The following is a 121,896-nucleotide window of genomic DNA, read 5'->3' as shown; positions in this document are numbered from 1 at the left end:
ATGTTGTATAAACCTAACAACACAACTTCAAAATATATATAGTAAAATGACAACACTAAAATGAGAAATAAAAAATTGGCAACTATAGTGAAAGACTTTAACCTGCCTCCTTTAATGTTTTTGAGAACAAGCCGACCAAAAAAAAAAAAAAAACACACACACACACACACAAACCTCATTAAGGAGAAGATCTGAATAATTTGATTAACAAATGACATATTTGACATATATAGAATACGATACCGAATAATGACAAACTACACACAATTTTCCAGTGCATATGGAACATTACAAAAATTGGTCATATGGTTGAGCCATAAGTTTTAACACATTTTAAAGGTTTAAAATTATTCAAATTATGTCCTAGGAGTAGAAGGGAACTTTCTTATTATGTTAAAGAGTATCTACAAATAACTTTCTTAATCATGAGATATTGAAAACTTTCCCCTTGAGGTTTGCAATGAGACAAGGTTATTCAGATTCACCACTACCACTCATTGTATTGGCGAGTGTAGCCAGTGTAAAAGGCAAGTAGCGAAAGATCTAAAGATCTAAAGGAAGAAATAAAATAGTCATTACTTACAGATGAAATTATTGCGTACACAAAACACCCAAAAGAATGTCAGGCAACTTGTAAAAAATTAATATGTGAAATTAGCAAGTTTCCTGGCTATAATGTCACTATTTTAAAAATTGTATTTGTATATAACAGTAACAGTTAAAAATATTTTGAGAATTAGTATTTACAATAGCATTTTTAAAACATTAAAAAACTAGTAATAATCTAACAAAAGGCACGTGAAACCTGTATGTAGGAAATTATGAACTTTATTGAGATAAAGTAAACCTAAATAAATGGGAGGCTATAAGTAAATTTGAAGATCTAATTGGCTTTATTACACGATTCATGAATTGGGCAGCCTCTCACCCAGCGAGCAGGGATACTCCCAGGCGTTGCACAGGATGGAAGGCTTTACAGAAAGGAGGGTGGGACCAGCAAGTCACCAGCAAGAGGAACATGAAACTTCATTGGAGGAAAGTAAGAGTTCAGGTGATGATGGCATCTAATTGGCTGAGCTGTGGAGTTTCCATTGGCTGGGGTTGTTGTTGGGCAAGAGGAAAGCCTTCCTACCTCCCGCTGGAAGTCGTAGCACTTCCTCTTTGGGAGTGTCTTGTGGTCTCCTGTTGGGGTAGAAGGAAACTTTCTTATTATGTTAAAGAGTATCTACAAATAACCTTCTTAATCATGAGGTATTGAAAACTTACCCCTTGAGGTTAACTGAGTGGAGTGGTAGGTGTGAGAGCTCCCTCTACAGGCCTTCTCCACTCCAGCTTTAGTTGAGATCCCTTTATGTTCAGACGTCTATCATGTTTGTGGATTGGAAGACTCACTAAGGAAATGACTTCAGTTCTCTGCACCCTGAGCTATACAAGTATTTAATGCACATCATTCCCCCAAAATAGTGGCAGGGGTGTGTGTGTCTGTGAAGTTGACAAGCTGATTCTAAAATATATTTGAAATTGCAAACAACCAGGAGCAGACGAATTGGAGGAGGGAAGGAGCCACAGCCACGGAGCTGGAGGACGTGTGCTACAGTCAGTGTGCAGGTGGGTTTGCTCAAGGACAGAAACAACCGAGTCCAGGAACAGGCCCCCACGTCTGGGACAGAGCTAATGCTTGCTTGTAAACTGGGGTTAAGAATAGTCGTTTCCAAAATTATCGCTGAGTAAATTGAACACCTGAATGGAAAAAAGTCTTGATGCCAACTGTACAAATACACACGCGCGCGCACACACACACACCCCTAATTCATAAGGATTGTAGAGCTAATTCTGAGGGATAAACAATAAAGCTATAGAAAATACATAAGATATCTTCAGCAGCTTGGGGGAAGGCAGTAATTTCTTAAATATAATAGAAAAAGCACAACGCCATTGAAGAAAAAACTTGATAATTTGATCACATTGAAATTAAGAATTTATATTTATAAAAAGACATTAATAACGTGAAATAAGGTGAAAAGGCAAAAGCTGCTTTCAGTGCATATATGTGAGAGAGGCTCTGATCCAGAATATATAAAGAACTTTTACAAATCAATAAGGTAGAGACAACCAACCAGAAGCAAAATGGGGAGAGTCGTGAGCTGCACTTCCCGAGAAGGGCCGTCCAAACTGCCCACAAGCACACGAGAAGGTACTCATCGCCTCTAGGGTTCAGGGGACGGAGGTTAAGGCCAGAGCAACCCCCACACCCACCTGAATAGCCCCAAATCTTAGCACTCCAGATCTGCCCAGCTAGACTGCAACCAGCACTTCTGTATCTGTAGGTGGGAATGTCACTTGGTACAGCCACCGTGGGAACCTGCATTGGCCATTAGAGGTGAGCACACACCAATGACCCTGGAATTCCACTCATAGGTGTTTGCAATCAGTAGTGCCCACACGTGTCCACCGAGGTGACCGAGGGCGCTCACGGCACGATGGGCACACAATGGCACAGCCCCCCCAACCAGAGCTGGCACAGCTGTGGAGACGCCGCTGTCCTGCATGCAGGTATCAGACCTAACACTGAGAGGGACCAGACACAAAGGAGGAAATGTTTCACAGGCCCAGTTCTTTCAACGTCATAAGTAGGCCCCGCTGCTCTGGGTTGGCGGAGGTGACAGTGGCCGCCATGGTGGGGTAGCCCGCACTGGTGCTGGGTGAGGGGACGCCCACTGCATCTGCATGCATGTGACCTCTGCCCTTTCCTGTGTGTGACACCTCGAGGAGTGGTGATTGGGACCTGTCCTCTGGCCTGTGCTCCCTGCTGCTGCCCTCTCTCCCTCCGCGGGTCCCAATGAAGCTGCTGCTTTCTAAATGTTTTCTTTTGAAGGAGTCTGACATTTACAGAAAAGTTACAAAACAGTCCACAGGGCTCCTATATACTCTTGAACCGAACTCCCCGGTTGTTAACATTGGACCACATCTGCCTTACAGGTTTTTCTGTCTCCATCCTGATTTTCTCTGGCTCACTGGATAATCAGCGGGAGGTATAGTACCCCGTTATCCCTTCGTGTCCTTGTGCAAAACCGGGTTCCTCTCCCAGGTAAACACAGCGCAACTGTCAAAACCAGGAACTGAATCTTGCTGCAGTGTCACCATGGAAAGCACAGACCCCAGGCGAGGTTTGTGGGCTGCTTTCAGGACACCCTGCAGGCTCGGTGTCCCGTCCACCCCGATGCACTTGGCGCGTGTGCTCAGGGGCTCTGGCCGAGTGAACGCGGCTCCCAGTCACCCTGCGTTTCCCCCCGTGACGTTTTCGCAGAGTTCTGGTCAGCGGCTTTGTGAGGGTCTCCTCTGTTTTACCTCCGTTTCCTCATGGGTGACGCAGAGGTGACCCTGTAATGCTGATTTGTTCCTCCCCTGGTGAGGTTCCTTCTGCCACGTGGCTCAGATGGCACCTGCCTGGTCTGCACCGTGCTCTCCGTCTGTCCTGCAGACCTGGGCTTCCCTCTGTGTGACCCCCTGACCGAAGGACGCCCACGCCTGCATTGTGGGTCTTCTGTCACTTCTCAGGTTCATTTGTGGGAATGTCTTCCTTTCAACCTTGTTTCTTAAGGGCATTTTTACTGCGTAAGAATTTGGGGGATTGACAGCTTTTTTCCTTCCAAACTTTGCTTATGTCATGTTTTACTGTTTCAGGTGTGCACACGTTATAATCCTTAAGTTGCTTTCTTGAATGTAATGTGTCTTTTTATATTTATCCTGACTGGTGTTTGGTGAGATTATTGGATATGTAAATGGGTGTTTTCCATCAAGTTTGGGGAGTTTTTGGCCATTGTGTCTTCAAATACTTATTCTGCCTCAATTTCATGCCCTTTCTTCTGAGACTCTGATTATACGTGTGCAGACACTCTAAAGCTGGTCCCAGGTCTTTAAGGCTCTCTCATTTCCCTTCCCCGTTTTTACTCATATTCTTCAGATTACAGCGTGTCGATTGATCTGCCTTTATACATATATATATAATCTTTCATTTTGGGGCTGAGATTTTGATCCATTCACTGATTAAAACCACAGCTTTCTTTAATTCTTTGAGCATATTTATAATACTGCCTTACAGTCTGCCAAGTCCGACACCTGGGTCATTTGGGGTTCACTATCTCAGTGTCTGCTTTTGCCTTGCCTGGGGGGGGGTCACATGTTTCTGTTTCTTTGTATACCTAGTGGGTTTTCTTAACTGTGCGCTGGACATTGTGGCTAAGACATGAAGCAACTCCGGGTCCCGTTACTTTCCTCTGAAGGACTCTTGTTTCTGTGGCAGATCAGTCCCTACCTGATGACTGGAAGTTGTCTGGGTTTGTTTTGTGTGTTGTTGTTGCACCTCCTGGAAAATCGAGGCACCCCTCTACTGCAGCTCGACCCCGTCCTGCCCTGTGTATGTGCAGCCTGGTGTCAGCAGGGACCCACAAGTCCCCACGCATGGGTCTCAGCACGCTGCACACAGCTCCCTCTTCTCTGCTGGCCCTTGTCAGGCACATGTGACCTCTGTGCACAGCCAGGAGTTGTCCCCTGGCGAGAGCAGAGAGACTATAAGTTTCCCTGTCGGGGCCCCCAGTCCAGCACCATCTGACAACAGTCGTCTCATACACGGTGTCCAGGTTTATGGTTCCTTACGCGGGAGGGCTGGTCTGGTGCCAGCTGGTCTGTAATGTCTACAAGTGGAAGCCTCAGCGGACAAGGCGATGCTCATCGCCACTCCAGGCCCCATGCCCTGCTGGCCCCTGGGCCCAGGGACCCTACTCTGCTGGATGCCCCCACCTGGGGCTTCCAGATGCCCGCGTCCTGCTGTGTCACCTTGTGCTTGCCCCTTAGCTCCGTGGTCACCCTGCCCCAGACCACCTGCTCGAGGTTTGCTCCCCCAGACAGGCCACTTCTCTCCTGGTGATCTTCATGCGGCTGTGGTCTCTGCTCCTTCTCGGTGGCTCGGTCGGTGCTGTCAGGGCTCATCTCTGCTCTGGCTGCAGGTCCGTCTCCCGTGAGCTGCAGCTGTTGGCGCCTGGGACCCCTGCACAGCCCTGAGCAGAACGAACGTCTTCCCCAAACCTGCACCCCTCATGTCTCCTCTGCCCTGATGCCCTAAGCAGGGGTGCCCACCACGTCCTTATTCCAAACCACTCTCCCAAGTGCCGCCCTCTGGGCCCTGCCAATACAGCGGCATCAATAACCCAAAAGATGTGCAGTTTGTGGGTGTGGGGGTGGAAAGGCCGGGGTGGGGTGGGGCTGGGAAGGGGAGGAGGCCCAGGGAAGCCCAGGTCCTGCAGTGGCAAGCGACCCAGCAGAATGCCCTGGGCGCCTGAGGGCTGTGAGGAGGGAGCGGCCATTGTCCCCAGGCTCGGGACCTGCCGTGGTGTGAGGGGCAGCCTGCTTTATGGCCTGCGTGAGCCACTGCCCTGCACACACTGACTGCTGCGAGGGTTGGGCTGAGGACAAGGCCCATCCAGTCACCTCTGTGAGGGAGCCACTCCTGTGACTGTCCTGTGTCTGAGCCCCAAAGCAGGGATTGTGGCCCAGGTGGGGACAGGAGGCTGTGCCTGCTGTGCGAGGCTTCTGTCCCTACGGGGAAGACCAGCCCTGCTGAGGCTTGCAGGAGCCAAGGCGCCTTGGCTGGGGCCTGGGTGGGACAGCCTGGCAGGGACCAGCCACTCTGCAGGGCTCAGGGGCCACCCACTGCCCTCAGGGCCCTGGGTGGAGGAGAGACCAGAAACTGGGAGACTCTGAACATGGGGGCACCTCAGAGGAGGCCGAGGGGTTGCGGGAGGCAGGATGGGTGCATGGCGTTCCCAGGGGAGTCCGAAGGGTCAGGTCCCATCTCCTGAGACCCACTACTTCCGTTGCCAGTGGGGGAGCTCAGAGGCAGCCAGCGGGTGAGTCTGGGGCAGCGGCTCATGACCTTGACGTTCTGTTTCCCGCGTGTGGACCCCTATGCGGGTGTCCTGCACAGCCCACTGGCTGGCCTGTCGGGAGTTGGGGGGCCAGGCACAGGGCTAGCCTCCCACCCCCTCATGGAGCCCAATGTCTCCCTTTGCAGGGCGTGAAGTGACACCGTACCTCGTGCAGGAGGGCCAGCGAGGCTGCTGTGTCCCATAATTACACGCTGTGTGCACACTGCATTGTATTTGGCCCCCCCACACACGAGGCTCTTGTCTGCATGCAGCCCTCCCCCCTGTCACATTCCCAGCGTCACATGCCGGCATCTCCGTCCCCTCCTCTGTGTATCTGCCAGGCCAGTCCCTGGCGGGGGCGATTTGGGTTGTTTCCAGTTTTCTCGGTTATAAATAGCACCCCTGTGCATGTCTTTATTACAAATCCTCCTTTCCTCCAAAACCCTGAATAGCTGAGTCCCGGGGGGCACCCAGGGCCCAGCAAGCGCATCCTACAAACCCTTCTTGCTTCCTGGCGCCTCCTACCTCTGGTGACTGGTGCTGGTCACACTGCAGGATGGCAGCTCCTTCCAGGTTCCCAGGCACAAACTGAGCCAGCACCAATAGCAAAGCTCCGTGTTTCCTGAGGTTGTGCCCCCCAGACTCAGGAAGGGCCCCAGAGGTGGACTGAGGCTTCGGCCGGTCCCCTTGTCAGGCTGGGTGGTTTGTTTCCCCTTCTTTTCCCATCATTCTCCTTGACTTTTCTTAATAGTACAAATATAAGAAGGGAAAACATTCTTACTGTGCGAAGTTCACCGCAGGTTTTCCACGTCTTCTATGGTGTTTCACTTGTTTTGAGTCATTATGAGTAATTTATATTTTCCCAGAAAAGTATCCATTTCACATACGTTCCTCTATTTACTGGTAAAATCGTGCACATTGCACTGTTTGATAATTTCCTCCTTTGTGTACCTACGTCTTGGGCTTATTCTTGTTATTGACCAGCCTTGTCAAAGATTTGTCTGTTTTACTGTCTAAACTTTTTTTCAAAGATCCAGCTTTTGGTGTTACTGAATAGCGGGGCTGTCGAGCGTTTCCATTCCATTAATTTCTGGCCTCATCAGGGCGTCCCTTTACTTTCTTGGGCTATCTTGTCTCTCTCCTCCAGCTTCTCCAGCTGCAAGCGAGTGGACTCCCATCTGGCTGTTTTCTCAGAGGCCTGTGGGGTCCTGGCTTCACCCGTGTGTTTATAGGTTTCATTTTCATAGTTTCCATAATTTGTAATTTTAATTTCCTGTTGAGTGGATGTATTTGGCTTCCTGTACTTATTTATTTTTAATTTCATTGCACTGTTGTCACTGATTCCTGCTTTTGTAGAATTTTCGAGATTTCCTATGTGTCCTAAGGCTTGCCCAGTCGCTGCCACTGAGAGGAATGTGCATTCTCCATGTGATGCCAGCGTCAGCGTACATTTCAGTGATTTTTAAAGCTGAGGTGTAATTTACACACATAATTACACATAACTGACATGGAAATTGCATTTGCATAAACATGCCCTGTTTTTAAGTTTGCTCAGTTGTTGACAAATTAATACACTTGTGTAACCACAAGAAAATGTAGAGATTCTACCATCCCCGAACCCCTGGGGCTGCTCCATGTCAGCACCCGCCCCCACGGACCTCTGCAGGGACAGCTTCCTTTCTGCTGCGCCCCATGGATTGGTCCTAGGGGTGTGTAGAAGTGGGGTGTGTTCTCTGTGTCTGCCTTCTTTCATTCAGCTCGGTCCGAGAGGCTCACGTGCGTCGTAGGGCAGCAGCGGATCCTACACCGAGCTGTGTTCCTGTCCATGGGCGTCCACGGGGCTTCCAGTCTCGGTTACTATGAATAGAGCTACTGTAGACATTCTTTACAAATGTCTTTTTTTTGAACATATGTTTTTATTTTTTGGGTAAATACCTAGAAAAGGTATTAGTAAGTCATAGTGAAGGCACTTGTTTAGCTTATAAGAAACTGTCAACAGTTCTCCCCATTTGTGCACCTTTGCTTTACAGTGTTTTCATCTGTTAACAATAGTAAACCCTAACTTAGCTCTTGTCACAACACAGAGACTCCTAATAGGGTGAGAATTAGAGCCAGGCTGGCGTGGTGCTTTCTGTTCCACTGGCCTCAGCAGACACTGGCTCCTTGGGGTCAATACCAGAGAGCGGTGGGGCACATGGCATAGGTGGGGCAGGGAGGCCGTGACCCCAACACGCAGTCTCCCCCTTATTCAGTGATAGAGCTCACATGTGGGGTCAAAACCTTTTTCCTAGCATCTTGGAGCTAAGTGAAGTCTTTTTTTTCTTTTTTAAAGATTTTGTTGGGGAAGGGAACAGGACTTTATTGGGGAACAGTGTGTACTTCCAGGATGTTTTTCCAAGTCAAGTTGCTGTCCTTTCAATCTTAGTTGTGGAGGGTGCAGCTCAGCTCCAGGTCCAGTTGCCATTGCTAGTTGCAGGGGGCAGAGCCCACCATCCCTTGCAGGACTCGAGGAATTGAACTGGCAACCTTGTGGTTGAGAGCCCACTGGCCCATGTGGGAATCGAACCGGCAGCCTTTGGAGTTAGGAACACGGAGCTCTAACCGCCTGAGCCACCGGGCCGGCCCCCTAAGTGAAGTCTTGATTAGATTCTGGCCAGTGGGTATTAGGGGAGGGTCATGTGGCCAGAAGCTGACGAGTGCCCACAGTCTGTCCTCCTTTTCGCTCTCCGGCTCCTAGGGACCTGGACGCAATGGCTGGGTCTCTATGTTGGAACACCAGGAAGAGAGCCAGCCCTGGCAGCAGAGCTGCCCCCTCTCGGTGCTTGGGGGCAGGGAAGTCCATGGCTGATACACACAGGTCCTCTGTGTCTGCGATGGGAACCCCAGGCCTGTAGCCACTTCAGCATGCCCTGTGTGCTTGCGGGTAGGAGGTGAGCAGGTGGGCACAGGAGGGGCCTGAGTGCAGGTCTCCTGACTCACACCAAGACGCAGTTTCCACAACAAAACCCTGGCGTCCATGGTGAGGGAGGTACAATCTGGGAGTGATTCCCCAGCCCCTCCTAGCTATTTGGGACACTGGTGTCATGCTGCCTGAACAGCCCTGGTCGACGGAGACAATTGTGTGAGCCCAATACGAGGTCGGCAGAGAGCTGGGCTGGGACAAAGCCTGGACTTCTGGGGCCCAGGGTCACAGGCATCTCCAGAAGAATGGTGGTGACACCAACCGGGAGAGATGCGATGGAGTTGGACAAGAACAGGCTACGGGCCTGGGGCTTGGGGGGGGAGCCCCAGTCAGCCAGAGGCCTGGGAGGGGTTCAGGAGAGGTGGCAGGAGCAGAGCTGAGCCCCTGCCTGCGAGTGGGCTCAGCAGGGGGTCCCTGTACCCTGCATATGGTCTTTCACATACAGTGCTGCCCCCCTTGGGCTTGGATTCCTAGTGAAAAAGAGGAGGTCTGCAGGTCTGTCCCCTCATGTCCTCCGTGCCGGACACTCCCTGTGTCCAAGGCTAACTGGTTAGCTTTGTCACTTTGTTTGTTAGTATTTAGGTGGCTCAGACTCCCTTGGGGGACTCAGGTACCAAGCAGAACGCGCGTATGAACAAATGACAGAACGTGGCGGTGTCTTGCAGGCCCTCTCTTCCCGCCTTCTTCTTTCCCAACACACCAGCCAGCTCCAGCCACAGGGCCCTTGCATCGCAGCTGCTTCTGCCTGCAGTGCCTTTCCCCTATCCTAGTGTCTCTGTCATTCAGATCTCGGCTTAAATGTCACCTCCTCAGGGGCCTCCCCTGGGCACGTACTCTGAAGTTATCACCCTGTCACTCTCCAGCAAATCACAAATCAGTGTTTTCACGTTTGTTTTTTTTTGGTCTTGGGCATGAGCCCACCTCATTCCCAAGTGTGACTCGGTGCCTGGGCAGAGCCAGGCACAAATGGCACACAGTAACCACATGAACAAGGCCAGTAGTCACCCTTGAGCTGACACAGTGGCTAAAGGCACCAGATATAAAGTCAGGCAGATCTAGGTGCCAGTACTGGTTTTGCCACAGACTAGCTTTGTGACCTGAGCCCAGTTACAGAGTCTTTCTGTGCCTCAATTTCCTTATTTGTAAAAGGAGGCTAACGATAGCCCCTATCTTGCAAGGTTGCTATAACATTTACATGAGGTAGTGGGTGTTAGACCTTTAGAAGATTTTCCAGTATGTAGTGAGTACATTGTAAATTATAGCTTGGCCACCATCACCTTCACTGTCACCTCCATCACCACCATCACAATTACCACCATCACCACCCATCACCACCATCACCACCACCATCATCACCACCACCACCATCACCACCACCATCACCATCACCACCACCACCACCACCACCATCACCACCACCACCACCACCATCACCACCACCATCACCACCACCACCACCACCACCACCACCATCACCATCACCACCACCACCACCACCACCACCATCACCACCACCACCACCACCATCACCACCACCATCACCACCACCACCACCACCATCACCATCACCACCACCACCACCACCACCACCACCACCATCACCACCATCACCACCACCACCACCACCACCACCACCATCACCATCACCACCATCACCACCACCACCACCACCACCATCACCATCACCACCATCACCACCACCACCACCACCACCACCATCACCACCATCACCACCACCACCACCACCACCACCACCATCACCATCACCACCATCACCACCACCACCACCACCACCATCACCACCACCACCACCACCACCACCACCACCATCACCACCACCACCACCACCATCACCACCACCATCACCACCACCACCACCACCACCACCACCATCACCATCACCACCACCATCACCACCACCATCACCATCACCACCACCACCACCACCACCATCACCACCACCACCATCACCATCACCACCACCACCACCATCATCATCACCATCACTACCAAATAGTCCTCCCATGTTTGCCACAGCATCCTGCATGGGCTGCCACATCAAGGGCCAGGTGATTGGAGATGGATGACTGGGATCTTTGTGCTCTGGGGAACTGCAGCATGCTCGTCCAGGCAGATGACTGTGCCTGAGAGGTGGTGGCAATGACATCCCTCCCATGACAGCAGCCCCTGGGGGTGAGGAGACAGAGGATGCCATGGCTTTCCTTGGGGGACTGAGCCCCAGTGCAGCACTTTTGGCTCTGCAGATGTGATGCTTGTTGCCATGGGGACCATCCTAACAACAACCTCCCAGAACTGAGAGCTGATATTCCCCACACCCACCCCAGCTGCCACGCGGGAGGGAGAGCCCTCCTCACTGATGAAAGCAGCTAGAAAGGATAAGGGGGGAGGCGGAGATGACATGGGGTGCGGGTGGAAGAGGTCCCTTTCAAAAGGAGGGATGGGAGGCAAAACCCAGATGAGAGGCCTTCTGGGGGGCCCCAGAAAGAGTTATGGCTGGCAGCCTCTCACCCTTCTAGCGTTTCCACTCTGCTGGGGAGGAGCCCTCTGGGCCTGGAGGTGGGGAGTGAGTTGCTCTGTGAGTGGGGGTGAGGGGTTAGGCTGTGTAGGACTGTCAGGGTCTCTGGAGGCTCAGCTGTTCCCCACAATGGTGCTCTGCCCTCAAGGTTGCTCTGCGTCGCACCTTTAATGTTTCAGCCCAGGGGAGGGACTGCCCAGGGAACTTCAGGTGCTAACAGGAGTAGAAGAGAGGCCTCAAACTACACCCCTTCAGTGACCCTGACTTCTTGTATAACCTTGGACCTGGGCAGCCTCCTCACCCAGGGAAAGGGACCTCAAAACAAAGCACCCAGAGTGCTGCCGTGGAAGCCATGCATGTGTGTCACTGTGTGTGTGTGAGTGTGCGAGTGTGTGAAATAGGACGAGGCTTTGTACAGCAGGGGGGTTTCAGTCCCAAGCACGTTCTAGCTGTGTCACCTCTGTCTCTCTATCCCTTCTAATAAAATGGGTATAGCAAAAGTATAACCCTCCTAGGATTGTTTGAGGATTAAATAAGATAATTCATGTAGAATCAGGTAAGCAAATCAACGCTGTCATACCTTTAATGTCACTTCCTCATGGTATGGACTCGTGCTGGTACGAGTGTGTGACCTTGGCAGCGCCAAGAGTCTACTTGTAGCCTGGAGAGAGCCTGACTTGCCCAGGGGTGCAATTTTGTTTTGTTTGCTCTTTGCATTCTATTGTGAGCTCAGAACCACGCAGATGGCCCAGCATGATGGGTGAGAGGCTCCTGCGGGGTTGAACACAACCCCAGAGCAAGCCTCTGCTGGTCTGTGAGGGGCCTCACAGGAAAGGTGGTGTCGCCTGTCAGGACAGCTGGGGGCTCTGGTCCCAGCACTGTGGTGTGGTGGTGGTCTCCCATCCTGCCAATCCTGCTGCAATCAAGCCCATGCCCCCAAAGGCCCCTCACTGCCCCCAGTCAGGACTCACCATAACCCCAGTTATCCTTGGCCTCTGTCTTCTGGGTGTAAATCAGGGCTGCAAAAGCAGCAGAACCTGGACTGGTCCCACCTGGGCTGCTAATCTGCCGGATATCCATGTGCCAAAGGCAGCTTGGGGGAGGAGGCCCTGGCGGCCCCCACCCCAGAATCCCTTCGATGTGATCTTTTATCCAGGAAACATTTGTTGTGGCCTCTGGGGCCAGCCCTGGGCTGGCCACCAAGGTGAGTGATGAGCAGGACCAGGCCAGGCCAAGAGCCCACCACTGGGAGCCTACCTGCCGTGCTGTCAGTGGCTCACGTCAGGGCAGCCAGGCAACCCAAGTCCAGAGCTGGCTGCAAATTTCCTTCCTCAGGGCCAGCCCAGGATGGGCCCTGGCCCCGGCCACTCAGGGAGTGTGGGGGTACCAGATCCTGGTGGGTCCTCTTCTGGATCTGAAGTCCCCATTCTAGGTGGCAGCCTGGGCATAGCCCTGGGGGAGATTCTTCTGTGGAAAATTGGGGTCAGCCAGCTTCTCCTGCCAGCCCTCGTGCTCCCTCCTCCTCCTCCCCCAGGATGGACCCTCTTCTATCAGGCCAGAGGAGGTGGGGGGCAGGCAGGTGGATGACGCCTGGCACAGGGGAGAATGTGTGCTCCTACTCCAGCAGGGGCTGTAAGCTCTCAGGACGTGAGTTCCCCTGACTCAAGGACCCAGGGCCTGAACTCCAACCGCCCCCTTGCTGGGACCTCTAGTGCAGACACCCCAGTACCCAGGGCTAGGAGGAGTGAGGGAGGGAGCGTTTGGGACCATGGGCAGGGGGCAGCCTCCAGCCCTTCACCTCCCACCCCCAGGATCTCCAGTGCGCACTCTGGTTTGGGGGTGACAGGACCATGCGGTGTGCGGCCAGGTCAGCTCAGCGTCTCCTCCCAGGGGTGTGAGGGATGAATCCTGTGGAACGGAGCACACGTGCCCCTCCCCCCTGAGCGCCCAGTGCCCTCTCGCAGTCCCGGGCAAGGTGGGCCTTAAGGCGACAGGGGGTTGGGTTCACTGTGCTCCCGTGTGTGCGCGCGCGCAGAGGGTCGCCAGCGGACATAGCCGGCTGTGCTTCTGTGCGTGGCCCTGAGCTCCAAGGACTTGTGTTCAGGGCACATGTGTGTGTGCGCGCGCGCGCGTGCGTGTGCAGGGCGCGGGTGCGGATGAGGGCGCGGGTGTGGGGCTCGCGCAGGGGGCGGCAGGAGGGATAGGCACGGCAGGCACGGCGGTGACAGCAGCGCCCGCGCTCCCCGCGCGTAGGTGTGCAGCGCGCTCCTGGCAAGCACGGAGCGCGCAGATCTCGCGTGCGCTCGCAGCCCAGCTTGGCCCCCTCCTGGCGCTGCGAGCCGAGGTGTCGCCCGCGTCCGCGTCGCCGTGCCCGCGAGCGGGAGCCGGAGTCGCCGCCGCCCGAGCGCAGCAGAGCGCACGCCGAGCCCGTCCGTCGCCGCCATGGCCACCACGGTGACCTGCACCCGCTTCACTGACGAGTACCAGCTCTACGAGGATATTGGCAAGTAAGAGCCGCGGCGCGTGCGTGCGGGGCCGGGACCCCGGACACCCAGACCTCCGCGCCGCCGGCTCCGGGCGCACTGCGGCCCGGCGCGCCCCCGGCTCCAACCGGCTCCGGGCCCGGAACGCACAGCCCTCCGGGGCCCGGACCCCCGGGCCCCTGGCCAGGTCGCCGGACTTCCGCGCGCTTGGCTCTGCCTGGTCCTGCTCAGCGAGGTCGCCCAGCCAGAAGCCCCGGCTCGGGACGCGGGGCTCAGTGCGGCGGGGGCGGCAGCAGGTGTCCCCCGAGCGCCCCGCAGACGTGACGCATTTGGCGGTGGGAGGTCAGAGAGGAGGGGCGCGCCTCGGCGGCTGCCGGTCCTGGAGCGTGGGGGAGGGGGCAGCCCGGGCCGAGGGTCATCCCTGGTGTGGGCCGTGCTGTCCCCACCCCCACTGAGCGGCTGGGCGCGGGGGCGGCAGGACCTGCTCCGCGCCTGCTCCTCCTCGTGGCTCCATCCGCGCGCGGGTGTCGTGGGGCGGGGGTGCTCGCTGCGCTTTGGGCCGCGTGGGAACAACCTATGCCGCGGGTCCCCCAGGGAATCTGTTCTGGGGGATTTTCCCGAGATCCTTCCGGAAGGAGGAGTCTGGAGAGCTGGAAACCGAGGTCAGGGAACTGGGGTTAGGTCACTGGGCTGGAGATAAGGCGGTCAGGTGGGGAGCCTGCGGGCTCCTGATTTCAGAGTCCTAGAGGTAGGTGGGGGCGGGTGGGGAGGTGTTTGAAGGCTCTTTTCAGGTAAGGCCATACCTGGGAACAGGTGGCTCCCCGGCTCTACTCGCTAATGTGAAGACTGTAGGGCCCTCGCCCTGGCTTTGCTGGGGGGGTGCAGATCACGAAGCCGGTCAGGGGCTCCTCTGCGTCTGGGGCTGCGGCTCTGTGAGTCGGGGTCTTCACCCCAGCCTGGTGCCAACGAGCCCCATCCTCCTCCATCCCAGCCGCCGAGGTTTCCTCTTACACATCCAGCAGCGGATCCTTTTTTTCTCTTTCTAAACAAGCGTCTGTGTTGACACCTTGTTTGGGATGGATGCTGACCATTGATGATTGTGGGTGCGGTACTGGGAGGAGCCTGGGGTGCAAATACCCAGGCCCAGGGGCTGCGGGGTGACATGCAGGGGCCCATGGTGGGGCCAAGGCTGGGCGGCGTACCCACAAACTCCCTGCCCTTGAGTGGGGTTGGTTGGGTGTCTGGCCCCAAGGTGGCTGGACCTGGAAACAGAACAGAGGGAAGGGCAAGATCTGCTTTCCCCGGGTTGACCCCCAGGACACCAGCTGGGGGCGGCCGTGGGAGGAAGAGCATCCCTTCCAGGGGACGTCACGTTGTTCTTCACCCTCAGGGCTGCCTCTCTGTGAGCCCCCATTTGCTTGCTGGATGACCCTTGCTTCACATTCCTGTGACGCTCTGGTCCCAGCAGTGAGTGCTGAGCATGGCAGCTGCCACCCACAGCCACACTGGGAAGTGGGGTCCTTGGGCCTCTCCTGGGGAGCGAGAGCGGGTGGCAGCCCCCACAGTGCAGGTGCACCCCTACCACAGCCTGAGTGGGTGAGGAGGCCTAGTGTGTGTTTGGGGGGGAGGGGCAGGGCCTGAGAGGAGGGGAGGGGAACAGGGCTTCCTTCAGCTAGGCCTGCAGCCCTTTGTGGAGCGTCCCCAGGTGTGAGGCTCAGCCCTGCTGGGGCCTCCAGAGCAGGGAGGAGGCCAGGCAAGTGCAGGGGTGAGTGCAGGGAGCTGGGCACTCAGCCGCCCCGCCCAGGGCTGGGGTCCTCAGTGGCCATGTTGGCTGGTTGTTGACAGCGTCTGGCCTCCCGGAGGCACAGTTGGTGTTGCTTCCTGGCCCAGGTGGATGTGTCCAAGTTTATTTAAAGCTGCAGCCCCTGGCACCAGTCAGAGGACGCTGAGCGCCCTGCCTGGGAAGGCCAGGCCACTGGCCCACAGCTGCCCCTGTGACGTGGCCTCCAGCTTCTCCAGTCTCCCTCATCCCTTTCTCTACCCCCGCCAACTGCTAGGCATTGTCCACTGGGGCCTGGACTACAGGGTCTGAGGTCCAAAGGAGCTGTTTTCTTGGGCCCTGCCTTTGTCCGGCTAGGCCGGGCTGACGTGGCCCGTGTCCTGGGTTAAGAGCCACCTCGAGCTGGGGGTCCCCAGACAGGACAGAGCAGGGCAGGACACTTAGCCCAGCACAGAGCTGCCAGCAGTGTGATTTTAATGTGATTTCTCTTGATTTTAATCTGGGTAGATTTTTAAAATTGAGAAAACTTCCCAGAGTAATAAATACGTGTGTCTCTTCTGCCCAGAACTTAAAACTGTTCCTCCTCTATTGCCCTTTTGGCTTTAAGTTGTTTTTATAAGTTATAAGCCGTGAAGTACCACAAATCAGTGTGAAGCGCCATTTCCTCCAGCTGCTGTCATGCTCGTGGCGTTTGTCCTCCTTTTTTGGGTATTTACACACAGATAGAAGTGTCCATAAGTAGTACATAGGATTCTTGGTGTGTTTTCTTTTAACTTTCCATAAAAACCCTGAAGCTTGTGTTTTCACTCAGCTCAGTGTTGTCGGCGTCTGTGTGAGGTGACACGCTGTGGCCTTTGACTGCTGCTTGTGTGTAGTGGCCGTGACGCGGCCTGGTCGCACCGCCCGATGGCAGCTTAGTTGCTCCCCGCTGTGCACCTCCAGCCCCGGCCTGTGTGCTGGGCACCAGTGGGCCGTGTCCTCGCGCGCTCCTGGGTCCCTGCGTGCCCAGGCCCCCCAGCCCCTCCTTGGTCTCTGCAGAGGTGTTTGTGCTCAGGCTCCCGCGCCTTCCACTTTTGGGGTGATCTCCGTTAAACTATGGGTGCTCTACATAGAAGAGAGCTGTTCCCCGGAGGTTCTGGATGTAGTTCAGGGTCCCCTCCCCTTGGGGCATGTGGCCCCCCAATGACCTGGAAGGAACATGCCACTTTGAACTTGTGATTTTATTTGATTCCACTTGGCCAGGAAGTCCCCACCGCCAGCATGTAACAGACACAGACCCGCTGCCCAGGGAGGGTGGGCCACCTGTGTCAGCAGTACCCCAATGTCCAGTCCAGGGCACCCCCATCCCTCCCAGCTCCCCAATCTCAAGAGGCCAGAGCTGACCTTGGTGTGTCCTTGGCTCCATCTAATGTGTCCCAGTGGCGGAGAGCAGGCCCTCACTGGCCAGTAAGTGCGCTGTCACCTTGCCAGTGGCTGGCTAGGTGGCTGATAAACTTGGGACATTCCCAGCAGGTGAGGTGTTGAGACCCTGGGCTGTGGGTGCCTGGAGAAAGGGTTTGGGTGGAGGAGGAACCGTCCCGTTTGCTCCCTCCCACCCACTAGCACTTCCTGCCACGAGGCCTTTGCTCATTCCTCCAGCTGCTCAGCGAGGTCACGTTCAGGTCTCAGCACCCGATCCCCTCCCTGCCCACCCTGTCCCCCTCTGTCTTCCCCTGGCACTGGGCAGCCTCTGACACAGAGGTTTGGTTTGGGGACCCTGCCCTCAGCTCTGTCCCCTCCATCACCCACCCTGCACGTTTGAGTCGGGGGTGACAGGCCCCTGCGGCTGCGTCTGGATTATGATGCAGGTATTCAGACGCTCTCGCAGGCTGAGCTGCTGCAGCGTGCACACGACGGTGGTGCCGGCTTATTACTATCGAATGGTATTTTTATACCATAACCTACTTTGTTGAGAGCTAAGAATATATCTTGTGCTTGGCCTCGGTGTTCTTTCTCCTTGGGTGGCAGTCGCTAGCAGTTAAATGCTGCTCATTATATTAGCTTGGTCTGCAATCATCGCCCCTTGATGGAAGAGGTGGCTGAGGCCCTGACACGCCCTCCAGGACCGAGGCCACAGGGGCCAGGGTTTGCTGCAGGTAGTCGACTCTGGAACCCATCTCTGCTCCTCCCAGGAGCTCTTGACCTTACTTTTCTGAGGTTTAAAACTGCTGCTGTTCCACTGCTGACACGTGCCGCCTGTGGTCCACTCTGACCCTCAGCTCCTCAGGGTCTCACCTGTCCTTAGTGCTGTTCATCATTGTGCTTTTCCATCACAAAGCGCTGCCCTATGGCTCCCTCACCTCGTCTCTCCATGGCAGTGAGCACTCTGCCCCCATGTGGGATCAGCGAGACTTGACATTTTAGTTTATTAATTAAACAAACTACAAGGACAATGTTGTCTCATAAAAAAAGCAACACATGTATGTGTGGTAACCGTGACTTTTACACTTACATTTCCTCGCTCCCCAGAGGACCCTGGACTGTGATTTAATGTCAGTGTATGCTACCTATTTGTACACAAGTACGTGTGCACATCACACACACACGACTGAAAACGCAGACGGAATCACCGTATACAGACTCTGCGATTTGTTTGCCCCCAGCCTTCTTCATGACCATCCCTCCACGTCTGTCCTTTCTTACAGCCAGAGCCTGCCAGCAAGCTCAGAAGCAGGGAGATGTGTGTGTGTGTGGTGGCCATGTTTTAAAAACCAAATTGGGGACCCATCCTCTGACAGACGTGTCAGAGGCAGGAGAGGGCCCTGTATGTGCGATGGTGCCCCAGGGTCATCTGGGGGCAGGACTGGTGGATGAGCGACGGCCTCGTGTTCCTGGCGGGTCCGCAGGGACGGCACAGAGGTCTTGTTCAAAAAGCCCAAGACTGTGTTCCTCTCTGTTCTGGTTTGGGGGATCCCCCCAGAGTAAGAGAGAGAGATGCAATGTCGGATCTTCTTTCTTCCGCCGAAAATAAAGTTCTAACAGAGATGGTTCCCTTAGTGAGTCCACACAGCTGCCTGGAATCTAAGCGCTTTAGAGGGCAGACCAAGCCGAGGTGACAGGAGCAGCTCCGATCCTTTGACACATCTCGTCCTCCCTGAGGCCACCTGGTCCAAGAAAGGTGGCCTTTCTGGAGATTTCAGGTGTATTTTCAAAAATTTAGTTCCCTGTCTCTGATGAAAATGGGATCTGATTTGATGATTTGTAAAGCATCGTTCAGGGCGGCACGTCACTAGTAGTCAGTGCAGAAACATGCCCCCTTCACATGGTAGTATCACGTAGGGATGTGTATTTTATTCGTGTAAAGCTCTGGGTCTGTTTAAAACAAAATACCCGCTTATGTCAGAGAGCTGTTGCTGGCTGCCCCACCTCTGGGTGGCCTGGCCTCCCAGCTCAGAGGGTCACTGGCTTTTGCATTGGCACATGATCCTGGAATAACTCAAGTTAGGATTCTCTGTTAAGCCACATATGAGCTTTTGTTGAATTCTGGAGCACATTGGCGATAGCTGGGCAAAGACATAAGAACAGCCTATGAGGAAGCATAAACCGCTGCCGTGCGGGGCAGGGTGAGAGGCACCGGGAGCCCAGCTGCGGAGCCGACGGTGAGGCCCGGGCAGCCAGGCGCTGACCTCCATGAGCCCGTCCGTCTTCTGACGCAACGCCCCGGGGCGTCCAGCTGTCCACATTGGTTTCTAGTATCTTAAAAAAAGTAAAAAGAAACAGGTGAAAAGAACTTTAATAATGCCTGTATTTAACCCAGTATATCTAAAATATTATTTCAACATGTAATCAATACAAAAGTTATTGTTAAGCTATTTTCTTTTAAAAAATATTATGTCTTTGACATTTGTTGTGTATTTTACACTTACTGCACATGGTGGTTCTGTGGCTACATGTGGTCACTGCTGGACAGAGCTGGTCTAGACCTTCAAGGTCATTCCTAATATTATTGTGATTTTGCAGTTTTTCTGGTGCCTTTGGCTCTTCTGCAGACTCCTTCACTCACTCAGCTAGTCTGCCCTCACACTTACCACTTGCCCGGCTTTTCCTAGGCACTGGGGACCCAGGGTGAGCGAAGTGGAGGGTGCCTGCCCTCGTGGACCTCACGATGGGAGACGGTGTGAACACTGAGAAGCCCGTGCGTGATGGGGACGCACCAGCACCGCTGCTCCAGGAATAACTGAGGAAGCTCAGGAGGCCGCAGTGGTAAGAAGGGCAGTGAGGCTACGACAGGCGGGAAGCCTCAACTCGCTGAATTCAGGGTGGAAGAGAGGGACGTTGTCAGTGACCTTCCAGAAACAAAAGTGTGATAAGGTAGTTCTGTGAACAACTGTGCACCAAGAAGTTAGAAAACACGTGAAACAGTCATATTCTTAGAAAGACACAAGTGACTGAAATTGACTCAAAAAGAATAGAAAATCTGAATAGACCTACAGCAACTAAATTTTAAATGCCCCACAAAGAAAGTCCCAGGCTTAGATCACGTCACTGGTAAACGCTATCAAACATTTAAAGAATTGACATCAGCCCTTCACAAAGTCTTCCAAAACCCAGAAGAGGAGAGAGTTCTTCTCAACTCATTCTACGAAGCCAGTGTTACCCTGATACCAAAACCAGACAAAGACATCAGAAGAAAGAAAACTACAAACCAAGATCCCTGATGAATACAGATGCAACGTCCTCAACAAAATACCAGCAAAACGAATCCAGCAGCCTGTGACCATGGCTATACGTTATGACAAGTAGGATTCACCCAGGAGTGAAAGGGGGGTTCAGTATATCAGATTCACCCAATGGAACGCACCGTGTTAACAGAATAAACGAAGAACAAGCCGGAGGACTCCCACTTCCCGACTTCACAACTAAGTGGACAGAAGACAGAGGGGAGCGGCTGGCACAAGCGTGGGCAGTGTGGCCGAGCTGGATACCTGGGCCAGTGGACTCGGAGAGTCTGGAACAGAACCCTACATCAGTGGTCAGTGGTTTTTGACAGGGACGACAAGACACTTCAGTGGGGAAGGAATAAAGGTCCACTCAACCAATGCACAATGGGAGATCCACGAGCAAAGCAAATGAAGTTGGAACTCTCTCTAACACTGAATATAAAAGTGACCTCAAAATGGGTCATAGACCTAATTGTAGGAGCTAACTCTGTAAAATTCTTAGAAGAAACATGAGTAATTTGGATTTGGCTGTGGTTTCTTAGATACGACACTAAAAGCACAAGCAACAAAAGAGAAATAAATACATTGTACTTCATCACAATTAAAATTTTGTGCTTCAAGGGAAGCCATCAGGAAAGTGAACAGACAGCCCGCAGAGTAGGAGGAAATACTTGCAAATCACAATCTGATGAGAAACTTGTATGTAGAACGTTTTAAGCACTTACTACTAACAGTAAAAAGACATAAATGACCCAATTAAAAAATGGGCAAAGAACCTGAGCAGATGTTTCTACAAAGAAGTTACACAAGTGGACAAGGTGCTCAGCTTCCTTAGTCATCAGGGAAACACACATCAAAGTCACAGGGGAGGCCACTTCAGTCCCACTGGGATGGCGACAGTAAAACAGTGACAGTGCTCGTGAGGACACGGTGTGGAGACCCTCATGCTCTGCTGAGGAGGTGGGACAGTGCAGCGCTGTGGGGACGGTTTGGCAGTTCCTCAGTGTCCCTTCCTAGACCTGTCCCTAAGAGAGGGACAGAGATGTCCGCACAGCACTTCTCACAGCGGCGATATCCAAACAGCCAAAAGGTGGACACACCCATATGCCCACCAGCTGAGACATGGGTAAAGAAAACATGTCGTGTCTGTGCGATGGGACGTCTCAGGCATAAAAACACGTGAAGTCCCGCCAAGCAGGAGACGCAGCAGCGTGGAGCTCAGCGACAGGCCAGGCACAAACGCCGCGTGTTGCGTGACTCCATCCACACGGGGCATCTGGGAAGGCGTCTGTGTGGACCCCAGAGAGCCCGGGCTCAGCATGCAGAGAGGATGGGGAGTGACTGCTGCTGGACAGAGGTGTGTTCTTGGGGTGAAGAAATGTTGCAAACTTAGATTGTGGCAATGGACGTACGCCTGTGGACACAGTGAGAACCACTGAACGGCAGCCTTACTTCCGCAGGTGAGTTGTTTGGTGTGGGAATTACATCTCACCACAGATGCTGAAAATACATGAAACCCGTGTAGCAAAAGCCAAACCTCTGGGTCCTGGATCTCAGGTTCGAATGCCGAGAAGTGAGTTTCACAGAAGTGAGCTCTCTGCTGCAGCGTCCCCTCACCTTTGCTGAGGAGCAGTTGTGTCACCAGAACGTGGCCTCGTGGTGCCTGAGGACAGGCTCCAGAGCACGTCCCCTAGCTCACGTCACCGCAGCCACAGCCTTCGCTCTGTCCCACACCGGGGTGCCTGTCACCACGCAAGGAAGCAACTGAGAGCCTCCTGTAAGCTGGAGGGTGGAGGCTGGTGTGGAACAGACAGTGGGTGTGTGTGCATATGTGTGCGTGCGTGTGTGCGTGCGTGTGTGTGTGCGAGAGGCTGGAAGCTGAGACCCGCCCCCCACCCCCACCCCCAGGCCCCAGCCTGCCTCTTATCCCCCAAATCTCAGTATTTCAGACACCACGGCCCGGCCGGGGGATCTTGGGTCCAGCAGGGTCTCAGAGCAGGCGGAGGACATAACTCCAGAAGGAACCACACGGGGCAGCAGCCTCCTCTCCTGGCTCTGCCGGGCCAAGTGCTGGAGGGTGAGGCTCCCTGACACCCGTGGGTGTGGTGACAGATGCGGCTGGTGGGGGAGGACATGTTGTCAGCAGGATTGGCAGTGACGGGAAGGGCTGGAGTGGGGACCGAGGGGGCGCCCAAACCCCAGGCTCCATCATTCCAGCACCTCTGGCCCCCTCCTTCACGTCCTCAGCTGGGGTTCTCTCTCTTCTTGGTCCCTCTTCTCTCTCTGCCCCTTCTCCAGGTTCGGGTACCCCATTGTTCCAGTGTGGGTGGGCCTCAGGGTCCCCTCGCCTGTCCTTGTCCCATCCTTGGAGGATGTCAGGTCTGAGTGGAGCCCTGGCAGCAGCAGGGAGAGGTGTGGGGCGCAGACTGTGGTGGCCTGAGATGGGCTGTGTGTTTTCTTCACACTATAATTCTCTGGTCGACACGATCGAACACTGATCTGCAGAGCTGCACATGTGACGCCCAGCAGGCAGCCCATCTGGTGGGGTGTCACCCAGGCACTTCCCGGTGTGGTGATCAACGGGCGACCCCTCACTTTGTTGGGTGGACACCTTCGGGCAGAGGACTTGGGGGGCCGGGTATGTCCCCTCCAGTTCCCTCCTCTCCTATCTCCCTCACTTAAAGGGTCCTTAGGGGTCTGTCCAGATGCCATCTTGGGGACCAGTCCTTCCCCACCTGCTCATCCTCAGTGGCTCCTGAGAAGGGAGCACTGGGCTTCGAGGCTCCTTTAGTCACAGTCATCGCCACTGATTTGCAGCAGGTGACCCTCCCTCTGGGCTGAGCCATCCTGATTCTGGTCCCCTGTGCCCTCAGCCTCTGGGACTGTCAGTTCTTGGCATCCCCAGAGACCTGTGCTGTCCCATCTCGGGGCACATGGGGTCTTTGGCCTCTGTCCCCACTGGGGGCATCAGCCAAGGCCTCTGCCCGGGCACTGCCACGTGGATTCAAGGGGACAGTGTGGCCTGAGCCCAGGTGCTTTCTCTGTGTGGTGGGGGCGGTGAGGTGGGTCCTTCCCAGCAGTGGAGGGGGGTGGGCGAGGGTGTGACTATGGTGAGGGTAGGTTATACCGCAGGGGTCGTCTCTCAGAGCATCATCGTAGGGCCAGTCCCACAGTGTGTGGGGGGAGGGCACAGCCCTGTGCTGCCCCTCCTGTGTCCCCTCCCAGGGGCTGCGGCTTTCCTTGCACTGTTGCTGGGGCAGGGCCACGGGGGACCAGTAAGGAGGACACAGCTCAGAACCGACGGCGCCTCCATTTCTCCCAGCTCATCCATCGATGGACAGGCCGCCTTCCTGTGCTCAGACTGAGCAGAGAGCCCGGGGCTGTGGGCCCGGCAGCACCACCTGTGCCCAGCCCATCACAGCGGCTTGCTCCTCTTAGTTCATGGGTTCCTGTTTGGGACTGTGGATTTTTTTCTCTCTAAATTTCTCTTGTTAATAGAGGTTCAAGTTGGATTTGTCACATGGTACTAAAGGAGCTCTTGAAAAACACCATTTTAAAGGCAGTTTCTTTCATCCTTAATGACTTCCCAGAGACAGGGCTGCCAACGTGACCCCGACGGACATTTTTTGTGGCAAAATGTACGCTACCTCAGTTTACCGTCTGGACCATTTTAGCTTAGTGGTCTCACGTACACCCTCATCATTGTGCGGCCACCCCCATCATCCATCCCCGGAACTTTCTCATTGTCCCAAACTGACACTCTGTCCCCATCAGACTCCAACTCTGCACACCCCAGCCCTGTCTCTGCACTGAGTCGTGGGGACCGTGCACATGTGGACGCACAGTGTCCCGGTCCACCCTCACTCAGCAGGTGTCAGCCTCCCTTCCTGCTGTGGGCTGAGCCATAGGACATTGCATGGATAGACATGTTGTGTCTCCCCACTCGTGCCAATGAACCCTGGCTTGCTGTCACCTTTTGGCTCCTGGAACAGTGCTTCTGTGAACATGGCTGTGCAAAGAACATTTTTAAAGGACACAGTTGTGGTTTGCTCCCACAGGCCACGACTTCTCATCACCAGCCTTGTGGCTCTGTGGTTGTAGTTCCCCCCGGAAAGCAGGAGGGCTGGGTCGGTAGCTTTTTGGGGCCCCCGGTCTCTGTGCGTTGTTTCTGTGGAAGCCACACTTCCCTCACCTGAGACCTCACAGCGCTGAGGTGTCTGTGAGCTGACCACAGTGACGTCCACATTCCTGGGGATAAAACTGCAGAAGAACAAGTGCTCATGGACCTGAAACAGAAACAGAAACTAACCCCTGGAACTTGAACGGATGCACACCTGCCAGGAAGAAAAAAACGAGGCCACAGAGGCCATCAAGTTCGTCCTGGGACACTGCTGTCTGGCTGTCAGGTCTGTCTGTGTGCGGAAGGCGGGCCAGCCTCCTCCTCTGTGGGCTGCGGGGACTGACCAGTCCCCTCCCAGCTGGTGACTGCCTGGCACTGATGAGGGGACGCCCTCACTCACAGGCGGCAGGGAGTGACTGTGTGTGGGTCCAGCCGTCCTGTTCCTCCTGACTTGGCTTTGGGATGCCACACTAACGACGAGGGACACAGGCTGCTTTCCAGGGCGCATCGGCCCTTCCCACCTTGCAGGGACCATCCCAGGTGTGCAGACGTGGAGCTGGGTCAGTCACCACCCAGGGTGGCACTGAGCGTTCTGGGAGGGGGCGCTGGAGGGTGGGCCTGCCTCTGGGGGTCCCGGGCTCAGATTCTGGGGGCCATCTTGAGAGCACAGTGGCCTAGATGTGATATCAGTGTCCCCAGGCCAGGTGGCCTTGGTCTGAGGTGGGCGGGCAGGTGTGAGTGGCTCCTTGTGGGAACCTCCCACTTTGGGGAGAATTGAGCACCTGCAGTGAGGCCCTCCACTTGTGGGCCTGGCCTGGTGGTGCCTCTGTGGGACAGCCTGCAGCACCGAGGGGAGGCTGGGCAGTGCACTGGAGGCATGAGCCTGCGGGGAGAGCAGGGCGGGGCCAGGCCAGCCGCCTACACTGCCCCTGGCGCCTTTGCTGAATCCTCCTGGGCCCCTGGCCTGGCATCACTGAGGGCAGCTGGCCTTGGGGAGAAGCAGGGTGGGGCTCACGTGCACCACTCCCCAGAGACCCCTGTGCAGAGGCAGTGGGTGGGGGGCGTGGGGCAAGGCCCATGGGCAGCTTCCAGAGTCCCCAGACAGGGTCACACCTCCACAGACACACTTCTGTCATCTTCAGAATGAAGGTGATGTTGACTTCTTCCCATACTCACGTTTTTATCAATATGAAAGTGTTTACAGTTATTTGTCAGGAAGGTACTTGGCGCTCCCTGTCAGAGCATGAGTAAGATGGATGTCCTGAGTGCCCCAGCTGGTCGGAGCGAGGACAGGGCAGGCGTCCAGGACGGGCCAGGACCCTGTCTGAGCCAGCTCTTCCCAACAGAAAACAGATTAAAAAGTCAGCAATGGTTCTGGGAATCGCTGTCACTGGTCTCTGGTCATTCAGGTGAAGTGACCTCTGCTGGGATGGGCCAGGAAGGGTTGCTTCACACTGTGGTGCCTGGGGATCTTGTGGGAGTGGGACATGCAGGGATGTGTGCGGGGCTGGTGACCGCAGGGGCGTCTTCTCTGCCTCTCACACCACCCTGTGCACTGATCTTGGGCTAGCGGTCACCTGCGTCCCCTGGCACAGCCAGGCCTCACCCTTGGGACACAGGCAGGGTTTAGGGGCCCTGTCTCCCCCTTCTTGGCAGTGTCCCTCCCACCCTGCTCCTCCCACAGAATGTGACATCAGTGTCACACGGACATTTGAGGGAGAAGTACAGGTACCCTCTCAGGTCACAGGTGGGGTGAGGGGTGGAGGGGCACACACAAGGCTGCCACCTGCAGGCAGGTGTGGGGGACACTCTGGCTGTGTCCGGTGAGGGGCTGGGTCCTGGGGGCAGAGAGGAGCGTTCAGGTTCACCTTGTGGGCAGGGCCTCTGGGCTGCACGTGGCCAAGGGCTGACTCCTCACATACAAAGAGCTCTGACAAGCTGATAAGAAAATAGCCGCAGATCCAAGAGAGATATGGGGAAGCTCCTGAGCAGGCTGTTCACAGACAGAAGATGGAAATTCAGCTGTGGGAATGCAAAGATCACAGATGAACTAGAGCCACCACTACCCGGTCCCCAAGCTCACCTGGCTTCAGACACTTGGATGGCTCTTCCCGGTGGCCCAGATGCTGATGAGGCCACAAAACCAGTTTCCTGCCCCTCCTTCCTGCAGCTGGTGAACTGAGGCCCTGGGAGTGGGTGGCCCTGGACGGGCCTGAGACCTGTGCGTGGGCAGAGAGAATTCCAGACGTGCCTCCTCCTCCGGGCGGAGCTGTCCAGCTGCAGGAGGCCCACTGGTCGTCCTCCAAAGGGCCCGGGGGCCTTAGGGCTCCCATCCAGGGTCTGCAGAGGCCGCCGCAGCCCGCACTCTGGCCTGGCAGCAGGAGGAGGTGCCAGGCACCGAAGGGTCCAGGGTGGTGCTGGCACTCTCCACCCCTATCCCTCAGCTGTCCTCATCGAGGTCTTTGTGTAATGTCGACCCGCCATTCGGATCACCACCATGGCTTCTGGGGGATGAGGCCCAGTGTGGTTGTTGCCGAGGTTTCCTGCAGAATGTGGGTCATCCGAGAGAAAAGGGGAGAAGAAGAGAGACAGAAAACAACACAGAACTGGGGGGAGGGGGTGAAGCACATAGGCCTGCCAGCCTGACCCTCCAGGAGCCAGGGGTGGCGTGTGTCCACTGGTCAGGCCAGATGGAAGTGAGCCCTCAGCAGGGCTAGCCCTGCCCACGGCCCCTCCTGCCCTCCTGCCCTCCTGCCAAGGGTGTCCCCTCTCCTCTGTCGTGTCCTCAAGGGCAGCTGGACTGCCTGTCCCTAGAAGGCCTTTGTCCTGCTCAGGACCTCGTCCACACTATGCCCCATCACAGTGTGTGTGTGTGGCGGGGGAACTGGTGACATTTGGGGTGTGCAGAAGGAGGCCACACTGTTCCCTGGTGTATTCCCCGTCTAGTGGGAACCGGTAAGTGTTAACAACTGGGGGGGGGGGGGGGCTGACAGATGGTGCTTGCACTTCCCTGTGGTGTAAATACAATCCCCCCCCCATGACCAACCTGCCTGAAAATTTTGTTCTCTAGCTGGTATGAGCTGGCCTGTGGGCCAGACCAGGGGGACCGCGGCCTGGCCCCTTCTCTCTGCGCTGCAGTGGGACCCTCCTCCTCGGCTTGGCTGGAGAGCCGAGGGAGAAGACACTGCAAACGGGGGCAGCCATCCTCATGGTGGCCGGGTGCTGTGGGCCTCAGCGAAACTCTGACACCTGCAGTGATGCAGTGCTCGGTCATGGGGGAGTTTTGAGGCTTCAGTGTGAATCTAATACATCTGTTCTTATGGCGTTTGCTTTTCTGCCAGAGGTTAAGCCCTCATCATGAAGATACTTTGTTGTTGTTTTTTGCTACTTAAAAAAACACAATACACTTGATTTGTTAGGGCTATTTTATGTTTACAGAAAAATTGGACAGAAAGTAGCGCGTTGCCCTATTCCAGCTCCCAACCTGCCCCTGTGCCCTTCTCTGTTACATCTCGTGTCTGGGTGTGGTTACAGTGGCAGCCAATATTGCTACATAGTCACTGACGGAAGTCCACGGTTTCCATGGGGTTCTCTTTATGTTGTATAGTTCCAGGCTCACAAAGGCCACGCGTCAGCAGCGTTTCCGATCCCGCTGCTCCCTGTGCATCCCTCCTCCCGGAGTCACAGACAACCAACCCCTGACCTTCTCACTGTCTCCATGGTTTGCCTTTTCCAGAATGTCACACAGGTGGAACTGTACAGCAGGCAGCTATTCCAGACTGGCTTTTGTCACTTACTTATATGCATTTAAGGTTCCTCTCTGTCTTTTCATGGCTGAGAGCTCATTTCTTTTTGTCACTGAATAATGTTCCGTTGTCTGGATGGACAGTTTATCCACCCACCCACTGAAGGACGTCTCGGTTGCTCCAAGTTTTGGCAATGGTGAATAAAGCTGCTGTGTTTACAGGTGTGCACGTTTTCATGGGGACACGTTTTCAGCTCTTTGGGTAAATACCAAGGAGCATGATTGCTGGGTCAATAAACGATTACAGTGCGTTTAGTTTTGTAAGAAACCGCTACGCCGTCTTCCGAAATGGCCGCACCACCTGCACCCACCAGCCCTGAGTGGGAGCTGCTGGTGCCCACGTCCTCCCGGCAGCTGGTGTTGTCAGCGTCTGGATTTTGGCCACTCTAGTGGGTGAGCAGTGGTACCTCGTTGCTGCTTTAATTCATTTCCGTGGTGACATGTACTGTGGAGCATCTTTTCATTGCTTATGGTCTTTAGCCCATTTTAAATTGGGTTTTTTATTTTCTTATTGTGAATTTTAATGCTTCTTTGTGTATTCTGGATACAAGTCCACTATTAGATGTGTGTTTTGCAGACATTTTCTCCTATCTGTGGCTTGTCTTCTGGTTCCCTTACCCCAGCTTCACGGAGCGGAAGTTTTTGTTCTAATGAAGCCCAGCTTATCAATTATTCTGTGGATCCTGCCTTTGGTGTTGTATCGGAAAAAGTCAGTGCCAAAACTCAAGGTCACCTAGAGTTCCTCCTAGGTGTTTTGTAGGACTTTTTAGTTTTGTGTTTTACATTTAGAGCTGTGATCCGTTTTGAGTTAATTTTTGTGAAAGATGTAAGGTCTGTGTCTACATTTTTTTTGCATCTAGATGTCCAGTAGTTCCTGTACTGCCTTTGTTTGGGCAGGTATAACCAAAATGCCATAAACAGGGTGGTTTATAAACAACAGACATTTATCTCTCACAGTTCCAGAGGTTAGAAGGCCAAGGTCAAGGCTCTGGCAGATTCAGTGTCTGATGAGCCCACTTGCTGGATGGTGGTCTTTTCCCTGTGTCCTCGCCTGGTGAAAGGGGCGGAGAGATCTCTTGGGGGTCTCTTTAAAAAGGCATTAGTCCCATTAATGAGGGCTCTGTCCCCACAACCTCATCACATCCCAAAGGCCCCACCTCTTAATACCATCACCTTGGTGGTTAGGATTCCAACATAGGAACTTTGGGGGACACACACATTTAGTCCATAGCAAGCACTGTTGAAAAGACCATCTTGGCTCCATTGACTTGCCTCTCTCTCTGCTCCTTTGTCAAAGGTCAGTTGACTGTACTTGTGGGGTCTGTTCCTGGGTCTCTGTTCTGTCCCACTGTCTGTTTGTCTGTTTCGTCACCAGCACCACTGTCTTGGTTACCACAGCCTCATAGTCAGTCTTGACGTCGGGCATGTCAGTCCCCCGACTTCGTTCTTCGTCAGTGTCAGTCCCCCGACTTCGTGCTTCTCCTATATTGTTGGCTCTTCTGGGTCTTTTGCCTCCACATCAAGTTTAGAATCAGTTTGTCGATAGTCGCACAGTAACCTCCTGGAATTTTGATTGAGATGACATTGAATCTGTAGATAAGTTGGGAAAAACTGACGTCTTGACCATATTGAGTCTTCCTGTCCATGAACATGGAATATCTGTCCATTTATTTAGTTTTGATTTTGTTCATCAGAGTTTTCCTCATATAGGTCTTGTTCATATTTTGTTATTTATACCTAAGTATTTCATTGTTGCTGCTAATATAAATGGTGGTGTGTTTTTAAGTTCCAGTTGCACTGGTTCATTGCTGGTTTATAAGAAAGTGGTTGACTTTCGTGTATTAATCTTGTATTCTGCCACTTTGCTGTCATAGCTCATTAGTTCCAGAAGTTCTTGTTGATGGTTCTTTGGGACTTTCTACATAGATAATCACATCATTTGCAAAGAAAGATACTTGTATTTCTTTCTTCCTGATCTGTATACTTTTTCTTTTCTAATAGCATCAGCGAGGATTTCCAGTGTGATGTGGTGAGAGGGGAAATCCTTGCCTTGTTCTGACCTTCGAAGTAAAACATCTACTTTCTCACCAAAAGTGTGATGTTGCTTGAAGGTTTTTTTGGAGGACTGGTTTGCTGGGGGCTGAATTGCGTCCCACCAAAATGTATATGTTGAAGGCTTACCTGCCACAGGGATTGTATTTGGTGATGGGATCTTCAGGAGGTAATTAAGGTTAAATGAGCTCATGAGGGTGGGGCCTGATCTGATAGGAGTGGTGTCCTTGTAGCAAGAGATACCAGAGTTCACTGCTCTGTCCCCACGTACCCCCACTGAGGAAAGGCCAGGTCAGCACGTAGTGAGATGGTGGCCACCAAGTCAAGAGAAGAGAGCTCACGTGAGGGACCACCCTGCCGGACTGTGGTGTCGGACATCCTTCCTCCAGAACAGTGAGAAAATCCATTTCTGTTGTTTGAGCCCCAGGCCGTGATGTTTTGTTACAACAGCCAGAGCTGAGTAACACCTGGCTCTTTATCAACTTGGGAATGTTCCACTCCATTCCTACTTGACTGAGGGTTTTTGTCATGAATGCGTTTGGATTTTGTCAAAAGGTTTTTCTGCATCTTTTGATACGCTCGTATGATTTTCTTTTAAGTCAGTTGATGTGACGATCAACTGAATTGGTTTTCAAATGTCGAGCCGGGCGGCCTTGCTCACCTGTGCATAGTGACGTCCACATCCCATGAGGGTGCACAGTGGATTTTGTCAGAAGCTTCATTTGGGCAGAAATCACCCCACGCTGCTTGCCTGGTTCCATCTGCTCCATGTTGTCAGAAATGTAAATAAAACGTCTCTGAAATTACATTCTTGGCTTGTCTGGGAGGACAGTGGCAGGACCTCCCAGCACATGTGATTGGGGAGGCGTCCCTGATGGGAGGGCTGTCTGGGGGGCGGAGAGAAGAGGAAGCTCTGCCGGTGTTTCCTCTGTCTGAGATGCGCCCACAGGACCCCACGGCAGTGGCTGCTGTCGTGTGTGGGTGGGTGGGTGTCCTCAGGGGGCCTGTGGACATCCCGTGGGCTGACGCCCTCTCTGTCCCACCCTCTCCACGTGGTTCTTTGCTGAAGGATTCAGTCTCTCAGAGGACGTCTGTTGCTGTCTCCAGTGGGTCACATGGGGTTTCGGAGGGACATCCGTATTAAGGCCTTAGATGAGAAGGCCTTTGGCCCTAATGAGACTTTGGAATAGAGATTTTGTGGTCAGATAAGTAGGGAGAGGCTGTGCCTCGTGCTCCGTATTTGGAAATTTATGGCACAGATGACTGTACGAAAGGCCCTGAGAAATCCCGCAGTAAAGAAGGAAGGACAGAGGAAAGGAAGACAGTCTCACTTTCTGGTTCCCAAACTTACTTGCCCCCAGAACCCCTTGCACCTTCCATCTGTTACTATTCTGTGGAACTAATACTTCAGGAACACCGTTTGGGAAAAGGGTGCCACTCCTTAAGGCACAGCTGGGGGTCAGCATGTGTTGTGGGTCAAATCTCATGGGATGGAATCCCAACCCCAGGACCTCAGGATGGGAGCTGATCTGGAAAGAGGGCCGCTACAGACGTAATTAGTTAGGATGAGGTGGTGCTGGTTTAGGGCCTCATCTAGTACGGCTGTGTCCTTATCAAAAGGGCATTTGGGCAGAGACAGGGAGAACGCAATGTGAGAGTGAAGGCAGAGACAGGGTACTGCTTCTAGATGCCAGGGAACACCGAAGGGTGCCGGCAAAGCCCCAGAAGCTGGAGAGGCCTGGAGCAGATTCTCCCTTGTGACCTCAGAAGAAACCAGCTCTGCCAGCACCTTGATGTTGGTTCTCTGGCCTCCAGAGCTGGGAGACGATCATGTCTCTTATTTAAGCAACTCGGCCCGTGGGGCTTTGCTACAGTGGCCCCAGGACACTAGCACAGCACAGGCTCAGAGGTTGGGGTTGGGGGGCTGCCGCGGTTCCCAGGGAGGACCTGGGACTGGCCCAGGTGGGATGCTAGGCAGTGGTGAGAATAGGCACCCACCGCTGATGGCATCAGCTGTAAGTCACCCAGCAATTGTGCCTTTGGAATGAAAGTCTATGGAAAGAACTGAGCTCACAGCAGCCGTTTCCGAGAAGAGCAACTTGGAAACACCCCCGATGCCTGCCATCGAGGAAGCATTCAGCCAGCCATGGAAGGATGCTCTCTGCGTGAAGTGCTGTTAAACGCGAAAGGTGACACACACAGCAGGATTCGCACATGGATGGGGAGGGCCAGGCGCTGGCAGAGACGGCAGGAACCTGGGCACTCACCAATGGAATTAAAGTTTCTCTGGTGCTGTCTCTAGTTGGGCCACCTCAGACCCTGTTTCTGGAACCCAGGCTGTTTGGCGACATGGTCCCCTGAGCTCGCGTGCCACCATCCGTCCGTGGTGATGGGCAGCTGTCCCTCCCCGGGACCTGTGGCTCCCACCAGCATAGCCGCCCACCATCAGGGCAGCACACTGTCCTTCCTTGTGCATGGACGGCCCCCGATTGTTCAGCAGTCAAGTGTATCCACCACTGAGCTGCAGGGGCGGCTGGCAGCCCAGGTGGGGCCCCTGGAGACGTTGGAGGTGCGACCACAGAAGCAGGAGCTCCCTCGGTCACGCCTGTAAGGACCTTCCCAGTGCAGCGTGTCCCACGTGGAAACCGCAGCCCCAGTCCCAGGCGCATGGTCCTGAGAGCAGTGTCACACTTGCTGGCTGCTGCCCTGTGGGGACAGAGCCCCAGAGAGTAGTTTACAGGCTCTCGGCCTCACGTGAAGGGGTACTGGCTCGGGTGGTGAATGGCCGTCGGCTGTGGCTGATTGGCTGTCGGCTGTGGCCGGTTAGTCAATTGGCCGCTGGTATAACTGCTGCGACTACGGAGGATTGCCGAGGAGCCAAGCAGAGCCAAAGAGAGCGGAAGAGGAGAGCCGAGAGAGAGAAACAGAGGAGAGAGTGGAGAAGAGTCGTCGGTCGGTCGGTTGGCGGAAAAGCAGACGGCAGGTTGGCGTCCGGTGGGCCCAGCCTCCAGTGAGACCGTGGTGGTATGGCTCCCCTACCTATGGCTCCGTGGGTGTTCCTTGTTGGCCTCACCGTATCCTGCGTTCTTATGTGGGGAGCGGGAGCAGAGACCCCGCAGGCCGCCCCGCACAACAAATGGCGCAGCGAGCAGGGTCTCCCGCACGACATGCCCCCTGTAGGCGGTGCCTGGCTGTGCACATGGGAGTGGGGTGGGAGCCTCGCCACAGCAGCCTGTGGGTGGGCCAGTCACCGCTTCACTGGCTGCTCCACACTGAGGTGTCCTGTTGGTGCTGCCTGGCCCTGCGTCCCCACAGTGATGAGCTTCAGTCCCCAAACCCTGCCTGTGACCCAAGGGCGAGGCCTGCAGGTGACCGCTGTGACAGGAGGTGTGCAGGTGCCCAGAGGCAGACTGGGGGTGAGCTGGGGGTAGCTCTTTCTAGAACTTTCCCTTAGGCCAGGCAGCAGGACAAGCCTGCTCTAGGGGGGCTTCTGAGGGTGCTCACCCCTACCTGGCAAGGGCTAGGGTGAGGGCAGCCTGCGTCCAAGACCAGGGCCTTTCCACCCCGGGCTTCCCGTGAGCCCACTGCTGAGCGTCTGCCAGATGCCGGCACTGTGCCTCCCCCATCCTCATGCCCTCCAGCATCTGGCTTTGCCCTTGTCACCCACACTTACCCGGCTCCCCAGCCCCGGAGGAGAAGGCAAGGTCTGCCGTGGAGCAGTGGGCAGCCCAGGGTAGGCGTCCGCAGGGCCATCCGGCCAGGCTCTCAGTCGGCTATTTATGCGCACCCTGCCACATGCCAGCGCACTACCACTGACTCTTATACTCACCCGTCTGGGTCCCGCCCTGCTCTGCTCCGGGCACCAGCGCACTTTTGGGGCCTCTTGGAGCCGTGCACCACACCCACCATGCTGTAAGTTCCGCATAAATGGGCAGGCTGGACCTCCCAGCTGGGAATCAGACCAGCCATGAGGTCGATTCTGGCCCCAGAAGACCTGACCATCCAGCGACGCCTGTGGAGCCCGTGCTGGGATGTCCCAGCCATTTGGGGGCTGGAGCGTAACAGATGGTGCCCAGAACCATAAATGTGGTCCTCTCCCCTGTCCTGGGGGTGGGGGGTACAGACCAGACCAAAGTCTTTGAACCAGAGGGGCACGAAACGTGGCCTCCCCTCACTACACTCTCTCCAAAGCTCCAAGCTCACGTGTGAAAAGTACCATCTTTTCTTTATGTTTTTACTTCAATAAAATAGAATATTTTGAGAACGTAACCCATGCACCTAGTGAGAAAATCGCACAGGGCAGAGGAGGTGTGGAGAATAGAGTGCGCCCCCATGGGCAGCCCCAGGCGGCCGCTGCGCATTCCCCACTGACTCTGGAAAAGGGAAGACTCAGTTCTAAGAACAACCATTGATCTTAACGACCTGGGTCGTTAAGAAAATGTTTAATGAAATTTAATGCAATGTTTCTTTTTTCCAAGGAAGTGAATAGTACATTTTAATGAACTTCTGTCTCCAAAAAGTATTATAGCAAGAAAGTGTTTCCTATGTAAGACGCTGACTGCTTTTCTGTCACCCAGAGCCCCGGGTGTCTCAGGCTGTGTGGGCAGCTGGAGGCTGTGTCCTGATGGGACCTCTGGGGACAGAAGACAGAGCAGGGGCGTGTGCTCAGCTGAGTAGCCCCTGTGCCCTCGCCCGGCTTCCTGGCTAGACTGAGACCCTCCCGAGACATTTCCTGTTCCGGCCTCATCTTGCGTGTGCTGGGTCTCATGTTCTTGGACATGATCTAAAATCAAATCACACCCATGCCCTGCGCCTGCCCCTCCTCTTGGGGGTCAGTGCTTGTGGGCGAGGCCTCGGCAGTGGTACCCCACTCTCGTGTCTTTCCTTCTCTTGGCCCTGGAGTGGGGGCATAACCCTCCAGCTGCTCCCTCGGAAGCTCTGGCGATGGGACTTGCAGTGTCCACTCTGAGGGGCAGTGGAGGTGGGGGTGGGTGGGCCCACTGTTTTGGCTCTGCAGCCCCTCCGTCCCTGCCCCCGCCCACTGCCTTCATGATTCGCTGGGTCTCCTGGACCTGGCACCAGGGGGCGCATACTCAGAGGCTGCGCTCAGGCCCTCGGTCCAGCTGACCCACAGGGACACAGGGCCAGGGGTCTCACTGGAGCAAGCTCACCAAGGAGGTGGAGGGCAGGGCCTGGCAGGAGCGTGCTGTGCGGCCTCAGAGCTCTGCTTGTGCTGTGGGAGGGCCAGTCGGGTTGGTGCTGAGTGGGGCAGCCGCGCTGTTTGGGGAGGGGCCCTGTCCTCCCACAGGCCTCTGCCCAGGGCCTGCCTCAGGGCTGCTGTGCACAGCGACTTAATCAGCTCTCTCTCTGTCCCCATTTGACTCCCAGGGGGGCTTTCTCTGTGGTCCGACGCTGTGTCAAGCTTTGCACCGGCCATGAGTACGCAGCCAAGATCATCAACACCAAGAAGCTGTCAGCCAGAGGTAGGGGGGGGGGCTGTGCGCAGTGGGCGGGGCTGTGCGCGGTGGGCGGGGCGGCACCCAGGGCGCAGGGTTGTGGCTGCTGTGGGACCTGAATGTGGCAGGAGAGACGGGGACCCCCTCTCAGATCTGGGGTCGCAGCTTTGCACTAATTTGGGAGCCTCCCTGGGGTTGGGGGGGACAGAGGACTAGTGGCCAGATACTGCCGTCTGCCAGTGGCCTGTGGACCAGAGGGCTTTGGGTGACAGGTGACGCTGCAGGGTTTTCTCACTCAGCCCCACGAGGGAAACCTGCCTGTGCTGGGAGGCTCGTGGGCCTGCAGGGGTGAGCAGGTGCTGGCCTGAGGGAGGCCTGGGCACGTGTGGGGATGGAGCGGGACATGGGGCAGGGGACGTGAGTGACGGTGACACGTGGTGGAGGTGCTGTCCTGAGCAGGGGACAGCAGAGGGGCGTAGGGGCCGGGAGGGGGTGGGGCAGGGTCCCCAGGGTGGGTGCGGAGGGTGGGCCATCTCAGCAAGGAGCCAGTGCTGTGGGGGTCCCATGTGTCCTCTGAGCCCAGGATTCGGCAGGAGTGGCCAAGCTAAGCCCCTGGCTTGGTGAGGTCCCATGCCCCCTGTGCCCATGAGCTAATTGAGAGGCCTGGTGCAGGCATCCGGACCCCTCCCTCGTCGGTGCTGGGAACCGTGTCTGGCTGCGTGAGGTCTGAGGTCTGAGGTTACAGCACAGTGACCCCACCCAGCAACTCACTGAGCTGTGTGTGGGCACCTGCTGTGTAGCCAGCAGGCCTCAGGCAGAGTTTCCAGGGGCCACACTCCTGTGCTAGCCCAGGTCGAGGGCTGCTGGTGTGGTGGCAGGGTCAGTTCTTGTCCTCCTGCTGCTTTCTCCTGTGTTTATGACGTTTCGGATGACGTGGGGCCTGTGGGTGGGGTGGGGTCATGAGGAGGGAGGCTCAGGACAGCTGCAGCTGCACAAACTCACTGCCAGGGGCCTGTGGCTCTGCTCTCTCCCAGGCCAGTCCTGGTGGGCTGGGCTGGGCTGCCCGTGTAACCCCCAGGCCAGTCTCTGGGGCCTGGACTCCACCAGCCCTGGGGCGTGTGCTGACCCAAGATCTCCCACTGAAGCCTGCTGTGTGCAGCCGTGCCACCAGCAGCTGTTCCCTGACAGTGGGTGGCCCGCACTGGTGGGACAGGTGTTAGATGTTTTGGGGGGATGCGTGCACACATAGGGCGTCAGGAGGAACTTTCCGTCTCATTCCCTAGGCTTGTGCCAGGCCCCAGAAGGAGACAGCCCACCCTCTCAGGTGCCCAGGTACCCAGGTCAGTGAGGGAGCCCCTCACTCATCCAGCCCCTCCCACGTCAACGTGGTGGGGAGCAAGCACTCCAACCCCGAGTGCAGTGGGAGCCCAGGTGAGGGTTTTGAAGGATGAATAGGAGTTCGTGGAGGTCAAGCAGGACCCACCTGGGTACGTTTCTGCGGAATCACACCCACTTACACCCCTATGTGTTCTACCATTTGGGGCAGTCAGAGCAGTGGACGTCTGAAGTTGCAGGCGTGTGCCCTGTCACCACCTGCCCTTCCTTCTGCCCCTGAGCAACCACCTGCCCGCTGCCTCTGAGTCCTGAGGACACCACACGAAGGTGCGGTGCACACCTGGGGCTCCGCCCAGCCCTGTTCCAGCCTGTTTCCTTGCTGGGCACAGCCTGGGCCGCTCTGGAGTGGAAGCCAGCACCCTGAGGTCTCCACGCTGTCCAGCCTGTGAGGTCTTTGGCATTTTGTTTTCCTGCTTACTTCCTTGTTATAGAAAGTCTCACATGTCCCTAAACACAGAGAAAAATGACAGAATGAGCCCCCCACCCAGCTTCAACAGTTATCACCCCGCCCCCATCCCACCCCGTATCTTGCAGGGGATCCCAGACCACCTGTCACTTCGCCCAGGCTGTTCAGCATGTTTCTCTAACAGAAAAGGTTCCGAAAACAACCCGTCGCCCCCGCAACAGGGTCCTGGGGGCCTCCCAACCCTTCCCCCTTTCCTAGCCAAGGTGGCAGTGGGAGGGTGAGGGGAGGGTTTGAGAACCCCACCTGTCAGCCCTGTGCTGAGGGCAGCCTGCCTGGTGGCTTTGGTCTCGTCACCACACAGCCCTGACTCTGCCCTGCTGGGTGGCCTTGTTACTTAGCACCCAGTGCCTTGGTTTCCCCAGCAGTCACATAGGGATGAAGCTAGTACCTCCTTCTGAGGGGTACTGTGAGGTGCGAGATGCTACCCGAGACTGCCCCCTCCACCTGGCTCCCAGTCCCAGGTCAGTCCTCTGGCCTGCCCAGCCTGCAATGCCCAGGACCCCGCCTCCAGGAACTGGCTAGGGTCCCCCACCTAGCTTGGAAACCCCCCCGGCCTGAAGGCATTTCTCCACTGCTCCTTGCGACCAGACGCAGCCTGGCAGTTGGCTCTACAGCTCCCTAGCTCGAGCCCAGAGCCTGTGGCGGCCACCCCTCCTTAAAGATCTTCTGGAGCTGAGGAAGCAAAACCTGTTCTTAGCTGGCCCTGCCCCCCACTCCCCTACCCACCCCAGGACTTGTCTTCACACCCCAGGCCCCTGGACACGCCCCCAACTTTGTATCTGCTGAGCTCCTGCTGATGAGGGGCCTCAGAGGGGCCTCCCCGGCCTCCAGTGGGAATCTGCGACCCCAGCACCCTGTCTCTCCAGCAGACCCCCAGGCCGTGCGGGCGCGGACTTCATCTGTCTCGTTCACACTGGGTCTCCCACACCTGCCCAGGGCCAGGCAGGTGATGAGCTCTCCATAAATGCTTTCAGAAGATGTGTGGTGCGCAGGTGCAGTCTGTGCTGGAGGCAGGTTAGTGTCCCAGGTGTGAGGCCCAGTGGGCAGTGGGAGGAGGGGGTCTGGGAGGGGGTTTGCTGCCAGGAGGCCCCTGGTCGCTGGACACCTGGGCATCAGGGAGACCCACCTTCAGAGCATTTCTGTGGTTAAGGTGCGGGGGGTGCAGGAAGCAGGAGGGGAGGCCTGGAACTTCCCCTCCTCCCTGAGGCCTGGCGGTCACCTGCAGCCTTCACCTGTCCCACAGGGTCAGACATGGTTCCAGCAGAGAACGTGTCCTGAGCCAGGGCTCCCAGCCTGACTGCCTCTGGGGCATGTGCCAGACCAGCTGCTTCCCCAGGAAGCCATTTCAGAGGCCTGCCCCAGCCCAGCTATGCCCTGGGAGGTGGGGACCAGGGTCCTGGGTGCCCTCGATAGAGGGAGAGTGGGGAAGTGGCCTCCCCTGAGGCCAGAGGGGAAGCTGTCCCCGCCACACCTTCTTTTGCACCCATTACTTGAATCCAGTACAACTGGAGGAGACTCACCCCAGCAGGGAGCTGTGGTCTCCCCACCTCCAGGCCGAGGAGACAGCCTTGGTCCTTCCAGGCTTTGGATGGTCGGGCAGTGGCCAGAGGAGCACATACAAGTAGGCACCAGAGACAGAAAACTGCCTGCCCTGTCACTGGCAGCTCTCGGTCCGAGAGGACACTGCCCATCACCTCCAGCTTGTGCCAGAGGCTGTTCGAGTGAGATTTTTAAATTTTAATACTTAATTAAGTAGAGGATTGTGAGACATTCAGAATCTGCGAATGTACTGAATAATTAGAGATTATTAAACCACTGTTCACAAAAACAGAGGAAAATTAACTAGGATAAGATTGCTGGGCACCTGGGTCTGCCAAGCGTTTCTTGTTTTCGCTGCCCACCCCCAGCTCATTGTTGGCACTAAGCAGCTGTTTGGGGGCAATTTCCTTGCCTCTGTGAGCTGGGTCAGTGCTCACTGGCTGAGTGCCCAGAAAGCAGGTGTCACACAAGTGACCCACAGCCAGTGGCCGCACATGGGGGGCCTGCAGGGGACCTGGGACCCGACCCTCACAGCATCACGTCTTCACGTTGCTTCTCAGGGACCCCCACACCTTCAGACGTCCACACCCCTGGAAACCAAGTTCCACAGAAACAGATGCTTAGCCCACAGCCCCAGTGCAGAGCCTGGGCCTCAGGCTCCGAACTTTACTCAGCTGGGGAGGGCTGAGGGTTCATCAGGTGTGGGGCTGACCTGGGGGCTGGGGGGCAGACCCCAGAGATGGGGGTGACCTTACAGTGCAGGCTGACCTCACGGGTGTGGAGACTGAGGCGGCAGGTGAGAGGATCTGGGTGGGTCCCACACCCCCAGGCTGATGCCCAGCTCACCCCAAGCCCCCTTCCTGGGCCACGCCCTCCCCAGGGCCAGTGTGGTCCTTTCGGCCTGGGGGGGACGGGGGCACCCCTGCCTGAAGCTGTGATGGGATGGAGCTTCGTGCCACCTCTGGGGTCGGGCTGAGCCTGCCCCCTCCGAAACCTGCCGGGTTTGCGCAGCGGAATGGGCACCACGGCTTCCTGTCGGCCCACGACCCACAACCCACAGCCCAGAGGGTAGCCCCGCTCGGGAGGGAAGCGCGGGGAATCTGCCCAACTGGGTTACCAGAGGCCGCCGCGCTGTAGTGCAGTGGCTGAGCATGCGCGGTGGGCACCTTGCCCGCCCCTCCCCTGCTCAGAAGCCCTTCCCACCTTGCCCCCCCTCCTCTCCTCTCCCCTCCTCTGCTCAGAACCACCCCTCCTCTCCTCTCCCCAGCTGGGAGGGAACACCTCCCACTTCCCTCCTCCCCTCCCCTCCCCTTCTCTGACACCCCTTCCCCACCTGGGCTCACCATCTCCTCCACTCCTTGGCCCCTTCCAGGCAGCTCCTAGCACCCCATGGGCAAAGCCAGGCTTCAGTATAAACACGCACCAATGTCAGATAAGCAATAATTTTTTAGAAAATGTCCCAGACCCCCAACCAAGTTTTGATCGACCCTGCCCTCAAGTCAGGGCTCCAGGGGGGCCCTGCGCAGTGGAAGGGGTCTCCCTAGGGAGTTGGAGGTGGGTGGGAGTGTGGGTCCCTAATCCTAACCCAATGCCAGGGTCAGCCTTTCATGGATGCGACCCCTCTCAGATTCTGTTGCCAGGACTTCGGTTTATGAGGAGTTGGGGAGTGCTCTCTGTGCAAGTTGGGAGGCAGTAAGAAGGGGAGCTGGGGGCCTGGGGCGGGACCCCCATTCCCATCCCAGGGGGAGGAGAGGGCGCCTTGCCAGATGTAGCAGTTAAATTGGAAGTTCAGAGAGACAATGAAAAAGACTTGAATACAAATATGTCCCAAACTGCAAGGGACACACTCATACTAGGAAATTATTTGTCGTTCAGGTGAATTTGGGACATATTTATACCAAAAAAATTCTTGTTGCTTGTCTGAAATTCCAATTAACCGGACAATTTGTGTTTTATCATGTTTCTAAGCAATTCATCCACCAGGTGCATGAGGATGACGCTGGAGGCATGGGAGGTGGCTTTGCAGTGACCGAGGGTGGGTGCCTGTCCCCACAGGGGGATGTACTCAGCTTGCTCGAATAGTTCCTTGCTGGAGGGAACTGAGGCCACCACTTGGGGACAGGCGGGGAGTGTACCTGGCTTGCCTGGTGAGCAGGGACGTCATCCTGGAGCCCACAGCTAAGCCACTGGAGGCACATCTTACAGAACCTCTATTACAGGACTTACGTCACTAGATGCCACCAAGCTGAGCTGCGCCTGTGTTGGGCGATGCTCTGAGCCTGTAGAGGGGCTGGGAAGGACTGTGTTCCCTTAAAGGACCAGCTGAACGGCCACGGACCCCATGGAGAGAAGGCTCTGGGGACCCAACTGCCATGTGGCCTGTGGTGGTCCAGCTGGTCCCATGTGGCTGGCAAGTAGCCCAGAGGCCTCAGCATCAGGCGTGGCGAGGGGCAGGGTGCCGGTGACCCCACTGTGTGCCTGGCAGCTGGTCAGTGCCCCTCCGCCCCCCTGAGCCCTTTCTTTGTTCCAGTGAGGTGGAGGAAGGACAGACATCTTGTGGGTGGCGTAGGGCCAGGTGACACAGGAGCTGTGACTGCTCTTGTCTTTTGAAGCAAAACACACACAGGAGGCGCCCTTTTCATTGGCATCAATGCGGTGCCCACCCAGGGGCTGCAGTGTGACTGGACGTTCCGGGGACCCCAGAGCCGGACAGGGTGCCCCAGGGCCTGAGGTATGCTGTGGGTAGCAGGCTGGGGTCGGGCACTCTGCTCACCCGAGGCTCAATCAGACCCCTCCCATGGCCCAGCTCACCGCTCTGCCTCCCTACGCCCACCCGTCCCCTGTATGAAAGTTGGGGGTGACAATAACAGCAGCTCTTCCTCTGGGGAGCCTGTGGCTGCTCAGACCCAGGTCTGCAAACTGCAGCCACTGGTCCAGGTGGGCCCACAATCGCGTCTGTGCTCAGAGTAGAGGGACCACAGCATCGCACGGCACCCCAGACAGTGGCCCCGTGGCCAGGCTGCGTGCAGACCCTGCACTGCCCCTGGGGTCCAGCAGGCTTGTCCCACATTTTCCAGCCCTGTGAGCCTGCCAGGCCGGGAGTGAGGGCCATGGGAGCCCCAACTGGGTGACTCCTTCCTGAAAGCCAGATTCTTCGTGCAGCCGGTCACCCTGTGCCCAGATGGGGGACAGGGACAGAACGAGCCACCTCTGTCTGCCCTGCCGCTCCCTCCCCCATCCAGCCCACCCCCTTCCTGGGACCCAAAGGGCAGGACTGCACAGGGGGCCATGGACTCATCAGCCTGGTGTGAAGGTCCCATTTTCTACCAGGCTCTGACCAGTGGCCGCAAAGGGCTGCCAGACTGGGTTCCCATGCTCAGTCCCTAGGGCCTTGGTGACTTGGGGATGTAAGTTAAGGAGTTGGTGCTGACAGTGCTCAGCTTTTGCCAGAGTGGCAGAAGTCAGAGGAGGAAGCAGCAAAAACAGCACAGGTAGCAGGGCAGGTGGGGCGGACATGGGGGCTCCTCTCTGCGGTGGCCTCTCTGGCAACCCTCCACCCTCTCACAGGTGGGAAGCTGACTCATAGAGGAGGCTCCATTCAGCGTCCCACTTCCAGTGTCCCCATGGCCCTGAGGCCCACACACGAGCTGTCCCCCAGCTTGATGGTTGGGTTTTGCTGCCGATTTAACTTAGAGGAATCAGGAGCCTGGGCAGGCCCCGCCCTGCAGAGCGTACAACTGGACACCCCAGACTGGACGTGGGAACTGGCTCCCCTGAACACTGCCCCACCGAGGTGGTCAGCGTCAGCATCGGGCCTCCTTCTCCCCAGGGGAGCTGTCTCTGGCTGGTGCATGGCCCCTAGGCTCTGACCACAGTGACAAGTGAAGCAGCACGGACAGGCTGCTTCCAGCCCCCCACCCCCAAGACCACAGCCCAAGGGCTGGCCAGCACTGCCCACCCTTACTGGTGGGCACCCTTCAGTGTAGAAGTGGGCGGTGACCCCAGGACAGGGGCCTAACCCCAACATGACGGTCAGATCCCCACCAGCTCTGTGACCCGGAGCTGCTGGGTTTGGTGGGCGCTCTGGGCAGCAGCCACGGTGGCCCATGACCACAACCAGTCCCCTGCTGTCCCTGTGTCCTCCAGGCATGGTGGGGAGCGGAGGAAGTGGGGAGACCCTCCTGCTGGCGGGACCCCAGGGGCCTGTGGTGTCCAGCAGCTGCTCTGGGAGGCAAGAGCATTCCTGAAACATGGTGCTGCACAGGTTCCTTATTCGAGAGGTGGCCTCACTTGTCCCTGGCTGAGCCTGGGGGGTGGGGGGGCCTCCTGTCTTCCCCCTCCCATCCCCCCTCCGCCCCCACCCAGTGCCTTGAGCTGTCCTCCTGCCTGTGACAGCACTGCTGCTGCTTGATAGCTGGCGAGGGGCCAGACACCCACCCACGTCCCTCCCGTCCCTCTTTTCCTTGCTCAACACTGCTGCCAGGCAGCCTGTGGGAGCTGGGAGGGCAGGGAGTAGGGGATGGTGTGGGCACCAGACGGGCCATCCCTGGGGGTCCAGCCTCCAGGAGTCCTGGCCTGAGGACTCCCCCCGGCACTGCCTCGCTCAGTGTGCAGTGTCCACACTCTGCTCTCCCGCCTCCCCTGCCGCCCTCACAGCTTTCTCTTTATTCTTGACTCAGCTCATGGTGCCCCCACCTGGGGGACCTGCACAGACACATGCCCCTTCCCTCAGTGACGGGTTGGGCCACAGCACAGTGACAACCCCCAGCAGCTCTGGCCCTAGCAGGGGCATGCAGGGCTCCACTGGGGCCACCTCCCAGGTCCCCCGCCCCGATCCTGGGGGCCCACACCTCGGGGCACCTAGAGTAAAGAGAGCATGGTGGGGTTACCCAGCAAAGCTGGCAGGCCTGGAGTGGCTGCAGGAGCTGCAGGTGGAGCTCAGGATGGAGGGGTTCAGGCGGTCACCCGGCCTGTGGGGACGCTGCTGGGGAATCTTAGGTCCAGTGTAGCTGGAGTGTCTGAGTAAAGCTCTTGTGTTTGATAAGCATTTTTACGGGTATGAATGATGGGGTGTTTTATATGTGGGTGTTTCTATGGCAGGAAAAGTAAACAGCTTGTTTTATGCCTTCGCCAGCCCCCTGGCAGGAGCAGGTGTGTAAGTGTGTCACATGTGTGTCACGTGCGTGTATGCAAGATTGGTCCAGACCTCTGGCTTCCGTGTTGGCCATATACACTGAGACTTATCTGCATGTGGGGTGTGGGTTTGTAATGTGCCAAGCATTTAAGAGGTGCCTAAACTCAGGAGTTCCCTTTTGGGGTCTTTCTCCCCACGAACAGCAAATCCCTCCAAAACCCCACTCTCTGTCCCCGTTGAGTCTCCCACAGCAGCATCAGGGCCGCTGACTCCACTGTCCTGGGGCTCATAGCACTGCCACACCCTGTGACCCAGGACCTGTGTCCCCTGGTCCCCGGGACCCCAGCAGTGCTGCCTCAGGTCTGCAGCTGAGAAGGGTGGGGGGCCTCTCTTTGGCCTGTGCCCTCATTCCCACCTCCACTTGTGTGCACCTCCTGTTCCGAGGCAGCCCTCAGACCCCTCCATGGAAAACTTGAGATGGCAGATGCAGTCCTGGAGTCAGCACACGCATGGGGTGATGCAGGCAGGTCTGACATGTACCCGCCAGGGAGAGGGGAGCCAACACCGTCTGGGAATAGCACACAGCGGGTGTCAGGCGGGCTGGATTCTTGGGTCCACAACCTGTGCAGGTGTTTACGGGGCCTGTGACATGACCATTGTGACCGTGGCAGCGAGGCCATGAGTGGGCAGGCGTTCGGTCCTCGGAGCCCCTGGGTGTCGTGGCCACACCCCCAGGAGGGCCCTTTTGACTTTATGGTGGGGCTCAAGGCCAGCCTGATCACTCAGCCCCTGCAGCTCCCACAGCCCTGGCAGGTGCTTGTGGAACCCCTCCTGTAGTAGCTCACGGCCTGCCCAGACAGGACACCACTGCGCTGGCCATGGCAGGATCTGGCCACACATGAGGACTTTGGGGACCTCCCACAGGAGGAGGGGCCGGGCTGGGGTCCCAGGGCTCTGACGGGCCCTCGGCAGGGTGGACAGCATTCTGGCCATGTCCTCTGTCTCCTGAGTCCAGCAGGTCCCAGGTGGGCCGCAGGTCCGAGGGTGTGTTCGGGGTCGCAGCCCATGCCACGTCCTGCTGCCTGCCAGCTGATGATTTAGACCCGGGACACACTTCTTGTGAACTGGGATGGGTTAACTTCAACTGACTTAACCGTGTCCATCACGGGGTTTATGGTTTTGTAATTTCAGAAATAACCCCTGACTTGTGCACAGTCATAAGATGTTGGTGGAGTTGGGAAGCTGGGTTCTTCCTCCCACGCCACGTGCCTGTCACAGGATGGGCCTCTCCCCCCAACCCCTCCTGTCCCTCCGAGGTCATGTAATGACCTTATTCCTAATTTCAGGGCTGATGTCACCATAGCAGGTTTCACAACATACCCTAATCATATTTAATTTGTGCCCATTGGAGACAGGATCAAACTATTTTTAAAACACAACATTTTGCCTAATTATAAAAGTAACACAAGATCATTGTCAAAGTTGGTGAAAAAATACAAAGAATAAAATAAAACAACCCGTAATTCTGCCCCCCCCCACGAAGCACTATTACCATGGAGATGGGACATGCGCAGAGCGGTGCCTCTGTGCTGGACAGACAGGTGACGGCGGGAGGGCCAGTGAAGCCCTGGCGGGGTGGACACCAGCGCCCTTCTGCCCCACGCAAATAATTTATCTCCCCAAACACACTCAGGAGCAGGTGGAGGCCTCTGGATGGGGCTCTGCCCTCGGTGACAGATTTCAATAATAAAATACAGTCCTTTAAGTTATGTACTTTTCCAAGACAGGCTCCCACATGCATTTTTCTCCTGGTTTTTATTTATGACGGAAATCAGGCAATTTTTCTAAAGAGAACCACCCCGTACCATCCTGGGTCCCTCTGACCTCAGCCTCACTCTGGCCCCGTCCACACACAGGCGGGCCACCCACATGGGGGCATCAGCGATGACATTGCTGGGACAGTTGGCAAAATTGGGATATGGGCTGTAGGTTGCATTCGAGTGTCCTATCTGCCTAGGGTGACTGCACTGAGAATTTCCTTGTCATTACGACACACCAATCCACCCCCTGGACAAAGGACCAAAGGACGAGGGGTATGTGTGGCAGGGGAGCGACTGCACAAAAGTGCTGTCTGCGTACCGCGCTGCTCGTGCAGCTTTGTCTGTTTGAAGCACGTTCAGAACAATACATTTAAAAGCACTACGATAGAGAAAACCTGCCCTGTGATGCCACCACGCCGCACCTCCGAGGGAGGGGCAGGCGGCATGTCAGACACCAGACTCTGCGCCTCTGGAGTTGGGCCTCATGTAGACGGAGCGCCCCCCTCCAGTCGTGCACGTGGTGGGAAAGCAGACCCACCCACGCTGTTCTGTGGCGATTGTCGGCCGCTGTTGCGTCCTGGCGGGGGTCCGGTGCCTTGTCTGGCGATGGCCTGGCTCCCACCACAGCCGGACGCGACAACGCCACACCACCCCGCACGGCCCTGTGGTTTGCTGCGTGGGGTGTGCAGGCGCGGCCGCGAAGGCCAGGGCTCCCCCGGTGCCGGGGTGGCGCCAGGTGAGCAGCGCAGGAAGCTCCAGCGCTCGTCCGGAAGGAGGGCCAGCCAACCGGACGCCCCAGCGTCCCCGGAGCCGTTCCTCCCAGGTCTGACTTCCCCGCTCAGGAAAGGGACCTGCGTGTTTGCAAGTAGATGTGCGTTCAGGACCGCGGCCCTCCCAGCCCGCCGGCGCACGAGTGTGCGTGCGTGGGGGCGTCTGCATGCGTCTGCGTGTGTAAGTGCCGCAGTGTGGCTCTCCCTGGGAGCCGCTCGTCCCACTCGGCTTGCGTGGGGTGTCGGGTGATGTGCAGTGTGATGGGCGTGTCCTGTTGTGTGCGTGGAGCCACGTTTACTTCTGCGCGCGCTGGTCAGTGGAAACGCAGGTTCTTTCAGTTGTTTGCTATTAAAGTCTCCGTTAGCTTCTAAAATCCTCCTGCACTCTGTTTCGAATATTACATTTTGGGCTGATAATCGCTTAGTCCTGGGGCGCCCTGTGGAACGGAGGCCCTGCGCCTGGGGGCGAGACCTTCCTCCTCCTGCCACTGCTGCATAAATACCGCCCAACTCGCCCTGGTTTGTGGATTTGTGCGTGGGGTGGGGGTTCAGGTCCCAGCCCTTTCCTAGATGTCCAGCCACGGTCCACCTGAGGCCCAGGCTGACAAGACAGCCACCTCTGAGAACAAATGAGGCGTCAGCAGAAGCTCTGGAGTGTGGAGTTAGGATGAGTGAGTGAAGGATTAAACCGGTGCTGTCAGTTCTGCTGCTAATACACAGCAGCTCGTCCTCCTGAACCCCGTGGGGAAACTCTGCCCCAAGTCAGCTGACCTTCCCCTTCCTTGTGGGCCTCGCCCCCAAGGGCTTCCTGCCCCAGCTCTGCTGCCGGGGCCCTGGACACATCCCCTCTGCAGGTTGTCAGCAGGTGAAAGCTGCAGGTGGCGGTGGGGCCCCCTGGCTGAGTCTCGTGATTGGCGACCTGTCAGCATACGGTGACCTGGGTGGCGCTGGGAATGGGCGGTGATGGGCTGCTGGGGCAAGAGGTAACACCTGTCCCTTTCTGTCCCCAGATCACCAGAAGCTGGAGAGAGAGGCTCGAATCTGCCGCCTTCTGAAGCACTCCAACATCGGTGAGTGGGTCGGTAGGTGGGGGGGTCCTTCCCAGGAGTGGCAGCCTGTCCTTTCCAGAGATGCCAGAGCCTTCCCTTCCCTCTGCATTGAAGTCCCGCCCTCCTCCTGGAGGGGTCGTTGGGGTCGGCAGCCCCTGCCAGAGACCAAGGCTGGGCTGCCAAGGTGGGTCCCTACTCACCACCCCATAACTCCAAGCTGTAACTTTCCTAGAAACGTTCAGGAGCCTGCACACCCTGTGGCTCTAGAAAAGCCACAAGATGCTCAATTACAAAGAAAAAAAGTTGGAAACTGAGGACCACACCAGGCGCGGCCCTGGCCTGAAGTCAGAGGTCTGGTTCTGCAGAACTTCTGCCATCCCCACCAGCCCAGACCCCCAGAATTGCAGTCCGGGGGGTCCCACCAGTCAGCTGCCCCTCAGGGACGAGCACAGCCTCAGGAGCCAGGCTGTGGCCTCGGGGTGTGACCACCCTGCCCGGTGGGTCCCTTCTTTCTGAACCCTCAGAACAAATCTGTGTGTGGTACAGTCATAGCTGCTGCTTGGAGCCCAGGCCATGCTGACCCCTCCGGGGTCACCCCTCCCTGCGGGCCCCTCGCCCCTGCAGCTCTGTGTTGGTCCCTACCTGCCACCCTGTGGAGTGTAGCACACATGTGTCCTCCACCCCTGGTCCCTTGAAGGACTTCTGGGCATTGCCTATGCTGGGAAGCAGCCAAGAGGCCTGAGGGGACATGGCCCTCAGCACCAGGGAGCATCTCCCACCAAAGAGCCAGTTGTGCCAGGAGGGGCCAGGACCGTTTCAAACAAATGTCAGGCAATACTGAGTGGCTTGTTTGGGAGCCCCTGCCCCTTTGGCGGTGCCACTCCAGGACCCTGGGTTTTCTCCTGCTGTCCTGACCCAGACCCCAGACGGTGCAGGTGGAGGGCGGGGAGGCCAGTCTCCTGTGTGCTGGGTACCTGGGGCTGCTTCAGCCCTTGGGCCTGGGCCCATGCCTTCTTAATCTCAAGGCTGAGTCTGTTGGCATCACTAGTGTGAAAATTCCTGACCTGCCCCCAGAAAGCCTGACTCAGTCCTGGGGGCCCAAGAATCTGAGTCTTGCCTGTGCACCTGGGATTCTGGCACAGGATCCACAGGCACCCAGCCCCCACTTCACTGGCTGGGGGATGTTCTAACAGACGGTCAGCTCCAATCTGACCTCTTCCACCAGGCGCCTGCTGACCCTCCTCCCCTGTGTCCCCTGATCACCAACCAGGTGGGCCCCATTCTGAGCTATTTCAGGCGAAGACCCAGGTGTTCTTTAAGTTGGTGTTTTTGGACAGTTCTTTAACAGGACGCCTCCTGCCATTCTAGATGCTCAGTGTGGTTCTGAGTCAGTTCTCATCGGTCCCTCAAGTCTTTGTAGCAGCTTCATTCCAGAGCACGGGAGAGGCAGAGGAGACTGTGGGGTTCAGATGGAACATTCCAGAACATGGGGGGAAGACGAGACTGGGTTCAGACAGAACATTCTTTGTGAATTCTGAGGAGTGGATAGCAGTGAAACTTCTAGGGGGATGTGAGGGGAGCCCCTCGCTCTGTGACTGGTGTCTGCCCAGCCCCAACTCTGAACAGAAGTGCTCCTGGGCCACCCTTCTGGTCCTGGCTGACTCAGGAAGTAGTTGTGTTCAGGGTGAGTGGAGTGGAGGAGCCTCAGTTTCCCTTTCTGTAAAGTGGGACGTCCTGGGAGGAACCAAGATGACACCCGGGGAGAGCAGGGCGTAGCTGTCAAGCCCCCTCTTTTGCCAGGTGACTTGCTGGGGTTGGAGGGCACAGACCTGGCTTTAGAGCTCGGCTTCCCCACTCACAGCTGCTGGTCTCTGAGACTCAGCCTCCTTGTTTTGGGGGTGTGAATGCCCCCCACGTCCTGGGCTGTTTCACGAGTGTGTAGTATGCATGGGCCCCACTTGGCTTATCCGCCAGCCGTTGTTGGCATCTGGCTTTTTCGGCCTGCTGGCTGCTGTGGCGGGCGCAGTCCTGGACACGCTGTTCAGGTGTGTGAGTCCCACCCCACGCCCTGGGTGTGCGGCCAGCACGGAGCTGCTGGGCCATGTGCTGGCTCTATGTTAGCTTTTGAAGGAATCGCCATGCCTTTTTCTGATCTAGTCGGGTCGCCATCCTGCCTCATTTGAAGGCCACACACGGGTAGCAGAGAGCCAGGCTCTTACAGGTGGAACAGCAGAGGCTTTGGGTGCATTTCACAACCACAGGGTCGGCACGGGGTGTCTGCTGGGCTGAGCTGTCACGTTGGGAGTGGGGGACACGGACTGGGCCCAAGTGGCAGCTGCACAGGCAGAGCCTCCCATCCCAGTGGTTTAGTTTCTCTTCAGAGACCAGGTGGGACCTGGGCAGAGGAGGCAGCCATGTGGCCCTCCCTCTGCAGTGCCTCGTGTGGGTACATGGTGGGTCAGGCTGGGCCTTCCTGGGCGTCAGCGCAGGCATGACCCACAGGGGCCCTTCCCACACATCCATGTTACATCCGACTGCCCGAGAGACCTCAGGTGGCACCTTCGCAGCCTCCAGAATCCCCAGCACAGAGACGTCTGCAGCAGAGCCTCTGTAAGCCTGTAACCGGGGCTCAGAGGCTGCCGCTCAGCAGGCAGCAGGCCCCAAACCTCCCTTGCTGCCTCCAGGGGCCCTGGGGTGACAGAAATTAAGCAGGGCAGGGCAGACAGACTCTTCCATAGCCTTGTTAAATTGGGCCCAACACCCTGTGGGACCAAGAAGAGCCATCAGCCTCGATTCAGAGCGGCCCCCCAGCCTCTCCCTCAGCCCCCCCACCCCCCAGCCTCCCCTCTGCACACCAACCCTCTCTCCCCCAGCCTGACTCAGTGATGGTGTATCCCCACCTCCTGGTTTCTGGGACTGCACCTACCCGGCCTCACTGGGTGGTTCACCCATGAGCTGGGCAGGTGGGCACCACGGGGGACGGTGTCCCTGGAAGACCAGTGCGGGAGGGGGAAAGGACAGAGGTTTCCAGCCATCCATCCCACAGCTCTGCCCGCAGCTGGTCATTTGTCACCTCACTGGGCCCTGGCCTCCCGATGGGGTCCAAGAGGGACCCCCGCCCGCGTAGCCCCTGGCGCAGGCCCTAGAGGTGCTGTGGCCCCAGCAGAGTGGGGGTGTCCCTAGGCGCCCCCTCCCCATCCCGTGCTGTGCCACATCCTCACCCACGGCTTCCCCACCGGCCCCTTGCAGGACTGGGCCACGCTATTTGCATGCCACCCGCACGTTATTTACTTAGTTTTTATTTAAATAGATTCTGTGACGATTCATTCTTTACTTAGCTCTGTCTGTGAAATCGTGGGTCTGATGTGCTAGCTAGGTTTTTTCTAAACCATTCAAATAATATGCAACTATCTTTTAAATGTTAAAAATATATTTTTTTAAATGTGTCCATGTGCACAGGGCCTTAAGTCCCACGCAGACCCCAGTGTCTTCCTGGGCGAGGAGGGGGGCCCGCCGTCTGCCCGCAAGTGCTGGCTAGGGGCCCGACCCCTGTTACCTGCACTCTGGGGTCAGGGCCACCAGGAAGGAGGCTCTCAGCACCCCAGCTAACGGGACCCCTGCCCCCCCCCCGGGAGTTGGGTTCCCTGCACAGGAGGGGGGGCCCACAGGAGTGTCCCTGGGTGGGTGCTGCCTGCCACGCTTTGACCCGAGGTCAGGGGTCACTGCAGACAGATTGGGGTACTGGCACTGGGTGGCTGGGCCCTGGGAGGAAGAGGGCACTGGAGCCAGAGGGGCCGGCTGCCCAGTGCCCCCTCCATTGGGGTCTGAACCCCGGTGTGCACTGCCGCTCGACCCCTCTGGGCACCAGCCTCCTCACCTGCAAGCTCTCAGGATGTTTGGCACCCATGCTGGCCGCTCCAGACGTGAAGGGCAGAGTCCGCTCCCGGAATGAATGTCTACTGTTCAGGGCTGGGCATCTCCAGCTCAGGGAAGGAGGTGCTGGGCTTGTCTTCTTTGTGCTGAAGTCGTGTCCCCGCCACCCTCCGCCCCCCAACTGTTCACTCGGCCAGTCACCTGTCACCTGTCACACAGAAAGCGGCAGCTGATGACTGGGCGGGTGTGGTTCCAGGCGACAGACTAGGCCCAGGCCAAGAGGAGGGGGTGTGTGGCTCCGATGCCGTTCTGCTGACTCTCAGGTCTGAGGCTTTGGAAGTGATGCCTCAGGGGGCGGGTGGTCCCCGCTGGGGGTCCTGCCCCTCAGCCTGTCCCTGCTGCGCTCCTGTCCATGGAGGCCCCTCGTGGTTCCTTTCCGGGGCCTGGTGTGTGAGCCGCAGTGCCCTGGGTCTCGCTCTGGGAGAGCAAAGGGGCGTCTGGACGCCCCATGGACATCTGCCTGGGATGTGCTGCAGCCCTGCAGCCTGCCCACCGGGACCCCTGCCCCAGCTGTGGGAGGCCCAGGCCCCTGGCAGGCCAGGCCCCCCGGGAGCTCACCCAGCTGCCCGCGTCCCAGGCTCATGGTCTCTTCTGTCCCCACAGTACGTCTGCATGACAGCATCTCCGAGGAAGGCTTCCACTACCTGGTCTTCGACCTGTAAGTGCTTGGCTTGGGCCTGGGGGGTCCACACTCTCCCAGCCCCTGGGGGACAGTCCCCTGACTCTGGGTCAGCTTGCCCAGCTGCCCGTCCAGCCCCACCCTCTGTGTTTGCTGTGTGGGTCCACTGACCGAGCTGGGCCCTCTGCACCTCCAGAACATGCTGGAGGCCGTGGGGAGAGGAAGGGGAGGACCCAGGAGCAGATCACCGTCCTCCCTCCCTCTGTCCCCCTCGGTGTCCTCATCACAGCGGGACTGGGGCGCCACTGGCTTGCACGAGCGTGTGCATGCCTATGATAGCATGGGTGTACGTGTGCACATGTGTGTCTGTTTTCTGTGGTGTTACACGTGTGTGCGTGTGCGGGGGCGGAGTGAGAAGGCATCTGGGGCCTCTGCCACCTCTCACTTCCTGCTGGATTTGGAAGCGGTGATGTCATCCCTGTCGCCCCCTGACAGCTCCTGTCAGCAGCACTATATTTAGCTGTCTATGAGTCAGTGCCATTGGGGACATGGGGTGGAAGGGGCCACAGGCTGTGGGCAGCCCCATGTGGCCTCCAGGCTGTCATAGGGCCAGGGGAGTGCTGGGGTGCCATCGCCATGGTGACGAGACTGCCTGGATGGGTGACCCCGGTGCGGGCGGGCTCTTAGTGTTGGAGAAGAACGAAAACCGAGGGCGTGCTGGGTCAGTGTACCCCGACGCTAGGCTAGACGCCCGTGCTGAGATCCCGTGAGACCCCCAACAACCCTGGGAACGAGGAGCTTCGGGTCCCACTTTGCCACTGGTGACAGCTGAGGCTCAGAGCAGGCAAACTGCCGAGGGAGGCAGAGCTCTGCAACCGCACACGTCTGTGTAGCTGTGTGCACACACATGTGTGTGTGTGTGCGCGCAGGGTCTCTCCCTTTAAGGACAGCTACCTCGGGCCACTCGGGTTCCTCCAGTGAAGAGAGGCTGAGACTGTCCCTGTGAGGGCTTGGCCACTTCCCAGTACCCCCGTGCCCCACAAGACACTGCTTAGAATCGCCAGCCAGGTGACCATGGCTGGAGGCCCAGAACTTGGGAGACTGTCTCTGGCCTGGGTTGGTATCACCTTCAGGAGGCGGCAGGCCCCTTGGCAGTTTGGAGCCTGTGGATTTGGGGTCTGAAGGGTTTCCCTGTTCCCTACACCTGGGAATGTTACAGGGCCTTGGGGAGCAGGCCTGGGAACAGAGGAAGGGCTCCTCTGTGGGCCGTGGCTATAGCCCAGAGCTGCCCACATTGTCTGACCAGCGTCTGAGGACAGGGAGAGCGGGAGGAGACACTGGCCCTGAGAGCAGCCAGGCCCCCAGCAGTGAACCCCACTCTGCTGCTCTGGGCCATGGGCTGTAGCCTCCTGTGGGTGCAGCACCCAGGGGGCTCCCGGTCCCAGGCAAGGCCTCCGGGTTCCTGGGCCCTGCCCTGTGGTTGGACTCAGCACCAGCAGGGCCCCGCCTGTGAGCTGTGTATGCAGAACTGTGTGTCCTGGGCTGGACCTGGGACTGCCTCCTCCTGGTGCCCGTGCACATGCACGCACACACACACACGTGTGTGCACACAGCTACACAGACGTGTGCGGTTGCAGAGCTCTGCCTCCCTCGGCAGTTTGCCTGCTCTGAGCCTCAGCTGTCACCAGTGGCAAAGTGGGACCCGAAGCTCCTCGTTCCCAGGGTTGTTGGGGGTCTCACGGGATCTCAGCACGGGCGTCTAGCCTAGCGTCGGGGTACACTGACCCAGCACGCCCTCGGTTTTCGTTCTTCTCCAACACTAAGAGCCCGCCCGCACCGGGGTCGCCCCTCCAACAGTGCCCACACCCAGGGCCGCCCTCGCCATGCGCCCGCCAGCCCTGAGTTCTGGGCACAAAGAAGACACCGACCCGTGCCCCCCTTAGAGCATTGACGGGAACTGGATACAGGTGGGGGAACCACAGCACATGGGGCCAGCGTAGCTGCAGACAGGGCTCTGAAGGAGGGCGCAGCTGCAGTGGGCAGGGTCCCCCCAGCGTGGGAGAAGTCTCTGGACCCCTCAGGGCAGGAAGCTCTAGGCGATCCAGCGTTTTCCAGGCTGGGCGAGGGCCTGGTCAGGCCCAGGATGTCCCTTGCTGCTTTGCGCCACTCCCTGGCCCCTGCTTGCCGTCTGTGGACACCCACATTTCCCAGCCCGGGGACCCTGAGCAGCCCAGACCCTTTCTGGGCTGCCAGAGGCCCTCCAGGCAGTGGCTCCTGGATCTGCTGCAGCAAGAGCGGGTGTGGACAGAGATCCCCTGTCCTGGTGGTGGGACTCTGAACACCCGAGGCCTTGCAAAGCTAGCAAAGCCACATCTGGCCCCTTTGCTCTGGCCCTGGGGCTGGGGGTGGGGCAGACCTTCTCAGCCTGGAACTAGAGTCCCAAGGCCTGGGGAACAGTGCAGGGACCCCAACCAACATCCTGTGCAACCGGCTCTGGGCACGTCACTGAGACCGTGAAACCTGCTCTCTGAGCTCGAGGGCCCGTGTGGTGGAGTGAGTGTGAAATGCTGCTGTATGTGAGCAAGTACTCGGCAGCCATCTGTCCTGGGGGACAGTGCAATAGGGCAGAGTGCAATAGTGCTGCTGGCCGAGATGGGGGTGGTGGTGACACGGGCCTCTGGAATCTGAGTCCAGTGTGTGTTTCCCGCAGGGTCACTGGTGGGGAGCTCTTCGAGGACATTGTGGCGAGAGAGTACTACAGCGAGGCAGATGCCAGGTGGGTGCACCCTCCTGCCCCCCTTCTCCTGCCCTCTCGCCCACCCCTGACTCAGCCCCACGCCTGGCCCTCGGGCCCACATCTGCTGTGCACATGGTCCCTGACATGGCCAGTGCGCGGTCAGAATCAGAGGTGTCAGTCTGCCCATCCAGCCCTGCTGGCAGCCCTCTGAGCAGGTCAAAGAGCAGAGGGCAGCTCTTGTGTCCTCGACCAGCACGGAGGCGCAGCCCAAGTCGGGCAGGACCCTCCTCAGTTTCCTCAGAGAGGGAGCGGCCCGCAGAGGGGTGCTCTCCTTGGGGTGGCTGGTGGCAAGAGGAGAGCTGTGTGGCCCTGGGTGTCCTCCTGCCCTGCGCTTGGACATCAGTCTATGGTCCACAGCCTCAGAGGCAGACAGGGAAGGCAGCTGTCCTTCCTGGAACCTGGGGCCAGGCTCCCAGGTGGGGCCTGGAGGGACAAGAGCTCCCTCCAGCGGGGCTTTCCCTGCGGGCCCTGGACAGCTCTCCTGCTGGGGTCAGCCCTCCCCAGGGGATGAAGGGGACTGACAGCCTCGGAGGTGCTCTGCAGCATGGCTGCTGGAGGAAGGGAAGGCCTCGGTGGCCTGCTATGCCCCATGCCTGTGGGCCAGGTCCACCGTGACCTGTGATAGGAATGTCACTCCTGACATGCATCTCAGCTTGGAGATAGCTGAGGGCCGTCAGCCCCTGCCCTGCCCACCTGGTGCCAGGAGACATGCATTTAAAAACGAAAGGCTGACAATGGCTCTCTCTAGGCATTGGTATTATGGATGTGTTTTAATTTTTTTGTCTCCTTTGTCTATTTTTAAAGTTTTCTTTAATGAATATGTATTACTTTTCTAATCCAGAAAAATGAATGTAATTTTAAAAAGTAGCTTTTTGTGACTTGCTTCTGCACCCACAGGCGACCTTACCTGTCAGTGATGGTGGTGGCCTGAGTCCCTGTGAGCTGTGAACTAGAAGCTGTGACGGGTCCTGGTGCCCCTACCCAGGCCCCCACAGAGCTGGGTGGGGGGGGGGTTCCTGGGATGGGGAAGGCAGCCGGATGCAGGGACACTGACTGGTTTTCTGAGGCTCCTTGAAGAAGGACTTTGACTTTGCAAACAGACTGAGAGTGGCCTGTCCCCTTCTAGAGAAGGAGGATGCTGGTTTTATTTCCTGCTTCCTAGGAGAGTTGAAAGGATCAGAGCAAGGGCATCCTGCTCTGCCAGGCCAGGCTGGAAAGGTTCAGGTGCGGGAGCCTGCCTCCTGGAAGGCGCGACTCCTGGGCCCAGGCCATCCTGACAGCTGCCAGGGCAGGGCGCTCTGGGCTGACAGATGCAAGCCAGGCCAGGAGAGCAGTGTCCCGCTGTCCACCCCTAGATCAGACTGCATGGCCAGTGGCCAATGGTGCCTGGACTGAACTCAGTCAGAGGATGAGGGCTGCTTTCTAGTTCCACCTCCAGCGCCACCTGGGCGCCAGGGAAGGTTGCTTACCCTCACTGCCCTGTTTCCCCATCTGGAGCCTCAGCACCCACTGGTCACTGCTCGGGGGCTGGCACCCTCCCTGCTTTGCTGTGCACGATCTCCGGGGAGGGGGCACGCCTGCAGCCTTAGCCCCCCTCTGGGCCTGGAGCCTCTGGGCACTTCCTCTGGAGCCCCAAGCCGGCCCACACCCCACCACACCCCCCAGAACACGCCCCCCACTCAGCCCCCACCATACCCCGCGCCCAGACCACGCCCCCAAACACCTGAGGTCTCAGCTCCTCCCTTGTTCACCTGCTCCTCCAGTCCCCAGCTCTACCCCTTCTCTCCGGGGATCCCTCCTGCCAGCATCCTGCCTTCCCTGGGGGGGTGGGGGGCTCTTGGAACTGGCTCAGAAGAGCAGGGGATGGGGGCGGGCTCTGCGGTGGGGCCCACTGCCAACACCTAGTTACCTCACAGCTCGACCATGAGGAGGGGCGACAGGGAGGGAGGGACACTCCTGGGGGCCTGTCACTGGCCCCGCTGAGAAAACACTCCGTGTGTGTCTTCGTGGGGGTCCTGGAACCTCCGCGGAGTTGGAGACTTGCGTTTGACCACTGTGTTGGTGCTTCGCGTGGAACGGGGGAGCCTGACAGGGCACCGCAGGCGTCACAGGGAACTGGGGAGAAGCCCATCCTGGGAGGGCGGGTGGTCCTGTTTCCCCGGGAACCCCCCGCTGAAGGGCTCCGGGCTGTGCTGAGGCCAGAACCCCCCCAAGACCTAGGGGGGGCACTTCCTAGCCAGCAGCCCTTTCACATGGGGTCCCTGGGGCACAGGAAGCCAGGCAGGGGCTGCTTGTCTGCCCCAGGACGCTAATTGGGGACTTTATTCTGGATTTGGTCAGGAAACTGAGGGGTCTTTTATCAAACTTGGGAAAGCAAAGTTCAAAATACTTAGAACCCATTTCTTGAATCCATAAAAAGCAATGTGGCTCATGAGCGCTGGGGAAAGGGGCTGTGAGAATGCTGGCTGCCCGGGGAGGAGGGCAGGAGGGGCGCATGTGCCTGACATTGGAGCCGTGAGGACATGTCCAGGACCCACGTGGGTACAGCCAGCCACCTGGAAGCATTTATGACCATGAAAGTGACTTTCTCATTTCTTCATAACATGAAAAATGGCCGCGCGAGGAAGATGGTAGGATGATACAGAAGACAGAAGGCAGGCAGGACCTCTGACTGGCCAGGCGGCCTCATGTGCTCAGGCTGTGGTCTCAGCATGCAGGAGGGTCCCCAGAGCTGTCCCCAGAGGGTGGGGCTGCCCAGAATGCACTGCTTCCAGGCAGGTGGGTGTCCCCTCCACCTGCAGAATGTAAGGCAACTCCCACGTGGGCCCAGAGACCGCCAGCCTTGCCATGGGGGAAGGGCAGCCTGCAGTGTTCTGTTGGGGAACCTGGTTTGCTTAGCCAGCTCTTTGTGGCACGGGGGCGAAGCCACCAGGGGTGGACAGGACAGAGTTGCGGGACTGGATGGCAGCGACACAGGACAGATGCAGGCCACGTACTGACTCAGCAGGTGCGGGCGCCATCTCGGAGGCTCGTTTGGAACCCTGGGGACACGGAGGAGGGCGGAGGGTACAGCTCACACCCCCCCCCCGTGGGGCCCCTGGTGAGTGGCTACAGCAGCCGGACCCATGGTTCCAGCAGACATTTGGGGAACACCCTCCTGCAAAGTGGGGGCTGAGGACACAGTCGAGAAGAGAGTGGACACATCCCTGTGGTGTCAGAGGCCAGTCTAGTGCAGAGGTGGATGCCGCCCAGACACCCACACAGAGGGGACAGTGTTTGAGGGTGAGGAGGGCGACCTGGAGGGCAAGGCCTCCAGGGGAAGACAGAACCGCTTGACCCACAGCTGCAACCTGTATTGGCAGCGTCTGGGCAGGTCTGAGGTCACTGTCCCTCCAGCGTTTGGCGAGCAGCCTGAGGCACAGGGACCACTGGCCGGGGGTGTGAAGGCCGCTGGTGCACAGGGAGGGCAGGGGCTCCACAGGCCCCGCCCCCTCCCCTGGGCAAGGCCAGGGTCTGGCTGTAGCAGTGCAGGAAGGGGCTGGTCATCCGGGGCTCACGCAGCCCCCGTGTGGGGTCTAGGGGGCTGGACTCTATGAGTGAGCGCTGACAGCCCCAGCACTCAGTCTGGGTCTGCGAGGGAGAGCGCCCTGAGTGCTGGAAGAGCCCATGGCCGCCCTGGGCCCTGGTCAGCGGCCTGTGTGGCAAGTACTGGGGCTGGGCCTGGCCTCCGTCCAGCAGCCTGTCCTGACCTCGGCTGAGCTCTGCCCACCAGAGCCAGGCCCCTGAGGGGTCAGCCGCTGGGAGCCACACCGTGCCTGCAGTAACAGGGCCGGGCGGGAGTGCAGGACATGTGCTGGGACAGACGGACAGGACTGCCCCAGGTAGACGAGGGCCTTGGAAGTGGGTTGGCAGGAGAGCCCAGGGCAGGGGCCTCAGAGGGCTGTCCCCTCCCACAGGTGCTGACCCCGCAGCACTAGGTCACCACTGTATCCTGAAGTCTGGCTTCCACAGGGCACTCAGGTTTCCTCTTCCTGCGGTGGCGCGCAGCCTCCAGATGTGGCCACTGCTTTCTGAGGAAGAGGGCTGGTCACCCCCTTCTCTGTGCCCACCCCTCCAGCTGACCCTCAGTCACTCCACAGGGTCTGGCAGTGGCTGAGGGGTCCTGAGGGAATCTGCTGTCCTCCCTCCCCCTGTCCAGAGGGGCTGGGATGGACAGCCCAAGTGGTGGGCTCCAGGCAGCCTGAGGCCCTCCAGTCTCCCACAGCTGGTAATGCCGCACGGGTGGTGTGGAACCCAGGCGCCTCTTCCTGGCTCTGGGGGCTGCTGGAACCTGGACACCTGGGGCCACCTGGGGAGGCAGGCTCAGGCCACAGGGTCCTGTGTGTGCAGGGGACGTGTGCAGCACGTGTGGGAGGTGCCTGCCTGGGGGCATCCTGGACCTCTCTCTCTGATTCAAACCCTGGAAGGTGGGACTGCTCCCACCCTAGAGGGAGCCCCTGGCTCAGGGCTTGCGCGGTGCCAGGCTGCCCCTGCCGGGAGAGCTGCTGCAGAGCTGGGCTGTCCATTACGGCAGCCGGCGACCAGTGTGGATGCTCGATTATTAAAGTGAAGTGACACATGCTGTGGCACATGAGTGACGGGGCTACAGCATCAGCACTGCCCAGACCCAGGTGTCTGCCCGCCCACCCTCTCCTCTTCCTGCCTGGGAACCCCCAGCCTGCCTTGCGGGGCTCAGCACTGGCCTCCCTCCCAGAGGGCGTCCAGCTCAGGGTCACGCTTGGCCAGCGGGAGCCTGGGGAGGGGCCCTCTGGGAGCAGGGGTTCTCCTGTGTCATCGGGTGGGCCTGGCAGGGGGGAAGGCAGGGGGCCAGGGGTCCTGGCCGTACCTGTGCTGACCTGGGGTGAGGGAGGGCCCCTGCAGCCCCTCCTGGCCGGCGCTCTGCTCCCATGCCCCCCCACCCCCCGCACTAACACACGTGCCGTCCGCTGCAGTCACTGCATCCAGCAGATCCTGGAGGCGGTTCTCCATTGCCACCAGATGGGGGTCGTCCACAGGGACCTCAAGGTGAGTCCCCACCCTGCTGTCTGCCCGGCGTCTGTCGTCTGTCCCTGCATGTCCTGTAAAAGAAGGGCTGGGCGGGGCAGCGGCAGCACGAGCCCCAGGGCGAAGGCTCATACGTGGTGTGTGCACATGGGTGTCTGCACACATCCCTCACAGCGTCCCCAGGCTCCAGGGCCGAGGGGGCATTTGTCAAAACTCAGTCTGTGAGCACAGGTGCATGCAGGGTCTCACCTTCTGGGCTCCTGCTGAGACGCGGGCAGGCAGGTGGGACCCAGGTGCTATGCAGGTGGGGCTGATGCCACTGGAGCCGAGGGTGAGGGGCCAGCCTCCAGGTCTCTGCCAACTGCCAGCTTCTCCCCCAAGGTGGCACTCGGCTCAGCTCTGGGCAAAGTGGTTACAGACCTTTCAGAAGGGTTTGTCACCCCCAGGGCACAGGCCCTCCCTTTGACTCCAGCTTTGTCCAAGTGAGGTTGGGTTGGCTGCTCATCTGGGGTGGTGGAGCCCTGGGCCTGTCATTCCTGCTGAGACACCCACGGGTGGGGCCTCCCCATGGTGCGGGCGCTAAATGGGGTCCCACCCTCCATGGTCATCGAGGGGTGTTCACATACGAGTTGATCTTTGTGGGACTGCCCTAGGGATGATGGCACGTTAGAATCAGGCCCAGGACCCTCACCTGTGCCCTTCACGTGTCCCTGTCCCCTCTGTGCATGGCTGTGTGGTCCGCCCAGGCCCACCTTATCCACCTGTCCCACCCTCTGTCACTGTCTTGTCTGAATGGACCTCATGTGGGGGCCTCGGGGAGGAAGGGCCACAGGGGACTGGGCACGAGCCCCACCTCGTTCCTGGACCCGTGGTTGACTGCTGGCTTGGAGGCCAAGGCACAGAAATGGAGATGGGTGGTCACCCCGCCCACGAGAGGCCTGGGGGCTAACGCAGTCCTTGCCGACCTCCTGCCTCTTGCCAGGTGTGGGAAGGCAGACGGCCCAGAGGACCCCATGCTGACTAAGGGCCCCAGAAGTAGTGCGTGCTGTGCTGGGCTTGTTCTCCACCAAAGCAGGAGGGTGGGGACAGCAGAGAGGTTGTCACCTCCTCAGGGGCTGGAGGGAGGCAGGTGGACGCAAGTCCCACTGGCTTCTTTCGTCTGGGAGGGGCGTGCGATCTGTAGAATTAGGTCAAGCCCCCAGCTGCAATCCTGCCCCTGCTGTTTCAGACTGCTTGATATGGGGTGCCTGGGAGGTTGGGGCCCCCTGCCCCACTCACACTGGAAAAGTCAAGGCATCCAGGGGTATGCAGGCCGTGCTGGGCAGGCAGGGCTGCGTGGCACAGTGTGTGTCAGAAGCTCTGGTTTCTGCTGCAGGGGGCTGGCCACTTATTTGGCTGGAAGGGCTGCTCGCTGCCTTCCAACATGTGGCATCTGTCTTTCTTGGGGCCACTAAAGCGTGTCCACGTAAGAAACATCCAAACCTTAAGGAGTTTTCACAAGTTCATTTGAGCCAGACTGACGATATTGCTGGGAAGCAAGAACTCAGATGCTCCGGAGAGTGACAGTTTTGCAGCTTTTATGCATTTGGAATTGGGGAGGGGGCAAGGAAGATGATGTGGAGGTGAGAAAGCGAGGCGGGGATGCAGTACAGACTCCTTGCTCTCTTGACAGTGGTCATGCTTGTTTCAAAGGTGCGCGTTAGCCTAGATGCACATGAACAATGGACGGAGCTGCTTAAGGCAAAGATACCCTTTTACTAAAGAAGTTACAGGCGTGGGGTCCACAAAGGGCACTGTGTTCTCAGGGGGCCTGCCTGTCGGGAGGGTGGCCTGACCAAGGCGCTGAGCGTCCAGGGAGCGGTCCGGGAGGAGGAACGCTGCTGGCGGAGAGGTGACGAGACCGGTGGGAAAGGCCTGGATGGGAGAGGCACAGAGCACAGGACTCTGCATACAGGGCCTCCTCAGGGCCTGGGGGCCAGTCAGAGTGCAGCAGCCTCCTGCGCTCTCACAGTTTGGGACAAATGCCCTTCCAGCTCGAGCAAGGGCACTGCTCCTCCAGGCAGGAGGTCAGAGCAGGTCCCTTCCACCCAGCCCCGAGCCCACGGGCATGGTGGGGGGACGCACGCACTGCCCACGCCTCAGTGCCCTAAGTCATTCCTCCCTGCACTTGGGGTCACAACCTATAGGAAGTGCCTGAGCCCCCGGTAGGCAGACCCTCACCGTGTAGGGAGGGGAGGGAAGCCCCTCTGACGAAGGGGCAGCCAGGGCTTGTAGGGCGGCACACTCAGTTTTCATTTCAGCACCCGGGTTCCCTGTCCTGGGTCTGAGGGATCACAGTGGCACCGTGAGAGTGGACTTTCCCCCGACCCCCCCATCCCCCCCACCCCTGCAAAGCTGGGGCTCCTGGGGGGTGGGCTGAGGGGTACAAGCTCAGCCGTGCGAGGGACACCCACATGGTGGCGTCACACCTGTGCACCCATCTGCAAACTGCTGTCATTTCTGTTTTGTCCCCCCTCCCCGGACCCCTGGGTGTAAACCACACACCTCGCCGTCACCGTGCCTGCAGCCCGAGAATCTGCTCCTGGCCAGCAAGTGCAAGGGAGCCGCGGTGAAGCTGGCGGACTTTGGCCTGGCCATCGAGGTGCAGGGGGACCAGCAGGCGTGGTTTGGTGAGCCTGGACAGGGGGAGGGGCGGGGCTCGGCTGCCCCCCAGGCTGCTCACACCACCCTTCTCTCTGGCTAGGGTTCGCTGGCACGCCAGGCTACCTGTCCCCAGAGGTCCTGCGCAAGGAGGCCTATGGCAAGCCAGTGGACATCTGGGCATGCGGTAAGACGGGAAGGCGGAGAGCGGGGAGGTGGGGAGCGGGGAGGCACAGGCAGGGCTGAGCCCTCCTCACCTGCCTGTCGCTGAGCTCACCCCCTGCACTCAGCAGTGTCTGCTCCAGAAGGGGCATCCTGCAGGGGAGGGGCCGGCCTCGAGCCTCCCCTCAGTAGGGTGAGGGGGGCAGACAACGGGGCTGTGGCTAGGCTTCTGCCCATGTGACGGTCTCACTGACACTTGCCGACACTGGCTGCGTCCCCAGTGCCCTCAGGCTCTCTGGCTTCAGGCCGGTCCCCATCTTAGCCACGGCCAAGGCCCTGGGTGAGGGCCTCACAGCTGCGGGGTGCTGCAGCTGGACATCTGACCCCTGGGGTCACACACTTGACTCCTCCTGATAGTGTCCCCTGCACTGGCGTGTGGCTGCACTTGTGGGCTCCGTAGGGACAGGCCGGCTGCTCTGGGGGGCAGTGGGGTGAGCCTGTGCCCTCGGCTCCCCCAGGGGTGATCCTGTACATCCTGCTCGTGGGGTACCCACCCTTCTGGGACGAGGACCAGCACAAGCTGTACCAGCAGATCAAGGCCGGGGCGTACGACGTGAGTGCCGGGCCCTCCTGACCCAGAGGCCTGCTTCCCGGGACACGGCTGGGATGGGACCCCTCGGGGAATTCTGGCTTCTGAGTCCATTGTGCCCTGGCTCCTCGTCAGTTCCCATCCCCCGAGTGGGACACCGTGACACCCGAAGCCAAGAACCTCATCAACCAGATGCTTACCATCAACCCCGCCAAGCGCATCACGGCCCACGAGGCCCTGAAGCACCCGTGGGTCTGCGTAAGTGGCCTTGACCCCGACCCCATCTGGCAGGCTGGCCGGGCTCCTCCCCTCACACCTGACGGGTGCCCCGGTGTCCTGGGTGCTGCGTGGCCTGTGGCTTGGGACATGCTGGTGGGTTTTTGAGTCATCGGTCCCTGTTGCCCTGAGCCTGCCCCTGAGCCCTCCAGCCTCCCTTGGGGACAAAGCTGCGTCGTGCGACTCCTGGCAGGGTGTGACAGTCCCTCTCCCCACAGCAACGCTCCACAGTGGCTTCCATGATGCACAGACAGGAGACCGTGGAGTGCCTGAAAAAGTTTAACGCCCGGAGGAAGCTCAAGGTGAGACCCGCCCCAGCGTCGGCCGGTATCCCATGGCCCATGTGTGCTCGCCTGCCTGGGGCCCCTGAGTTGGGATGGGGAGGGGAGGCTGCGGGGGTCCCAGCCCCCCCGCAGAGGCTGCTCGTCGGCATGTCCCAGGCCAGACCTTTCAGATGGACTCAGTGCCCCCATTCAATGATACACAGGTGCCCCGATGTGGGCCTGGCCCCCAGGTGCAGAGCTGGCCCCCTGCAGCTGCTCACACCACCCGTGAAGTATTCCTGGGGTACACACCTGGGCCCTCTGCTCTGCCATGCTCTCCTAGTGTGAGCAGGCTGCCAAGCTTCTGGCCCGGGCCAGGTGTGCTAAGGACAGCAGCCTTGGTGCTCAGATGACAAGGGGACAGGAGGGAGGTGGCACTGGGCAGGGCGGCTAGCCCGACAGCAGCTGTGACCTGTGCTCTGAAGGCTGCTCCAGGCAGGGAGCACCTGGCCCCACTCCGGGCCGAGCGCGTGTGCACATGCTGTCAGGGAGAGGCCCCCGGGGTCTTGAAGCTTTGGAAGCTGTGATCAGTGGGCAGCTTCGGGCCAAGGTTGTGTCACTCGTGTAATTCTGTAAGTGGGTGGCCTGTCTGGGTGCAGCTGCAGAGGCCTCAGCTGTGTGTCTCTCCCCAGGGAGCCATCCTCACCACCATGCTGGCCACGCGGAATTTCTCAGGTGAGAACACCTTGTTCAGGAAGGCTCAGAATGACCCGCCAGCAGCCACCTGCCCTTCTCACCCCCTCAGCCCCTCTCCTGTGCCGCTGGCCCCCCAAGGGCAGCACCGCAGGGTCCGCCGCCTGGCGCACACCCCGGCCCTGTGTGTCGGGCCTGTGTCCCCACCTGACACCCGAGTCTGTACCGCCTGCCGCAGTTGCGTGTCTGTCCAGGTGTTGGTCGGCAGCTGCGTGGCCTGTCGCTGTCCTGAAAGTTCTGACCGCTGTGTGTGGGGGAGGTGACAGGAGGGCTGAGGGCCTGTGCTGAGCTCTGGACATGTTCGTAGCTGCCGTCCAGGTCACTGAGGGTGGGCAGGTCTGGGAGCATGCGGCCGCGCGGGGTGGGGGGTGTCAGTGACCCTGAGGCCAAGGGCCCCCGGCAGGCCCACCAGGGATAGCGTCACCGGGGAGGGGGGGCGGCCTCCCACTCACTGTCCTGTGGCTTGTCTGTCACCTGTGACCCTGACACAGGTGTCTGTGATCGTCCTCACTGTTCGTTTGCATCCGGCACCCCTCCTGTTCCTTTTGCTGTGCTGCCAGACGGGTGCTGTCCCACCAGCACTAATAGGACGAGTCCTGTCCTCATACCCTGCCCTGCGCCGCCGGCACCACCGGTTTTCTAAGGAGAAAGGAGGCAAATGCTTTCAAATGTCTATGGTCTCCACCTTGTTTTCACTCTCCTGTGAAAGGGGTTCTGGAACCACTATCACCTAGGCCTTGAATCTAATCTTCTTCTGCTTCCTTTGTCTTTCTCTTCCCTCACCTCGCCCCTCCCCCGTCTGTGTCCGCCCCTCCCTCATCTCTAACCCGGTGCTAACAGTGGGCAGACAGACCACCGCTCCGGCCACAATGTCCACAGCGGCCTGCGGCACCACCATGGGGCTGGTGGAACAAGGTAGATGTTCGGACCAGTGCCCGCCTGTTGGCATGCAGCTCCCCTCACTGCCCACAGCTGCCAGCCAGGCCTGCAGACGTGTCCCAGAGGCCCTGGGAGCCCCTGCAGAGCGCACCCCGAGGGCAGGGAGGTAGCTCCCACTGTCCCAGGGCCTCAGGCCCCACCTATTAAAGGAGGGCCAAGCTAGGTGACCCATAAACTGTGCTTTGCCCCACATGCATTTGACTGAAACTGCCCCCAGCCCAGTCCTGGCCCCTGAGTCTAACGGTCAGGAGACTCCTCTGGTCAGAGCCCTTTGCTTTCTGAAGCTCTTCCCACTTGTCCATCACAAGCCTCATTCTGAATGACCTTGAACACCCACAGGAAGCCTCGGGGCTGCTGCTGGGGGTCCAAATCCTGACTGGGGGGGGCCCAAGGGGAAGGGCACAGAGGCAGAGACCCTGTCCCCCAGAGCTGCTTGCCAACCCCATCTACTCGGCCTGGCCTGCCCCTGCCTCCACCCCCACCCTTGACCTGTGCCCCTCGCGGAGCCAGCAGTCAGTGTTGAGTCCCATATGTGCATGTCTGCCCTGCAAGCACCAGGCCGGGGGCCTTCGGTAGCCCTGAAAATGACTTTGAAGGTCTCTTGGTTCTTTCTACCAGGAGCCCCTCACATTGTCCCAAGCCCATGAGGGGAGACGCTGGTTCTGCCAGCCTGTTCTGCGGGGCCATGAGGGGCTGGTCTCTCAGGAGGTCCAGGCCAGCTCCTGCCCACCTGACCAGACCCCCACGAGGGCTGTCGGACCCCCATTCCTCCCCAAGAGCCCAGGCCCCAGCCCATGCCGAGGGCGGGCAGCCACAGCTGAGGGCCGGCCATGCTGTTGCCAGGGCTGCAAGACGTGGGTGAAGCCCTGTGCCCTCCCAGGCCTGGCCCTTTCATTCCTGCACATCTACCCCAGTTCCCATCCCACCATACAGGCTGCCCAACCCGGGGAGCCGGCGTTCCCAGCCACCTCCTCCTGGGCACACAGGGCAGGGCCATCCTTGGGGCAGACGTGTCTGGCAGGCAGGCAGGCCCCAGAAGACAGTCCTGAGTCTGCTTCATTTTCCAGGCCTTTCTGAAGCACCTGAGGGGAGGCAGGGGCAGGGGTCAGGGGACGTGAGCCCAGGGGCTCCGGGTGAAGCCCTGCCAGCGGGCGCAGGGACCAAGGCAGGTGCCTGAGCAGCTCCCTGCCAGGCTCCGGCCTCCCAGTGGGTGCGGGCGTCGCTGCATGAGGCCGGTGCATGGATGGCTCCGCCCGGGCGCCGTTCTGCTCTGGGGGCGGTCGGTGCATGCAGATGGAGCCCAGCATGGCCGTTCCTGGTGACCAGCTATGGGATGAGGCAAAGGCGGGCCCTTTCGGCTAAGAGACCTCCCTGCCAGGTCAGCCCCTCAGCCGGCCGCGCCCCACGAGTGGGGGTCTCAGTTCCGAGGCCGTGGCTTCTCTGTGGGCAATGCCGCAACCCTTGGCCAGCGGAAGACCGACGTTTGTAGAGATGTGGCAGCAGCGGTGGCCTGGCCCTGAGGACCCCTGGTGGGTGGGGTGGGGTGGCCGTCTCTCCTTGTGTCCAAGGGGCCTGGGGCAGGTGTGACTCTTCGGTCCACTTCGGCTCCTGCTGGGTAATAATGCATTTGGCTTGAGAAGGCTCCCCATGCCGGCTAGTGTAGACAGGTGCCGGCTAGTGTAGACGGGAGTCAATAGGATTCTGGAGTCACTCCAGGACAGGGATGTAAATTTTCAGGAAATAAGGCGGCCAGGAGCTGGGCTCAGATGCGTGGTGCAGGTTGAAGGAAGGAGTGTCTGGGAAATCAAGCAAAAGGACAGGTGTCTGCCCGCCTGGGCCAGGGCGCTGGCCGTCTGTTTCCGGGGTTCGGGCGGCGACTGGTTAGGGAGCAGAACTGTTACTATCTTGAGTAGCACGGTTTGAAATGCAGGTTTTTATAGAATCAGGGACTGAAGGGACCCTCCTGAGACCCAGGGCTGTCCCACAGCCCCCACCTGCCTCCACCGAGGGCCAGACCCAGGCGCTTCCTTTCCTGCCCAGGGGAGAACCAGGCAGAGCCGACTCCATCTCTGCCAGGGACACTGGGCTGGGCTTCTCAGACCAACATGGGCCTTGCTGATTCTAACTCAGGGCCATCTGGGTCTGCCACTGGCCAAGGCCACGTGGCATTGGGGGACAACCCTTCCCAAACCTGCCCATCTTGAATTGGAGGGTGGGGTCATTGCCTGCCTGCTCCGCCTCTAGGTCAAGTGCCTTCAAAATGGGCCTCTTTCCTCCAGTCCCTGGGTCTGGCCAGCTGCTCAGCCAACACAGAGAGGGGCCTGGGCTCCAAGACCTCACACGACTCCCACTTGAGGGAAGGTGGGACTGTCCTTGTGTGCTGGAGCTGGGGACGACCAGAGGCGAGGTCGGTGGGGAGGTGAGGGGCCATGCTCGTCAGAGACCTGCTGGCCAGGGAGACCCCAGTTCGCATCTGCAGGGCTGGCCTGTCCCCTGTGGTGAGTGACAGGGTGACCGATTTTAGCTGCCACCAGGGGAGGTTTCACATGGCCCCAGGAAGGTGGTGTTTCTGGTCCTGGGATGCAGAGGGCAAGGCCGCTGGGGTGTCAGGGTCTGGTCCTGAGTCTGGCTGCCCAGGGGGTCTCACCCTTGGATGGTCTGAGGGACACGGAGAGGCATGGCCTGTGGTCCCTTCCCTCTCTGGGGTCCTGTGACGCTTCTCATGGCGTGAGGCCCATGCGGACTCCGGGGGGTGGGGATGAATGCCAGGAGTCAGGCTGCTGGTTCAGCTCTGCCTGGTGGATCCTGGGAGGGAAACTTGAGAGATTGACAGGTTCCTGGGGAGACAGGAGGCTGGGGCTGAAACCGTGCTCAGTGTGGCAGCGCCCGATGGCCCTGCAGGCCCTCTGACCAAGTGCAGCCATCATGTCCCCCGTGAAGCCCCGAGGTGGCGATGGGTGCCTGCCTGCACAGGGGAGTGGTGGTCAGCAGGCAGCAGCCCTGTGGCCCAAGCCTGGTCACTGCATCAGGGGTCCTGACCAGAGCTTTTCAAACTGAAGCAGCGTCAGGACCCCCTCGGAGGGCTTGTCGAGGAGATGGCAGCACACCCCAAGTCTCTGCCCCAGGAGGTCTGAGGGCCAGGCCGTGCTCATGCTGCCGGCAGGGGGACCCCACACCTCTGGGTCTAGGTGCCCACTGTCTGCTGCGCCGGCCTGAGGCAGTGGCCTCCAGGGGTGCTCCCTCTGGGGCCACCCTGTCCCTCTGCTCAGGCAGACCCCACTTCAGGGCTGCTCAGCTGGAGCCTCTGGGGCTGGGGGGAGGGGGCTGTGCCGGCTTCCTTCCCAGCCTGGGGCCTGGGGCGAGTGTCCTCCACCGCTTCTCTAACCCGCACTGCTTGCCTGGCGAGTGGGCAGGGCGGGCAGGACCCCGAGCGCAGACTCACTTTCTGCCTGAACTGACCCAAACCTTGTTTTCTCTCTCTCCCCTCCTCACTCCCTCTACTCCCCTCCTCACCTTACCTTTTTGTAAGGTAAGCTGACTTCCTTTTTTCTCCAGTTCTGTAATTAAAACGAACCTCTGTGGAGGGCACAGTGCTGCGGGAGCTGGGGGTGGTGGGGGTTGCAAGCCCAGGGAGGCGGGGCAGACTGCCCTGACATCTGCCGGGGGCTGGGTCGGCCACCTGTGTCCAAGGGGTGGTGACAGCCTGGGATGCAGGTGGCCCTATGGACCCTCCCCCACATGTGGCATCCTGCTGACCCCACTCAGAGCCCAGGCTCTTCAGCGGGTGGGCAGAGAGGCCTGCATTGCCCCCACCAGTGGTGCCAGAGTAAGGCCAAGAAATGCCCCCCCGGGTCCTATTGGGGGACGGGGGCTGCCCCTCAGGACTCAGGGCCAGGGGCACAGCTCTGAGTCCCGTTGACCAAGGGAGGGCCAGGAGACCAAGAGCAGGCAGGCATTTGGGGTTGGGACAAGCCCCTCCCTGCGTGGGTAGCCAGCTGCAGCCCACCCACCCCGCCAGAGCAGGGAGGATTAGGAGGGAGCCTCAGCACCCAGCCTGGTGCCCCGTGCAGTGTCCCCACCTGCCTCCCCCAGAAGCTGAGGGAGGAAGAGCCTTTTGGTGGCGTCCAGGTCAGGAGAAGGTCCTATCTCGGGGCCCAGGGCCCTGGAGCAGCCCTGGATGGACCTCCCCAATGGGTCCACCGAGGACAGCCCTTCCCAGAACAGGGTACAGAAGCCAGCCCTGCTTCAGGACCCTGGGCCACCCCCTCGCTTGGTCTTGGGAGCCCACTGCCTTGCCGGCCCCAGGGCCACCTCACACTGGGGGTGGGGCTGCAGTGGGCCGGCCACTCACTCACAAAGCTTATTTCCTCCCAATGCAGCAGCCAAGAGTCTACTCAACAAGAAAGCAGATGGAGTCAAGGTGAGGCCCCAGCTTGGCAGAGCCCAGGAAGGGCTGTGCTCCCCACTCTCCCCCTAATGGCTCCTCTCTCTGTCTGCCCCTTACAGCCCCAGACGAATAGCACCAAGAACAGTGCAGCCACCAGCCCCAAGGGGACGCTTCCTCCGGCTGCCCTGGTACTGAGCCCCTCAGCCCCCTACTTTCTGGCCCTCCTGTACCCCACCTGTCTGGAGGCTTGGGGTGAAGGTGGGGTCCAGCTCCCAGCCTGCCTCTGATGGGCACCCCTTCAGCCCCGCTGGCTTTGGGTGTGGGGTCAGCCTCTGGGGATTGTGTCCAAGCCCCTCTCAGCAGCAGGAGACAGGCCAGCCTCCCGCCACGCTGACTGGTGGGTCCTCAGGAGGCCCAGAGCCTAGAGCCAGGCTGCAGGGGAGATGGGAAGTGGGAGTCTTGCCCGCAGCCTCTTCTGAGAAGTGGGGCTTTGGTTTCTGTCCAGGGAGAAGGGTTAGCTGGTCTTAGCTTCTGAGCCCACCCAGTGATCTGGAGGGAGGCAGCGACCCCCTTGGCAGTTTCCCCTCAAAGACGCGTGTGGCAGGCCTGGTGGCGTGGGCTGTGGCTGCCCAGAGGGAGGGGCGGGCAGACACAAGGCCAGAGGGACCCTTGGCTCTGGGCCTTGCCTGGGGAGCTCTGGGTCATAGCTGGTGGACGCTGGCCCTTCTGCCCAGGCAGTGTGTGGAGCAGGCTATCCCAAGAGGTTGGGGTTTGCTGGTCCGCAGGTTCTGAGTTTGCTGGAAGCATGCCTGGTGACCCCATGAGCCCAGGCCCTGTTTCTGGGAGCCAACCCCAGACGGCCCATGAGAAGGCGGGATTTGCCAAATGGCCATCCATTGTGTTGGCGGGGCGGCCCTGGCCCAGAAAGCGAGGGTCCTACAGGGGACCTTGCAGAAAGCCACGTCTCGGACCCGTCCATCCCATGTGCTGCCGTTCCCACGTCATCTTCAAACCGCGGCCCCACCCATGCCATCCTGCACCTTCCCACTCTGCCTTGGGCCCTCGCATCCCCCGCTACTGCCACCCTCCCCTCCTGCCTGGGCTCCTGCCGCCGTGGGGCCAGCTCCCGTCTTCTCACCTCCCTCTCTCCATCCTCTGTGCTTCCTTCTCCTGTAGGAACCTCAAACTACCGTCATTCATAACCCAGTGGACGGGATCAAGGTACTGCTGCCCATCGGCCTCTGGGGGCAGATCCCTGCCCCCCCAGGGGAGGTCTGGGACGTTGACCCTGGGGGAGCATTTGTGCCAAGACCCCTCCCAAGGCAGGACAGAGCCCCACAGTCCATGGAGAAAGACCCCAGGCATTGCCCTTGGAGGTGGGGACCAAGCCCCCTGTGTACTCAGAAGCCAGGACTCTCGTCGAAGCCGTCCAATTCTCAGGACCCTTCTGGCTTCCCCCTGCCCCCCGCCCACTCTGCCCCGGCGCAGCCAGGAGTAGCTGAGCGCAGGGCCCTCTCTGAGGGTCCTGGGGAGACGGGCTGCTGGCATTCCCATGGGGCAGCACACACCCCACCCATTGCTCACCTCTGCCTCCCCAGCGCTTTCTGCTGAGCTGACCTCCCCTCTGCTCCTCCCCTCTGCTCATCAGCTCCCATCCACTGGCATCTCACCAGGGAGGGTGCTGGGAGGGAAGGGCGGGCAGAGCTGGGTTTCTAGGACCAGCACTCCTCACCCGTACCCAGGACTGCAGCTGGACTTGCCCTGGGCCCGGGCCCTCAAAGGGCCCCCCACCCTAGCCTTCGGCTGGGACCAGGGGACCGCGGCCACTGCCTCTCAGCTGACCCAGAGCCAAGGGGCCCAGGCCGGGCATGGGTGTGCCCTGGACCGAGCCTGGGGTCAGGGTCCTGTTTTCCCAGCAAGGGGCCTCCAGACAACCTTCTGGGGCTGTGGTGTGAACCCTGATCTTACAACCTACAGACCCCCTTCCCCTCTTCTGGCCCAGAGCCCAGAGCCCTGTGTCCAGTCAGGGTGTCCCTTGGGGACCCTGTGAAGATTTCCTTCTGAGGAGCAAGCAGGCAGGCGGCCCCTTCTGGGGAAGGCGCTGTGGGTGCAGCCGCCCGCTGCTCCTGGGGAGGAGCAGGATGCACAGGCTGAGGGTCCCTTCCCACTTCCTGAGGAGCCCTGACATTTCAAAGGCCTGGTTTCCTCTCCTGTTAGAGACGCATCTGAGCTCACAGGCCTCCCACTGGGCGCCTCTTGTTGGGAGGACTGGGTGGATCCTTGTCCTGGGGACAGGAAGCCCTTGAGGCTACATTGTGCCTGTGGGTCCCTGTGGGAAGGAGGGGCCCTGGTCCCCTGAGCGCCGGGCCCCATGGGGGTGGCCAAGGCACAGGCCATGTGCTTACTTGCTACCTCCCTGTGTCTCCCCAGGAATCATCCGACAGCACCCATACCACCATAGAGGATGAGGACACAAAAGGTATCGTGTGCTCGTGGCGGCAGCAGGCGGGCCAGCCATGGGCGGGGTCCCATGTTGGAGTCTGTGACGGACGTGTCCACTGGGGCCAACTGTGTTCAGAGCTGCAGCCCGCCGGTGCTGCGGCCTGACCTGCGAGAAAGCCTCGGCCCTGCGTCCTCCGCACCAGTGTCCAGTTCCCACAGGGGAATGAGTTCGCGTCTGAATTTGCCCAGTTTCTTCTCTTCAAGCTCCTTAAACTTGTGACTGCCGGGCTGGCAGTTGATGAAAGGACAGGCAGCAAGGGGGGCATTTCTGTGGCCTCACTGTGGGAGGGCAGGGTGCAGAGAGCCCTCTGAATCCCCACACTCGGGCTCCCACGCGGAGTTTGGCCAGACGGGCCCCAGGTGCCCTGCACACGGCCCCTCTTCTGCCCTCGGCTTTCTGGGCCTCCGGGGAGGGAACCTGGCACCCACTGTCCCAGCCCACATGGGCTGCCTGGTCCTCTGACCACACACAAGCGCCCTCAGGGCTGCCCAGGGCACCACAGTAAGCCCCCGCTACCAGTTTGGGGTGGGGGGGCGAAGGCCATGCCCACCCTGCCTGAGCGTCCCCACACCCAGAGCAGATGTGAGCACAGGGCTCTGGCCGCTGGACCCACATGGTCCCCCAAACATTGAAACAGGCCAGAGCCATCAGCACAGAGGCTCGCCCCCCTCGCCCCCCACCACCCTCACCCCCCGCCTGGCCCCCGTGTGGGGGCAGCAGAGGCCGGAGCCTGCAAGAGGATGGGGGAGAGGGCCAGCCTGGCCAGCATCTCCCCAAACCTGGCCCCGGCCTGTGTGGCTGGGAGCTGGTGGGAAGGCGCCTGGTGGCGCTGCAGAGCAGGACAGGCCTGGCCTCCCATGGCCCCGTTTGTACAGCCCTCCCACCGGTCTAGCCCTGCACGTGGTCCTGTCAGCGTCACGCACCTACTGTGATCGGACAGCCCCCCAGGAGCCCCAAGATCCCACCGTGTGATCTTGGGGCAGCCGTGAGCTGTCACTGGTCTGGGGTTCTCCAGCTTAACCTTCACCTCATCTTTCTCCTGCCCCCTTCTGCGCACCCCTCGTCTGTCTACCCAGCCCCCAAGGTCCCTGACATCCTGAGCTCTGTGCGGAGGGGCTCAGGAACCCCAGAAGCCAAGCCCCCCCCGCCCTGCCTGTCTCTGGCTCCCATTAGCCCCCTGCCTACCCGATGTAAGTAGCCGGGCCCTTTCTGCTGCGAGGGTCTCCTTCAGGGCCTGCAGCCTCATCTGAGGGTGCCCTTGAGAGCCAAGGGCTGGCTGGGCTGGAGCTGCTGCTGCCTCCCTGCAGCCCCTGCAGACCCCCCTCTGTGTGGCCATGTCCACTGGCTCCAGCCTCACTCCAGTCTCGGGGGGCCTCCTGCTACTGAGACATCCCCAGGGGCGGGAGACAGCAGCCTCCCCTGTCCCCTCTTCATGTGTCCCCTCCTGTGCCAGCCCCCAGGACCTCTGACGTCCTGAGCTCCGGGAGAAGGGGCTCAGGGACCCCGGAAGCTGAGGGCCCCCCACCTGCCCCGTGTAAGTAGTGTCCCAGGCCTGCAGCCTCTGCTGGGAAGCTGCTTGCTGTGCCCTGCCCTGCACGGCCTCTGCTGTCTCCAGGCCCACCAAGCCTGACCTCAGTGTCGGCAGCAGTGCGTGCTAACTGCAGCCCGGACCCCCACGCTCACCCCTCCTCCCATCTCCCACCCGCACTGCCGTCCAGCCCAGGCCTCTCTGGACCTGTCCTCCCTGCCTCCCTCAGGCCGTCTGCAGGCACACTGGCTTTACATGGACCCCACATCCTGAGCCTCCCACCAGGGCCCCAGAGAGCCTCGGATGAGCTGTGCTTGTCACAAATCCCTTCACGTCCTTGTTCCGATCCACTGCACGGGCACCCTCTCACAGCAGCTTTCCACCTCCACATCCCCTCTGCCCCCTCCATCTATCCCCCAACTCCCCCACGACACCCCTTCAGTCTCCCCACATCCACAGCATCCCCCCACGACCCCCATGACCCCCCGTCTCCCCACATTCCCCCAAAACCCCATGTCTCCCCATGAACCCCCATGTCTCCCACATTCCCCCAAACCCTCATGACCCCGTTTCCCCACATTCCCCCAAACCCCCATGGCCCCCATGACCCCCTCTGTCCCCCCACATTCCCCCAAACCCCCGTGGCCCCCCCATGAACCCCTATGTCTCCCACATTCCCCCAAACCCTCATGACCCCATCTCCCCACACTCCCCCAAACCCCTGTGGCCCCCATGACCCCTTGTGACCTCTGTGCACTCCCCTGCTTGGCTGCTCAGCCCATTGGTTTTGCTCTTGTGTGTCCCGCACCCTTGTGTTCATGCCTGTTCTGTTCCACCCCAGCCCCCAGGATCTCTGACATTCTGAACACGGTGAGGAAGGGCTTGGGGACCCCGGAATCCCAGGGCCCCCCACCCTGCGTGTCTCCGGTTCTCCCAGGGCCCCCACCTGCCCCGTGTAAGTAGCACCTTGAGTGGCCCTGGTGCTGCTCCTGGCCCACAGACCTGGTGGTATCTACCCCCCCAGCTGCAGTGCACTGCCCCTCCCTCTGGAAAGGGGAGGGGGGAGGACGCAGGAAGGAGTTTCACAGTTTGCCCTCGGAGAATGGAGTTGGTGGTTAAAGTCGTGGGTGTGGACGCCTGTATGCCAGAAAACAGCCAGGCCGTGGGTTCTCTGCCACGGGATGGGCTGCGAGTGGGAGCTAGTGGGACAGCAGGGCAGGGGCGGTGCTGGGGGCGGTGCTGGGCAGGGCGCTCCAGCCACTGCCCGCGAGCCGGTATGGTATGGTATCGCTTACAGGGATGGATGACACCCCAGGGCCGCAGCCACCCCCACCTCCCGGGAGACGCCAGGGCTCTCAGAGGAGAGGCTGCGGGGCCGGGCATGGCAGGGGAGTGGCTGGGTGAGTGCCGACCCCCGCCCGCCCTGGTGCCAGGCCTGGGGGCCAGGGCAGGGGGAGGGGAGCCTGGAGGAGGGGGGTGTGCAGCTGGGAGGGAGGACGGGGTGGCCTCCTGGGGAGCAGGAACTCACCAAGAACGTGTCTTGCTCTGCTTAAGGGGCGAGGTCTAGCGTAAGGGCCGCTGGACCCCGACTTGGCTGAGGGGATTGAGTTGTGGCTGTGAGACCAGAGTGGTTGGTGATGGAAATGGGGGGCCACGCAGTGGTGGGAACCCCCATCTGTGCATTGTCTTACCCTAGTTTAGAGGTCTCCACGTCCTCATCCCTCAGACCCTCACGGCCTGGGGCTTGGAGACCTGGAGGGGCAGGGGTGTGCCCAGCAGCCTGGGTGGGGGCTCTGAAGCGAGGCCTTCCCTGGGGGGCCGCACGACAGGTCTGCCCTGAGCTAGACTGTGGGGGTGGGGGCCACAAGAACGGCTGGTGAGCAGGATGAAATGGAGGGGCCTGGGAATCTGGAACCAGCAGATGTGGGGAGGGCATTGGGGTGCAGACGGCAGGGGCAGCCCCCGCCAGGCTCCCTCAGGAGTGGGGTCCTTGCACCTGGACCCTGGCATCCCCGCTCCTTGAGTATTAAGGGGTACACAGGTGAAGGAAGGGGGAAGGGCTCAGCCTGGAGAAGGCACTTCTGAGGGGCTGTCTGGGGTTGAGAGCTGGCGCTCAATGGGTCTGAGCGGGGGAGTGCCAGAGCCAGGATGCCGCCCTGTCCAACTTGGGGACCAGACCACAGGCGATCTTTCCTGGGGAGGCTGTGGGCCTCCTCCTTTCTCACGAGTGTGCCTGCCAGCTGTCTCAGTGTGTGCTCCATAATCGGGGATTACACGCGATCCAGCCTGATCCTGCTGTGCAGCTGCCAAGGAACAGGGCTTGGGGCCAGCAAAGGGTCACTGGGCACTGGGGTCCCCCAAGGCCCTTTGCCAATGGCTGGGCCTCGCGGCCTGTCAGCTTGGCCCAAGAAAGATGAGGGCAGTGGGGCTCTAATTCAGCTCTGGTGGGCGGGACTGCGTGCGGGTGAGGAGTGTCCTCGCCCACCCCCCCACCCCCTGGGACGTGGGACCCAGTGGGGCTACAGCTGTGTCGCAAACATGAGGCTTGAGACTTGTGCTGTGATCATGAATTGCCCTTGGGTTTACTTAACACTTTTTCTTTTTACTGACTGCCATTTTTAATTACAATTCATTTACAAAGACTCAGAGTTTCACCTGTAAGTGGAACACTGGGTTCCTTTACCACAGTCAGTCGAGAGTGACTGTACAGTCAGTGTACGCTGGAAACAACACAAAGGTGTCAGTCAGCCGGGCTGCAGGCTGTGGCTGAGGGCTCCCGGGAGGTGGGGGCAGCTCACAGCCTGAGAGGAAGGGGCATGGATGGATGGACGGATAGGAGGGGGGGGAGGGCCTTGCTTGCCCTGGGGGAGGCGTCTGGTGGGGAAGCTGAGCTGCAGCTGGAGGACAGGGAAGCTTGAAGCCACCTCCATGAAGGTGACAGGCGAACCGGGAGGGGCGGAATGAGGTACCAGAGAACAGAGGGGTGCTCAGAACTGGGAACCAGCAGGCAGCGCCGCGGTGGAGAGCTGGGCCAGCTCCTGGGCAGGGCACTGTGATGGTTGGTCTTGGTTGGTGTGGGACCTGAAGTGGCAGACGCCGCCCTGCTGGGGTCCAGAGGGTGGTCAGGACAGAGCTCTGCAGGTGAGCCTGGGCCTTGGGGAGTTGGAGCCCAGAGGCCACCCTCCTGGAGGCCCACATCCAGGGCGACCCAGACCCGGGGCCTTGGTTTGTGCAGAGACAGCCCCCAGCTGACACAGTGCGGGGTCCAGGCACCAAGCTCAGATGTAATGGGAGGACAGGGAGGGTCTTGTCAAGACAGGCCCCACGCATGCTTACAGGTCGGCGCACACACACCGTGACACAGGCACTGCATGTGCCCATCCCCTCGGGTGCCGTGGAGCTCCTCTTGTGGGCACCATCCAGAGCCCCTGCAGCAGACACACAGGCACACCCTGGCTCACGCAGCCCTCCTCCCAGGGGGCACCTGGAGAGAGCGCGGCCGGACAGCTGGCGGGAGGTGCCGGGGGCCAGTGTGCCCCTTTAGAGAGGCTTGGGGGTGAGCCCACAGATCAGCAATCTGGGAGCCATTCCCAGCAGCGTGGCAGCTGCAGTGGGGACCTGTGGCCACCATCCCACGGAGCAGTTGGTGGCCCCGATGTGCTGCTGGGGGTGGGGGCACGTGTGCACAGACACACATAGCTGGTCTGGCCGTGACCTAGGGGGCAGGGGGAGCGGTCCTGAGATCCTGTTTTCAGGGCACTTCTCGGGGCCTACGTTTACCAGTGGTCCACTATTGCCTTAAGAAATCACCATGATGTGTGTGAGCCTGTGTGCACACGTGTGTGTGCCGGTATGTCTGTATCTGTACAGAAATGGTTAAGCACCTCAGCCAGGACGGTATTTCTCTAGAGGGGGAGAGTAAGTGACAAACAAGATGCTGGGGCTGGCGGTGGGGGGGGTGCAGGCATCAGCAGCGGCCTGCGTAACACCCAGGGCCAGATTATCTGCTCTGCTGCCTTCATGTTTCAGTTTTTGCATGAAAACAAATTGTAGTTACAGAGACGAAGGGGCCCCAGGGGGCCACCCTGTGTAGGGAGCAGAGGCCAGTGGGCAGGAGCCAGGGACGGGGTGCAGGGTTCAGGATGGGCAGTGGTGCGAGCAGTGGGCTCAAGGCTGCAAACAGGTGGTGACTGGAAGCAGGCTGCCAGCTTCCAGGGAGCGAGGGCTGAGGCACAGACTTCACTGTCCACTCTGCCTGGACCCTGCGGCCCTTAGGAGGTGCAGGCCCGGGAAGGCTGGTGTGGGGTCTGGGACCTCCAGATGGGTCATGACAGGTTCCGTTTCCCATTTCTGCGTTTTCCAGACGTTTTCTTGCGTGGATGGAATATTTCTCATTTAGAGACGTTTTACTGAAGATAGACTGGGCACAGGGACCCAGTCTGTCTTCAGTAAGGGGCTTCCTCCTCGGGCCCCTGGAGAGGAGAAGGTGGGGGCTGGGCCCTGGGTCACAGTGCGTCTCCCTGCAGCTCGGAAGCAGGACATCATCAAGATAACAGAGCAGCTCATCGAGGCGGTGAACAACGGCGACTTCGAGGCGTACGCGTGAGTCGGGCAGCCTGGGGGGCTGGGGCGCCCGCGTCCTCAGGGAGGGTTGGGCCGAGGCTGCAGCCGGGCCCTCGGGTTAGGGTTAGGGTTAGGGTTAGGGTTAGGGTTAGGGTTAGGGTTAGGGTTAGGGTTAGGGTTAGGGTTAGGGTTAGGGTTAGGGTTAGGGTTGGGGCGGGGCGGGGCGGGTGCGGAGGGCCCTCCTCACGTGGGTCTGCCCCCAGGAAAATCTGCGACCCAGGCCTGACCTCCTTCGAGCCTGAAGCTTTGGGCAACCTAGTCGAAGGGATGGACTTCCACAGGTTCTACTTCGAGAACCGTGAGTGAGGGATCCCAGGCGGAGGGTGCGGGGCCGGGGCCGGGGCCGGGGGGAGGGGCGTGGGGGCCGCTGCGATGGCCGCCGTCCCGTCCCGCCGCCCGCAGTGCTCGCCAAAAACAGCAAGCCCATCCACACGACCATCCTGAACCCACACGTGCACGTCATCGGCGAGGACGCCGCCTGCATCGCCTACATCCGCCTCACGCAGTACATCGACGGGCAGGGCCGGCCCCGCACTAGCCAGTCAGAGGAGACCCGCGTGTGGCACCGCCGTGACGGCAAGTGGCAGAACGTGCACTTCCACTGCTCGGGAGCGCCCGTGGCCCCACTGCAGTGACGGTGAGCGCCAGGGTGCGGGGTGGGCCCACCTTGCACACCGCCTGGTGGTGGGGCCGGTGGGACCGCGGCTGCAGGGAACTGACCCTCCGCCCTCGCCCTTTTCAGAGCCGAGGGACTGGTGTTCGGAGCCCAGACGCCCCCGGGCGCGTGGCCTGCCTGTCGCATGTTTGTGTCCGCCTCATCCTACCCCCGGTGACTGTGTCTGCAGAAAACCAAGACCAGATGTGATTTCTTTTTAAAAACAAGAATGACAATGACAACCACACAAAAAAATTGATGTCGGATGAAAGGGAAAAAAAAAAACTAAACCAAGGAAAAAGCTGTAAAGATGACTGGCATTTGTGGGGCTTTGAACCGACTGGCCACTCCCACCCCAGCTCCACGTGTCTGTCTGCTCCTGGCCTCAGGGACTGAGGGCCGTGTACCTTTGCACAGGCCTGTTGCCCCAAGGGGTTTGTTCAGTGGCACCCACCCTCAGGCGGCTGTCTAGGCCTGTGGCTGGTTGCCAGGAGTGTCAGGTGTCACCTGGGCAGGGAGCACAGCTGCTTCTTTCCCTTCCTCTTCTCCCCGCATGGATGGCAGTGCAGAGGCCCCTGCCTGCCCTGGGCTGGCTGAGCTGCGAGGGGCACACTGTACCCTGACTTGTGACCTGCAGAGAGGACATCCCAGGGCTGGCCTCCCTGCTGTTGGGGGGCCTCCCCCCGCCAAAAGGGCGTGGGTTTGAGGCCCCAGGGCTCTGTCCTGATGTCCTGATGCAGGAAGGAGTGGGGTCAGAAGGCGGGGTGGCTCCCTGGCCCCCACGCCACAGCAAGGCTCCAGGCCTGTGTCGGCTCGAGTGGCAGTGCTGCGCCTGGAGCACAAAGAAGGGGACAGAGCTGACCACCCGCCAGGCCGCAGTGTGTGACGGGGGACCCAGAGGTGGGGAGGAGGCGGACTGGGCTCACCTCCAGGTCCCCCTGCATGGTAGTGGGGCGCGGGTCGGACCAGGCCCGATCAGAGGTGTGGGACCCTCCAGCCCCAACACCTGCCCCCTTCAATTCACATTGTTTTCAACAAGGATTTTCTTTATCTTCTCTCACAAATCAAGCCGAGGGAGGGGCACAGAGGGGGAAGAGCACACGGGATGCTATCTGCAGGGACTGTCCATCAACAGACACTGGTGTGGACACGCCCCTGCCTGTCCACAGCTGTGCTCAGCACAGTTGTCCCCACCCAGGGACACGGGTGAACACCTGCCAGGCTCCCTGGGCCTTGGCGGCGAGCAGCAGAGCTGGCCGTGGACAGTGTGGCCTGGCCACCTCCCCTCCTGGGACCTCCTCCCTGCCTCCCCCTCTCCCGCCGTCTCCACAGAGCTGCCTGTCTGGGTTAATTTGGGGATTTTTTTCTGGGGGATAGTTCTTTTGCATGACCCCCCATGAGCAAGCCACACCGGCTCTTCTAGCTAAATGTCAGGTTGGGCCACCCTGCCAAGGGTCGCTGCCCGCGGTGCTGGCCGGCCTTTCCTTCCTCTCTTTTTGCTGAGTTTCATTGTCTTTTCTTTCTGAGCCTTGTAAGTGTACAAAAAATTATTTTGTTCTGTCTCGGGAAGCTGCAAATAAAACAGGACAAACTAGCTCAAGTGCAGCAGGCTGCTTTATGCCGGGACCTCCACCCACCCCACAGCCCAGGCACCTCTGCCACGTGGCCCCCAGCTGCCTGGCCAGCTGCCGCAGCCGAGTCCACATCTTCTGAGCAGCCTCAGGTCACACTCCGACAGCTGCCCCATGTGGCCCCACTGGTCCCTCCGCTGCGTTCAGGGGATATGGGAACCGAAACCAGCCCCCAACCCCAATGCCCCCAATCACACCAGTCACCACTGTGGCCTCTGAAGATGAAGCTGGGAGAAGGCCCAGGACCATGCTCCAACTGTCCTGCTGTCTGTTCCTCCACCCATCCGTTCCACCTGCCTGTTTTTGCACCTAGTGGCCACAGATGCCTGGGCCCTGTGCAGACAGCACACAGGCCAGCATGGATGCCAGACACCAACATCAGGGACAGCAGAGTGGTGACCGCTGGGATGCAATGATGGCAAGACAGGCAGTGACGGCCAGGGAGGCCAAATGACAGGAGCCTGGAGTGAAGATCTGGGGACAGGGACCGAGGGCGCCCCCGCCAGGCCCTCCCTCTGCAGCTGCCTGGCACAGCATTCCCGCGAGACACCCAGGCCTTTCCTGCCCTGGGGCTCTGCCCCTGGCCTGCCCCTCTGGGGGGATACATCACCCAGCTGCCCACTGTAGCCGCCAACATGGGGACACACAAACTGCCGGGAACACCTTCAGCCTGTGCCAGCTGTTAGCACTGACCACATGGCTACATGACCACGTAGCCACTTGATGGCATGGCTGTGTGACCTGTCTGACCACTTGGACACCCAGTCACCCGGCCCTAAGGCCATTTAATCTCCTGGCTGCACACACTCAGGCCCCACTGGGCGAGGGCAGTGCCCTGCTGGCCCTCTGCCCTCCCAGACGGACAGAGCAGCCCTGCTGATGCCCCAGACACACTGGCGCGTGGACACGGCGGCTTGCCGTCCCCAGCCCCAGGCCCTGCTGCCTGTGGAGCCTTACTCGCCTCGTGCTTTCCTGGGAGACATGCCCACCACAGGATGAGACACTGCTAAGGCAGGCCTCCTCCCCCGGCCTCGGCCCCTGGTGGCAGACACCTTCGCACGGACTGCACTTGGCAGGTGTTCTCAGGTGTGTGGGCAGGAGGGGGGGCTTCGCCAGGCAGCACCGAGAATCTAGGACAGACGCCTATCAGCTGTAATCAGAGGAGACTCCTGGCCAGGCCTCCCCCAGGCAGCCCCCCTGTCAAGCCTGAGCCAAAGTGGGACATCACTTACCCTGGCACATGGGGCAGGCCCCCCAGGTAGGGCCAGGAGCCATGGGCAGGTGGTCAGCGAGGGCCTTCGTTCCTTTTTTTCTCTTTTTTTAAACGTTTTATTGGGGAAGGGGAACAGGACTTTAGTGGGGAACAGTGTGTACTTCTGGGACTTTTCCAAGTTAAGTTGTCCTTTCAATTTCAGTTGTGGAGGGCACAGCTCAGCTCCAGGTCCAGTTGCCGTTACTAGCTGCAGGTGCCCACCATCCCTTGCGGGAGTCGAACCGGCAACCTTGTGGTTGAGAGCCCGTGTTCCAACCAACTGAGCCATCTGGCCACCGGAAGGTGAGCGGCAGCTCATTGACTTCATTCTAGTTGCGGAGAGTGCAGCTCGCTGGTCCATGTGGCAATCAAACTGGCAACCCCGTTGCCCAGAGTTCGCATTCTAACCAACTGAGCCACCCGTCCACCCCCCCACCCCACCCCATTGGTCAATTCTAAGTAGCACCTGCTTTGGGCAGCGCCAGCCGAAGTCCCAGAGCTGCTTCTGATTCCATGGTCACAGTGAGAGCATGTGATGAGCCAGAGACAAACAGGCTCTCTAGTGTTTGCAGCCCCTCTAATGGCCAGACTGAGCTCATTCCGTCAAGAGCCACTCCCCAGCCTGCGAGGCCACCCCCACACGCCCCAGCTCCCTCACCAGGCTCCTGCTTGAAGGTCAGAGGGACAGGAGGTAATAGGACCCCAGAGGAAAGGGCCCCTGGCATCCAACAAAGCGCAGGACCATTTTGGAATTTCAAAAGACAATTTTATCCAGATAGGAAGGAACCTCTCAAACAAAGTTAGGCAGCAATTAAAATACACTTTGCCCAGACTGAACATTAGAACGGGAAATGCCGCATGGGGCCTGAGCCAGCTCCACCCACCCTCACTCTGCTCCCCAAATGCACACCCCCACCTGCCCCCAGTGCCTCCCCATCACCCTGCAAAGCACCACAGTCAGCTGCGACCCAACCCTCCGTAAGCGGGTCAAGCCATCTCAGGTGCCAGTGAGCAGGCTGGGTCTGCACCTTGCGGGGGCCTGGAAGGCACCAGAATCACACGGGTAGGCCATCTGCCAGCTAGCCAGCAGTGCCCAGAGGAAAAGGGAGGCTGGCAGGTAAACTTGTGAGTGCCAGGGGCCTTGGAAGTCGTGCAGACTCCACCGCTGGCCCAAGAAAGAGGAATCAGGGCTGCTGACACTTCCAGTCGGGGCAGTGGGACCATCCTAGTGTGGCAAGAGCCCGCACGCTCAGCGACAGAGCCCCGAGGACGAGACCCCCGCAGGTGCCTCCCGGAGCCAGTCCGAAGGGCGCATCTTGAGCTCGTGTCCTCAGGCAGCACAGCTGGGCACAAGGAGGCAGCTTGGAATGCAGCAGCAGGCCCCAAAGGGCCTGGAACCTCCTAGACCACTTTCCAAGGCCGGGCCTCCTGCTGCGGAGTTGGGGGAGGGGACTCAGCAGCTCCAACTGGGGGTCGGGCGGGGGCGCTGACTCAGACCACAAGTGGGGCACTGCGAGTCCTCGGGTCGGCTGGCACCTGCTCTTGGTGCCCAGTAACGGTGGCCATGGGAAAGGCCACTGCTGACACACGGGCCCCAGGTGGTTACCGACCGTCTCAGTGCCAGAGGTACAGCTGTGAGCCAGATGTTCAAGGCCAACCTCCACGTCAGGGCATCTTGGTGGAACTTTGTGGAAGTCAATTTCAGTGGAAATGCAAACCACGTCTCAAAATTTGTGAAGCCCAGTGACTGTCACCGCAGCCCTGGCCCTGAAGCGCTGGCCGGTGACCTGCTTGTCTCATCCCCCACGGCAGCCCCGCGTGTGTGCTGTGGCCCTAGCCCCGTGGAGTGGTACCACCCCCTTACTGCAGTGCTAACACGGTTAATGTACGAGGAAACCCAAAGGCTGACGAGACCAGCAGAGCTGGTGCTGAGCGGCAGGGCCGCACCAGAGTGAGAAACGAGCCCATCACCATCTGCAGGACCCACGGCGAGTTTATGTGTCATCAGGCGCAAACACATCTCGGGGGGCCTCCAATGTTTTCAAAAATTACCAGACATGTGATACTGAACGTTCCCCACCCCCAGGTCCCTTCCATCAGCCAACATGAAGGATGAGTCTGGCCCCAGTGCGGGTCTCTATGTGGCGGGAGCTGTTGTTCTGGCAGGAATGGCGGCGACTCTGCAGTGCGGGGCCCGTGCTGGCAGCGGTCACATAACCGCACAGCACGAGTTTTGTTTCCGGGCCTTGAAAGAGAGAGGGAGGGGCTAAGGAGGGCGCCGTACAACCAGAGCACTGAGTGGGACGGGAACTGGAACCCAAGGGGACAGGACACCTGCCTGCCCACACCCATCAGTGTGGTCAGGAGGGAGCCTGGTACACAGACAGGCACCTACGTCGGGATGGCTGCCAGCCCTGGTGATGTTTCTTCTGAGAACAGAGCAGGTTCATGGGGCCGTTACCTGTGCTCTCGCTTTCTGTCCAGATGCTCCAACCCCACCGCTACCTCCCTCCAAGGCACACACGAAAGCAAAGGTGTGTGGACCGACCAAGTTCCCTCAGTCACCACTGTCTGAACAGGGACACACGCCAGGGTGTTCGAACCCTGAGAAAGGGCGAGGATCACTGGTGGGCAGACAGCAGGAACGAGGGTGAACCCCAGGAGCAGAACCTGAAGAGGCCTCTGCCCTCCCGTGGGGAGCCTGGAGGCAGTGGGGACAGGGCCTCTGCTTGCTTTTGCTCCAACAGCGCCTCTGCCCTCATCACACGATCCAGAAAGTTGCGAGGCAGATGCGGGCAGAGGGGCGGCGAGCTGGTACGCACCGTTTTGTAGAAGGCCTTGGAGTGGATGCCCAGCACCTCGGACTTGGACACTAGGTCATCGATCTTCTCGCCGCGCTCCAGCAGAGACTCCATGGTGCTGTGCTGTAGACACACGATGCCCTGGCTTGAGCAACAGCGGCCCCTCCAGCCGCGTGGCCACCAGGAGCCCTGGGCCCTCCCCACACAGCATTGCACGTGCGGATGCAACGGGACCTAGTGACCTTCCTGGGGAACCTGGAAGGTTCTTACTGGGAGAGAGCGTTTCCCACCAACATCTGCACGGCACAGGCTGGGAGAACCGCACTCCAAGGGGAGCACTTTTGTGCCCCTGGACAGAGCACGTCCACATCCCTGAGAGCACCTATGTGGAAATCCCAGAGTACCGCGATCGCAAGGAGGGGGAAGGGACGGAGGCCCCGGCCAGGGGAGCAGCAGCTTGCTTACACACTTACACGCTCACACACACACACACTCATCGCAAGAGCCCCTGCAGAGTGAGTACGTGCACCCGAGCATGCACATGTGAGAAGGTGCAGAGGAGGGGCAGTCCCTGATGTCCACACGGCCGCGTCCCCCAATCAGCACTGGAGAAGTTAACTGGACGAGGGTACGGATGGGATGACAGGGAGTGTGACCAACCACCTGGGTCCCACTACAGCCGCCAGAATGGAGCAGGTGGCCAGGACCCCTCTCCCACCCCATGGAGAGCAGGGAAAGGAGGTGTCCCCGCTCCGTGTGGCCCACATGCTCAGAATCTGAAGCAGCAGTAGGAAGACAGGCTTGGGGACAAAGCACAGAGACACGCCTGACGACTTTCAGCCCCAACCACGTTATCTGTAGTGTGGACTTCGCATGGAGCCCCCGGAGGCTTTTCACAGAACACATGCTGCCCAGACCAGAGTCCAGCCCCAGGGACGCAGACGGACACGAAAGCCGAGCCAGTGTTGGAGGAGAGCTTCACATGGGGGGCGGGGTTTTTCCGGGCACATTTTCTGTGCTTTTTAGCAGTCACATAAGGGCCATTAATTGCCAGGCCCTGGTATTAGCGAGGCAGTCTGTAAAGATATGTTTGCCCACGAGGGAGTCAGGGAGACGCGGAAATGCGTAGTGACGAAGCAGTGACCCCTGAAAGGGCCTGGCGTAGCCTCCAAGCACTTGAGAGGTGTGAGCGTGCGACAGCTCCATGGAGTCAAGCAGCAGAGGGCACGTGCTTGCGAGGGGACAGGGTTGTGAGAGCATGCCAGAGCCCACACTTCCTCCTGCAGTTCACTCGAGCTGCTGCAGGGCTTTAAGCAGAATCGGGATAGCTCGATGACTACCGTCTGGTGGGCGCGAAGTGAGGGGACCAGTGAGAGGCAGAGGCCACAAGGACCAAACCTGAGGTGAACAAAAGCTGCTCGTGTGCCAAAGGTAGCTCAGAATGACAAAAAAAATTTTTTTTAAGTTGAAGCAGCAGTTACAAAGCAGGACATTTCTGATAAAAACGTGTGGTTCCTGACAACTCTGGGCCTGAATTTACGAAGTGGGGTGTGCATCAGCCTGCCTGCCACCCAGAGTCCACACAGAGCACCTCCCGGGTGAGACAACCTAAGATGGCACCAGGGGTCGGGGGCAGAACCCAAGAACTCAGACTGTCCCAACTGGAAGTGCCCAGGGAGCGAGAAGGGGGACAGGGCCAGGCTGGTTCCCAGCTCCGTCCCTCGTCCCTAGCTGCTAGCTCTGAGGCCTCCGACGCACGGGGAGAGGGCCGCCCCACTTGCCGAAAAGCGCTGACTGCCATGAACACAGTGCCAACGGAGGACTTCCTCGGCAGCAAACCTTTCCGCCCCTCATTTCCGGGACTCGGGCTTACCAGGATGATCTTGGTCTCATCTAGTTCGGCCTGCACTTTACTCATGGGGTCGGCTTCTCGGGGATTCTAGGAAAAGAGCCAAAAATAAAAACGACGGCAGGACCTGAGCAGCCCCCTTGAAAACAAGCTGAGCACCGAGGGTGTTGGACGCACACATCGGAGCGGAGCCTGCCTCGGAAAGCAGGGCTGTCGGGAAGACACCCCGTGCCCGGCAGGCAGGGGAGCTTCTCTGTCTCACAGGGCTCGGGGCCACACAGCCCTCAAGGCTTCCTGACTCCCTACCTGGTAGGTGCTAAGGTAACCATCCAGGGCTGTGTAGTGGATGGACGCAGGGCAGCCACTGGGCCACTCACTCCTGTCGACCTGCTTGGAGAATTCGTCCAGCACCTGCAGGACAAAGGAGCTTGACAAGAGCCAGCCAAGGCCCAGGGCGGAGGCAGACATGCTAATGGCAAAAGGGGCATCTGGGCTCAAGTGGCCCAGTTTCCGGGAATTAGAAACAAAGTGTGCCCAGCAGAGAACCTCAGCTGGCGAATGAGGAAAGTACTAGAATTTTAAACTAGAGTCCACTTTATCAGGTTACAAACTTCCACAAGAAAGGGGACTCGCCCTCTCACTTTTCCAAAGGAAAGTGAGACCCTTGGATTTCAGCAGCCACCAGATTCCATGTGCTCGTAAGTGTATCAGGCCGTCGGGACAAGGCACAGCCAGCGCCTTCAGGAGGTGGCAGTGATACCACGTGCAGAGACGGAGGTACCACGCCTGTGGTGGCACCGACCCACACCAGGAGGGCCCCGGGACGGCAAGATGTGTCCAGAGGGGGCTCCTTGAGCAGAAGCAGAGCAAGGAGGACCCGGTGTGTAGGGCATGGTTTGTCGGAGGGGAAGCAGGTCACCAGGGCAGAGCTGGTCTGTGTGGCTCAGAAGGAAACGCACGTCACACGACTAAGATGGAAGCAGGAAGAGAGCAGCTGGAGGAGTGACCAGGGGCAAGGGCACAGCCTCAACCGACCAAGACCCCATCCCAGAGGACAGATGCATTGACTGGGGCAGACGGGGTGAGTCACGGTGGCACCAGGGGCATCAGCCTGGACACCGGTGGGATGAGGGGCATCAGTCAGTGCCACGGAGGGAGCCTGGGCAGGCTGCCAGACTGTCTCAGTTTAGGGCGAGGAGAAAGCTGGAAACGGGCTGATTTGGGACACACTGCTTCCCGCCTTCTGCCTCGGGCACTGCCATCACCCCAGCCCCAGTTCACTCGTCCACCCAAGTCCAATCCAGCCAAACTGCAGACTCACCTTCTCCAGCAAGGTGAAAGCTACCCGGGACGGGTACTCACTGTCAGCAATGACCACTCCTGAAAGACTGTCATTTCGCACGTAGACATGGCACAGATATTCTAAGGGACACACAGAGAGGCACATGAGGGCATTAGGCTTTCTAGCCCCCAAAGCAGTCAGAGCATCACCACGCCGGCCGCCTGCCGTGTGGGTCAATGAAGCCCCTGTGAGGAGGCCCAAGGAGCGGCTGTGCCCAGCGGAGCACACGCAGGACGCCAGCATGGCCCGACAGCAAAGCCAGGCTCTGGAGACGCCAGCTGCCCCCGCCAGCGGGCCCAGGCGCCTTCCCGCGTGCGGCGCTGAGTGCCAGGTCAGGCTCGACAGCCTCCCAGGGACAGCAACCTACCAGTACTCTGCTCCCAAACTGAAGGGACCCTGGGCAAGCCGAGCAGCCCCCGCTTTCTACAGCCCTGTGAGAGTAGCCCCAAGTCAGGAAGTCACCTCCCTGGGCCTCAGGTTTCCTTGTTACAGCAACCCTGCCTGGACCACTCCATTTTGGGGAGGGGTAGAGGCACAGGGGACAGACTTGTCGAAGCAAACACTAGCAACTGCCGGCTGGGCTCTGTGGTACTACTGTAAGGCATCCCGTTATCAGAATGTACAGTTAGACAAGGGCTTCTGCCAAATATTCCCAATCAGCGGGATTAGTTTTTGTCACTTGGCAAGGATTCAGAGATGACACAGCTAACCTCACCCCCGGTAAAATGAACATAAGGATCAGCGCTGATGAGTAAGAACCTTCCCATAAGACTCTCACCTAGAAGATTCAGATGCTAAAGAAGGAAAACAGATAAAGGAGGAGAGGGAGACGTGACCCCGAGACAGAAAAGGGCAGATACGAGTGGGGCTGAGGGTGGCCTCAAGGGCTCCTCAGCGACACTCTCCACGCCGTCCTCAACGAGACGGCAGGATGAGGTCAAAGTACGCACAGCACAGAAGCCGAGGAGCTGAGAGCATCTGTGAGAGAGGCCACTGGGCGGCAACGGCACACATGGCCTGAGGACAACAGAGATCGAAACATCCACGGACCAACTGCAGTGTGGGCTGCGAACAGCACAGGCCCTCACGCAGAACACACATTCCAAACAGACGTTGGTGTCATCGCACAACCCCTTCAAGCCGCGTGACCCCAGGTCAGTGCAAGCTGCAACGGGCGGGGTTTCTGCCTGATAAAGTCGGCACACACCTTTCCCGACCTGTCTATAATATATGCGCCTCTAAAATGATTGCCTGAAAACCCATACAGGGAACCTGAATAATGAAGAAGAAAAACTAATGTGTTTTCAGGTTCCTGGTCCAAATCTAACAATATTACCTCAACAGGGCCAGCTGGAAATCCTTTTCTGAGATGTCTACAGCTCTGGGGGGCGGGTCGCTATTGCTCCAAGACCCAAATCGTAAGTGAACCCAAGCTTTGAACAAGGCAGCTTAGGGCACCACGGGAAAAGTGGGGGGAGAGAACAAGCCAGCAGAGCAGTGAGGTCCTGGTAGCCCTCCCTCCCCATCCCATGGCGACAGCTCGTGCTGCGCCGGGCAGCCTGAGGCGTGGTGGCTGGCCCCGCACTCACAGACTGGCAGGTCCTCTTACCTTGTTCTTTGACAGAAGCTCTGCTGCCTTTAGCTGAGCGCTCCACAATCAGTTGACTTGTGAAGGTCATGAATTCCTGAACACTAAGAAAAACAACACAGATTACCTACTCACGTCACCTAGTCCCCGACATGGAAAGTGACCTCTGAGCTTAGGCACTAAAGAGACATTGCTCCTTGGTTTCTACCTTGTCCCTCCCAACCTTAGTAACAAATAATAACGTTCTGTCAATGAACACAGATACAGATCATTACAAATCATTGCAGCCACTCAAACCACATTTGTATGCTACCCACTTCCAGACTTCTGGGCGCTTTCCACAGGCTAGAGTCAACGTAATGTTTTGGTCAGAGTATGATGTGGGACATAGTGGCAAAGCAGAGGCCAGCTCTTGGCTCTCCCGGCCCCACCAGCTTCCAAGAAGCAGGACAAATAAAAACTGCACTGGAAAAACACAAGTGGCAAAACTGTTTGGCAGATGCACAGCCAGTTATGGCTGCAGCTACACACCAAACACTGCAATGCGACAGCCGCAATGAAGGCTGGGTCATCCATGGCTCAAGCCCTGGGCACTCTGGACGGAATGGAGCAACAGGTCAGCCGAGACAAAGAAGTGGGCAACGGCTGGTGCGAAGGTCTAGGGGGAGGGCGAGATTTGTCGTGGGCCACATCACGCCACTTCGGCCAACGCCAGACCACACAGACAGCAGTGGTCCCATAAGAACCCCAAGAGAATTCACAGTGAAGGGTTTAGCAGAAACTTCTGCAGGTCTCAGTAAGCTCCTCAAAAAGTTTGAAACCATGGACCCAGCATTGTAAGGGTTTCGTGATGCTTTATCTGCTTATAAGCAAATCTATGAAGAAAGAAAGGGAGACGGAGAAAGAGAGGGGGAAACTGAGCAAAGCACCACAGACACATTTGTGGAAAGACTGACACCCCTTCAAGGAGAGCCTCAGGCAGGCCGTTCCAGAAGGCAGTGCGGTCACGGAGGGAAATGGCAGCTCCATGCATGTCACTGCCCTGAGGCCTTCCAGCAGGAGAAGTGGAGGCAGAGACAGCAATACTGACGACCATGACTCAGTGCTGACCGAGACTAATGTGTGTGTTTGTCTTAGTTTTTAACAAAGAAGTTAAAAAGTAAAAAAACAATTGTTACAGAAAAAACCTTATTGAATAAAGATATAAAGAAAATACTTTTTAGAGCTGTACAGTGTGTGTTTAAGGTAAGTGTTCTGAGAAGGATGGGCGGCTCAGTTGGTTAGAGCGCAAGCTCTGGGCAACGGGGCTGCGGGTTCGATTACCACCAGGGCCAGTGAGCTGCGCGTCCGCAACTAGAATGAAGTCAATGAGCTGCCGCTCACCTTCCGGTGGCCAGATGGCTCAGTTGGTTGGAGCGCGGGCTCTCAACCACAAGGTTGCCAGTTCCACTCCTCGACTCCCGCAAGGGATGGTGGGCTGTGCCCCCTGCAACTAACAATGGCAACTGGACCTGGAGCTGAGCTGCACCCTCCACAACTAAGACTGAAAGGACAACTTAACTTGGTAAAAGTCCTGAAAGTACACACTGTTCCCCAATAAAATCCTGTTCCCCTTCCCCAATAAAATCTTTCAAAAAAAAAGGGTAAGTGTTCTTACAAGAGTCAAAAAGTTTAAAAAAGTTATGTTTATAAAATAAAAAAGTTAGAATAAGCTAACGTTAATTTATTAAAAAAAGAAAACATTTAAAAAATAAATGCAGTGTAGCGTACGTGTCCACTGTGATAAAGTCTCCAGTCATGCAAAGAATGTCCCAGGCCATCATACCCAGTCCCCAACCCCCCCCCCCGACTCACCCAGAGCAATGTCCAGTCCTGCAGGCTCCATTCCTCGTAAGCACCCTGTCCAGGTGAGCCGTTTTTTATCTGTTGTACTACATTTGTATGGCACCTCGTCTGTGAGTAGATGTGTTCAGACGCACACTTACCAACTGTGCGCCACTTGCCTACAGTAACATGGTTCATAGGCTTGTATCCTAGGAACAATGGGCTGCACCATCCAGGTGTGTGTCATTTCCTGTGATGTTTGCACCACAACAAAATCACCTAACGACACATTTCTCAGATCGTATCCCCATCGTTAAGCGACACATGACTGTAATCCCTTAGAGAAATCCTTGCAGTAAAACTAAAAGAGACAGAGCTGAGAACAGGACTGGAATTAGGCAAAGGAAGAACTGCATTCACTGCGGGAGGCTGCAGACAGGCCCCGAAAAGCTGGGGGACCATGTGAATGTTTTAAGCTTGGGGTTTGGTCATCCTGAGGCAGGAAGCATGGACGTGAGGGGACCTTATGAGAAAAACAATGAGCTCAGCAGCAGGACGTGTTGTTTCCAGACACCAGTGGAAACATCCCTATAGTACAGCAGTGGTGTCATTTAGAACTGGCATGGGGGTCACAAATAGTAAGGCTCAAGTCCCCCAGTAGAACCTGAGGATCCTCCGCAAACACAGGAAGGGAAAACAAAGAATCGGAGTGAGCCGAGCTGGCACCGACACAGAAAAGCAGCAACGCAGAGCAGAGAATGGAGCCGTGGTACAGAAACAAAGCTGAGTGTCAAGAAGACACTTCAAGACTGACCCAAAAGCAACACAAACTTTCAACAAAATAACAGAAATTGTGGGTCTGCCAGCAAGCCACTGCCATGACTAACGAATCAGCTCCACTGACGCAGTGCACACAGAACCCAGACTCTGCAAACGGACGGCAGATTCCAGGAGACCTGGAGACCGGGGACCCCAGAACTGACTCTGTGGGCTCCTTGGCCTTCTGTGCCTGAGCCACGAGTGGGCTGCAAGTGTCTGTGATGCTTCTAATACCCTCTTCTCGCAAGTAAGTGCCCAGAAACGCTTCAAAGCTCGAAGCCCTACAAACCCCACGCTTCCTTCCGAATCTTCGGAGCAGAACGCGTCCGTACCACTGGACCCCAGCCATGAAACGTGTACAACGTGGGTTTGAGTCCTGGCTGGTTGCCGTGGAGCCTGCAAGCCCCACCAGGTCCCACGACCGCGGCTCTCCAGGGGTGGCCCCCAGGCTGCTCGCTCAGGCCCACGGCCCGAGGTCCTGCTTCAGAACACGCACTGCTGGGCACCGACCTACCGGCGCAGGAGCCCGGGGAGTCTGCAGTCTCAGAGGCCCCTGGTCGTCGCTTGACGACAGAACTGCGAAAACCGCTGAGTTCAGGGCTGTCCTCTGAACGGTACCAGCGTGTCTGCGAGCGCCAGGATGACGCCTCGGAGGGACGCTCCGCGGACCCGGGCCTGCCCGCCGTCGCGCTCACCTGGACCTCTGGAAGAAGCTGAAGGACGACACGTCGTAGGCGGCTTTGAGCAGCACCGCCTTCTGCTCGGCTTTGTAGAGGACGCTGAGGCTGTACAGCTTCATGGCTCCGCGCCCCCGGCACGCCCGCCCGGCCGCTCGCTCGGCCGCCGACCGGCGAGCAGCGAGCAGCGCGGCCGCCGCCCCTCGAGACCGCCGGCTGCTGACGGGTCCGACGCCTGCTTCCTCCTCCGGGCTTGGGGCCCACTTCCGGTTCCGGCCAGGGACGCTGCGCGCGCCTTACAGAGGCTTTTCTTGCCCGGGAGGCGGAAAGGAGCGACCGGAAATACGCGGCGAGGGGCGGGGCGACGCGCGTGCGCGTAAGCCCGGCCCCGCCCCGCTGGGCTGCGCTGGGCTGCGCTGGGCTGCGCTGGGCTGCGCTGGGCTGCGCTGGGCTGCGCTGGGCTGCGCTGGGCTGCGCTGGGCTGCGCTGGGCTGCGCTGGGCTGCGCTGGGCTGCGCTGGGCTGCGCTGGGCCGTGCCGCTCCCTCCCGGCCCTCCGGGGTCCCCCGGGCTTTCCTGAGTTCCAGGGCTGCCCCGCTCTCTTGCTTGAGTTGTTGAAATCATGTTTTGTCAATGGCAGGGAATGAATGAGGCAGTTCCCTGAGGGCACCGCATCCTGCCCGTTTCTTGTGTGGTCAGAAATCACGCGCGCGCGCTCGAAGGACAAAGCAGCTGCAGTACATTTAAGGAGTCAGGGTGAAGGGTACCCAGGAATTCTTCGTACAGTCTTTGCAACTGTTCTGTGAGCCCCAGGTTACGGCTTAGGGAAGACTTCAGGGAAGGGGCAAGAACGTTATTCGTGCAGCACCCGCAGGAGAGCGGCAGCTCTCCGGAGTCCAGGCCCCACTCCTGCGCTGAGCCCTGGAAACACTCGTCTGTAACCAGAGCAGCTCTACCCGTGACAAATGGCCTGGGCCCTCTAAGTTCACCCTTGCTGGGCAGCATAGGGACCACCCACCTTCCAGGCTTGGCTCAGCTCACGTAAGGCCTACTTTGGTTGCACAGTGCGACTCCCCAGGGAGCTGGATAAAAGCCGGCGGAGGGGCATACCCCAGGAGGCCCCACCTAGGGGCGAGCCACACAGTGGCCATGGTCCCCACACCCCCTTGTCTGGTCAGCCAAGGCCAGGGCAGTAGGGCTGTTGTCACTGTAAACCTGACATGAGCCTCCATGGTCAGCACAGACACTGACGTGGTCAGGCCTCCAAGAGTTCAGAGCACAGCAGCCCTAAACTACCTGCTTTGAGTATTGATTGTTTTGAGATAAAGACATATGAGACACAGCAGGTGGAAGAGGGCACCCTGACCCTCCTTTTTGTTCCTGAGAGCAGGGTTAACCTCCGTGGAAAGGTGCCTTTTGTACCATGACGAAGGAAGACATCCCCACCACCAGATGATGGATGGCTGTCGTGCGGGAGACCGTGCTCGCTGCGCCATTTGTCATGCGCGGAGGCCTTCTCACCGCGCCATCTTTCAGGCGGGACGGCCTGCGGGGTCTCTGCTCCCGCTCCCCACACAAGAACGCTCCCCACACAAGAACGCAGGATACGGTGAGGCCGAAAAGTAACACCCACTGAGCCATAGGTAGGGGAGTCATACCACTATGGTCTCACTGGAGGCTGGACCACCGGACGCCAACCTGCCGTCCGCTTTTCCGCCAACCGACCGACCAACGACTCTTCTCCACTCTCTCGACTCTGTTCCTCTCTCTCGGTTCTCCTCTTCCGCTCTCTTCGGCTCTGCTCGGCTCTGCTCGGCTCCTCGGCAATCCTCAGCAATCCTTCGTAGCCGCAGCAGTTATACCAGCAGCCAATCGGCTAACCAGCCACAGCCGATGGCCAATCAGCCACAGCCGACGGCCATTCACCACCAGAGCCAGCACCCCTCCACGTGAGGCCGAGAGCCTGTAAACTACTTTCTGGGGCTCTGTCCCCACAATGGCCCAGCGAAATCTGTACAAACCTTGTTCAGCTCACCGTTATCTTCCTTCACAATTTACCCTTCTCCACAATTGACTGTCCCTAACCCTAATCGCCTTTGTCCTGTAAATTCTTCACAAATTTATTGTTTCTTCGTCTAAAAGGTATAAAAGCAAAAAATGATAACTTTTTTGCATCTTCATTCTCTTGTGAAGGCTTCTATGTACATGTAAAAATTTTAGTAAAACATGTAGGCTTTTCTCCTGTTAATGAAAGTTTAATTCTTAGGCCCAGCTGGAGACCCAAAGAGGGCAGAGGAGAGTTTTTCCTTCCTTACACCTCCTTAACAGTTCAGCAAGCATAAGGGGCACTCACATGCCATTGTCAACAGGCGTCCATCAGCAGACCCAGTCCCCAGGAACCCTGCTCACCACCACAACCCCTCACCGAGGTCTCCCAGACTCCCACTGGGTTCTGCAGGCCACAGGGAAGACAGATCCAGACGTGACTCTGCCACCAGCCATGATGGAACAGGAGATGTCAGAGCAGGAGAAGACAGGTTCACCTGGACACCGTGGGCAGGAAAGGACCACAGCCAAGGGAGACAGGAGGCAGTGAGCCAGCTGGGAGCTTTTGGAAATAATGAGAAGGGTGCCCCCAGAACTGCCTGCCCTGCAGGGTTTCCCAAGAGCTATGTTTGTTGCACTAGATATCCCTCCTCAGCTCAGAGGCTAGCGATGGGTATGTAGCCCACTCCCCACACATGGGCACTTAAGCTGGTGGCTTAATCTGAGGATTGCATCCTGGCCACTATGGGGCCAGCCTGCATAGAAGTGGGATAAAGTCTGCAGAGCATGAAGGAGGCAAAGCAGGCCCTATGAGGAGGGCAGGGCTGGTCGCCATCAAAGAGGAGTCTAGGAGTCTAGGGTCCACAACAGCCAGATCTCCAGGAACCCCACCCCCCACCCCCCATCAGGAAGCAGGGTGGGAGTCACCACAAAGGAAAAGCCATCACAAAAAATCTGAAAGCTTCTGTGTGGTGGAGAGGGTGCTGCCCCCACCCTGGGTACGCCCAGGCCCCCTGAGTACCCCCACCCATGTCCCCTCCAACCCCCACCCCCACTCAACTCCCCACCTGGCTTTTCAGTGAGTGATCAGAGGTCTGAGCCGATCAACACAAGCCCATCCCTATTGCCACAATGATTGGTTTGCAGATGGGCACCTGACCGGGGACTCAGCCAATCAATACAGCCCAACCCTTCCACCTCCCTGGCCTAAATGACATAATTTGAACACGGTGATAATACCACCCCTGCCATCACCACCCCTGCCGGCTGCCCCAAGACTGTCTGAGCAAATCACGGAATGAATGCAAACGTGCTTTGTGCGTTATAAATGTTTTAATCAACGTTAGACATAATGGCAATTTCTCGTTCTTCTAATAAATATGTTACCTTTCTTTAGGAATAAGTCTAACAAGAGATGTGTGAGATCTATATGAGAAAAACAATAAAACTCACCAAAGAGACATAAAACAAGACTAAACAAATGGCGCAGCATGACAGCTTTCTGAATGAGAAGACTCTACACTATAAAGATGTCAGTTCTCTAACATGAACTCCCAAATCCCCAAATTCAATGCATCTCCAATGAAATCATCAACAGCCTTATTTTGTGAAATGGGGTGAGTAGACTCTAAGATTTATAGGAAAGATAAAAAGCTCACGGTAAAGAAAATTTTGTAGAGAAAAAGGAAGGGATGCTTGCCCCACCAGATAGACACAAACTGGAAAGTTATGCCAACCGAAAGAGTGTGGTGTGGGCAGAGGGTGCACGGGAGGCATCCAGCACACAGCAGAGCAGTGGCCACAGCAGGCAGACCAGCAAAGGCCACTTTTACCTTCAGACCGTTTGTCACTGACACAGACAGCAGAAGAAAAAGGCCACTCCCCAGGTTCCTGCACTCCAAGTCACCCTGAGTGTGCCCTGGCTAGGAGGTACCCACTGAGGGCCTGGGCAGAAAGCCTGCATCTCAGACCCAGGACACAGTGGGAAACTTCCCAACAGCCTCCCCAGCAGAGGGGGAAGGAGCTCCCAGCAGCCCCTGTCAGTCTTCCATCCCAGGGAACACAGCGTGTTCGTTCTGATAGGCTCAGGTTAGCTGTGGTTCCAGCGCTGGCCCCGTGGCCCATGGGCACCCCTGCAAGGTGACCAGAGCCAAGCCGTTCCCTTACAATAGAGAATAAAGCCATGGAGTACAAGCTGTGATGCAGTCAACATCGCAAGTCTTCGTGGCGAGTGCCTACAAATATTAGACACCGGTGAGATCGTCTTGGGCTCTGCATGGTTAAGTGGACCCTGAGCCAGCAGCAGAGTCAGCTCCGTTCCCAGGGTCTTCCCACACTGGGTGTGAGCAGGTGTGAATGCACAAGTCCCGAGCCCAGGCCCCTGGGTCTGTGGGCCTCCGTTCCGGCTGGGCCCACCAGTACAGCTTAGGCTTCAGAAACAGAGCTTGTGGGTGCTCTGGTCATGTGTGGTAATGCCGGTGGCTAAGATGCCCACTCCCTCTCCTCTTGTTCCCAGACTCACAGGGCCTCTGTTCCTTAGGACGTGACTTTGGAAGCCCCTGTGACACTGCCCTGGGAACTGGACAGGTGGTGAAGTCTGCAGTGACAAGGAGAGTGGGCTGTTGCTATGGTGATGGGAATGGAGGCCTTTTGCCATCAGCCAGTTTTCTGCATGGCAGCTCTAATGACAGGCCCGCCAGCCCTGCTGAGGCCGGAGGGCGTGAGCACAGAGACCTGGCTCCTGGTTGTCATGGCAGCACAGGCCTTCTCAGGAGCCCAGAGGCCCCGAGAGTTCCCCTCCGCACACCTGGACCTGGTCAGAGCAGGAAGTGCTGGGTGGTGACTGAGCCAAGGGAAGCAGGTTGGGGTGTGAGAGAAACACAGTCACCTGCGGCCTAATTACCCAAACGCTGTCCCCAGCCACAGGAGGGAGAGGAGCTTTTCTGCTGAGTCTGTCTAGAGGCCGTCACGCCAGCACAGCTCAGCACAGCCTGGACAGAAAGCTGACCAGCTGAGCAGCCCTGGAGCCCAGTGATGTCGCTGCCCCGACTACACCCAGCCTGATGGTGAGAAAGGGTCCCAGCTGTGGCCCAGAAGATAAGGCTCGCCCCCGGCTTGGTGGGAACGATGAAAAGGAGGAAACTCTGTGATTGAACCTCCAGCCAGGGACCAGCTGAGGTGGACCATACTCTCCCAGACACCCGTGCCCTGACCCCTGGTTGGGAGAAGCCTTGGGACATTTCTGCTTCGGAAACCTGTGGGGAAACGCAGAGGGGCCCCAGCTCACGCGAGCTGGCTACTGAGCCCATGCCGGATGACAGAGCCAGGATGGAGAACGCCAAGAAGGAAAAGGTAGCTCGCTGCCTCATTTGGCTCCAGAAGCTTTTGTCACATGTCCCCACCTTCAGTGGTTTGCTTAGCAAGCGATCACTCCTCGGAGCCTGGTGTCCTGCACAGGCCCTTTGGGGACGATCTGCTGAGGGCACTGCCTTTGTTGGGTAGGGAGGTCCTTCTTCCCAGCAGACCAGGTCCCCTGCCACCTCTGCAGACACCTGACCTGTGACCCATAGGTTAGGCAGCCAGGAGGTCTGGGAAGCAACTTCTGTGGGATGGAGGGTCTGGGGAGTTTAAAGCCCCAGCTGAGGGAGGCTTGGAGCCTTGTGTCTCAGAGGCAGAACCAACTGCCCAGACACAAGACGATGCTCATCAGACATGGTGACAGGTCCCAGGTGCTGCACTTCCTCCAGGGACTGTCTTCATGAGCAGAGAGCAGTCGCTTTGTCCAAAACAAAGAAAAACGTAGACATCCTCTGAGCCAGGCCTGTGCCCACGCAGTGAGCAAGGAGGGCGCGCAGACGACAGGCAGAGGGAGAGCAGGCTGCGCCTAGGCCGGCCGCACCCACACCACGCAGTGGGGACACAGGCAGAGGGCCGGGGTCAGTGCCCTGGGCATAATTTCCTCCTCACCCGTCTTCTCCTTTCCAGTGAAACAGTGAGGTCAGCATAAACCCCGGTTGGTTCTGCTTCTGGCAGAGCTTATGATGTCAGGAGAAAACCAGCCTGGTCAGGGCACCTACAGCCACAGGCAGCAAGACAGGCCAAAACTGCGGCCGAGGCCCGCACCTGCCGGTCACTGGTACGATGGCAGGAAAGGGGCCAGGGGAGGCTGCCTGGGGACAAGTGAAGTGGTATCTTTGGCACAAGCACAGACATGACTTGACGACAGTGGGAGGTGGCCTGTGGCCAGCTGTGAGCATCCGTTCCCAGACTTTGGGGCTGGCCCTCATCCCTTCCCGTTTATCCCAGCAGACACAGTGCTCCAAGAGGTAAGGGGCTCTGTTCCACATGCAGGGGCAGGGCTGGGCCCAGTTCAGGAGCCAGGTTGGCTCCAGAGGTCTGGGTCATTGACACCCTGGTCAGGGCCGAGAGTAGGGCAAGGCACGGCTTGTAGCACATGCTTTGGGGGACTGGGGGGCACAAAAAACATCAGACATCAAGATAAATAGCATTTTAATGCACATTCTAAAGAATCAAAATTAATTCCAAAAAATACGATGAACAAAATACTAACATTCTAAAGGAAGATGGGACGAGGATGACTGGTTTTTTTTCACTTAGCTCAGCCCTGAGCTGGCTGCTTTTGCAAGGAAGATAAGGGGCTGCAATGCCCACATCCACACCCCTCCCACCTGTCATGGCCGGCACAGGGCCCACCTCTTGTCTGGGGGGCCAGCTTTGTTGCAGGTGCAGACTAGGGATGTGAGGTCCTGTCCTGCGTCCCCTAGGAAGTGCCACCCCCACTCCAGCCAGCATATGGCCTGGAGCAGTGACAGGGCCCAGCAGGACAGCTGTGGCTCTGTCTGCCACAGGCTCCAGAGAGGAGAGCGTTGGGGTTGGTTTGGAGGGAACTTGCTCTTTCTGTCTCTGGTGCCTCTCATTTGTGCTGATCTTTTGGGTCTCAGCTGTGGTCATCCCTCTGTGACCTGCAGGAGTGTGTGGCCTCAGCACCATTTTCAGTGGCTTTCCCACATAGATGTCAGCTCCATACCATCTCTAGGGCTTCTTGGGGGCACGTTCGCTCTTACTGGCACTGCCCCACCCTCTAGCCTGGAGCCCACTGGGGAGGATTCATTCCCCTGCCATGAGTGCCATCTCTCCAAGGCCACCACTTCTGGGTGGCCTGCACTTGGGCCCTAGGAACCCCTTGGAAGTTCCTGGTCTGTTCTCCCCCCTCTGTTATCTGGGCCTTGCTCCTGGGCCCTCCCGCACGAGGATTCTGGGGCGTGTACAGGCAGCTTTTTGTGATGCGTTTGGGACACTTTGAAGGAAGAAAGGTGGAAGGATGACATCCCAGGTGTGTTAGTCACAAAACACCATGGACGGGTAGTAATTCCACACAGCTCTGGGCACTGGAGGTTGGAGAGCAGGGTGCCCGCGTGGCCAGTCATTAAGCCGGGCCCCAGGGCTGGCTCAGCGCCTCAGTGATGTCATCAGGTTGGGTCCCCGGGCTGGCTCAGTGCCTCAGTGATGTCATCAGGCTGGGCCCCAGGGCTGGCTCAAATATGTCTTCATGGCCGGACTCCTCCGTCTCTCTTCTCCGCCTTCTATAGTTTGCTGACAGAGTTTCCCTTCAGCCTTGACTCCTCATGCTTTCAGGACAGCTGCTGCAGTGCCGGCCCACACACAGCTGTGAACAAACTTAGACAGGCACTGACCTTCCCAGAAGGCCCTCTCCTGCTAAAAGATGGCTTCCCTTCACCTGTCATTGGCCAGAACTGGGCCCCATTTCCAACTCTAAACCAAATCACCTATGAAAGACGAGAGGACAGCTGTGCCTGGCTTAGCCCAGTCATTAATGCTCCTTGGGCCTGGAGAGGGGCTGCCTTCCTTTAATCTGCTAAGCCCTCCCCAACAAAATGGCCATGTTCCCCCTGGCTGGATTCAGAGGTGTCCACCCTGAGTCCACATGGAAGACTGCAGCCAGAGTGTAGTTTTTGTGACAAGTCGACCCACCACTTTTATCAGAGTAACTTTCCTTTTCCTTTTTGGTCCAAATATTCAGTGACTCAAAGTGGCCTTCTCTGCAGGAATTTGCACTACTGTGCAAGTGGGATGGTAGCCACACCACCACCCACATGCAGAGTCAGAGCAAGGTCCCGCTCACTGGCGACACTCTGGAATAGGCAGCTGCGTTCAGGAGAGGCGAGCAGCCATTCTCCTGGAAGGTTCCACAGGAGGCCACGACCAGGCCATCTAGACCCCTGGGAAAGACAGCATCGGTGTGCACAGGCCTCCTGACAGAACACAAGGACCCCCACAGCCTCAGAGCCTTGCACACTACGGAACCACAGCCGTGCCCTAGTCAGCCGTCGCCTTTGACTGGCACTGCCTTGACTGTCCCCATGCACTTGGCGCGATCCTGGAGGTGGATTGGCCGGGTCTCATATACAGTCATGCTGGCTGTCCGTCCCCCTGCAGACAGGCTGTCCCGGCCTTTGTGTCACCCAGTCCCTGAGTTAGCGCCCGGAGCATATATCTGCCCTGTGCCCCTCCCCCTTCACCGGCCCGGGTGCACTGGGATGGCGCCGCTCTTGGAACCCGGCTGCTCGAAATTTTCAGCTGGTTTCAACTGGTGGTTTGACACGGTGTGTCACTGGGGTCACAGGGCAAAGGACTCGGGTGTGTCGGTGTGAGTGTGGAACGGCCGGTGACGGTGCCCTCCCCCGTGCAGGCGGAGCAGATCCTGGCGGAGTTCCGGCTGCAGGACGAGGACTTGAAGAAAGTGATGCGGCGGATGCAGATGGAGATGGACCGGGGCCTACGGCTGGAGACTCACGAGAAGGCCAGTGTGAAGATGCTGCCCACCTACGTGCGCTCCACCCCGGAAGGCTCAGGTGCCGCGCCGGGCAGCTCCTCGAGGGGGCGCTGTCCCTACCAGCTCCCCACAGGTCCCCGGTAGCCAGCGGAAGGGCTGGTTCTCACCCGGTTGCCCAGCCCTGGCGCCTTCAGGCTCACCCTGGCCTCAGAAATCTGCCTTTTTCCATCTCACAGTGATAATGTGGCTCCCGTGGTCCCTTGCCACACACCCTGCCCCTGCCCCCGCACCACAGCCACCACGACCACCACCATGCCCAGTCCTGAGTCTGGGCCATTTCACTAGTTTCCAGTTGGGCCCTGGGCTTGGGGTGAATTCAGTCCATGGCAGGGGCTTCCCACTGGCTCCCCAGTTCACCTATGACCCTTTCCACAGGTGACGTCTGGCATCCAGCTCCCCTGCCCCCTATGCCTTCCCCTCCTCCTCTCCCGGTGGGCGGTGCCCCTGAGGCTGACACACTTCTCCGTGTGGCTGCAGAAGTCGGGGACTTCCTCTCCCTGGACCTGGGCGGCACCAACTTCAGGGTGATGCTGGTGAAGGTGGGCAAGGGTGAGGCTGGGCAGTGGAGCGTGAAAACCAAGCACCAGATGTATTCCATCCCCGAGGATGCCATGACGGGTACCGCTGAGATGGTGAGCGCCTCAAGGCCACCCAGGGTCTCAGAGCGCAGCCCGTCACAGAGGGAGGGGCGCACCTGTCCTTGGAGTTGGGGGAACTGCGGGCAGGAGGGTCACCCAGCCTCAGGTGGCCCAGTGGAGAGGCCTGGGTAGATGGCTCCAGACGTGGCCCCAGCAGGTCACACCCCTGCCCAGTTCCCCAGAAGGAGCAGAAATGTGACAGGGCAGCCGAGAGACATGCTGGGCCTGCTCACACAGCCCACCCCTTCCCCGTGTCGCCCCCTCACCATCCACCAGCATGGACACTAAGTGCGGTGACTGCAGTTGTAATGTCTGCCCTGGCAGCAAGGCCATCCTGACCCTGGGAGGACCCAGGAGCTAGAATGGGCCCTGGGGGGACATGCCGAGGCCAGTGTCCTGACAGGCTGGGCTTCGAGGCAGCAGGGATGATGTGGTGCCTCACCAATCAATCCACAGGGCACTCAGTAGTGCCCAGTTCTGTGATGGGCCCATATGAGTCCTGGTGGGGCTGGTTCTTGGTGGGGGCATGGCTGGGTGGCCAAGACACATGGAGGCAGAAGAGGACAGTGGGTGCTGGAGACAGGAGTCATGGTTACGGCCAGGAGGTATGTCTGTCTAAAGCCTGAGGCCTGGTGCCACCCTGTCGGGGGCTTTCATCAGCAGACACCAGCAGGGTCAGGAGCGGGAGCTGAGTGCAGGCCCTGGGGGTGGGGGCTGCGGCCAGCTCACCGCTGTGGCCCACGCCCTTCCAGCTCTTTGACTATGTGTCCGAGTGCATCTCCGACTTCCTGGAGAAGCATCACATGAAGCACAAGAAGCTGCCCTTGGGCTTCACCTTCTCCTTCCCTGTGAGGCATGAAGACATCGACAAGGTGGGGCTGGGTGGCGGGCGGGTGGCGGGCGGGCAGGCAGGCAACCCAGAGAAGCTCCCAGCACCCACTTGGGAGTCTTGGATTGAAACTGTGGCTGTTACTTGCCTTCTGTGAGCCTGTGGGAATAATGTCAGCTGGCTCTTTCTACTTGCCTGGAGCCCCCCCATAACCCCAGGAGGTTGCACTATTATTCCCCATTACAGGTTAAAAACCGTGGTCGGCAACTTGCCCGCGGTGGGAAGTGGCAGCACTGTGGCTTTGGCACGCTTGCTGGTCATCGCCATGCTGTGCCACCGTGATGGGGGCTGAGGTAGTGCCTTGTCTTCCAGCTGGCAAGCCTGCCTGGCACAGCTGCATGCACACACGTCAGCTATACATAGACACACGCGTCAGTTATGTACACACTGTAATCGTACATACATGCACACATCAGTTACACATACACGCATGACACGAGACCTCTGGGTTAGAGGAAGCAGCTCAGGACTCAGCGCAGAGGCAGCCTGTCATGCTGGCTTTTCCAGCCCCGTCCCCATGGTGCACGTCATCTGGGCTCTACCAGACGAACGTCCTCAAAGTGGCTGGGGCCCAGCTCCACAGACCCGTGTCCAGCACCTGTCAGAGCTGTGAGTTCAGTTAGCTGCCCCCACCCCTGTCCCTCTCTATCCTCTCAGGGTATTCTTCTCAACTGGACCAAGGGCTTCAAGGCCTCCGGGGCAGAAGGCAACAACATTGTGGGGCTCCTGCGAGATGCCATCAAGCGCAGAGGGGTGAGTGGCGCCTGCCCCAGGCTGCACTGACTCCCCTCAGGCCAGGATGCCAGGGATGGCCTTCTGGGTGTCCCCCCAAGAAGGGGTCTTGGCCTGCGTCTTGGGGCTGGATCGGCCCAGAGCAGGCTGAACTGAGACCCCCAACCCCATCAGCGTGGCTTCTGTGCCCCTTGGCAGGACTTTGAGATGGAGGTGGTGGCGATGGTCAATGATACAGTGGCCACAATGATCTCCTGCTACTACGAGGACCGCCGGTGCGAGGTTGGCATGATTGTGGGTAAGGACACGAGACCCCCGGTACAGAGAAGGCCACGTGGCCCTCCGCCGGCCTCCGCCCGAGGAGTGAGGCCACAGTGTTGAGCCTTGGAAGGTAGTCGGAGCCAGGCCTATGCGCCAAGCACCGGCCCCAGAGGTGCTGGGGCCCATGAGGTCCTGGGGAGCAGCTGGAGTACCCTGAATGCACAAGCTCTTTCCTGGTAGGAAGCATTTCCACACCTGCAAGTCCCTGCATCAGGTGGCACAGCAGCTGCACACCCCTACTCTTGTCCCATCAGGATGTAATTAGCACACCTGATCTGCTAAATTGACCGAACTGGACAGGTTTGTCCAAGTGGAAGAGGATAAGCAAAAGTGGCATCACCTCTTCCCGGATGACCCTCCAAGCACAGGGACAGCACTACCTGGAAAGGCGGTGCGCTGGCCCCAGGGGCCCTTCCATGCGCGTCTCAGGAGCCATCCCGTCAGAGGGCAGCCCGCTGGTAGTGGTGGTGTCTACTTACCCAGTTGTCTGCCTACATGGACCCTTCAGAGCCAGCCCTGGGCGTCGTCTGTGTTCTTAGCCGTCTCCAAGTGTGTGGTGCGCACTAAGCGCAGCCACAACTCATGTTGTCTGCTCATTTCTCACATCTTTTCCTTCCATTCTCACCTTTCAGAAGCCCAGCTGTCTTACAGTCCATCACCCATGCAGGGGCCCTGGCGTGCTCCCCTCACTCTCTCCTCCAGAGCCCAGGGCCAAGTCAGGGTACAGCCCCCCAAGATGTCTCAACCCTCGGGCATGCCCCCCCCGGAGCAGAGATGACAGAGGGCAGCCTGTGGTGACACCTGCCCCACATTCACTCTTGGTTACTCAATTCAGTGCTTAAAAACATGTTTATGATAATTACCAAGATCTAAAAATTGGGAGAATTCACATCAAAGTCTGGATTTCTGTTTTTTTCCCCACAAAAAGTTGGAGCGTCTGGCACCACTGGGCTCCGATCCCTGCCAAGCAGTCCCACTGGCCGGCTCTGCGTTGCTGTCCCTGATGGCTTTAGGGACGTGCAGCCATGCAGTCATGCTCTGCTGCCAGCATTTTGGAACTCTTCATAATTTATGAACAGAGGCCCCCATGTGTGCACTGTGCTCTGCACCCCACACATTCCCTGGCCAGTTCCATCTGCACAGCACATGTGCTGCTCCCAGGGCACTTCTTATACCTTGCTCACGTCAGGCTCCCCCTCAAAAACAGGGCCCAGGATAGAGAAGCTAAAACACAGGCATTGAAAGTGCCAGAAAATTAGGGTGGGGCAGAGACAAAATCATAACATCCCACACCCATCTAATTGGCAGTCTGACACATTTCCCTAAATCCTCCCAACCACCTGATCACGGGAGGAGAAGGTATTGCCAACCCCTCTTGGGGAGGAAGAACAGCTCAGAGAGGTGGGTGCAAACCAGGTCTGTGCACCTGGCAGAGCCTTCCCACAGTGGTGAGAGTGGAGGGCTCAAGGAAGTGGTTTCACAGGGCCGAGGGACTCCCTGCAGGTGGCTCTAGGTGGGCCTGATGCTGTGCCCCGCAGGCACTGGCTGTAACGCCTGCTACATGGAGGAGATGCACAACGTGGAGCTAGTGGAAGGAGAAGAGGGCCGCATGTGCGTCAACACCGAGTGGGGCGCCTTTGGGGACGCGGGTGAGCTGGACGAATTCCTGCTGGAGTACGACCGAATGGTGGACGAGAGCTCGCTGAACCCGGGCCAGCAGCTGTAAGGACCCCCTGGCCCGTCCTGCTCACGCAGATGGGGCCGACCATGCAGATAATGGGCTTGTTTTTAAACGGGTCTGGGGAAAAGCAAACTGACGGTCCCTTGTAAGCTGGCTGTCTCTTCCTCCAGCTCACACAGGTATTGTGCCTCTCTGAACTGGAAACAGTCAGATGTGGACATCAGTCCTCAGAAAGAGGGTCTGGGATAGATAAGCCGGGACCTCCCATTCCAACAGGCACAGGAGGTCCCCAAGCTGCCCCCAGCCATGTTAACTGGGTTTAACCTGAAGTACAGATGTGCCTACGTTCACAAAATGGTTCTAGCAGTTTGTGGAATGCTGCAGGTTCGCAGGACACAGCTTGAGAACCAGCCCTCCCAGAGCTCATGGGGGAATCGTGGCTGTCCCCTACCCGCCCCGCTGCACCCTGCTAGTGTCACATCAGCTTTGTCATTGGCTCCCAGAATCCTCTGCTGGGTGGGTAGTAGTGTGCTCCAAGATGAAATGCAGAGGCTCACAGTGGGCACCAACGTGTCAGCCAGCATTCCAGGGCCCAGGGCCCAGGAGCACGCCCCAGACTGATTACCAGCCCCTCTGAGCCTTAACTTCCCCAACTGTGACTGGGCAATGAGCACAGCACCCCATCACATAGCTCTGGGAGGACCCAAGTGGACTCAGCGCAGGGCCCGTCACAGGGAAGTCTCAGAGGGACTGGCCTGAGGCCCTGAGCTGAGCCCGGCGCGTGGATTGTAATGCCCCAGGTTTGGCAAGGGTGTGTCACAGCGCCCCCTCATGGCCGAGACGGGGGCGGTGGGGTGGCCCCGGTCTCCGCCTGCGCCCAGGGACATCCCAGCGGGGGATGACACGGCCGCCTTTGTCCAGGTACGAGAAACTCATCGGCGGCAAGTACATGGGCGAGCTGGTGCGACTCGTGCTGCTGAAGCTGGTGGACGAAAATCTGCTCTTCCACGGGGAGGCCTCGGAGCAGCTGCGCACGCGCGGCGCCTTCGAGACGCGCTTCGTGTCGCAGGTGGAGAGGTGCGGGCAGGGGTGGTCTCCGGTCCCTAGTGGTGAGTCCCCTCCGTCGCTCCGGCGGCCCCCCCGCCCCCCGCCCCCTCCCCCCGCCATGAACATCGTCTCACTTCATCCCTGCAACCGGCCGGAGGCGCGGCAGTGCCGCCCAAGTTAGAGCGGAGGCCCTGGGCTCAGAGAGGAGTAATGACCAGGTTACTGCTGGCCTCCGGCGGAACCCGATCCGCTCCCCCTCCCCAGAGCCCGAGTCCCTAGCGCTTAGCCTGGATGCAGTGGGCAGGGCTGAAGAGGCCTCCGCTGGGGAGAAGAGGCTGGCTGAGGCGAGCGACCCTCCAGCAACGCCCTCCCCCTCCCTCCCCGCAGCGACTCGGGCGACCGCAAGCAGATCTACAACATCCTGAGCAGACTGGGGCTGAGGCCCTCGGCCACCGACTGCGACATCGTGCGCCGCGCCTGCGAGAGCGTGTCCACGCGCGCCGCGCACATGTGCGCAGCGGGGCTGGCGGGCGTCATCAACCGCATGCGCGAGAGCCGCAGCGAGGACGTGATGCGCATCACCGTGGGCGTGGACGGCTCGGTGTACAAGCTGCACCCCAGGTGAGCGGGCGCTACCCGAGCCCAGCCCCGCTCGAGTCCTCAGGGGAGCTCCCCAGTATCAGTCTCCACCGACGAAACCCGAGGGGGCACGGACGCGCCCCGGGCCCCCTCGCTGCTCACAGTCCCAGGGATTCTTATCTCCTCTTCCCCCCTCGGCCCGCACGTAGGGAGGGGTCCCCTAGGCTAACCCCCAGCGTTGCGATCAGTGCTCGGTAACGTCTCTGGAGGGTGGGCCAGGGGAGGTCGGTGGGAGAGCCGGGACAAAGGATGGCAGCCCTGCTCGCCCCCACCCCCAGCTTCAAGGAGCGCTTCCACGCCAGCGTGCGTAGGCTGACGCCCAGCTGCGAGATCACCTTCATCCAGTCGGAGGAGGGCAGCGGCCGGGGCGCGGCTCTGGTCTCTGCGGTGGCCTGTAAGAAGGCCTGCATGTTGGGCCAGTGACAACAGCGGCCTGGAGGCAAGGAGGAGGCTGTGGCCGTCGCTACACCTGGGCTCCAGGGGTCAGCGCTTCCCACAGGTGCCCCCATTCTGGCCCGCCTCCTATTCCTGCTGCCTCCTGGAGATGGGGCAAGGGCCGCCGGGGAATGAGGCTGTCCCGGACAGGCCAGGTCTTCCTGAGTCAGTCGTGGGACATCCCTAGGGCCCTAACTGGGTTGGGGGCTGAGATGAGCAGGAATGGAGATCCCCAAGTCTTTCTCCTTTCTGCCGGAATCAGCCTCCCAGAAGGGAGTTGCTCGCTCAGGACTTTGTCCCATCTCTGCATGGCTGCATCTTGAGTCAGCCATGCCCACCCCTACCCAGCTCAGGGACGGGGTGCCCGCTGGACCCTGCTGTGGCCTGGCTTCCGTGGGAACTCAGCCCACATGTTGAGGTAGCCCCAGGGACCTGGCCAGGCCTAGGCCTGGGGGTGGGGGTGTGAAATGGGAGGGGACTGGCCTAGTGTGGAGGCTGCAGTACTGGAGTCCTGAAGATGGTGGTCTTTTCCCTCCCATGCTGGCTTCCCTGAGTGATTTGGGGTTCTAGGATGGACCCTCACAGGAGGCACATAAGACAGAGAGCCTGTCACCGCTGCCAGGAAGAGGAGGACCCCCATGGGGCTGCCACACACTGGCCCAGCAGAACTGAGCACAGCCCAAGGCACTACCCAGGCCTCTCTCTTCTCACCAGACCTCTATGTGCCACAGCAACCTCTTCATACCCAATTTGGGACTGTGTGGTGTTTTTTTAATTAAAAGTTTTAAACGTTTAGAACTTGGCCCTGCCCACTGTTCTTTGACCTCTGTGCATAAGGACTGTGGGTATGTAGACGTGGCCACATTGCACACTCTGGGCCTACGAACATCTGGCCAACTATGCCAGGAGAATAAAGAGTGACAGACCAGGCAGTAGGAATGGGTGTCATTTGGGTGACGTCGGTGGTCCCGTACTTACCCAGGCCCTGCCCACCGGTGGGCTTTGGGGCGTGGATGCACCAGTCTCTAACCACGAAGCAGCTCTGAGATTTTTGAGGGCCTAAGGGAGTTCCCAGGAAGGGCATGGGCTGGTCTTGGGGCGGGGGGGGGGGGGGGGGGGGGGGCCGTTTGTCCCTGCTCCAGGTCAGGCTCAGCAGGGGGCCCTCTGTGCCTCTTGGGATACAAGACATGTGATTTCTGAGGTCTTTCCGGGTACTCCTGGGCCAAATGCCTGTTTCGAGTTAGCCAATCCTGGGGCCCATGCCATCTTACACAGAAAGCCAGTGACATACAAACTCACATTTGTCTGGTTTTCACATATTCACTTTTCAGTGATTAATGACTTGTTTCATTCAGAACTTAACCCCAAGTTGTGGTTTTGAGCAGGCTGTACCCCTTGAGGTATCTTCACTGTCCCGTGTCTCCCGTGGAATTGCTCCTCCCGATCTCTAGGCCTCTCCAGTCTAAGTTATGCACCAGCAGCTCTGCCATCAGCATCTGATTGTCATTGTCCCACTAACGTTTTCACGTCGCAGTGTTGCCCACTGGGTCTCATTGTTACACTACACTTGATCTCAGCCAAAAGGCTGAGAGGCGATGGGTCTCATTGTGATACACGTTACTTCCTAGTTGCTCTTATGTTACAGTTCAGGGCATTGTGTCAATTTTTCTAAATCCTCTGCGTGGGTGGGTTATCCTATGAATTGCATTTCCAGAGCGTAAAGGAGGTATTATAAAAGACTTACTTGTACAAAAGGGATGTTGGGTCTGCCGTTCTCGCCTGAGAACCACTGCTCCATCAGCTGGGCTGTCTGTATTGTCACCCCATCCAGGAGGGGTACAGCCAGCGGCCTAATCCTTGTGCTTTGAAGGGCCCCTGCCTCCCATGTCTTCTGTGCCCTGTGTCCTCTGAGGAGCTGGAGGCACAGCAGAGGGGCGCCCGGTCCCCTCAGTCAGCGTTGAGATGCTCACCAGGGGCTCGGGACCCACGTTCAGGGAAGTCCAAGGGAATGTTTGGGGTCCAGGCAGTGCTCCAGCTCCACAAGCCTCGCCTCACACGCCACTTCTTTAGGGTCCCAGCCAGCTCAGGGCCGCTTTCTGCCCTTTGGTCAAGGGCCAGAAGCCAGCTCCAAGCATCCTCACACAAACTTCTGGGAATTTCTGGTGGTCTCAGGTCAGAGACCACCCTCAAGGCCACCCACTGCCCTCCCAAGACCAGTGAGGCCCGGGCCAGCCCTCCCCCCTGCTGTCTTCTTGAACTGGGCAGGTTTTGGATGGACCTGCAGGAGAGACAGTCAGAAGAAGGTGCATCTTGAGTAGTGAGGGCTGTGAGCCTGCTCTGTTCTCTGCTCGGGAGGCCGTGTGCCCCATGCTTTCCAGTTGTAACACCGGATGTCACACATTACACGTCAGAGGCCTAAAGGTCATCAGGAATGTGGCTGGAATCCACTTGGGGCCCTATCCTCCCCCAGCCCAGGCAGAGGCTGCCAAGTTTGGGTCTGTCCTCTCCTCCTTTCCTTATTTGGTATTCAAGGTGATAAGGGTGACACATAAAGGGGGCTGTGGGCCCCTCAGCAACCACGCTGCCACAGAGAGAGGATGGTGAGTGCCAGGTTTGGGGGCTGGAGGGCCGCCTTTGGGGTGGGGAAGCAGAGTGATAGTCTCCAGGGTAGGAAGAGGACCTGACCCGGCTCTCCTGGGAATGCTCTGGAGTGCACAAGGGGTCTTCTTCGGGGAGCCCTGGAGAGGACCCCTCCCCACCCACAGTGTTGTAGGCCAGCAGGAAGGCGGGGACCCGGGGCAAGGCCGCGGCCACCAAGCAGGCACGAGGGTCTTCCAACGTCTTTTCCATGTTCGAGCAAGCCCAGATCCAGGAGTTCAAAGAAGTGAGTGCCCGACCCCCAACAGCACCCTGCCCCCCATACACCCTCTCTCCTGTGGAGGTCAGTGGTCCTGGCCACTCTCCTTGCTCCTCCCACCACCTCCCATCGTCACTGAGGTGGGGCCTGCTCCCACCTGAGACTGTGGCCTCCCCACGTCACAGGCCTTCAGCTGCATTGACCAGAACCGTGATGGCGTCATCTGTAAGTCAGACCTTCGTGAGACCTACTCCCAGCTCGGTGAGTACACCCACCCAGCCCCTTCCCATCCAGGGGCCCTGCCCGGAGCGCTGGACAGGCCTCTTCCCTCATCCCACCCTCACACCTCCCTCCCCGCTGGCATGCCGTCCTTCTGCTGCTGCTCCCCACCCACAATGGCCTCTGAATCTCTACCCCCTAAGGTTGGGAAGGAGGGGAGGGTAGCCTGAGCCCTGCTGGGGACACCGTGAGTCCGTGTCCACCTCATGCCCCACCCCCACCAGGGAAGGTAAGTGTCCCAGAAGAGGAGCTGGACGCGATGCTGCAGGAGGGGAAGGGTCCCATCAACTTCACCGTCTTCCTCACGCTCTTTGGAGAGAAGCTCAACGGTAAGCCTGGGGCAGGTCTGGCCACCCTTGGCCGGGCAGCGAGCTTGAACCCCACCTGGGCTCCCCCTGGCCTTTGCCCACCCAGAAGATGTGGGGCTCACTCCTTCATTCCAAACCCAAAGGCACTAATCATCGCAAGTCCCAACTCGGTGTTGGGAAACGTGCCTTCAGCCTCCCTTCCCAAGTCCCAAATCCCAATCTCCTGGTCACCTCAAGACAGCAGTCGTGGCTGGAGCCCCGAGGGAAACTGTGTGTGGGGGAACACCTTCCTGCCTCTTCTGGGATGTGGAGTGATCCCCCCGCACCCTGGGCTCCTCCTGGTGGGGCCTTGGAGGCTGGGGTGTGGGTGCTCACCTTCTCCCTCGGCCTCCCAGGGACAGACCCCGAGGAAGCCATCCTGAGCGCCTTCCGAATGTTTGACCCCAGTGGCAAGGGCGTTGTGGCCAAGGATGAGTGAGTGTCCGCGAGGGACGCCGTGCTGGAGGCGGGCCCGGGGTGAGGCCCTTGGGGGTGGCCGCCTGGACCCTGGGGGCCTTCATCCCCCTCCCCAATGCTCCCACCCCCAGGTTCAAGCAGCTTCTTCTGACGCAGGCAGACAAGTTCTCGCTGGCTGAGGTGAGAGTTCCTGGCTCCTTCGTGGGGCGCTCACCCCGCAGGGCCCTGGGAGGCCTCAGGGACCTGAAGAAGTGGAGTCAGAAAGGGAGGAGGGTGTGCCCAGCTGGGAGAGCTGTGTGTGCAGAGGCCCAGGGGGAGGGCGGCACAGAGAAGAGAGCGTGTCCCTGTGGCCACGTTGTACCCTTTGACTCATGGCCCCCTCTGGGGCCCCCGTACCCTCAGTCTGCCCAGAGTCAGACAACAGAAAAACATTAACTCGGAGTTTAGGGTTTGGGCCTGGAAAGGCTGAGGACCACAGCACAGCCCCGAGGCAGAGTCAAGGGCCCCCGGCTCTCACGGCGCCTCCCCAGGTGGAGCAGATGTTCGCACTGACGCCCATGGACCTGGCCGGGAATATCGACTACAAGTCCCTGTGCTACATCATCACCCACGGGGACGAGAAGGAGGAGTGATCCGGGCTCCACGTGACTCAGGGCCATGGCCGGCCCACCTCAATAAAAGCATTTCCTATGAACCCTACAGTGGTGGCCTGTGCGTGACCAAGGGGGTGGGGGTGGCCCAGGGGGCCTGAGGAACAGGAGCAGGGACCACTGAGAAGAAAGCAGGCCCCTCGCTGCCCAGTGCTGGATGAGGACACTGCAGCCTGACAGTGTGACCATCTTGCCCGAGGGCGTGCCTCAGGGAGAGGAAACTGGGCCTTTACGTGCCCCTCGCCAGGTGGGCCCCCCACTCAAGCTGGGCGCAGCAACCTGAGGCTGCCTGCCGGGCACTCAGCAGAGGTTCTGCCAACGGCCCTGGGCCTCTGCCCTTCTGGGACCTCTGACCACACAGCCCCATCTCTGCACACTGGCTCCCGTAGGCCTCCCTGCACACGTGTGTGGGGTGCTGGGTCCTGTGTGAAAGGCACAGAGGAACCCATTTGAAAACAGCCAGACTACGTCAGAAATGTAGGCGAGACCACAACACCAAAGGAGGGGCAAGCTCAGGAACTGGCTGCAGGCCTGCCAGGGCGCAGGGTCAGGGGGCTGGAGGTGGGGGCTTCTCTGGAGAGGACTCTTAGTGTCCCCTCCCCCACCTCACCTGCAGAAACCAGGGGCTGGAGGGGGACACGCACCCATCCTGGGCACTGGAAGGCAGCTGGAACTTCCAGAGTGCTAAGGGGGAGAGGAGATGGGGGGAGGCTGGCCAGGGGTGCAGCAGGTCTGGCCAGTTTGTAGTATTTTCTGACTTTTATGCTGAGATGGGGTCCCCGTCCCAGTTCTGCCCTCCTGCTCCCGAGAAGAGCCCTCTGGGCAGGGGCCGACATTCTTTAGATGACTGTTAACACCACTGATAAAAGGAAAGACAGCACTTAAACTTTGCCTGGACCCAGAAATCTGTGCTCTGCATACTCCTCTATGAATCATGGGCTGTTCTGAGCTTCTCTGGAGGGGTCAGATGGCTGTCACCATCCCCACCACCCACACTGCCCACCATCCAGTGCAGACCCTCTGCCACACAGGCTGAGAGGTCCAGTGCCTCAGTTCTGGTGGGATGGCAATGCTGGCATCTTGCTGTGACTTCACTCAGCAAGAATGCAGGAGTGTCTCGTTAAGCTGGGGAGACTAGGGAATAGCAGGTCTGAACACACTCGCCCCTTCTTTACTGTGAGTCGGAAAGGCTGGGGGCGTGGAGATACAGAGGGAGGCCCCGGGCTAGGGTGGTCTTTTCAGAGAGAGGCACGGAGCAGGCCTGGGAGTCAGCCGTCCTGGGCTCCAGCTCCACTCCCTGCTTACGTGAGTGACCTTCAACGACCCCCGCTCCTTCTCCGGGACTCAGTTTCCTCATCTCTGAAGGAGAGACCGGGCTGGGTGCTGGCAGCAACTGCCACTCACTGAAGTCGCACGTGGCACTCAGTGCTTTCCTGAGCCCCATTTGCGTCACACCCCTTCGGGCGCCCTCCCAGCCCCCCACTTCTGAGGTCAGCCCTGAGTGGCCACCAGAGGATCACCAGACACATACACAGGCAGAGCCACTGCAGCACTTGATTTCATTTTCCTGATTAAATGTGCAGATGGAGGGACGTGCAGACAGATTGGGGGTTGACATGGTACCCCCACCAGTCTTCAGGTGCTGTCTGGTGATCTGACAATTTCCAGCAGAAAGGGGAGTGCCTTGAAAATGTGGCAAAGCCAAAGGACTTGCAGTCCGTCTTGAGGTGGCAGAGCCCCTAGGAGCCGGCACAGAGGAAAGGGGCAGGAGGGATGGCTGCAGCCCCAGGGAGGAGAGCCCCTGCTGGCTCCCCTCCCTCTCTGCCGCCCCTCCATCCTTCCTGGCACAGCCTCTGAGCCCTGCCTCTCCCTCTGGCCCTCCTGCCATCTGTGGCACATCCCCACAGGGACCAGACACTGACTTGTGCAGAGCCACACCGCTCCAAAATAGAACCTTATCGCCCTGCCCGCCTGCTATGCCGTCAGCAGCACCTCCCCGTCCTTCTCCCAGGACCCCTCCTTAACTCTCTGCTTCCTTCTCCCCCGCCCCTCCCCAGTGCTGCCCCAGCACCCACCAAGTCGACCTTCTCGAGTGCCCACAGCCAGCCCCGGCCTGGTCCCCTGGCCCTTTCCTGGCACTGCCTGGTCAGAGCCACCCCAGTGCCCATGCACTATTCACAGCCCGCCTTGTGGCAGCCCCCCTCCCACAGCGCGTACAAGGTCAAGCAGTGGCAGCCTTGGGAGGTTGGGCCCCTGCCTTGGGCCACAGGTGAACGCACTGGGGTGGCCACTGCTCCCAGAGGGACGCAGAGCAGAGGCAGAAGGTCTGTGGGAGAGAGAAGCAGGGAGTACAGGGGAGCAGAGGCATGGGCCCTGAGACCAGAGACAAACAGGATGGGGGCCGTCCACCCCATCCATGGTCCCAAAGGGCTATACCCGTCTAATGAAACCCATGTTTGCCTAAGTTACCTCCAGCTGGTTTCTGTGATTGTTCTCTGACCTCCCACCAGTTCTGTGAGTCACTGAAACCCAACTAATCAACTATCTTTGGTTTAAGTTGGCCAACACCAAGTGGTGCTGTTGCCCTTCATCCACCAATGAACTGCAGCTGGGCCCGCCCACGAGAGCACCCCATCCTACAGCCATGACAATGGCACCATCTCAGGGCTATGCCCTCTGTGTCCTGAGATCAAAGAGTAGCTTTCAGAGGCCTCACCCTGCCTCCTGGACCTCCCCGCACAGGCCTCCACCTGCAAATCCGCCAGCCCTGGCCCATTCCCCCACCCTCACCGTCTTGCTCCACTGTGGCTCCTGGACTGCCCCCCACCTCCCACTGGTGATGTGACGTCATCCTGCCCGCCACGAGACTCAGACACTTCTAACCAGCCTATCCCCCGCTGTGGCCTGTCGTGTCTTCTAAGTGACACTCCTGACTCTGGGGAAGGCAAGGGCCACCTTATTTGCCTCTTCCCACATCCAGCTCTCCTACATCACAGCACAGGTGTACAATAAACGGTCAAGACAGTGCTGGTAAGTTTTCCTCATTTTACAGTAATTTACAAGTTTATCATTAGGCCTGTAGAAGAAACACTACACAACCACATGCAAAAGCATCAAGTTGGACCCTTACCTCAAACCATATACAAAAATGAACTCAAAATAGATCAAAAAGCTAAAACTACAAGACTCGCAGCAGAACCCATAGGGGAAAGCTTCATGACAATGGATTTGGCAATGAGTTCTTGGATATGATAAGCAGTTAAAGACAACCCATGGAACGCAAGAAGGTATTTGCAAATCACATTTCTTATAGGGGATTAATATCTGGAATATATATAGAACTCCTAAAACTCAATAACAAAAACACAACCCGATGAAAAAACGGGCAAAGCACTTACATGAAAATTTCTTCAAAGTCACACAAACAGCCAACAAGCCATGTGAAAGTGCTCAGCGTCACGAATCACCAGGGAAACGCTAGTCTAAACCCTGGAGAGAGACCACCACACACTCACCGGGACAAACAGCAGGTGCCAGCGACGTGCACAGGTGGTGGGGACCCCGTAAGATGGTGCAGCTGCCGTGGGAGAAGCATCGCGGCTCCTCAAAAAGCTAACACAGTATTACTGTTTCCCCCAGCGCTTCCTCTTCTGGCTACAAATGCGAAAGGATTGAAAGCAGGGCCTGGGACAGCTATTTGCACACCTGTGTTCACAGCAGCAGGACACTTCACAGTCGCCAAGAGGCGGACGCAGCCTGTGTCCATGGATGGATGGATGGACTGCAGTGCACAGGCACAGTGGAATATTATTCATCCATCAAAAGGAATGAAATTTCTCTCACATGCTACCGCAGGGATACCTCGGAGATATTAAGTGAATTAAGCCAGATACAAAAAGACAAAGATTGTATGATCCCACTTACATGAGGCTCTGAGAAGAGACAAATTCAGGGACAGAAGGTACGTTTAATGGGTAAGGGCCGGGGAGGGGGAGCGGGGAGTGAGCGTCTGATGGGTAGAGATTCCGTTGGGAAGATGAAAAAGATTTGGAGATGATGTTGGTGATGAATGTGCTTAATGCCAGCAAACCACATACTTCAAAATGATTAAAATGGTGAATCTTATGTTATATAGATTTTACCACAATGAAAATCTGTTTCAATGAAAACACATCAGTGAGCATCACAGAGCCCCTCCCTGCGGTGCATGCTCACCAGCCCTTGCTTCCGCTAGAACCTAGCACTTACTTGGAGGGCCCAATCCCAACAGCACCGCTTGTTAAGCCTGCTGGGGCCTCTGCCCTGTTATCCTCATTTCATTTTAGAGCCGCTTTGGTTTCACATTCAGAAAGCCCAACATGGAGAAAACAGGTTCGTTTTTTGCTTTAAGTAAGAAGCAGTTGCTGGGCTTGGTGTGGTTAAGTGGTACCCCGGTGGGCATCTCTGGGATTTTTTCAGGGCTGCAGGACACTGCCACATACTGTATTCACAACAGAGGAGGTGGGAGGGCACAGGCTGGGTCCCTCCCTTTTATCGCAAAAGCATATTCCTCAGAAGGCCAAACCCCCAGCCCTGCCAGACTCCTCCTGTTTCTGCCAGATCTGACCTCATCACCACCATGGCTGCCAGGGAAGCTGGGAAAGTCAACACTTAGACTCTCCATCCTGGCTGACAGCAAGAATGGTTACGGGAGGTGTCGTGTGAGCCCCCAGCAGTGCCCGTGCGGTTGGAGGCGCACCCACTCCCCTGTCCCTGCCCGCTCAGCCCCCATCATTCCCTCTATGGCTGTTGTGGAGGGCTCTGTCCCCGACCCCTCAGCTGTCCCATCTGTGTGCCTGACACAAGCCTGCCAGTAGCAGAACGCAGTGGGGAGGCCACGTAGCTCCACGTCTGAGCACCTCGCTCACGAGACTCAGACCGGCGCGCTCGGATTCTGGCGCCTGGCTTCCTGGCAGGGACGGCGTAGTGATGAATCATTCTGTGCAATGGAGGCGCTAACCACACCTGCCTCGCTGGGCTCCGTAAGAGTCAGTGCGACAACACGCGCACAATTCGCACACCATCCCATGAACGGCAAATGCCCCGTTAACGGCAGGGGCGGGAGCGGACCGGCAGGGGGTGCTGTTGGGTAACACCGGCCCTGGGGCGTCTGTGCCACTGCAGGCCCTGCACCCATGTATGTTACTCTCAGGCGTCGTGACGCGAGTCCAGCTGTCACTCACAAGCTGCGCGACCTCTCTTTGCGTCAGTTTCCTCATCGTCAAAGGGTTATTTGAGGATCAGGTGAATTACTACGGCAAGAACTTAGGACAGCGGCAGGTCCACAGCAAGGGATTCCACGTGTCATCCACTGTTAGCCCCTTTCTGGTGGAGACGAGACGGGGATTCGGGAAACAAGCGCGATGAGTGAGCGGGGGTGGCGCGAAGGCTCCACGTGGAGGGGCCCCTCGCTCGCTCAGGAAGGAGTGCGGTGAGCGCGGGGCGGTGAGGACGAGACCGGGCAGTGCAGGGCGAGGCTGGGCAGCACGACCCTCGTCGGCCGTCCTGGACCCCAGCGCCCGGCCCGCCCCGGCCTTCCGCGGAGTAGTCTCTCCCCGGGGCGTGTAGCCCTCGCTCTCAGTCCTGCCACCGTGCTGTCACCACGGGCGGTCACCGCAGTCGGCGCCCAGCAGGGTCCTGGGGTAGAGCGAGGGGCGCCAACTACCCTGAAGGCCCGGGGACGACACGGAAGGGAGAGGCCACCGTCAGAGCCACGTGAGGCCCAGACAGGAACACCGAGCCCGCGGAGCTGGCCCCGCCCGTGTTGCTCAGGGAACGGGTGCGTGGCTCCGCGCAGGCGCAGCGTCTAGGGGCAAGGAGAGCGGCGATAGGTGGGGCTGGGCGCGCGGATTGGCGGGAAGCGGCGCGCGGCGGAGGGCGAGCCCCGTGGAGATGGACAAGGCGGGGCGCACGGCGATTGGAGGGATGCGGCGATGGGCGGGCGGGGCGCGCAGATTGGCGGATGCGGCTCGTGGCGGTGGGCGGGCCGCGGCGCGCAGCGAGGTGAGTGAGGTGCAGCGTCGCCCGGGCGGCGTGGGCCTGGGGTTGTGGGTGTCCACGCGGGGCCGCGGGCTGAGCGTCGTCTCGCGGGGTGTCTGCTGTTCCCCCCCCCAAGCCTACCCCACAGCGCGGACCAGGGACCGGCGGGGCTCTTTCTCTCCCCCCACTCCGCAAGTTTGGGCGGAAAGTTCATTGAGATTCCGCCCCAGCCCAGAGCTGTACGATAGAAATAGGGTCCAGGCCACCTAATAGATGACGGAAAAGGAAAGGGAAGTCGGTTTGGTGCCACATCTTGTGTGAGCCACCGCATGCAAACCTGCGATCCCAGCTTGTGACCTGGCTGAGCCCGTCCTGGCAGGGACCCTGGAAGCCCCCCTGGGCCGTGGCTGCTGCTGGAAAGGGGTCAGGCGCTGATCCCTCTCTCCTGGAGCTTATGTGTAGTCAGAGGAGGCACACAATAAACTTAGAATGTATGTTTGTTAGAAGGTAGATGCCTTGAGAAACCGTAAACATTGAAGAAGCAGAAGTGGCAGTTGGAGAAGGTGAGATGTGAGCAGACTTGAAGGAGAGGTGTGAGGGCCTCACGTGTGTCTGGAGGGCTCCAGGTGGGAGAAATGGCTTTCATGTGGGTTACAGGGTGTGACACTGGTACCCAGCACAGCCTGTTTGCAGGTGCAGCCCCACCCTCGTCTGCTGGTGCCACAGCTCTTTGTCTCCTTTCCCTGTGGCCCTGTGGGTGCAGTGGGGGTGCTGCAGGGAAGCCACCGCCGTCAGGGGGGCAGGTGTTGCAGGAATGCATTTGTGTTCTCACAGTGACCACGTCCTCCTCAGCCCGGGCACAGCGGTCTAGACCCATCGATCAACATGTTTTCTGAGCAGGCTGCCCAGAGAGCCCACACTCTGCTGTCCCCACCGTCCGCCAACAGCGCCACCTTTGCCCGGGTGCCCATGGTGACTTATGCCAACTGCTCCCAGCCGTTCAGGCTGGGGGAGCGCAGCTTCAGCCGGCAGTACGCCCACATCTATGCCACCCGCCTCATCCACATGAGGCCCTTCCTGGTGAGCCGGGCCCAGCAGCACTGGGGTGAGTGCCCGCGGGAGGCGCCTCGCCCACCAGCACAGAGGGGACCCGGATAGGAATCTGTGAGCGCCTGGCAGAACTGGAACCTGTCTTGGATTTATCCCACTTCCCAGTAACCAGGGGAGATTAACCTCTTTATGCCTCAGCCTCTGCTTCAGGTAGTTATGAGGGTTAAATGAAGGAACTTGTGCGTTTAAAGTTAGGTTCCGTTCAGTGGTGGGGACAGGGTAGGGCTTAGTTCTGGCAGTAACAGCGATACAGGGAAATATTTTTCCTTGTCTTCAGTGCTGATTATCTGCGCATTTGGCCGTGCTGTGGCAGACCCGGAGCCAGGTCCCACCTGCTCTCAAGGGAACTGCCTGTTTTCACTGATGTGTGTGCTTCTCCCCTGCTTATCGGGCGTCAGCATCTTACACCTTGGGCTCTTCTGTCTGGCCTCAGTACACGGCCTGCTGCCTCGTTTAATGCAAACCTTTTTCCCCATTTCTCCCTTGGTGACCTCTCATGCAGCTGTTATTCTTGGTGAAGCAGGACCCCGCTTTCAACTTTTGGGTGGCACTACATTGCCCCATTTATACAAGTGGCTTTCTATGTATTTTTCAGTTCATCTGTTAATGTTTCGGAACTAAAATTTTGTAGGTGAGCCCATGTCTCACTTGTTTTTAGTGCCCCCAGCACCAGGTTGCACACTGGAACCCCTTGCAAAGCTTCAGGTACTCGGGCCCACCCCATCTCACCCGGCCAGCTGGAGTGGTGCTGGTTGTATCATCGTTGGCCCAGATCTGCTGGCTCCATGGTCATGTTCATTGAAGACATTCTGTTTTCTTTACTGCTGGCAAAAGCGTTTTTCACCTTTCTTCTGACACATAATAAGGGTCTCCCTCTGACTCCCAGTGGCCTTATCCCCATTTCCCTCAAAGCCCCCTGGGAACACTGTCCTCAGGACCAATGTCACTGCTGCTGTTTAGATTCTTTACAGCAGCACCCCTGTCTGGTACCAGACTTTTCTTCCAATTACTATTGCTGCTAACGAAAGTCGCAGAGATGGCAAACAGCCACTTCACTCTGCTGACAGACGGGTCAGGAACTCAGACAGCAGCCATGATGACGAGGTGGGGCAGATTTCACCCTCACCGCCTGGCAGTCAGGGCTGGCTTCACCCAGAGCACCCCCGTCTGATAGGAGGTCTCTCCAGAGCCCAGTCTCCACTGCCATATTCCCTGAACACTCCAGGCCATTCCTCGCCCTTGGCTTTCCCTTCACTTGGCATGCTCCTTCCCCAGGTTCCCTCAGGACCTCAACTTAAATGTAATATGCTTCAAGAGGCCACCTCAACCACCAGGGCCTTCTCCATATCTTTAGTCCCCTTTTGTGGCACTTGTCACAGCGGCTGATCCCTCGTTTGCTGCTGCTGTCTGTGTCCCTCGAGACCATGGGCTCAG

The 121,896-nt window shown here is 58.7% G+C and overlaps 4 protein-coding genes and 1 long non-coding RNA gene across 42 annotated transcripts in view; 4 read left to right on the top strand and 1 right to left on the bottom strand.

The window, feature by feature from the left end:
* The first annotated feature begins 13,450 nt into the window (after window positions 1–13,450).
* On the top strand, window positions 13,451–81,295 carry CAMK2B (calcium/calmodulin dependent protein kinase II beta). 31 transcript variants are annotated; one of them, XR_012489407.2, is made up of 26 exons: window positions 24,697–24,791; window positions 24,908–25,045; window positions 35,751–35,845; window positions 47,953–48,012; window positions 52,528–52,582; window positions 55,254–55,319; window positions 60,332–60,404; window positions 62,950–63,052; window positions 63,127–63,210; window positions 63,704–63,798; window positions 63,910–64,032; window positions 64,269–64,352; window positions 65,006–65,048; window positions 65,907–65,981; window positions 70,385–70,425; window positions 70,512–70,580; window positions 71,569–71,613; window positions 72,823–72,871; window positions 73,972–74,085; window positions 74,349–74,429; window positions 75,265–75,378; window positions 75,721–75,823; window positions 78,950–79,025; window positions 79,250–79,344; window positions 79,449–79,683; window positions 79,789–81,295. XR_012489407.2 is itself a non-coding variant. In XM_088797624.1 (26 exons), exons 1-25 carry the CDS (start codon window positions 24,712–24,714, stop codon window positions 79,679–79,681), a joined length of 2,106 nt encoding a protein of 701 aa, XP_088653750.1. In that variant the 5' UTR covers window positions 24,697–24,711; the 3' UTR covers window positions 79,682–79,683; window positions 79,789–81,295. The 31 variants fall into 31 exon arrangements, 30 of the variants coding, with proteins under 30 accessions (XP_019587211.1, XP_074168217.1, XP_019587206.2 ...); XM_088797624.1 differs by having other exon boundaries at window positions 70,388–70,425; window positions 75,265–75,293; XM_088797623.1 differs by having other exon boundaries at window positions 75,265–75,293.
* A 3,264-nt stretch (window positions 81,296–84,559) lies between these two features.
* Window positions 84,560–93,753, bottom strand: YKT6 (YKT6 vesicular SNARE protein). The gene is made up of 7 exons (XM_019731660.3): window positions 93,503–93,753; window positions 90,186–90,268; window positions 88,556–88,656; window positions 87,541–87,645; window positions 87,259–87,324; window positions 85,407–85,508; window positions 84,560–84,829 (listed from the first exon to the last, which is right to left on the bottom strand). Exons 1-7 carry the CDS (start codon window positions 93,604–93,606, stop codon window positions 84,794–84,796), a joined length of 597 nt encoding a protein of 198 aa, XP_019587219.2. The 5' UTR covers window positions 93,607–93,753; the 3' UTR covers window positions 84,560–84,793.
* Window positions 93,754–93,796: 43 nt separating this feature from the next.
* LOC141567008 (uncharacterized) lies at window positions 93,797–95,719 on the top strand. Its single transcript, XR_012489408.2, has 2 exons — window positions 93,797–94,523; window positions 94,873–95,719. It is a non-coding gene; the product is annotated as an uncharacterized LOC141567008 (long non-coding RNA).
* A 2,492-nt stretch (window positions 95,720–98,211) lies between these two features.
* LOC109447351 (myosin regulatory light chain 2, atrial isoform) lies at window positions 98,212–113,383 on the top strand. Of its 6 annotated transcripts, none has more exons than XR_012489409.2 (15): window positions 98,632–98,879; window positions 102,259–102,421; window positions 102,778–103,034; window positions 103,793–103,912; window positions 104,587–104,682; window positions 104,860–104,959; window positions 106,521–106,704; window positions 107,585–107,740; window positions 108,098–108,331; window positions 111,558–111,668; window positions 111,827–111,902; window positions 112,145–112,249; window positions 112,624–112,702; window positions 112,816–112,864; window positions 113,215–113,383. XR_012489409.2 is itself a non-coding variant. In XM_074312130.2 (15 exons), exons 1-15 carry the CDS (start codon window positions 98,835–98,837, stop codon window positions 113,314–113,316), a joined length of 1,869 nt encoding a protein of 622 aa, XP_074168231.2. In that variant the 5' UTR covers window positions 98,820–98,834; the 3' UTR covers window positions 113,317–113,383. The 6 variants fall into 6 exon arrangements, 5 of the variants coding, with proteins under 5 accessions (XP_019587220.2, XP_019587223.2, XP_019587225.2 ...); XM_074312130.2 differs by having other exon boundaries at window positions 98,820–98,879; window positions 107,585–107,732; XM_019731661.3 differs by lacking the exons at window positions 111,558–111,668; window positions 111,827–111,902; window positions 112,145–112,249; ... (1 more) ...; window positions 112,816–112,864; window positions 113,215–113,383 and adding an exon at window positions 109,370–109,586 and having other exon boundaries at window positions 98,212–98,879.
* Window positions 113,384–118,783: 5,400 nt separating this feature from the next.
* The window catches only part of POLD2 (DNA polymerase delta 2, accessory subunit), a 7,297-nt gene continuing 4,184 nt past the window's right edge, over window positions 118,784–121,896 (top strand). The window contains exons 1-2 of one of the 3 annotated variants that reach the window (XM_019731671.3): window positions 118,784–119,376; window positions 120,187–120,457. In XM_019731671.3, coding sequence (XP_019587230.2) covers window positions 120,238–120,457 — 220 coding nt within the window. In that variant the 5' untranslated portion in view covers window positions 118,784–119,376; window positions 120,187–120,237. Of the gene's footprint in view, window positions 119,377–119,794; window positions 119,916–120,186; window positions 120,458–121,896 lie in introns of those variants that run through there. The other 2 variants (XM_074312133.2, XM_019731672.3) reach the window with 2 other exon arrangements.

The sequence above is a fragment of the Rhinolophus sinicus genome, chromosome 4 (genome assembly GCF_057876585.1).
Source record: "Rhinolophus sinicus isolate RSI-liver-muscle chromosome 4, RSI-T2T, whole genome shotgun sequence".
Classification (NCBI taxonomy): Eukaryota; Metazoa; Chordata; class Mammalia; order Chiroptera; family Rhinolophidae; genus Rhinolophus; species Rhinolophus sinicus.
This window is presented reverse-complemented; position numbering and strand designations above follow the sequence as displayed.

Bases quoted from the DNA above. Each gene is read 5' to 3' on its own strand.
- LOC109447351 (XM_074312130.2), top strand. From the start codon at position 98,835: ATGCCGGATGACAGAGCCAGGATGGAGAACGCCAAGAAGGAAAAG. The intron at 103,913-104,586 runs GTGGGGCTGGGT...CTATCCTCTCAG, and splicing joins GGCATGAAGACATCGACAAG to GGTATTCTTCTCAACTGGAC. The intron at 112,250-112,623 runs GTAAGCCTGGGG...TCGGCCTCCCAG, and splicing joins CTTTGGAGAGAAGCTCAACG to GGACAGACCCCGAGGAAGCC.
- CAMK2B (XM_088797623.1), top strand. From the start codon at position 24,712: ATGCACACCTGCCAGGAAGAAAAAAACGAGGCCACAGAGGCCATCAAG. The intron at 48,013-52,527 runs GTGAGTGGGTCG...CTGTCCCCACAG, and splicing joins TCTGAAGCACTCCAACATCG to TACGTCTGCATGACAGCATC. The intron at 64,033-64,268 runs GTAAGTGGCCTT...CTCTCCCCACAG, and splicing joins TGAAGCACCCGTGGGTCTGC to CAACGCTCCACAGTGGCTTC.
- YKT6 (XM_019731660.3), bottom strand. From the start codon at position 93,606: ATGAAGCTGTACAGCCTCAGCGTCCTCTACAAAGCCGAGCAGAAGGCG. The intron at 88,657-90,185 runs GTAAGAGGACCT...TGTGTCCCTTAG, and splicing joins AGCTTCTGTCAAAGAACAAG to AATATCTGTGCCATGTCTAC. The intron at 85,509-87,258 runs GTAAGCCCGAGT...GTGTGTCTACAG, and splicing joins ATGAGACCAAGATCATCCTG to CACAGCACCATGGAGTCTCT.